The sequence below is a fragment of the Heterocephalus glaber genome, unplaced genomic scaffold (genome assembly GCF_053883595.1).
Source record: "Heterocephalus glaber isolate CG9 unplaced genomic scaffold, H.glaber_assembly_v1.0 deba00000818, whole genome shotgun sequence".
NCBI classification, from domain to species: domain Eukaryota; kingdom Metazoa; phylum Chordata; class Mammalia; order Rodentia; family Bathyergidae; genus Heterocephalus; species Heterocephalus glaber.
This window is the reverse complement of record NW_028258164.1, coordinates 1-144,179: the sequence shown is the minus strand read 5'-3', so window position 1 is coordinate 144,179 and position 144,179 is coordinate 1. Positions and strand designations below refer to the sequence as shown.

Below are 144,179 nucleotides of genomic sequence, written 5' to 3'. Positions count from 1 at the left end.
TGTTTCCCATGAAGCTAGGTAGGCAATACCTGTCTGGTTAGGCAAGAAGGTTTGCTGTACCACTTATAATGATACCCAAAGCCCCGGCATCTGAGGGCATCTGAGGACACTTAAGGACATGACTCCACTCTCAAAGACATGTACATAATGGGCCACAGTTGTCTAAGAATGATTTAACATAATCAACCATCCATGTGCAGCATGAACAAGGTCATGCAGCAGGTGTTTAGTCTCACTGTGCCTTAGTAAACTGATAAAACACTATAACTTCTGTGAACTAGAGAACACTGTAGCCTTTTAGTAGCTGTTTTGCTGAAGGAACAAAGACATGCAGCTCTTGAGGACTGGAGCTATAGCTCCAACTCTCATGCTCTAATGCTGCCCTGATGCAGATGATTTACTCTCCATGTGTTGTTCTTCTTGGAGAAATTAACTCACTCACAAAGGACTATATAAACTAAACCGATTCCTCTCTAGGTGACTCCTTGGAGGCTCAGCCATACAGAAGTTTAAAGAAAAATATTCTCCATACTTTAGATTCATATAAAACAATGCCTTAATTAGACCTATTTATTTTCACACATGTTTTGTTCCCTTACACAAGGAGGGCTACAAAGGAAAGAAGTTTGGTGTTATGGCTTCCAGATCAAAATCAGCAATTTGGGTTTGATTATCAGTCAAGCCAACGCTTGGGGGATTTAGATTCATGGTGAAGGTTCAATTGAGGAAGGTTCAATTGATTTCAAAATGAAGTCTTGAGTGCAGGTCAGAGAAGCGCGTGCATTATAAAGTCCAGGATGCCTCTGGCAGAATCAGGTGCTAGGTGCAAGGTGTGGGGAGAAACTACCTGAGTTCCAAGAGAGAAAATCACAGGTAAGCAGAAAGGGTATTTTTAAAAATTAGAATTACCAAATGTTTTATGCCTCACACCTATTCTTGCAAGAGATAAGTCAGCATGAGAAGAATAAGGAATTAGTCCAGTTTACTGCTAAGCAAACCAATTTATATATTAATTGCTCAAAAACTAGATTTAGATGCCTTAACTTATATTTATTTATTTATTTATTTATTTATTTATTTATTGGTACTGAGGATCGAACTTGGGACCTTGAGCTTGAGAGACAGGCACTGGAACCACTGAGCTAAATCCCCAGCCCTAGATGTCTTAACTTAAAGAACATAGACATCTGAATTCTATGGATCCGAAGATTTTCCTTCATTCCCTGATTTATAGAAGCAAGAAATTTGGAAGGAATGAATGATGCATAGTTGCCTGAGGCTATTGACAAATAACCACAATGTACTGAAATGAACTTATTAAACAAAACATGAAGGAATTATTAATGGGTAGGCTCTAAGGAGGACAAGGAGATCTTGGGACTTGCATGAAGAACAGGAAAGTTTACAGGATGTAGATGCCACTTCCTTCTTGAATTCTGCTCTCTGGCTTCTCATCTCCATTTATCTCCATGACTCACTTTTATTCTCTTCTCTTCCGCATTGTCTTATTATTCTCTATGTTCCCATCGCCAACATATCTTCCTAGACCCCTACTTTATTTCCTGATAAAATAGGCTCAGTGGGGAACAGCTAGTCTTTATCTCCCTAAGTGGCTCAGGTGGTCCAGGTTCCCTCATACAATGGAGAAATTTGCGGTTATGGATATTAAAGATCTCCAGGTTTTACCTCCTTGGTGAATAAGCTATTCTCAGAGTAGGTTGGGGCGGTACCTTGATAGATAAGGTGACTGTACCACGAGAAAGTATAAGCTAAATCCTGGATTGCCTTGTTTTTTCAAGTTAAATATAACTTAGAAAGAAATGTTACTGTACTTACTGCCATTCATAGCTAAAGGCACTGGACCCATGTATGTAAGAAGATGTATTTAAAGTTAATGGTCAGCATTATAACACATATCATTTCAATTTTTATTTAAGAAGAGCATATTTAGTTTCCATTGCTTCACATTTCAGTACTAGAACACATAATTAAAATTTCTGTGTCAGAAATTGCCCCAAGGTAGGACTTTATGGTCCCTCTTGCAATGCTACCCTTGAAGCCTCTTGTGAAGAATGGCAGAGCCTCTGTTAGCCCGGATCCATGAGTGCCTGTGTGGACCAGGGGCATTAGGAAAACATACTCATCAAGAAAGGAGCTGAAAGGAGTGTGTACCCAGGCTATGTGGGCACAGGCACAGCAGAGCACAGCACAGCTCAGGGTCACCATGGTGAAGCTGCAGCAGCTCTGGGTGGTGGACTCCATGGTGAAGAGTGTGGAGAGAGAACATCTGGAGGATGCAGGGCTTCATGTTCCAGTGCAGTGCCAAGTGCTATGAGGAGAGCCAGGTGTCCATGCAGCTGGTGAACCAGTACAAAAGTGTTACCATGAGCCTCTAGCTCAAGCCCAGGCCTTAAGGACCAGAGCTGGAAAAGTTCCAAGACTGCCTGGTCCCATTCACCATGCATTGCAATGACAAAGACAAAAATTCGACGGATGGGGGACAGGTAATGAGCTTCAGGTGAAAGGCAGCTACACAGTTGGGTGGCCAAGTGTGTGGGTGACCACATGAACCTCATTCCAAATATGACCAAGAAGACAAAGGAGTCTTTTTTATCTATTGGGAAATAAAAGTCTTTGCCAGTGGTCATCAGGGCTGAATCTGTTTTTAAAGAATGGACATTTTAATCTTTTAAGTAAAATCTATGAATGAAGAAACTAAAGATGGCAGTAAGTTTAAGACATATTTCACTTGCCTCCAGACCCTGGTTCCTCTATACTTGGATGCCAGAAAGTGAAATGGAAAAAAACTGGTGCTAAAGTTTGGGTCAAAGACAGCACAGGGAGTGTTTTAGAGCCTAAACTTCATGTGAAAAAACCTTGTCCTGGCAGTAGACAGCTCCCTTGTACCTCTCTAGAGCTCTCCAAGGTATCAGACTCTTCTTACTACACAGATACCAAGAGGCTGGCAGGTTGCTCCAAGCTGCCTATGAGCTTGTGGAGTTGCAAGAGAGATGTCTCTGTAGCCAACCTACTGTGTCCCAGAAATATTGCCACACCATCTCTGTAAGACACACACAAAAAAATAATCCAGAAGGTTGCTTATTTAGAAGGGGGAAAAAAGTTTCTAGATCTTCACTTTGCTTGTTTATTTGTTTTTAATATAAAAGGTCATAGAGTAGATTTAAAATGTGGCATTGAGAGGGAGAGTACTTTAGTTAAGAACTCTGAAAGATTCCTCATGAATATCTTCTTCTAGCCATCAAGTTATGGACGTGCATTTCCTGAAATTCTTACACTGCATCTTCCAGCCTAGAGGCAATTGCAAAAGCACTAGAGTCAGTTGTCACACACAGTATGGCAAGCAGAGCTTCTTTCAATGGCTGATGGCCCCTCAGGCTTTTTGCAGCAATAACAGGACGATCTCATGGTGACACTTTCCCTGAAGGGCACAGGGCTTTAACTGTGGTATAAATACCAGTATCCAGGAGTGAACAGTAAAGTAGCAACTGTTGGCTGGTTAAGAATGTAAAGTACCAAACTTGAAGAAATCTGATGTTTATAGAACAGAGTGGAGTAACAGCCTAAACCCAGCATTGTTTACTTGGCCCCCTGAATTAACAGCATCTTATTGAGACAATTCCCTGGCAACAGGAAGGTCAAAGAGTAAGATGCTTGGCCTGGGACTAGCCATGACTCCTTTAGAGTAAAGGGAATGGAACAGTTTCCCTATTACCAACACCAGCTTTGCTTGGGGTCTTTGGACCATGCAGTGTTCCTGCCCCAGCATGGCACTTTATCTTTTGGATAAGGACCACATTGTCTTTTTACCAACTTATGACTTGAAATGATACAATACAGTCTGTCTGTTTGCTGTGTTAAGGCTGTGATATATTCGCCTAGAGGCTTAGTCTTAAATAGTTTCATAGCTGCCCTCCAAAAAAGAAAAGATCTTAAACTCATTCCTGAAACTTATTATTTTCCAAAGCAAGGAAAAAGTCTTAACATGCAAGTATACTTGGGAGAGATGAGAATTTGACCTAAAATCATATTATAATATCAATCAGTGCTTTTCAAAGTGTGGTCTGAAAAATGCAGGCGAAATCTCTGTTGCTGGCCAAGGAGAGGTAAGGATCTTGCCCTGGTTATGCAAATCAACCCCCTCTCTGAGCATAGTGTAGTTCAGCCTGAACAAACACCTGCTGCAAAAGCAAGGGCTTGGTTTCTGGTCTGGCATGAGTTTGTCATGGACCTGGGTAACCCTGGTATCAACAATGCTTATTAGAACTGCTCCTCAAAGTGGGGTTATTTTACTCTTTAAACCAAAGTACATATTTCCTTTTACTTTCTCCTCCATCCTACAGTCTACTCAAGTCCTTCTCTCCAAAATAATCACTGTGTACAATTTGTTGTGTATCCAGAAAATACACAAGTACATCTGCATGTATAAGTACACATTTTTAAAATGTATGCAAGTAAAACTGGAATATGCTCATTATTTACTTTTCCTATCCATCTTTTCCTTCCTTTCTACACTTCTTTCTTCCATAGGATGGAAGATTAAACCCAGTGGTTTTCTGAGCTACATCCCCAGCTTTTTATTTACTTTTTAATTTTTAGACAGAATTCACTAAGTCACTAAATTTCCCAGGCTGAGTTTGAACCTGGGATCCTCCTGCATCAGCCTCCCAGAATGCCAACTACAGGTGTGCACCACTGCACTCAGCTTTACTTTTTCATTCAAATAATATTTCTTATAAATGTTTATGTATTACCAAATAGAAATCTATCTCATTCTAATCTAGGATCTTGTGGTATGTACATATAGACCTTACATTGTATAAGGTACATATGTACCTTATATTGTATATAAGGTATGAACAATAAATATGGTGAATGTTTAAATTTTTAAAAATGTATTACAGTAAAAGACATACTACTATTAATCCTGCCAAATACTCCACTTCAAACACACTCATCTCAACTTTTTTCCAGTTTTTAAAGCAATTTCAAAGTACTTTTTCCAGACTGTCTTTAATTGTACTATAGTGGCTGTTTCAAAGTCCTGAATTAATTCAAAATATTCACCTTTCACAGCCATTTTGACTTTGGAGAAGAGCCAGAAGTCACACGGTGCCAGCTCTAGTGAATAAGGTGGACGAGGACACACTGTAATGTTTCAGAAACCTGTCTTTCTGTTGGGTGACACTCAGCAGCAGCATTCACTGAATTTTTGATCATGTCTTCCACAGATACTCATGAAAGAGGACTTTCAGAACTGCTTCAGAAAGTGGAAAGAACAATGGAATAAATGTGTTCAGACTGAGGAGAACTATTCTGAGGGAGATTAGTGGCAATGTGTATTTTAAGCTAATTAATTTTTAAATTTAAATAGTCATTGTATATTTTGATCAATCCTTGTGCATGTATCAAAATGTAAATAACCATTTCTCCATGTGTGGAGTACCATGTTTCCAACTTTTTGCTATTAAAAATAATGTTAATAATAATTCAACAGTACAGAAATTTTACTTTTGAGCACATGTAACATGGATTCTCCTTGTCATAGGACACACATACAAAATTTCTGCAGCTGGTGCCAAACTGCCTTTCAAAAAGATGGTGACCATACCTATTCCTTGCCAAATGAATTTGAGAATACTTTTTCTCTGCATCCTCATGAAAGCTGACTGAAACTGAACAGCAAAATTTTAGTCAGTCTGACAAATGAATAATGTTTAGATTTGAGCTACTGAACTGGTGAGTGCAGATGTGGTTTTTCCCCCACAGAGTTCTATTATTGGGGAGCAGACCAGGTAAGAAAATTGTAAGAAGAACGTCAAGGAAAATAAGAACTGGAAAGTAATAGTGAACAAGAGATTTTCTCTTTCGTGGACATAAGGGTTCCCATTAGTGCATCTCTCTCTCTCTCTCTCTCTCTCTCTCCAGGTATAAGCTAATCTGGCGATATTCCAGAGCACTAGAATTCAAGAAAGACAGAGTAGCTGCTATTATGATTTCAGGTCCCCAGAATGGGGACATTAGGAATGGCCTAATGTGTCAAGGACACGCGGCACTATTATCAGTTTGGGCACCATTTGGGTTCAGGAGTAAAGGAAAGAGGGTAAAGTAGTACACTAGGAAGACACTGGAAAGATTTCTATTCCTAAGATACTGAAAGACATCTATTCCTAAGATTTCCTACCATGGTATTGACTCCATCTAGGATTGTTTTGCCTCTTAAATATTAGTTTTTCATATTCCAGTCTATCACAGGCTCTCTCCCTAGCCTTTTCGCTTCCTCATTACCACTGTGAGCATGCTCTTCATAGGTTAGTACAGCCATACATTATTTGACCTTTCTTCTCCCTCCCTGCCCGTCATTTTCTTCCATTATATCTCTTGTTCAAACCTACAAAAATTCCCACACCCTTGGTCTAAAAAAATTTCACATGACAACTGTGAATTAATTCAACCATCATCTTGCTCTGCTATACAACTTGATTCTGAGAACTGCTAGAAAAAAAAATCCTCAAAGCACATGGATTATTTAAAGCATAAAAGTTTTTAAAAAACGCAGCAATCTGTTCAGCACTGCTTGGCAATCCTGTGCCTGCTTCTTCCTCAGTGCCAGCCATTCAGCTTCTGCTCGTCCAGCACCAGAAAATCTCCATGTGGCTACACGGTGACCTCTCCTAAACGTAAACCCCCTTGTGCCCTCTCCCTTGCTTAAATACCTCTAAGGATCATTTTCCGTACTGATCCACGGAGTCAAACTTTCCTGCACTTTGTACTGGGCCCTTCACGCAGTGACTCTTGCTCACTCCCATCACATCCCACCTCTCCACATGCGTCCACATTCCAGCGGACCAGTAACAGAGACCTCAGGCTCTCCACCTCACCCTGCCTTTGTGCACACGCCTTCATTTTTCTGAATGCCATCTCTTCCTTTCCTCTGCTCAGTGAGCCTCTCCTTACACTCTCTTCTCTATTCAGTTCAGGGGTTCAGGGATAACTTCCTCTGAGACACTTTGCCTACTGTTCACCTTACACTCCTAGAGTGAGGTTCTTTCTTTTCTGTTTATTTTTATGCTCCCTCCTGTGTAACAGCCCACAACTCTGCACTCTAGAGAGATCTTAGGTCTCAAAAACTAAAAATCACAACTTCTCCCTAATTAACACTCAGGAAATGTTTCCAGAATGAATTGACAGATGGGCTCATAATATGAAGAACAGGACATTTGGTTTAGTAATGCGGGGTGGGGTGAAGAGAAAACCAGGGATCTCTATTACTCAGTAATTACCCTTTGGTAATTGCAGTAAAATCAATGACCTAGAGCCAGCAACAAAAATCTCTCACCCTAAGAGAGAAAAGTCTTCTCCTCAAGTTAATTATCTTCAGCAGTGTTTTATGGAAAACATCTTTTTAGTACTTGTAAGCGTCACATGGGATTGACAACATGGTGCCCCTACCTCCTGCCTTCCATTCCCAATAAAGAAATAAGGGAGATCTTTGATGCAGTGGAGATCAATAACCATCAACCTAGCATTACCTACAGAGACCCAGCGTTTCCAGGCTGAAAGTGCGAATGTGGTCAGAGAAAGACCTTGTTTGCTAGAGTGGGATTGCTCATAGCCCACAGAAGCAAAAAGGAAAAGGTAGATACCCAGAAACCCTGAGAGTTTTCACAGACACCTGGGATATTTTTAAATGCTGTGTGTGACTGGATGACCCCAGTCCTACTAAATCAGTGTCTGGTTTTATGGTGTTCCTTTCACCTGTTAACTGGGAGCACTAATTCACATGTGACTCTTCCCAAAGTTTCACAGAGAAGGAGAAAGGGGCTTGAATGTGGAGACGAGCATAGCAGGCCCTTGAGGTGATCTGATCACAGGTCTTACTGCTCCTGTTTTGAGCCCATGCTCAGCACTGTCCCACAAATTTAGTGTGCACCTGTCCAAACTATTGAGAAAATTGCAGGTTAAGCCAATTTTGCCTGTGGCCTTTTTCACCATGATTTTTCTCATTGGAAATTAACAAATTATTTTGGTTATTAGTATTCAATATCCTGGAAACTTTTTCTTGTGACTTGAAATGCTGAATTTGATCAATTATTTAATAATTCCTTGATATACATGGAGCTTCTGCACATGGTGGACTGTAGATCTCATTTTAACTCCATGCAGCTCTTTCTTAGGACATCTGTAGCCTCCTCTCTTAAATCCTCCTCCCACAACCCCAAATTCTTTATCTCTCTAAAAGATTTTCAATGAATTTATAGTAGTTTTATCTGAAGAAGTTAAATACTCATAAAACATCTAGCTGGGCTTCTTTTGGGGAACAGGGTTCAGAAAGAATGCTCCTTTATGAAACTGGAAGATGGAACTTACCTTCTCTTTCCTGTAGAGTAAGTCCAAACCCTGAAACAATAATTTGACCTCCAGGGGCCATTTGGCAATATCTGGTGACATTTTTAGTTGTCACAACTAAAGAGTCTAGGAGACTTTTTAGGTATCAAGTGGATACAAGGCAGGGATGCTATTATTCACTTTACGATGCAAGCGATGGCTCTCTGTAGACAAGAATTATCTCATGTAAAAGTACACGGGAACCCCCTGCACTTTCTGCTCAATTTTTAAACTTCTCAAAAAGAAATTCTTTCAAAAGTTACCTCGTCCAAAATGTCAATAATAACAATGTTGAGAAACCCTTCCCTGCTGGAAATCACAAGAGGATTTTTATCCTACTTCTAAATATATTTTCAACTTTTATAGCAAGGCAGGACAGCTACTGTAAAGGGTAGTCATTTGTGTACATTTGCTTCCAGCAAGAGTTCAAATGTGCATCTCTTTTATTTTTCAAATCAGGAGAGATGTTATAACTGAGTAGCATATGCTACATGACATCACCCTCAGGATGGAGCCATTTAGCTACACCACAAATATAAGGCATGCTGAGGTGAGAATTGGATTCACTTTTTTAAAAATGCACTTATGTCAATAAAGCTAAACTAAATTAGAAGTATGAGATGAGAAATTTGGTCTTAGAATTTGGTTATGAAGAGTGACCTACTTTGGGGGGGGTTTCATTTTTGATTTCCAAAATCTGTGTTTCCCTCAGTACGAGTCTTCCATACCCACACATCTTGTAGGCCATCTGGTGCTCTTTGGGAATGACTTTAATTTGATTTCTTCCTCCATTAGAAATATTTCTTTTATTTTCACTCTGTCAGAAAGTGCTGAGGTCCTTCAGGATGGGTCTTTGGTCCAAAAGCTCTTCTTGCGGGTAGTCATCTGTGATAATTCCACTAGGACTCTTATCAGAACAGTATATACTCAAAAACCAGAAACAAAAACCAGAATTGTAGCCCTGTTGGTAAAGTGTAAAAAGCATTTTATAAAACCTAATTGGGAAAATAAAAGAACCCATTCTTCATTTGGGGTCAGGATGCCAAGAGTTATCTTTTGGGAAAAGCTAACTGATTTCCTTTGAGCAGGATTGTATGGTAGGGGAAACGGTCAAGCAGTTAGGTAAGTTATGGGTTAGCAATGGCATAACATAAATGCCTCTTCTTGGGGATACCTACTGGCTGCATACTTCAAGGATGTGGAAGAAAGGCAATGAACAATGTCAACTGTAACTTCATGGATCGGATAGTATGAAAGATGAGAGACAGTGGTTAAGTATGTCTTACAAGGACAAAGCAAAATAAACAGAAAAAATTAACTATCTGTTGTATGAAGAGATGCCAACAGGGTAGCAGGGAAGAATCAAGATGGATTGAATACAATTAGCAAGTGCACTTCACTGTGCCAAAGCATAGGTGGGTCGTTTCCCAGAAAGCCTGAACTTCCCCTTCCCTGTGGCTTCACATTTTCCATCAGTAAGTCTTCTCCCTTGGATGGAGTTTTTCAGCTTCAGTGTATTGCATGTTTACCGATGAGGCTAGTGTAAATCAGTTTACTATATTCTTCCACCTTCATACTATGTATTATACTTGCCTAAGACCTTTCCACCTTCGCATCTATCCCAGAAAACCATACTTGGTGAGCTTCTGGTTGGGAAATTGCATTTCAGTAGAAGTACAGTAATAGTACTTATCTATAGGATAACACCTTCTCCAGGGCTTAGTGTGAAAGATTAGTGGAAAGAGCTTTCCCAGTTGTCAATTTGCTTTCATCTGTACAATGCCAGGCAGCCTGTGAGCCAATTTCAACATGCCATTACAGCCAAAGAGAAGTAAATCAGAAAGCCAGAGAAATCGAAAAGTAATTTAAATTTCTATTGCAATGGCTCACTACAGTGTTAAAAAGGGCATATGTTCATATTACACAGAAGATAACTCCCAAGCCTCTCCTCATCTCTCTGCAGTGATATAATTGGGCATACAAGTTGTTGGGAATTTCTCTGTGATAATTAACTGATTGTGTCAACTTGAGTAAGAAATGCCCAACTAAATTGGATCAGCAAAATTCTGGGTGTAGCTGAAGAGATTTACTGAAGACCAAAGACCCACCATGGGTATAAGTGGCACCAACCAATAGGCTTCTAGCCTGAATGGAATAAAAGGGAAACAAAGAAGGAAGTCTGCGTCTATATCTTCAGAGGAGCTCCAGTCTTCACCTTCACCTTGAATGTCATCTCCTGGCTTCCAGCACAGACTGTTCATCCTTTTAGCACAAATCCATTGGCCTCTGATACAGACTCACACGGGACACTACAGTGAGCTCTAGCGCTTCCACTGGATCCTTCCTATTTACTGTTCAAAGACAGCCCTTTTGCCCTCTTCCACATCTGACTCTGTGGGCGGCCACTGTAAGCCTATCTTGTAAATCCTTTTATATTTGTATATCTTGCTTTAAATCTGTTTCTCTAGTAAGCACTCCCTAATACAGTCTCTAACCTCCAACAGTATCCAAACTCGGTCCCTGTTAGGCTAAGTATCTGTAACCATCTTTATTGATCTCAAACTCTTCATCAAATGTTGTTTCTCCATTCTAATCTTAATCTAGACTTTCACAGCCTTTTTCAATCCTCTTTCAATGATTACATGGCTCAACAAAATCAAATGCCCAAGCATCTCCCAGTTGATGAAGAGATGCTTCAAAGTGGTATTAAAAATAAAAGCATAGGGCCAGGGATTTAGCTCAGTGGTTCCGCCGCCTGCCTTGCAAGCGCAAGGACCCAAGTTCGATCCCTGGTACCAAAATAAATAAATAAATAAAAATAAAAGCATAACAAAATAGCTTTCCATTACAAAATCACATGCTTTTGCACACCTTAACAAGGTACTTTGTTCTTCTTAAAGGAGAGACTATCAATTTTTATGTCTAATCATTAAAAGTATGTCTAGACAGGATTAGTAGTTTGATCACCCAGAGCAAGGGAGACTATTTCAGTAAATCCCCCAGAAAAAAAAATACAAGCTTCGAGGCTGTACTATTTTCATTTGTAAATAGTACTCAAAATGTTCGATTAATACTACAGAGTTGTCCTTCTCTTGGTGTCTTAATGGAACTAAACTCTAGGCAGAAATCAAGGTATATCCACAGGATCATTCATAAAGGATCCTCTTGCCAGTTCTGTAGTAAGTTAATCCTGCAGATGGCTTGCTCCATGGGAGCAAATGTTCAAGTGAGCCTTTAGCAGATCCAGACAGCAGGCCCTTTTCTACTCTGAGAATCCCAAACAGATTATGGCTTTGAAAACAATGGTCAGAACCCAAGGCTTGAAGTAGATGACGGGAGGCATTCTGTCTTTCTGGGCAGAAAGAGAGTGTGTGTGTGTGTGTATGTGAGTGTATGTGAATTTTGGAAAACACTCAGTCCATAGATAGATAATGAAGGCACCACATAATTTTATAAATATTAGTTGGTTAAAATATGTGATTTTATTTCCCATCAATGTATTACAAACATTTTACAGTTAGGATAATTCTTGACTGGTACTGAAGAATCAATCTACTGTATGTGAGAGACTGGATTTGTTAACCCTTTCCTGTTAAAACATAGTTGTTAAGTGTTAAATGATGCACTCAACACCATAGTAGTTTAGGTAATTGAGAGATGAATCAATCCTGGAGAGAGGAGGAATGTATTGGTCCTGGAACTATCGGCCAGGAAAGAAATAAAGATTTAACCATGAGCTCTTCTTTATATATTTCCAAATTTTAGAAAAATTTTCCTAGCCCATGCTGTCAGTACATAATGAGAACATTCATCATGGGAAATTTGTACAGGTTCATAACACATCTTAAATCTCTCCCCTCCCCTGCCCTTCATCTCCTGGTCCTTTGCCATTTCTACCTTTTATTTTGTTCTTTCAACTATTTATACTTTGGGCATTTTAAGCTCAAAGAAATATATCCCAATATTTTCTCTGTTTTGCATTGTCACAAGTTTTCTGTAAATATGTAATTTCTTTTGTATTGGGAGAAAGAAAATTAAATCATAATTTAAGACGGCAGCATCTAAGATCGAGAGCTGGACTGTGTAGTGCCTGGTTCTCAAACAGTGGTACCACTACACAGCCTGCTCTACCTCTAGCAAGTTGCCTACCCTCTTTTGACTGAGTTTCTCTCTCTGTCAATTGTTGAAACTAATAACATTTACCTCCTAGTGTTGTGAGCAAAAAATAACTTAGCACATATAATACACTTTTTAAAAAGCATCAGACACAAGATGCTTCCTAATATATTAACAAAGATGAAGACAAGAGGAGGTTTTCCTAAATAACAATCCTAGCCACAACAAACTATTGAGTGAAACTATTTTCTTTCTAATGCTGATCTTTGCAGATAATTGATAGGTTATAATGAAAGGAACCAAGACTCTCATTTTAGACCTGTACACTACATTACCAGATCATGCATATTTATTAGTGTTCATAGAGATTTTAATAGGGGTTCAAAAACTCTGTAGCTAGACGAGAACTTCCTGTTTCCTGTTTCCAGTGAAGAAATCTTATCATTCATAGATACTTCTTAGTTTGTTGAAGTGTGTGTGGTTTTTTTTCCCATAAATATATTATGAACACTTTAAAGTTAAGATAAACCTTTGTTGATATTGCAGAGTCAACCTATTGATCCAGGAACAATTTTCTATGTACATAATTTATCTTTTATTTCATTGTTACGAGTATATGTTGATTTCTTCCAGTTACCAAAGAAATACAGACCTAGTTTGGTGGTGTGTGCCTGTAATCCTAGTATTCTGGGAAGCTGAAGCATAAGCATAATTCTGACATCGTAAGTTCAAGTTCAAGCCAAGCTGAGCAACTTAGAGTCTTAGCAAGACTCTGTCTAAAAAATAAAATCCAGTTAGGAATGTTGTTCAGTGTGAAGGGACTGAATTCAATCTTCAATCCTCAATTATGAAAAAAAAAAAACAGAGATACTCCCTGACTTGTGGTAGTTTGACTTACAATTTTTGACTGTACAATGGTGTGAAAGTGATATGCATTCAGTAGAAAACAACTTCAAATTTTAAATTTTGATTTTATTTTCCTGAGCTAGTGACACTTGAGATGATACTTTCTTGTGATGCTGGGCTGTGGAGCAGTAGCTTCCAGGTGGCCATGGAGTCCTAGGCTTCACAGCTGACCGTCTGCAGTGTACTCTGTGGCTGGGCTGTAGTGTTCAGTAGATTAGGCGTATTAAATGGACTCCAGACTCACAATATTTTTATGGAACATCTGTACTCCACACTGAGGATTAGAGGATGTTCATCACAAAAATAAGTTCAAGAATAACCTCCAGACACTGTCAGTACATGTTCATTCAGAGAATTTGGAAGCTCCCGAATAGAGCACCTGCCATCCTACCACTCAGAGATTATTTATGTTAACAATCTGTTGTGCTATTTTCATTACATTTTTCTGGAAAAATGATTCCCAATATTTTGATATTTTATCAAGAAATTCTCTAATATTTTGAACATTTTATTATGAAGCAACCATCCATGAATATAACCACTCATTGTATTGGCTTCCCATTGCTGTGAGTAAAGACCTGACATAAACAACTTAAAAAACTAAAAATATATTCCGCTTCACTGTTTCAGAGGTTTCAGTCCACGGTCAGTTGGCTCCATTGCTTTCAGGCCCCTGGCAAAGTAGAAACATCACGGTAGAAAGACGTGGCAGAAGAAAGCTGCTGACCTTGTAGAAGTCAGGAAGGAAATGGAGACAGAGCAGGGGGGGAGAGAGAGAGTGGGAGAGGGTGAGGTACAGGATTTCTTCTTCAAAGGCACATCCCCAGTGACTTACTTCCTCCAACTAGGCTCCAACTCTTAAAAGCCCACTCAGTGTTGACCTCATCAATGGGTTGATCCATTGATGAGCTTCCCACCCTTGCAGTCCAATCGCCCCAGTAGGCCTTACCTCTGAACATGGTTGCATTCTTCAAGCCCTTGGTACCTGAGTCTGTAGGACCCTTCGTACCTAAATGATAACACTAGTTCATTCTTCTAGTCCTGGAACCACACACCAGCCAAATTCTTTTTTGTGCTATCAGCATTCAGTAATTGTGATCCTTAAGAATTTGGCATTTTATTTTTTTCTCCAGCTTCAAATGAGTCTTCCAGACACTTCAAAGGAACTAACCAAAATGGTGACTGGGTGGGAGGGAAAAGCTACCAGATCTTATGAGTAGTTTCTGGATGTTGGTCCTTCCTCCTCCTCTGCCATCTCTTCCTTTTTATAACCTCTTACTTCAAGTGTTCAGAGTTTTAAGAATATTTTTCTATTACTCTCATAAAATATTAGTATTAAATGACCATATACCTTTTTTGTCAACAATGGGATGATTCCCTGTTTTAACACCAATATGTCTGTTTCCTCACAAGTTAGTAGTCTTTCCACTGGCCCCTTATTTAAATTTAAGGACTTACTTTATTTAATTATTGCTTGATTTTCCACATGTTGAATGTACCTTTAAAAATGAGACAAAGTAGTAAAACCAAGTGTACTTGATAGGATTGTATTTATTAATAGGGAATTTTCAATTTAATAGAGTTCTTCTTGGCCCACTTGAACACAATTAAAAGCATCTGAAGCCCTTCATGTCATTCTCCATTGCCATTTGGGATCATGGCTTTCCTCTATTTCTCTAAGACCTATTTCTGGAATCATATCACGCAGCTCTCTCATGAGAGCTGGCAATAAACAATGTAGTCGTGCGCAATTCTTCAGGTCATTGATGCAACACTTTGAGGATTTGAATATCTACCTCAGTCATCATTTTCCCCTGAACTCCTGCCATAAACTTGAAGGAATTTAATTTCTAAAGGAATAAACCATTCCATAGATGAAGCCCAGATTCAAGATCATTTTAAATCCTATTATCTTTATCTTATTATTAATCGATAGTGTTTTATCTGAAATGCTAAATTTAAAACAATAACTTTGATATTCTTCTCCACAACCACACCTTTTCTTCCTCCACTACTTCCATTTGATCTGCTCTTTAATTAACAGAGCCCTCTAAGTCTTTGATTGCTGTCTTTAATTCCAGTTGATCAATTGTAGCCCAGCCTGGGTTCCAAACCCCGCACTGGGGCACCACCTATAGTGAACCCACCCAGCCAGCCTTTAGACCCACTACTTTGTTCTCCTTGACCAGGAGTGAATGAGGATGAATGACAAAGAGACACGGAGTCAGTTTAACATGCAGGCAGCTGAAGGGCTCTCACCTCTTAGTCCACAGAGGAGACCCCCACTTGTGGCTCATCTTGCCTTTATTCACCCAAACACGTGCACAAGCAATCAAAGTAACACAAGATTCATGTGCTTTCCAATATCCATTAGTACAGTCTGTGGTAAACAACTTCACCTCAGCTGTCTTAACTTTTCCCTAGAGCCTGCCACCTGCCATCACCCCTGAGTGGAGCCTTGCTCCTTTGTGCTCACGGGGGAAGCCAACTCTCAACTCTCCTCTAGCCTTAGACAATCAATGAGGAGAAGACTGGCCTCTGTCCTTTTATAGCTGAAACACCTTAGTCAATCCACTTCCCTAACCTTCCTCAGACTCAAAGTCTTGCTGACAGGTTCTTCTGCCTTGCTTTGAATGAGCAGCAAGTTCTGAATTAATTATCTGTCTACATTTTCTCCTCCTGCATGAAAACTTGGGAAACTGTTAAATTGTTTTGTTTTGTTTAAGTCTCACAACTTTTCAGCTTGGAGTTTGTACAAATGTATGACTTCTGGTGTCAGCTCAGCCTTTTGTGTTGCTTTGCATTCTTCATTCTTGGAAACATCACTTTCCCAATTCCTACCACTCTCTTCAACCCAGCACCTCTGTGCAACTCAGGGCCCCCTTGGCAAATGGTCTGTCTACTATTTCCTGGTGAAAAGAAGGTAGCAAACTCCCTCTGCTTCCTTCTTCCTACTTTCCATTTTACAGGGACAGGTGTTTTCTTTCTTTCTAAAATGAATCCCTCATTAACACTGTTTTCCCTGAAGATTTGCTATGAATTGTTTTATCTTATTATTGATAATGTCTCACCCCTCCAGTAAATATTCTCATGTTCATTTCTTCTGAGTTATTATTAAAGGTTATGCTCTATGCTTTTCATGATTTTCTATATTGCTTTTGTCACCCTGTGTGAAAACAAATTGATGTAATAAACCTTACTCTTTTTTTTCCTTGGACAAACTTCTTGAAATGATGATGTCATCTAGGTGCCCTATTTCTACTTTTTTACTTCTAATTTGTTATTCAGTCCCATGCCATCATCTCTTGGTCATCCCTTTGCTCATAGTCACCAATAAGTTGTTAAATAATAAATGCAGTGCTGACATTCCTTTATCTAATTTGTCCTATGCATGTTGTGAATTGCTCTTTATGACTCCGGAGTTCACCTTTCCTCTTCTATGATCTGATATCCCTGGGTGCTGGCACCTTTGTCCATGGCTTCCTGGGATGCAGTTGCACCAAGGACATTGGGGTTGGTATTTCTCCTGAGCTCCTAAGTCTCATCTCAGCTCTCCACTGAGGATTCCCTCCTGGGCATGTTGTACAGGCATCAAGCATCTCAGATTCAGAAGGTTCAGAAAGGAACATCTTCTCCCCCTCCAACTTCCTCTTCCTTCTCTGTTTTCTACACTGGTAACTAGTAATGCCATGATCTCATCTTCCAAACTAGGGGTGTTGTCCCAGTTCATTTGCTTCACGATTCCACTTACTCAGTAAATCACATTGCTTCTAACAAATGTATACATAGAATGTGCTCAATAGTTTCATCCTTAATCTCACTTATTCCATACTAGAGGAGAATGGTTATTTTCTAACTCCTTTGGAAAGCGGCTGCTTAACTCACAGCAACTCACTATCAGCTCCAATAGACAGGTTCTTCAAGGGCCATGTCATTGTTAGCTAACCCCTCTCTGGCACAGTGAACAATCAAATTCTTTCCCTTGGAAATCTCTATCACTCATTCTTGGAATAGAGGGGCAAAATCACCAGGACTTTGTAGAACTGACACACATTAATGGCATCACATTAGGGAGACTGCCTGGGACTCCTGCAACTACCATGGGTCTGTCCATAGCCTTGGTTGCTCAGAAATTTCTTCAATGAAGGGAGGTAATACTTTGAAACATATTCCATTTTTAGTTAATTTTGTTCCATTTTTTCCTGCTGTTTGAAACCAAAATATCCTTAGAGTATGCCATAGGGTTTCTAACACTCTCCTTGAGTTACTTTTCCGAAATACAATGTTGATCATAGTTTTCTTTTGCAGTTATTCCAGAGAGAATCTCTTGACTAGGGTTTAAAACCCACATTCCATAGCAAAGCATACCACAGTGATGGCGAACCTTTTAGAGCTTTCAATGATACAAACAGCCCACTGTGGTACTTGTGCCATAGGTTCACCACCACTGGCATAGCAGAACCTTTAAAGTCTGGGTTCTTCTTTCTTCCCAGTGTTCTCTCTACCAACACTTCCCTGCAAATAGGAGGAATTTCTACTTTATGACTGGCAGTCATGGGATTTTGTGTGCATGCGTGTGTATGTGTGTGTGTGTGTGTGTTTGTGTGCAGGCTGCCAAGCCTTACCATGCCTCCCTCTCTGCTTAGTCTTGTTGCTGTCATCCCCCTGATGCCCTCTCTGACAACCTTAGAATAGTCAGCTCCTCCTTCTCTGCTTCCATAGTGGATTTGCAAGAGTTGTTTACTCTGTAGGAGCTTACAGTGCTGATACGTGAGGGTTGGCTTATATGCCTATTGTTCTATTGAACCTCCTTCCTATGATAAGAGGAAGGATGGCAAAACATAGTGAGACAGGAGTTAGGGTTGTGTTATGCACTAAGGACAGTGGCTCCAAAATGGACTCAGGAAGCTCAAAATGAAGTCTGCTGAGTCATCACCCTCGAGGGATCTTATAAAAATATCTGCTAGCTGTCCTGCAGCTGTCAGGGACTTTCCCAGAGCATGATGAAGCAGGCCATTGCTTCAAGGGCACATGGGCCCTGTGTGGGCACTGTATGAACACTAGATAGATTGGACCCTGAAAAGTATGTAGCCTCCTGTAGGGTAAAGAGCATATCGCTTGTTCAACAGCCAGAGCTCCCTTCCAAACCCCTTAAAAATCCCTAGACAAAGAGCCTTTGTGAGTATCCTGCTCAGGATCCCTTCTAGCATGGGAACTCTACTTCTTTGCCTTTATATCTTTTACTTTCTTGCCTTTACATCTTTAAATAAATTTGCTTGTACCCTATCTCTTCTATCTGAGGTTTTATTCTTTGTCACTGTGGGGCTCAACTCTGGTGTTCAGTAACAATAAGGGAGCCTTAAAAAGACTGGGGAATTGCTATGGTTTCTATCATCCCAAAGCCTCATGTGCTCATAGGTGGGGCTTTTGAAAGGTGATTGGATAATGGGGGTGTGACACTAACAAGGGCATTCATCTACTGTTGAGTTTATAGCTAAATGTTATTTTGGGAGGGGAAGCCTGGTGGGAGCAGGTAGGTCCTTAGGGGCATGACCTGGAAGGGTATATTGCTTTCTTTCCTCTCTTGATCTCTGCTTCCTGCTGCCAGGCCATGAGAAAATCTCCTCTATCATGCCTGTCTGACATGCCACACTGCCTTAGAGCTAGCTGACCATGGACTGAAAACTCCACAAACTAAGAGTCAGGAGAAACCTTTCTCCTTTAAACTTAGGGGCATCAGGTATTGTGTGTCAGCAGCGAGAACAGAGAACATGACTAAGCCAAGAATCATGATGGCTCTTAAGATGGCAGGTGCCACGATGAGATATACCCTGACAGAAGAGTATGTGGTGACCCAATAAACTGAAGTTTAAAAATGGAAGATTCACAGTATTGTGTTGGTAGAGATGCAAAGTAATGTCTCCCTCATTTGGAAATACAGGGTTAGTAACACAGATGGAAGAAAAACCCTGTCCATGTCAGCATGGAGATAGCAAGAATTTAAGAGCCTGTGGCAATTGCATGGGGCATGGGAGGACTGGAGTGGCAGCTCAAAGATATAAGAGAGACACACTAGCAATGGCTACACAAGAATGAGCTGAGTCTTGGTTTCCCTTCTAAACATCCAAGGATCTTCACTGTTCCTGGGCCTTATTTGTAATGATTGCTGAAGTGGCTAAAGGTAAGGTCTGAATGTCCCACAACTGTCTTAAAAACAATAATAGACTTTTGGATTCCAGACCTCTATTTTTTTATGAGTCATGTGACATTGAATGGATGAATTGAGTCAGCCTCTGAACATCTGAATATGAGTATATGACTAAGAAGCCAAGGAACAAAATATGTTGAACAGAGGTTAATTAAAATATAAATTTGGCTACCACTAAAATTTTGGACAGCTTTAAAACTTTGGATGTTTTCACTTTAATCTGCCCTTACATTTCTACTTATTTCTTTAATTGCCATCTGTTAAGCGAACAGTGATAATGAAGTAAAATAAAGTGTTTCCAGAAATTTTGGTATTAAATCTACTTTAGAAACTTCCTTGTGAGAGTTTATTTTTATTTATGCTGTTTCAGTTTTTATTATTGTTCTGTCTGAGCCAGCTATCCTTAGTGTTTTTGCTAAAACCAATATTCGCAGCTTTATTATGTTCACTATAACCTCTGTGCTAATGTCCCTGGGGTGCTGCAAATGAAACCCTCAAGTCTCTCTTACCTAGTGAAAATTGTGTGCTGGGTCTGATGATGAAAAGGAACTGCACTTCAGAGCTCAGTATGAAGGTGCTCTTGATGGCCGTAACTTAATACTTCTCAGATGTGATTCTGATTGTGCCAGAGCACTCTGTCACCTTTCTGGATATTGCAGTGGGGGCTAGTGGTTACATGACTCAATGTGATTTTCTCCACTATTATGTTTATTAAAAGCAAATACATTTAAATGCAGCAGTCAGAAGGTTTAATGCAGCACTATTCTATAAAAAGGTGAACAATTGCTGACTATTCTCCCTTATCCTGGGTAGTAAACAGTGATATATGGGTGCATTTTGAGATAGCTAATTTTCTACGGCAGATTTCTAGCTAACTCTCTGTTGAAAACTTTACCTAGCAAAAATAAAACAATGATTTAAATGTAACACAATTGTATGATATTAAGTGGACAGAAATCACAAGCAAAATCAATACATAAGATATCAATATAAAGTAAAATAGATCAGCTAGCTACTGAGTAAATGTAGTATGAATCCCATACAGACACAGGGTTATTCTGCAGAGTGTGCCCACCCTAAGCACTAGATTTATGTCAAATAACTTGTCCCACCGGCCTTCCTAGTGAGAGGAACTTTTGCCTCTTTTCCAATTCCCAAGCCTTCTATTTTTTCAGTTTATCAAAATAATCTCTCCCCTCAAGGTCCAGTTAAAGCCTTCTTTATCCTAATATTCTTCAGTCTCTGTGCTTTCTTACCTATCTGAGTCACTTCACTAACTGGTGAATTGGGTATAACCAGCATGCGAGTATACACAATGCACTGTTGTTGACATGCTGAGCTGCGTAATTCTTTATTCTATGTGCACATACACTGTGGACTTTGGGAATTGGGCATTATGCTTCATAGTTGTATACTGGCTACCCTAAGAAGATACTGAGGACATGTTCAACACATATTATTCCTTGATTTACAGTTTGCGGAGGCCCAGTAAAGAGGAGGGAGGTGGGCTGGGGTATGGCTCAGTGGTAGAGAACTGGTGTAGCATGTGTAGCATGAGTGAGGCCCTGAGTTCCACCTCTAGTACCAGAAAAAATTAGAAAAGGGAAGCACAGGAGAGCACAACCTCAGTTTATTAATTAATTTTTTGTATATCCTTTTATTGGTACATTTTAGGTTTACAATATGACATTCATCATTGGAGATTTGCACCTTTACATACTCTCATGGTTCTTATTTTTCCCCCCTTCCCCTGCCCTCCCTTCAACCCCTCCCTATTTACAAAGACATTGTTTCCTTTTTTACATTTTCTCATATTAATTCCATTCCCTTCTTTCCTTTCCCCTACTCCTTCCACTTCCCCTTGCTCTTTGCCCCTTTTCTTCCTATTTCACATTATCTGTTAAATATTTTACGCTTTCAGTTTCTCACACTTATTTACACTTTCAGTTTCTCACACTAGAGAAACTATTTGGTATTTGCATGTGTGTCCTATTTATTTCACTTAAGAGTATGGCCTCAATGTGCATCCATTTAGGTATAAATGTCTCTAGTTTCTCATTTTTTATGTATAAATGTCTCTAGTTTCTCACTTTTTATGGCTGAGTAGTACTCCATTTTATTAAAAAACCACATTTTCTTGATCCAGTCTCCAGTTGATGGCCATTTGGGCTGTTTCCAAGTTTTAGCTATTACAAACTGTGCTGCTATGAACATGGGTATGCATATATCACTGTGGTATGATTCTTTTTATTCTTTGGGGAAGATACCCAACAGGGGAATAGCTGGGTCAAATGGGACTTTCAGTCCTAGTTCTTTGAGGTATCTCCATACTGATTTCCACAGTGGTTGCACCAGTCTACACTGCCACCAGCAGTGGAGAAGGGTTCCTCTTTCCCCCACAGCCCCGCCAGCATTTGTTATTGGTTGATTTCATGATAGCAGCCATTCTTTCTGGGGTGAGGTGGAATCTCAGCATTATTTTCATTTGCATCTCTCAAATGACCAGTGATGTGGAACATTTTTTCATATGTTTATTTGCCATTTCTACCTCTTTGTGTGAGAAATGTCTGTTCATTTCAGATGCCCATTTTTGGACTGGGTCTTTAAATTTGGAAGGTCTGATTTTTTCAAGTTCTTTATAGATTCGAGATAGTAGACCTTTGTCTGAGGGACCGCTGGTGAAAATTTCTTCCCACATTGTGGGTGGTCTCTTCACACTGGTGGTTTCTCTTGCTATGCAGAAGGTTTTTAGTAAGAAGAGATCCCACTTGTTGATTGTTTGTGCTAATTCATGGGTAACTGAGATTTTGTTCATATTAATTGAAATCTTCTTGCAGAATGTGTTTTTGCTCCAGCAATTCCTTTGTCAACAATTGAATTTGTACCAATTCTCAGGAAATAGAGAGGAAACAGGAAATGGAGGTAGTGGTGGGGGAATTAGTCAGAAAGAATTTCAAACAGACATCCATTAATTCTGGTTACTTTTCCTTATGAGAGTCCTCTTTGTCCTAAATATGATTTATAAGTTGCTATGTACTCACTCAAATATGAAATCACAACTTCTTCTGAGGGATTTCTGCAAGTGCCTTGAATTTTTCTGTTTCCTTCTTTTTGGCCAAAGTAAATAGTTATTTTGTCTCTATTTCCTGTAATTCTTATTAGTACTATTAATCTCTCCACTGAATTTTGCAGAGAGGTATAAATCTACCCCCCAAACCAGATAAAATGGACACTCCAAGAAATATATAGACATTTAAATTTAAAATGTTGTAGCTTTAAGCTAAGTTGTATTTGTTAGCTAATTTTTCATATTTAGTTTTAATCATCTAAGATAACTGAACATCATAAGGGTTACAGTGGTAGATTACTGAGATGAATTTAAACACTGAAATAGAAGAGTGAATATAACAATGGGCATGTTTAATGGTCAGGTGCTCAAGATAAATAAAGCAGGAGGCACAGAGGAGTGGCTGATGAATGCTCCTCGAAACCATGCTATAGCCACCCAGAATCTGTGAACCGTTGCAGGCAGGCACCTCAGCTCTCATCTGCCACCTTTGATGCAGCTTCTCCTCCTACAGCTTCAGTGGTCAGAATTCAAAAGCAGGTCCTAACTTACACCATTTTCAGAGACTTTTGAGTATATGGAACTTTTAAATAAAAGGAATAAATTAATACAAATGTTAGTTTGAAGCTACTGAAACTAGTCTTATCAAGCAGTTGAGTATTGACAACATGCTTTTATAACCATGCATATGTCATTTACTTAACAAATACCTAATAGGTATGCATTGAATGCCAGGCATGATCTTATTATAACTCCATAAGGTAAGAGTTCTTATTATCTACATTTTCTAATAAGGAAACTGAGATTTTCATGCTGAATGAAATTTTCCATGGTCAAATAATTAGGAAGTGGCAGAGGCAGAATTTTGACCTAGAGTACAAGCTTATAAATCAGATGCCCTACTGCCCCATAAAACATATCTAATCTGGAATTGTGAAACTATATCACAAAGAATAATTTTGTTCTCATATGTGGAAAGAACAAGAAAATAAACCAAGTGAGAGATAAGGAAAGATAGATCAGAATTGTCATTCAACTTTAAAATTATTCAGTTTTCCAAAGTTTAGGTAAAATCTTGAAAGATGCATTTACTTCCCCCTCTGCCTATTCTACCCTAACAAGTAATATGCTGATAATTTTCAGTGATGGGCTTTCTGGTTTATTTTTTTAAAAAAACTGATCTGTAGCACTTGCCAATTTCTATTATATAAATACACTATGGCTGATTTCAAGCTACCCATGTGAGTTAGGAGTAATATAAACATCCAGATTCAGGAAGTCCAGTGGATCCTAGGCAAGACCAACCCAAAGAAGATTACTCCAAGTCACATTATAGTCAAATAGTCAAGAGTTAAAGACAAAAGGAGAATCTTGAAAGCAGCATGAGACAAGACTATTCACACATAAAGGAAACTGCATAAACCAATTGGGACAGACTTCTCAACAGAAGCTTTGCAAGCCAAGAGTGGGCATAGTGTATTTAAAGTGCTGAAAGAAAGAAGAAACTACCAACCAAGAATGCTGCATCTGTCAGTGTTGTCCTTCAGAAATGAAGAATGTGAAAGACATTCCCAGAAAAATAAAAACCCAGAGAATTCATCACATCTTCTACCTCCTTTACAAGAAATGCCAGAGTTCCTCAAGTTAAAATGAAAAGATACTAATTAACCACATGAAAATACATGAAAGACAAAAATCAGTGGTAAAATTGGTAAAAAGAAAGTCAAATGCAGAATACTGTAATGGTGGTGTGTAAATCATTTGCATTTCACAATAGCCACAATGACTGGTTAAACAATATGCATATAAAAATATAAAATGGGACATTAAAAACAAGGGAGGTGAGAGCAAAAATGTGGAGGTTTTGTAATCAAAGTTAAGTTGTTATCAGCTTAAAATAACCTGTTTTAGTATGAAATACTCTATGCAACCCTCATGGGAAGAAGTGTACACCATGAGTTCTTGTAAGCTAACTCCAGCACATACCCGGTTTATACCCACTCACAATAGGCACACAGCAGTTGAGAAGTGATAAATTCTGGAGGAAAGTTGTCCCAAGGGCTGAAGGGTTAAGGCTTTATGGTAGTCTTGGTATACTGGTTCACTCTTGAAAAAAAATCTAGAAAAAAGGACAATTTTCTGTTAGATTTTATGGCATTCTACTCAAAAGCTAGGAAAACCTGAATAGTTTCTGATTTCAAAGTTCTGGAGTTGAAAACAATGAGTTTATCCAGGTGCATATTGCAAAACTAAGGCTAGATCTTTGACATTTTTGTTGCTAGATGACTCATTGAATTAATTCTCCTATGGGTCAGATTGAGCTCTAGTATTTATTTGTAGGGATTAACACTTGATAAAAATAGGGAATGAAGTATTCCTAGAAACTCATCTGTAAAGAGCTATAACTTCTGATGCACCTGCAGAGCTCCTGGGAGGGCTGACCCTGGGAAAAGTGCCATTGACCTGTGCATTCTGGCACAGCCCTGCTTGCTGGAAGGAGATTGCTACCTGCAGCACCTTTGTCCCTTTGCTCAGATACTGCCTGAGGTCGTGGTCACCTGGGAGGGAGGGCAGGCCCAGGAAGCATATTCACCCAGAGCTGAAGTGGTGTCCAGGGAGGGAGGTACTTCTATAAGCAGAATGAAACTCATCCAAGCCCCATCTCTTACCTACAATGAAATGCCAAACCACTGGTTTCTCACTTGGCTCGAGTAATTCCAGAATGACTTAGATGCTGCCACCTTCTCCCCAGAGTTCTGTTATAAAAGCAGTCAGTCTTTCCGCGCTTTCTGCATGCATGTAAGTCACCCTTGATCTGAATGCAAGAAAGCTACATTAAACAGGGGATTTAGTTTTCCCTTAACTCAGCAACCATAAAACCCTAAAAATAAGACTATGTACTATACAGACAGGCAGGTCTGCCCATGCCCTACTGAGGTCCTGAGTAGCGCAGAATATGCCGAATCAGCCCACTGCACACAGGAAGGTCTGTGCATGCCCTACCGAGGTCCTGAGGAAGACACCAAATCACCTTGCTGCAGACAAGCAGCCACCTGGTTCCACACTACAAAGATGCAGAGGACACCAGACCACCAGACCAAGGTACTGAGTCCCACTGTTCCCAGCCCAGAGGTAGGGGCTTCTGAGCTGTTGTCCCACTGCTCCTGGTCCAGAGGAAGGGGCTTCCTGGTCACCATCCCTCCCACTGCTCCCAGACCAGAGGAAAGGGCTTTTGGGCCACCTTCTGTCCTGCCGCTCCTGGCCCAGAGGAAGGGGCTTCCAGGCCACCATCCCTCCCCCTGCTCCCAGCCCACAGGAAAGAGCTTTTGGGTCACCATCCCTACTGCTGCTCCTGGCCCCTGTCCCACCTCACCCAGCTCAGAGGAGGTAATCCATGCAGGTGCTAACAGCCCCCCGCCCCAGTCGAAATGAGAAAACACGTAAATAAGTCTCAAAACCAGACTTCCAGATCACCTACAGCAATACCAAAGGGAAATGAGATGGAACACTCTGATACTCAACCACCTGGACCCACTGAACTGGAAACAAAAGGGGATCTGGAAAAAATGAAATCAGAAATAGTTTCTCAGATAACAGGAGAAATTGTGTCCCTAGTGCAAGACATGATTAATAAATCTAGAGAGGAGCTCAGGAACATGATGGAATCCCAACATAAGAAACAAATGGAATCCATAAAACAGATGCAAATAGATTTCCAGGACATGAAAAACTCCACTGAAAGTCTACACAGCAGAATGAGCCAATGTGAGGACAGAATTTCAGATAGAGAAGATAAGATTGCAATTAGTGGCCAGGAAAAAAAAATTGCTTCAAAATTATAAGGGAACATGAGAAATCAATCCAGCAGCTGCTAGATGATGCAAAGAAGAATAACATAAGACTTATTGGGCTCAATGAAGAAACAGGAGACAGTGGAGATGACATAAAAAAATCTCTTCACAGAAATAATGGCAGAAAACTTCCCAAGCAGGGGAAAACAGCTTGACATACAGATCAGTGAGGCATATAGGACTCCAAATAGCCTTGATCAAAAAAAATCTACACATAGGCATATAATTGTTAAGATTCCAGAAACTCAACAGAAGAACAAAGTTCTCCAAGCAGTCAGAGAAACGAAACAGATCACATACAAAGGAAAGCCCATCAGAATCACAGCAGACTTCTCAACACAAACCATCAAGGCAAGAAGAGCTTGCAATGACATATTCCAAGCCCTGAAAGAAAACTGCCTCCAACCCAGATTGATGTACCCTGCAAAATTATCTTTCAAAATGGATGGAGAAATAAGATATTTTCAAAACAAAGAGCACCTTAGGAACTTCATGAATACCAAACCAGCGCTCCAAAGAATTTTACATAATATCCTAGGAACAGACATTGAGGATCACAACCCCAGGAAACAAAGCAGAATGAACCCATCTGGCATAACAAGAAATTAAATGGAAAGGGGGAGAACCCAACAAAAAGAAAAAGTCATGGCAATGACAAGTCAATACGTTTCAGTTATAACCATCAACGTTAATGGTCTCAATTCACCAATCAAAAGAAATAGACTGGCAGAATGGGTCAAGAAGCAAAATCCAACAATATGCTGCATACAAGAAACACACCTAATTCAAAAGGAAACTCATAGACTGAAAGTTAAAGGGTGGAAAACAATACTCCATGAGACAGGAACCCCAAAAAGAGCAGGAGTAGCTATCCTCTTTGCAGATCAAGTAGATTTGAAACCAACAATGATGACGAGAGATGAAGAAGGACACTACATCCTTGTAAAGGGAAGAATCCAAGAGGAAGAGATGACAATCATAAATATCTAGGCACCAAACACTAGTGCACCCAGCTATATAAAACAAATACTAATGGACATGAAAAGTCATATATGCACTAATACAATTGTAGTGGGGGACCTCAACACCCTACTGTCACAAATAGATAGATCAACTAGACTAAAAATAAGTACTGACATACTAGAACTCAATCAAACTCTTGAACAAATGAACTTAACAGATGTTTACAGAGTCTTCCACCCCACAAAATCAGAATACACATTCTTCTCAGCTGCACATGGGTCATTCTCCAAAATAGACCACATACTCACACATAGAACATGTTTAAGTAAGTGCAAAGGAATTGAAGTTATCCCCTGTATATTATCAGGCCATAGTGCGATGAAATTGGAGATCTATAGCAAAAGAAACTCAAAAAATTTCATAAACACATGGAAATTGAACAACACACTTCTGAATAACCAATGGGTCACAGAGAAAATTAAAGAAGAAATCAGACAGTTCCTTCAATTAAATGACAATGACAATACAACATATCAGAATCTATGGGACACAATGAAAGCAGTCTTACATGGGAAATTCATAGCAGTGAATATGCATATTAGGAAAACAGAATGAGCCCAATTGAACAACGTGATGCTGAACCTCAAGCTGCTAGAAAAAGGAGCAGGACAACCCCAAAGCTCATACAAGGGAGGAAACTATAAATATCAGAGTAGAAATGAATGCAATGGAGACTAAGAGAACAATACAAAAAATCAATGAAGCCAAGAGTTGGTTCTTCAAAAGAATCAACAAAATGGACAAACCCTTAGCCAACCTTATCAGAAAAAGGAAAGAAAATGCCCAAATCCATGCAATTAGGAAGGAAAAGGGTGAAATTAAAACAGACCCAGCAGAAATCCAGAGGATCATCAATACCTACTTCCAGAACCTATACGCCAATAAGATGGACAACACAGAAGAAATGGATAGATTCCTAGACACATATGAATTACCAAAGTTGAACGAAGAAGACCTAAAAAATTCTAAACAACCCAATATCAACCAATGAAATTGAAAATGTAATTAAAAACTTATCAACTAAGAAAAGCCCAGGCCCTGATGGCTTCACTGCTGAATTCTACAAGACATTTAGAGAGGAACTGCTGCCACTACTGTTTAAACTCTTCAATGAAATTGAAAGGGAAGCAATACTCCCAAATTCATTCCTGGAAGCAAGCATCACCTTGATCCCCAAAGCAGAGAAAGACCCAAATGAAAAGGAGAACTATAGGCCAATCTCACTAATGAACATAGATTCAAAAATCCTTCATAAGATACTGGCAAACAGAATGCAGAAGATCATCAAGAAGATCATACACCCTGATCAAGTGGGATTCATCCCAGGGATGCAGGGATGATTCAATACATGAAAATCAATCAATGTAATACACTATATCAATAGAAGCCAAGGACAAAAACCATATGATTCTCTCCATAGATGCAGAAAAAGCATTTGACAAAATCCAACATGCATTTATGATAAAAACCCTACAAAAAATTGGAATAGATGGTCTCTACCTCAAACTGATAGAAGCCATCTATGAAAAACCAACAGCCAATATCATACTAAATGGTCACAAACTGAAATCCTTCACACTAAAATCAGGAACAAGACAAGGATGTCCACTATCACCACTCTTGTTCAATATAGTTCTGGAAACATTAGCCACGGCAATTAGACAAGAGAAAGAAATAAAAGGAATAAAGATAGGTAATGAAGAAGTCAAGTTGTCATTATTTGCAGATGACATGATACTCTATATAGAAGACCCCAAGAACTCCACCAAAAGTCTTCTAGACTTAATAACCAAATTCAGTCCAGTAGCTGGTTACAAGGTCAACACACAAAAACCAATAGCTTTCCTCTACACCAATGACAGACTCACTGAGAGAGAAATAGGGCAAATAATTCCTTTCACAATTGCATCCAAAAAACTGAAATACCTAGGAATCATCCTAACGAAAGAAATCAAAGACCTCTTCTCTGAAATCTATGGCACTCTGAAAAGAGAGATTGAAGATGATATCAGAAAATGGACAGACATCCCCTGCTCCTGGGTAGGAAGGATTAATAGAGTGAAAATGGCCATACTTCCAAAACTGCTATATAGTTTTAATGCAATTCTAATTGAGATCCCAGCAGCATACTTCATAGACCTCAAGAAAACAATCCAAAAATTCATTTGGAACAAGAAGAGACCCAGGATAGCAAAAGCAATTCTAGGTAACAGAGACATGGCTGGGGAGTATCACAATCCCCAACTTGCAACTATACTACAAAGCTACTGTGATAAAAACAGCACGGTACTGGCAAAGAAACAGACCTGAGGACCATTGCAGCAGATTAGAAGATGCAGAAACAACTCCAGACACACTCAGCCATCTCATCTTCGATAAAGGAGCCAAACACCCTCACTGGAGGAAAGATAGCCTCTTTAATAAATGGTGCTGGAAAAATTGGGCTTCAACTTGCCAAAGATTAAAACTAGACCTGTATCTCTCACCATACACTAAACTAAAATCAAAATGGATTAAAGATCTAAATATTAAAATAGAAACTCTGAACCAGTTGGAACAGAGGTTAGGTAGAACCCTTGAAGACATCAGTGCAGGAAAAAATTTTATGAATAAAATCTCAGTTGCCCATGAACTAGCACAAACAATCAACAAATGGGATCTCTTCTTATTAAAAGGCTTCTGTACAGCAAGGGAAACCACTAGGAGTGTGAAGAGACAACTCACAATGTGGGAAAAAAATCTTCACTTCCTCTTCCTCAGACAAAGGTCTACTATCTCGAATCTATAAAGAACTTAAAAAGATTCGACCTCCCAAATTTAAAGACCCAATCCAAAAATGGGCATCTGAAATGAACAGGCATTTCTCAGACAAAGAAGTAGAAATAGCAAATAAATACATGAAAAAATGTTCAACATCACTGATCATTCAAGAGATGCAAATGAAAACAATGCTGAGATTCCACTTCACTCCAGAAAGAGTGGCTGCTATCATGAAATCAACCAATACCAAATGCTGGCAGGGCTGTGGGGAAAGAGGAACCCTGCTCCACTGCTGGTGGGAGTGTAGACTGGAGCAACCACTGTGGAAATCAGTATGGAGATACCTCAGAGAACTAGGACTGGAAGTCCCATTTGACCCCGCTATTCCACTGCTGGGGATCTTCCCCAAAGAATTAAAAGAATCATTCCACAGTGATATATGTGCGCCCATGTTCATAGCAGCACAGTTTGTAATAGCTAAAACTTGGGAACAGCCCAAATGGCCATCAACTGGAGACTGGATCAAGAAAATGTGGTTTTTTAATAAAATGGAGTACTACTCAGCCATCAAAAACGAGAAATTAGAGACATTTTTAGCTAAGTGGATGCACATTGAGGCGATATTCTTAAGTGAAATAAATAGGACACAGATGTGTAAATACCGAATAGTTTCTCTGGTGTGAGAAACTGAAAGTGTAAATAAGGACTAAATGTATAATAGGTAATGTGAAATAGGAAGAAAAGGGGCAAAGCGGAAGGAAGTGGGAGGGCTAGGGGAAGGGATAGAAGGGAATGGGATTAATATGAGAAAATGGAAAAATAGGAACAAAATCTTTGTAAATAGGGAGGAATGGAGGGGTTGAAGGGAGGGCTGGGCAAGGGTGAAAAATAATAACCAAGAGAAACTATGTAAAGGTGCAAATTTCCAATGATGAATGTCATTATATTGTATACCTAAAATGTACCAATGATTAGAATGAATAATCAATAATGTAAAATAGGAAGAAAAGGTCCAAAGGGGTAGGGGTAGTGGGAGGGGCAGGGGAAAGGAAAGAAGGGAAAGGAAAAATGCTGAGAAATGGAAAAAATGGAAATAAAGTCTTTGTAAATAGGGAAGGGTGGAGGGTGTGAAGGGAGGGCTAGGAATGGGGAAAAAATAAGAACCAAGATGCATTATATAAAGGTACAATTCCCAATGAGAAATGTAATTGTGTTGTATACCTACAATGTACTAATAAAAGAATTTAATACAAAAAAAAGACTATGTACTATATCTCATACAAAGCAGAAGCCCAATGAAATCTGAACAGTCACAGGAGGGACCCCCAGGCTTTCATACCAGCTTCTTCGTGGAGGAAAGAGAGGAAGGAGGATCAGAGAGGCCTAAAGCTGCAGCATTCAAACATCAACATGGAGTTTACATTTAGGTGTCACTGTAGGCACATACACTTTTGCTTCAACTTGGTAGAAATGTGTGAGTAGGCTATAAACAGACAGTAGCCATTTGCACTAGGTGATAAGACGTGGCACTTTATCATATCATTCTATTTTGGTATGTTTGAAAATTTCCTAAGTTTTATTTTTTAAAGCTCAGCCAGTCTTGCAGCAAGATATTAACCTGTGGTCCAATTTATGCTTCTCACTCTGCCAAAATGAGCCTAGTTCAGGCTCAGAACCCTTCAGGGAGATGATGCAAGGATGCATTTGCTGCTGTCTCTGTTGCTCTGGCTGCTGCAGGGCTGCATTAAAAGCTTCGAGGGAAAGGAAAAGACTGGGAAGGCTGTAAGCTAGTCCTGCTCCTCCTCTGAGTGGGTGAGCTATCAAATGCTGAGGCCTGCTGCCTTTTCTTTCATGGATTCACAAATTTCCTAAATCCTTTCACTTAGTGCCTCTGGCAGCCTTAATTTGCAGTGAAGACATAGAGATCCTGGTTGGTCATTCTGACCACTTTGACTTCACCTGCCTCCCCTCCAGCTGGATATCTCCATTCTCACTGCAAGCAATGTCTCACCCTGGAGGGAAGCCATCCACACCAAGTGCTCCTCAGCACGACTCAAGGCCAGGTGTTGGTTGGGCATCGCTCCACTGGAGGGAGGCTCCCTGTAGGGGTGGAGCTCCTCACAGGGTCGTCCTACTCTCCTACTGGAGGGCATCTACTGCATGCCTTCCTTTCTCAGACTCCCAAGTGGGCGGTGCTAGACCTTTGGTCTCCATGTTTCAGCTAACGGTGACAGTATCTGTAAGAGCTCGGAGTCCATGGGGCTCTCAGATTTCTCTAACTTTCAAAGATCCTCAGGGAATGGACAGTCAGTCTCCCCACTTTCTTCAATGCCTGTTCACCTCATGAGTCGCTCTTTGGAAACTCTCTTTACCTAGTGTGTGAGCAAAAACTGGTCCTAAAAGGATGACATTTTGCTCTTAGCCAGGCCTCTCTGGGAAAGTCTTCCCTCCCAAACTTCTCACACTCAGTCTCTTCTTTTCGTAAATACACTAGATGAAGAATGTTGCATTAAACATGACCAAACCGGGCTTTGGATCACCCCTTAGTGAGTGCTGCCTGGTTGCTCTAGCATCTCCTATTAGAATTTACAGGAATTTAACACCCTTCCGTTGCCAGCTCTGAAGTCTCAGCCAACATTCTAAATCAACAGGGAATTCACACTCACCTCTTCTTATATTTTGCAATCATTTTAAGGGAATGTTACCTGTGACATTTCAGGAAAAAATGCAAATATATTATAAAGTGGTATTTTTAGTTGTTTTGTAAAATCTCTTAAAAATCACTAAGAATCACATTTTTGGTGGGAGAGATATCACCGGTGAAGAAGCATGGGAATTTAGAGAGAAAGGTTTCGATTTGTGTGTACACATTATTAGCCTGGGTGGCTTATTTATTTGGTTATTTGAGTGCAGGTGTTCTTTTTATTAGTACATGTTTATGCTGCATAATAATTACATTTATCTTGAGGAATTGGTCCATATATGTATTGCAGTTATACTTTTTACTTCCCTTTCCTTCCCCACCACCTCCCCCATTCCCAGATCTCCTTTCCATCTCCACAAAGCCTGCCTCCCTGTTTCTTATTCTCAAGTGATTTTAAAGACTGAGGAGAAGAAATCAATGGGAGTGGGAGGAGAAGTTTACCTGTCACCAACCACTCTGCCCAGCACTAACTAGAAAAACCTTTGCTGTGCTAAGTCCCAATACAGAATGCAAATTTTCAACACCAGCCACAGAAAGTGAGGCAAAAACTGAAAGGACTGGCGGAGAGAGGACCAGTAACTAGCACTTAGCAATGTTTTTGTCCAAATGGAAAAAGCAGTTAAGGTCCAGGTACTTCCGGTAGCAAATGATGAAACCAAGCATCATTCTTGTCTCTGAAAAGTTGTTGACACCGATTTGCCTATAGCTCCTAGCTTGTACTCATTGAGAGAAAGAGTCTTTTGTAAATCAAATGGTTGTTTTGAAATTTTATGGTATTTGTAGGTCTATTTAAACATCCTTCTGAAGTTCCACCTGTCAGCCAGGAAATTTAAAGCACTTTGTTGCAGGAGTAGCCTGGGGTTCTTGTCAGTGTTCACTTTGACTCAGGGGAAGAGAGGATGAGGCGAACCATCTGGATTCCCTGCATCCTCCTGGTGATGCCTTGGTAGATGGTCGGCCAGGACACAAACTGACATGGGAGGGAAAATAAGGTGAGGAGTGAGGGTGGCTGAGAACCCAGCCCTGTGCTTTCAGACTTGCTCGCCAAAGCATGTAGCGGCCACTCCAGGGAGCAGGGCAAGGGAGGGCCTGCAACAGAAACATTTTCACTGCCCCACTACTACCATCATCCATTTAAAAATCACTGACAAGTGAAGCTTTTGATATCTACTGAAGAAAGCCTTTTTGTTTCTGCAAATAATGAAGATGATAATAATGATGTTTAATGCCACTGACCAGCTGACCAGGCTCAGCTCCCCTGTGTCGTGTGTGTGTGGCGGGGGGGGGAGGCTCAGGCTGTGGCAGGACCTGGTAGGAATCCAGACCTCCCATGCACCAGCTTCTCCCCAGGAGTTCCATCTCCCCAGCTGCCCCCTCTCCCTTCCTTCTTGAGAAGCAAAGACCTGCAGGAACTATGCCCTCAGAGGTGAGCCCAACCAAGGGCTCAAATGCCATTTGACCTTCCTAGGCCTAGTTTCTTCTAGTATGTGGGCTGCTGAAGCGAGCACTTCCTAGGCCTAGTTAATGCCACTATAAAATGAATAGCTCTTTCCAGCTTTAACATTTGAGGATTCAATCACATTTAGGGAGTTAAACTGGATTTTTGGCACTGCTATTTTGGAAGGCTGATTTTGACCTAAGCATATGCAATGCTAAGTATAATGCTTTAACTGCATTTCTGTCTCAGTTTATGGCTTCTTTTACTAAGCCAAGATAAGGCTGCTTGTTTCAAAGCTAAACATCCTGGGTGTGCTGAGCACGTTCAGACTGGATTGTCTATGACTGCTGCCTTTCTGGAATTGTCCATGGAAAAGGAGAAGGAATCTCAAGCAGGGTGAAGTCCCGACTGGAAAGGTCAAGGTTTTATTAATTCGATGAAAGGAATATTTGAGCAGGAGTCTCTCTATTTACATGGATCTCATCAGCAGAAGAATGTGTAGGAGCAAATGGCACCAGCACTGTAGGGTGAAAATCAGCAATCTCCAGAACAGCGGTTGCCAAGGAACTACCAGAAGACCGCCACTGGACAGGGAATTGGATGGTGTCCAACGGATGCTACCACGAAGTCTAATCAAAACCATTATGGACAGTGGCTTCTACATGTTCTTAAGCCAGCCAGGGGCACAGTAGTGGCTAGAAGCCTGTGGATTGCCCAAGGCACTTGTTAGTCCGGAAGACCCAGAGCAGCTCCTCTAAAGAGGAAGCCAGCTGGTGGCAAATCCTGCACACTAGTCCTTCTGGGTGACTGCTCAGCAGCTGCTGATTGAACTCATTCAGGCCTCGAGCAGCTCATGGGTATAGAGTTGAGAGCAAAGAGTTCTGCTTGGACTTCATGAATTGCTCGGACCTAGCTGCTTATGAAGATGTGGGTTAGTGAGTGATAATGAATTTATAGAACTAGGGAAGCTACCAAGGAATATACACTGCAGACTGTGTGCTTAAAAAGCTGTTACTTAGCCGGGAGTTTCATGGAGAACATACTTTGCATCAGATAGCTCTAGCTACACATAGTGGCTCAGCAACTGACTACTCATGACATCTACCTAAGTCATTTATTTAACTTTTCTTGGTCCAGTTTCTTATCTGTGAGTGTAGGAAGCACGACCTCCCTTATAGAGTAGAAGAAACACAAAAATTAGATAAAATAACTACATAGGTTGCTAGCAACTTAAAAGCCAGCAATGTAATAATTATGTTGTCTGTGCCTCACTGGGGTTTTCTGAAAGTCTTGTTGTTTTGTTTTGCCTGTCTTCTCTCTGCTTTCACAGTGTAAGCAATCTCAGATACACAGGCTCTGAGTGGGGCCCTTGCAATCGATAAATAAATACAGTCTTCCGGTCTCAATGAAATTCTTTGACTGGCAAAAGGAGAGAAGACAATAGAATGTGATGATATAGGTTTTATTATTCCATTGGAGGACAGAGGAAAAACGAATTCCACTTGGGAGCAGTCAAGAAAAGTCCCCAGCTGTGCAGAGAGGGAGGCAATGACATGGCGCCTCTACGTTCTGCCTTGCTTCCTGGAGGGGAAGACAGGAAGCGAGCCTGTCTCTCAGGTCCTCATCAGCAGGGTGCCAATGGAAGGCCAAAATGTGCTCCGAGGCTGAATTAGTCATTGCGTTCCTTGGATTGCCTGCGAGAGGAACGGTCAGAACTCTGTGTCTGGCTCAGACAACAGCTCCCACAGCACTGTACATTCAGACTGAAGGTTGCCAAGTGCTCTTCAGTGCTCCTTGGATGGCTGCTTCCCTCCTTGCTAAGATTTTCTGCCCAGAGGAGCTCTGTTGGAGAAGATGGGCTGGATCCCTTCTAGTAACCATCACTTGCTTCCTGCCTTGGCCCCGGGAAATTTGACTTTCACATGAAATTATACTTTCAGCTCCACCAGCCAACCAAGCACTCAGACAGCCGCCTTCATTCCCCCAGCTGTTTTCTTGGCAACAGAGCCTGGGGAGAGAGCTCCCCAGCCCGCTGTGACCACATGGGCCCTGCAGCCTCCTCAGGCACTCTCAGAGGCCAGGCTAGAGACACTCAGTTTGTGCAAAGGCCAGCCTAGATGCCACCATTCTGTATTTGTAGAGCACCTCTCATCTGGCACCTGGAGCAGGAGGGTCTTACCTTACTGAGATGGGCACCATCATTCCCCACCCTCTTCCTGGAAGGAATCAGGGGAGGAAGATCAAAGGACCCTCCAGGAGCTCTTTGGTCCTCCTTGTCTGCTACCCTCTTAATTTAATGTCCCTGGCAGTCACTCTTTCCAGTTGACTGTGACAGTGCCATCCTGAAAGGCCCGAGTCAAGACCGCAGAATTTTTGATGGTTCCCCAATGTGGCACCTTTCATCTTCTGGAGCCAGCAAAGCTGAACCCCTCTGAGGTCCAGGTCAGGAGCTGTCACTGTGGTTCCTAACTGGCTTGTTGGGAGTCTCAGCAAGGAAAGAATCTGGGTGCCTTCTCTTTCCTCCTCTGCCTGCCCTTGCTTTTACCAATTTTCAATTTAGCAAATAAGTTAATCAAAACAAGGCCATTGAAAACAGGGTGTCCCAGCATCAGTGTCCATATAAACCACGTGGGGATGGTATAGGCAGAAGGTCCTGCATCTGTCGGTCTGGCTGGGGTCCTGGGTCTGTGTGCTACAGGCTTCCTGGCAGCTCTGAGGATGGCACTTTGAGGGCAAGGGTTCAGACTCTGGTCTACACATGCCCCAAAAGTGGGCAAGAAGCCTCTTTGTAGCGTTTTATATATTTTAAAGCACTTTTGTATACTTTTCTTGTAGGCAAGGAAGGGAGGTAGTATTATTACACCCATTTTTCTGTCCAGGGACACACAGCTAGTGAGTCTGCACATCCAATTGTTTGTATCTGTGGACTACAAAAGACTAATCCAATGTTTTTTTCATTATTATAAAACTGGCATACAAATTAAAACCTTGTCAATACTGGTATTAATACCACACACTGGAAATTATTTCACAGAAGGGGTTGCATGGACTTCTCTGGGGAAAGTTTTTATTTTATTTTACTAATAATACATCTCTAGAAATTTCCACATTCATAGTCAACTTTGAACTTTGCTGCTTTGGCCTGATATTCACTGGTTTCTGTACAGATAGAGTGACGTGCAATAATCTGTTGAGAATAGTGAAATGTCAGAAAATAACCTGTCTCCAACTTGTAGTGGTTGGAATGATGCCCCCCACCCCGAAATAAAAGTCTACCTGGAGAGTCAGAATGTGACCTGATTTGGAAGAAGAGACTTTGTAGCTGTAATTAAGGTAAGGATTGCAAGATGAGATCATCCCGATTCAGGGCAGGTTGTAAGTCCAATGACAAATGCCCTGATAAGAAAAGAAGGCACAGGGGCCCAGTGCAGAAAGGCGCATGAGGATGGTGGCAGAGACTCCTAGGACAGTCGGGAGGCGGTGGGAGCATTGGAGATTGAAAATAAACTTGCTGTAATCGTCAGGCAGGAAGAAAAGTAAAAATTCAGAATTTATTTTAAACAAAGGTCTTCTGAATAATTCTTCACAGAGCTAAAGATGAAAAAGATTGGGCATCTTAATAATTATGAAACATTTAAACGCAACAGATATATTTATAAGTTGAGACGGGCTGTTTGCCCACCAGTGTGTCCTTGGCTTTCGGGTTCTCTTCTTGTTCTTCCTTCTTCAAGACTCAACAGGTGAGCTGTCGCTGGCGTCTTCCCGGAGCTGCATGGCTTGTTGCTGCCATCTCGTGGCGAAGTGACGCCACCACACCCGTTTGTTTTGCAAAATTCTAGCTCTCACCAACAGAGGGAAGGCTTTAGAACTGAAATCTTTGGGCTAACTGAGCTTTCGGCATTTTGCTGGTGTAGGGGAGCAAGATTTCTTCTGCAATTGACTATTGAGAAGAACCGTGTAACACAATTGCTGTTTGCCTGTTAACAAAGCAGTGGAAATTCACAAATATAGCACAGCTTCCCAGGAAGTAAAAATATGTTGCTAGATGTACTATTTTGAGCTTCTAATTCGTGTTTTAGTCCCTGCTGGCCTGGTGCTGTAGTGGTAATTGACAGAAAGGCTTCTGGGAGGAGAATGAGGAGGGTCAGGGTGGTAGGAGGCGGGCTAACATCCGGTCTGCTTACTGGGCTTCCTGTTACCTTCAGAACCGGGAGGCCACATAACCTCAGTGTCTTGGAACTTTTGTTTTGATTGTTGAACTCTACCAGCTAGGGTTCTGACAGCCCAGTTTCCTAGGAAAGAGAGTTTATATAGCTTATGTGGTTGCTGTTAGATTAAAAGAGTTACAATCTCCATCTAAATTTTCACAAAATAAAATTCCCCAAAACCTCAGTAAAATGGCTGAGCATATTAAAATTCAGTACTGCAGGCTAAACAAAAATGAGGGTTCTGGGACCTGCTGGCTTAGACCTGCTCTCCATTTTACCTTTTCCAGAACTCCTGGAGACAGGCTCAAGGAAGACCCCTTAGTTCTTCAGAATGGAATTTGAAAACCATTGCCAACAGCGTTTCAAGGAAACTGAGTTCCTCCAACATTATACTTAGGAGACCAATGTACCAAACTTAATCAAATGAATCAGAGCTGTAACTGGCTTAGAAAATTTGACTAGTATCCTTGGATGCTGTTCTTAGCAGATCCAAACCCCCTAGAGGTGATAGTCCATCCTTAGGAGCTGCTTGCTTGGGCTGAGCACTTGCACCCTTCTGCTCAAAGTGAACTCTGCCAGACACTAGTACTGGTACAAGGAAGACATGTTGACTTCCATTTATTCATTCACTGATGGGGGCAGTCACTGGGACAGAGACTGTACTGCTTATGGGAAACCCATGTTCAAGTTTCTGGGCATTCACAGCCTCCCTGGCCCATAAGTGAGGGCTCCTGACTGAATTCTAGCTGACAGAATATAAGTGGAAGCAACATACACCACTTCAGATCTGGTCCATTAACATTTCTTGAATGTGCTCTTCCACGTTCACTTCCTATTCTAGATGGCAACAATGGAGAGGACATCCAAGGAGCCTAGAGGCCATGTACTGGAGATTCCAGGGGCTCCACCCACCTGGGTTGCCAACTACTATTCCTGTTCACCTGTTCAGCCTCCCAAGAATATTATCCAGGTTGAAGTAAATTGCTATTGTACTTGAGCAATTGTATTTCGGTTCCCTTCTTTACAGTGGTTATTCTCTCTCAACTAATACACTAGCCAAGAAATATTAAACACCAAGTAAGTGATGAGATAGGCACATGCTTACATTAAAGCAGTTTTGCAGTGAGAACTATAGTTAGTTGTAACCCATTGCAGATTTTCAGAAAGGTTAAAGAGAACACCACACACTGGGCCCATCTGGCTTGCTGGCCTCCTTGATCTTGGCATTTCCCTCACAGGGCTTCCTTTCGGTTCTTAGAGCGCCACATTATCTCCCGGCACTGACCTTCTCATGGGTTTCCTTTCCAAGGAATGTTGTACACTTCTCTTCATCATGCATTTTTCAATTGAAATTGTACTTTTTTAAAGAAAGCCTTCATGGCCTTGCCTCACGACTTTCTCAACTAAGGCTAGATCACAGGTTCCTTTAGGGCAGGGCTTCTTTTCATTTTCATCATCACTATATGGTTGATTGCTTAATGATTTATTGCAATCAAATAAACTCAACAAAAATTTGTTGAATGAATAGATATGAATGGAACCCACCTTGAGTCAAATCTTCATGGACTTTCCTTAGTTATTCTCTTACTATCTTTATCATCAAACTCATGAAGAAATCAAATGCAGTCATACATTGTTTAAATTTGGGGTATGTTCTGAGAGATGCATTGTTAGATGCTTTGTCTTCATGCAAACATCACAGGGTGCACTTGCAGAAAGCTAGGTGTTGTCTGCACTCCTGGGTGGTGTGGTATGCTCTGTCATCTATGTGCCCCACTGTGGGACGGAATATTGTTACATGGAATATGATTGTATCTCAGAACTTGGAGAAAGGTAATGCACAACCAGAAGATGATGATTTGGGGTGCCTATGATGGAGGGCTTTTTCCTACCTGTTCAGTTCATTGGGAGAGGCCTTATCAACTTAGACCTGTTAATTAGAGAATTTGCAGTGCTGTGGATTAAAAAGTAATCACAGTCTTGGGATAGTAAAATTGTGGAAGAAGCATAAAAAGAGAAAAAGGTCAGACTCTTGTGGTGTAAAGTTAAGGAATGTTCGAGAATCTGTGTCATTCAACTTTGTACCTTAGTGCTTGTCAATATTATACACAGTGGTTATGAAGAAAAGGAACACATAGACCTTGCTATAGTAATGATCTAAATCTCAGTGTTTCCTGATTTTTTTTTTTTTTTTGATCTGGAGGCCAGTTTGGGCGGCTCTGTTTTGAGAGTTGGGCACAAGCCTACTCCACCTGTTTCTCATTTGAGGACAAGGTTGAAAGAGCAGTGTCTGCCTGAAGAGAGCCTTTCCTTTTACTTACAATGGGCTCTGCTCTGTCCCATCCACTAACTTCCCTGGATACACAACATCTGGCTGAGCGCAAGTCAATGGGGCAGGTGTGGATTTGCTGCCCACTCTACTGAAGTACCACAAAACAACACAGGTAGCAGGTATGGAGTAAAGCATTCAGAATAAAATCCTGCCACTTCCAAGTCAGCAAAACAGGATAATGAGGATAGAGGAATTCCAAGAAGGAAACTTTTAGTAGCAAATACAGAGAAGTCAAAGACTTTATTGAGAAAAGGCTGTTGGAACTGGCCAGTGGTTGGAAAGTACGTACCAGAGCATTTCAACAAAGCAGCAGGACACAAACCAGATGGCAAAAGGATTAGAGCTGTCAGAGAGGGCAGATAAAAATAGCGGTTGCCTGGTTCAATTTTGATTTTAGATAAACAAGTAACTTAACATTATGTTTAACTTTATTAATTTTGTATTTGAAATTCAAATTTACTTTGACACCCTGTATTTGAAATGGCAGTTCTAAATCGGAATACCAGATAGGCGGTCGGTGAAGTATTGGTTACAGGGTTAAAAAAAAACAAAACACTTTTGAAAAGTTTAGCAATGGGGAAGGAAAGGAATGAACTGGAAGCTCTGCATAATTGGAAGACTTCTATTAGCAGTGAAGACCTAACTCACAGTGCCAAAGACCTTCAGCCATGGCGCACAGCCATGGTATTTGGCTGGGAGGTGACAGTTCCTGCACTGGGAGTTCAGGAAGTTAGAGAAAAAGTTGGCTATCATTAGACAGTGACAACAGAGCAGCTCTTTATGGTGATTACACAGCCCAAACAGAGAAAACTAAGACTTTGAGTCTTAGATATGAATTTATAGTAACCTCCCAAAGCTCAACTCATAAAAATGCCTCTGTGATGCCCACAATGTCTCGTATGCTTGGCTTCATGTTAGATGTGAGTGTGTGTGTGTGTGGTCCCCGTGGAGAGGCCCTGGTGGAGAGGCCCTGGTGGCAGGACTGTGTAGGATGTGGGGCTGTGTGAGGGATGACTTGTTTGCTCTTCTGAGAAGGGACTCGGCACACAGATGGAGAGGCATGGAATTGATTTTGGAAGCAAATAATGCAGTGATCGTATAAAGTGCCACAAAGCTCTCTGAGTCTGATCACAAGCCTGCCACGCAGATCCATTTGAGAAGCAGAACTGAAGGCTGCTCCTGCACTGGGGCTAGGGACAGTCAGGCAAGGGCATTCAACAGGCAGTTCAAACTCCACAGCAAAAGAAAGCAAGAGACCTTGCTACAGGAAACTTTATTCCCTTTACTCGTATTGTCCCCAAGAGCTGCACACTATTCATGAACTCTGGAAATACAAATGATGAATGCAATCAGAGGAGGAAGAGGAAACAGAAGGGATGAAGGACATGAAGAAGCCCCCTGCCACCTCCCCATGCCCATGGGAATAGCAGTCACTGGACCACAGCGAAGACCACGTTGGCTGGGAGTGGCCAGGAGGGGGCAGACCAGGTTGGGCTCCGGTCTTTCCTTTGTGTCATTCTCCTTCCCCAGGATCTGGCACATAGTCACTGCACGGCTGCTGGGAACAGTGTTGGGCAGAGCCGGTGCTGGAACTGGGCAGACCTCTGTCCCGGTCCCAGCTCTGTGACAGGTGAGCAGTGTGACTCTGGACTTCTGGCTTAGTGTCTCTGATAAGCCGCAGATCCACACGTGTAATGCAGGGATCATAGCATTAAATATCTTCTAGCACTTCTGTAAGAATTACACATAATCCCATAGCTTTCTACATATAAGTCAAACATATATTATCTTATTTCTTCATATAATGATATCTGACAGGGAATTTAAGACAGGGTCATTTTTAAAAACTTTTATACTTCACGTACCTAATGTAATATCTAATTCTTAAACCTTTAATAATGTTGGCTAAGTATATTCAAGTCATAGATCTCAGGCTGGGACTTCAAGAAATAAGTTGTAGAGTCAGCAAGAAATCATAAAGACAGCAATACGCTTTTCCCTCCATCACTGTAGACTGTGAAAGCCCAACACGGTGTGGTGTGCTCTGAAATGAGGAGAGATTATGGCTTTCTTGTCTCTGTTTAGACAGAGAATTCTACAGGTGCTTCCAGTTACCTTGCATTTCAAAGGCACAGTCACCCTCAGCCCCTGCCCAGTTATATGCTATCTTAATGCACACATATTAGATTTGCTCTGACAGTTTGTTTTAAACTAAGTTGATTGGTTGTTTTTGCCTCTTATGGACCCAAGGCTACCAGACAATCTCATGTCTTGTAGACCAAACAACAGGGTGACTTCACAGGCTAAGAGTCTGTCCATTGCTTTAAAAACTATAAACGACTGATGGTGTCACGTCTGAACTTGCTTTATTGTCTCAAACTTGACTTATTTTGTTTTATGAAGTTAAAGTGTGATCTATAAAAAATAAAAGCTCTTAGAAAGTCAATACTCCATTTCAACAGTTATTTTACTATAATGCAATAAAAATTAATGCTTCCCATGCGTTTCATAAGACTATGAAATGTTTGGACACACTTTTAGAAAAGAAAAAGTCATGAAATTAAATTGAGAAAGGGAATTTCTTTTTTAACATAAGGACCATTAGAGACCTAACTACCCACATTTGAAGATATGTTTGCTCCTTAAGATGACTGAGAGTAATGCACCAGTGGCTTTTGTGGAGTTGGTCCATCCTCAGGCCATCCTCACACCTCAGGTCCATCCTCACTTAACTCTATAAATGAGTTAAAGGTATAGAAGGGAAAGACAAAAGAGGAAGCAGACACTGTAATGAGAGGCGCAGAACCGATATTTTGATATGTCACATAACTTGAGATGGTTTGGCAATTGGACAACAGAGTTGTCTCCTTTATTAGCACATTCAAACAGCATCAGAAAAACACCCTTCCATTTGATTCTTATTGAGATTTATTATTTTTAATAATGCCACTTTTCAGAAGTATAGTCATGTGCTCACTTAGACAGGCTGACAAAGTGAAAACTTGTATGTGATGCAGAAGGACCTTTCAGGCCATAGATTAAGACATAGATAGTGCAGTGACAAGTCAAGTTCAATGCCCACAGCAGACAGCACATCCCAACCTCCCCTTCCCACCACCAGGCTCCACATTACAACCAAAGAACCCACAATGGAAATCTGGCAAAACATAGAACACAGATGGCTATCAACTGACATGAAAAGTAAATTTTATTAAACATGTTTACATACATGAGTTGTAAGTTCATTTAAAAGCACAGGGGAGTGTTAAGACAAGTGGTCCAAATAGAAAGATACTACCCAATTATAACCAGTTGGTTGTTGGCCACTAAGACAGAACGGAATCTAGTAGAAGTGCACCTATGCTTCAGCTCTTCCTGCCCAGCATGGTGAGCAGTGCCAATCTGTGCCCTGTGGAATGATGGGCAGATAATTCTGGCATGTGTAAATAATAATAAATAATTCACTCGGTGCAGGCAGTATGTCTATGGGTTAAAACCTAGTGTGTACACAGTGTCTACATGTGTTACAGACCCACAGTAGGAATCTACACCAAAATATTTAGTAGAAGGAATTTGGTCCATTACTACATCACGTTTTCCAGAGGGTAAAAAATAAAGTCCATCTATAGACATTTCACCCCAGACCCACCGATAGTCTGGCTAAAACCTGAAAAATGTCTATAACAAAAATGGATGGCTTAGATTTCTTGGTTATTTCAGTAGAGTAATTAACAAGCAAACTGTACAAGTACATGCAACATACAAGCTGGCCTATGTGGAGCTAACATACATTAGTAAATAATGTGTTTTCTTTTTCTTTTTCTTTTTTTTTTATAAAACATGCATGCAGCTTTGAACAGTTCCAAGTCATGCTGCTCTATTTGTGTAATCACAAAAGTTGAGTGACTCATAAAAGGAGGGAGAACATATGGATGCACCCGCTGAGTGTGCAGTTTGTAGCACATATACAGAAGGTCACAAGAAAAACTCAAGGCCAAGAAAAACTCAAATGAAGAAAATGCAAACTGAAATTTGACTTTGTTGTATTTTCTTCCCCAAAAGTAAGATACTTTGCGTTAAAAAAATCAAGCTTTGTGCTTGCATTGACCTCAAAAGAATGTAAACTAAAATTTAATAAAAACATCAGTTTAGTGCAGAATATTTATACTGGAATTTCCAGTGGAATACTGAACAGCCCACATCATGCTCTTTCCAGGGCAGATGGGAGCGTCTACACTGAGGTGTGGCTGAGACGCCGGGGGGTAGCTCAAAGTGTCTTAGGCTCAAATCCATTCCTAGTCACCATTTTGGGAGGTCAAAAGTATGGTTTGTACACATAAGCATATTCTGATATCAGGAAGAAAAAGGAATTTCAAGGAGTATTCCCCAAGTATGATTGTGTGTTTAGTATGTTTTTAGTCTCCAGCATTAGTTGCAGATTGACTTAACAGCTTTCCATGAAAAACAATGGAAAACATAAATTAATTTTCAGGAATGCAAACAAATAGGATCTTCACTTAAAAAGTGATTCTGTGGTTATCTATTTTGAATGATAACTTTTTGTCTTTTGGGTCTCCACATATAAGACTTTGAAGAGTCCTAGAGGGAAAACCAGTGAAACCCTGCACTGGTCTCACCTGGTCCAGCTGTTGGACACTGGGGAGATGTTCAGAGACTGCTTCAGCCCTTTTCTGTGCTTTTGGAAAAAGAAAGGAAGGGTCTCTGTTAGCATCTTAAAGCCTATTAGGGTATGGCCAAAATACAGGTGGAAGTAACAAACACAGTGAGAACAAAGCAAAACAAAAGCCCAAGGGAAAACCAAACAACGTACAAATAAACACACAAAAGAACAACAACAACAACAACAATGAAAACTTGCAGACACCAGGGAAATAACACTGCTTGTGGTCTGTGCAGAAATGTATAAAATACTTTTCACAGAGTGAGAGTTTCCAGTTGGTTCAATTGGGTGTGTGTGTGTGCGTGAACTTGAAGTCTCCTCTTTCTGTTTGTTCCAAGCATCAGTGACTCTCACTAGCACATTGATTTGCACTGTAATTTGATACATTGCCTTGTTCTGTCCTATGAAGCCATGTTTGAAACAACAATCAGGACATATTATTGAAAAACTACTACAGGCAAAACACAAGTTGATTGTCTGTCCCCAACAATGCTTTTGGTGAAATATCTGGTTCAGATTACTATCCTGAAAGGTAGAGTTTTGTTGGAATGACTCTGGCTTGAGTTCACTATGATCGAATGCAGGGAGGCCCAGTTGAACTTTCCAGAGATGATTGGGAAGCCCGGCGGGTTAGGGGAGTGACCGTGGGGTCCACCAGGGACGAAGGGGGGAACAATTTGTACCATCCAATCACCATGCTGGACAGATCGAGTTCTTCCAACAATATTTGAGCCACACCCATAAAGCATTTGTGGTCCATCCTGCCATAGTCTCCCCAGACAATCACCTGCAGAGACAGAAATGAACAGAACTTGGTCTCTCTCTCTCACATCTGAAGGGTTCTCTCTCTCTAACATCTGTTCTGTAGAAGTGAGCCAGTCAGTGAGGGAGAAAAAATGAGTACAACTAACACCGTGGAGGAAGCATAGGTAAGAAGACTTGATTACTCGTGGTGAGGTGCTCAGAGACACAAGTTTAAATTTGATGGGAGACAATAAAGTTTCCCTAGTAAATTTAGCACTTTTCTCTCGTAACTACTGTCTGATAAGCAATGTAAATAGCTGTCTGCCACAGATAATGAGGCATTTACTTCTTTTATACTATTTACTTCTTTTTGACCAGTTAGGGAGGGGAGTTAAAAAAATTGTGGCTGGTCCCTCTGGAGGGAGTGTCTGAGAAGGCTGATTGATCAGATGACTTGACAAGTCAGTGAGCTCACTGACAGTCACCACATCCTGGTCACCTCCTACTGGGGCTGGACAGTCCTTCCATCCCACGAACTCTCAGCTCTATTCTCTAATCCTGCAGTCATCACAAAGGTTCTCTACTGACTGTGATCACCTGCTTTACATAGGCAGGGTTTGTGAATCCTGCCTTTTCAATTTACTGAGGAACTTTGCCAAATAGCTCAATCTATGCAATCCTCAGACATAATCTTTAAAATGGGAATAGTGATATTTATTGCACTTGGTAGCTACAAACTCTGAAAGGGGTGATATATGCCTCTCTTTATGCCTGCATACTCTCTTTATTCCTCTCCCTGAATCCTGTTTATAGCTCATGTCTGGTATGGAGTACTGCTCAATCAAATATTATTAGCCTCATTTCGTCTTACAATCTTTCATTTATCTATCCACTGAAGAGAAGGCAAGGATGAGAAATAGGGTAAATGTAGAAGGAGATGGTGGAGAGAAGGAAGAAGAGAATGAGGGAAGAAAAGGAAAATGTTTTCCATTAGACCTAACAGATACTGTAAATACTATACATTATTGTAAATTAAAGACTGGTGGTTATTTTTTCTACTCAAGAATAAAATAATAAGTTCTTTACTGAATTTTGTTCTCTCCATGTTTTACCAGCCCTGCAGTGTTTATATGGATAGCATAGACATTACAATGTAAAAATTTAAACAATCTATTACTGACCTGGAGAACTTTACCCTGTGGGCTTTCGTCAAACACTAGGGACTGCTGGTACAAAGGGTCGAGGGTTTTCCGTGCAATTCTTGTCTTTTTCTTGGCTATGCAGGCTCCGTTTTCCAAAAGGTAGACTTTGACATATGGAGCTAAACAAAAGTATATTAACTTATGAGAGGCTGACCCCAAATTCACTTGACTTTCCTTAAAGAACACCTTATTAGAGAACTAGAGATATTACTGAGAGTTTCTGGCTATTTAAATCATTTTAAATTTCCATTGCTCTGTAAGTTCTCTTCCTTAAAGATGCCACTATTTCCACAACTGCCATTTTCCTGTCTTTAAGCTAATGCTTACAAAGTTATCTTAAGACTTTGACTTGCATTACAGTAGGTATTGCAATGCAGGTTTATATCTTAAAGCTCACTGTTTTCTTGTTATAATTAGAACTGAATTCTTTTGTTCATTTGCATTTGTAAATGTACAGAAATAAATGACACAAGCTAAGAAACCATTGCAGTGAAACTTTTAAAAATATGACAATAATCTTGCAAAGAATACCCAGATGCCTTTTTATAGAATCAAGATCACAGAAAAGCTGATATAAAACCAAGCATATAAAATTGCAGGGTGGCAAATGTTGTAGGGTCTCCTGACCAAACTCGGTGGCACTTTTCCTTACCAGGGGTTGATTTGGAGCCAGGTTTCTGCGTCAAGCTTCGTGCCCTGATAACTTCAACTTCTAACTGGCCCTTCTTATCCTCCATTCCAATCTGTATGTCACCTGCAGGTGGGGGCAAAGCAAATGGTCTCGGTTTCTTCCCAGTTATGAGCAGTTTCAAAAGAAAGGAGTCCCACAGCAAATTCCAAAGTACCTTCACCATCTTAGCACTCAGGAGCCCTTGACCCCACTTTAATTCCCCACTTTCCAAATCAAGTTCTGAAATGTTTCTCTTATTTTTTCTGGTCCATATGTATCTTAAGAAATTCACAAATTAGTTGAAAAAATTATTAACTACGAAACAAGTATTTTGTGATTCATACTCTACAAGATTCTTGCTCTTAGGTCACCTACTGTACTTACTTACTAAGGAAAAGCTGTAATTATTTGCATTCGCATTATCTATCCCCTCACAGGGAAACAGAAGGAAAATCCCTGCAGGGCAAGAGCCACTGGGAACACTGCATCATGACGTCACTAGGCCTCCATCCTCCCAAGGAACGGGGCCTTTGAGCAGATGTTTAGCTGTGGCAGCTGGAGGTTTGCTATCAGCTATCTACCAAACACGTTTTTGAGCCAAGGTCCCCATACTTTTCTTTCTCAATGCTTTTTTTGTTTGTTTGTTTTGGTACTGGGGATCAAACCCCGGTCCTTGACGGTCCTTGCGCTTGTAGGGCAGGCAGCAAAACCACTGAGCTAAATCCCCGGGCCCTCCCCATACTTTTCTTTTTAATGTTTTTTTTTTTTTTCTTGGTACCAGAGATCGAACTCAGGACCTTGCGCTTACGAGGCAGGCAGCGGCACCACTGAGCTAAATCCGTGGCCCTCAAATTTTTAATTATTTTTTTAAACTTCAGACTTGTGTGTGGTGAATATATATAACTGTTTCTTCTTTTTTCAATACCATTTGAGCCTTTTATGGTTGAAAATAACATATTTCATTCATTGTTATTAATTTTAGAAGTGAATTTATTTTTTGTTATTTTGTACTTTCATCTTAAATGCTTTCTTCTTGCTTCTTTTTCTCCTGTCTTCCACTGTACAGGTGGACTTTGATGTTTATTTTGACTTCTCCTTTGCCAGTATAGATTTTAAACATTTTATTTATAACTGAGAGGGTAGTTAGTATTTAACATGGGGATTCTCATTTTTATACTTTTTACCAAAATGTAAAGTTAGTGTATGCATTTACTCCTAAATAAAACAAGATCTTTATTTAACTAAGAACTTCTGAACTTCACAACTTTTCTATAGATTTCAACTAACATTTTTGCTTCAGCTTGTTTTATGTTGCTATTGTACTGATTTTTTAAAAAAATACACTCAAAATCCTGTTTTTTTTCTATTGGCTAACTCATAATAATTATTATTAGTTCCTTTTAGAAATGTACCAAGTTTCATTCATTTCTTTCATCATTGCTTTTTTAAATTCACTCTTTTAAGTTTACTCTTCTTGTAGAAGTGCATCCTTCCTTGTTGTGGTTTATACCTAGACGTCCTGAGAGCTTCAGGCACACACAGACAGGACTTTTGGAAGGAGGCTGAATTATGAGGCCTCACACTAGCGTGCTGTTTGCAGGGGGTTCTGGTCAGAAGAGGTGGGCCACTGGGGGTGTCCCAGAAGGGTTTAACTCCCTCCCAGTTCTTCCCTCTACTTTCTGGCCATCATGAGGTGAACAGCTTTTCCTCCGCTGTGTCCCTCTGCCACGCTGCCCTACCTTGGAGCCAGCTGGCTATGGACTGAAACCGCTACAAACTGTGAGCTGAAATAAATGTCTCCATTAAGTTGCTGATGTTGGATACTGTGCCTCAGAAATGAGAGACATGACTAAGACTTTTAATAACCTCGTCTTACTTTCTGTGAATGACACAGGAGGCTTAATCTTTGAAAATGCTAAATATAATTATTTATCAGTTGTTTTTAGTTATTTGAATCATCTTAATTTCTCAGATATGAATTCTCTTTGCCAGGTCAGTAGACTGACTTTTTGTGCTAGACTTTTTCATTAGTTTTATAATACTGTTTTAGATTTAAGCTCCTAGATGTCTGCTTTGACAGAATTTTGTGGTAACTCAAAGATTTACAACTAATTTGGTTTATTTTGCATAGTATCTCAAAGAAGAACTATGTATTAGAAATTAGGATAGTCATTTATAACCAGCAACACTAGCTAAAATATTGCTTCTATTGTGCTATTTCAAATGACCTTATCAACCAAGAAGCATCAGTTTTGCTGTAGAAAAATTATTTTTACCCATCGCAGGGGTGGCAAGGGTTTGGCGGCCAACAAGCTGAGCTGGTCCTAGTCCATCAAGAAAATCGCTGAATTGACTGTCAGCTCCCAGACGCACTCCAGGAAATATTAAGCTGTTAGCAAAAGGACAGAAAAAAAAATCATTAGGTCTGCTCAGCTGTTGTTGTTTTTCCTCTCTAGTCCTGAGGATGTAATCTAGCACCTGCTGCCTGCTAGGCAATGTAACTCTAATTCTTTCTGTTACTTTCCATTTGACTAATTCTGACCATCAAACATAAAACACTATTCAAACAATCTGTTTACTTATCGTTTGCTTGTCACGAGCCATATAAGGCTCCACACCAAGTAAGAAAATGTGTAAAATATCAATTTAAGACCTGACCTGATGCTCTTTTCAGAAGGGCTCAGTTATAGGATTTAATGCTAACTGTTCTAGATGCTTATAAAGCCAAATCCGTATCCCTCGGTAAATGTACTGCTAACATAAAATATAAGATTGAACTTTACACTGACAATTACACATGAATATTAGTTACATGAATGCTAAATTTTAAACGTGATTAATAATTTCTTGAATAAATATAGCATAAGTTATTTACAAATAAAACTTGTTTATTCATCCTTGAATGAATCTGAGGCTTTTATTTAGTCCAAAATAAAATTAATTGGTTAAAACATATCTATTTTTTACTACAATGGACAGAAAGCCCGAGTACATAAGCTGCACAAAAATGGTGAACACGCTCTTTCTGCTTATTGACGTAATTGTTTCTGAGTAACAAGGACCATGCTTGTTACAGTTGGCATTTGGTGAGTATTTTCAGGATGATCATATTCTTCAGAACTTTACTGTTTCTGTTGTGCTTTCATTATTTTCCCACAACCAAGGGAACTGGACAGCATACACATTATTATCCCATTAAGAGACTAAGAAAATAATTCTATGAGACAGTAAGTGGCTTATTCATGCTAGAGACAGTTTTTAGTTGATTTATGTTTTGTATCAGAAAATAACATTTCTATTCTTTCATTTGCACCTTGCATTATCACTTTATCACACTGAGCATTTTGTCAGAGAGTCCACTGCACTGTTTCCTGTGTGCTGATCTTTGTCCTTGTTATGCCTCTGTGGACACACATTCCAATCACTTGATCCAATACTGAGGGACCAACTAGTTTCAGGAATGGGGAAGAAGATCAGAAACATTAACGTGACATAATTTTATTTTAGTTTTGAAACAATGTAGAAAAATCCCAGCAAGTGAGAAAAAATATTAAATATTAGATTGGGCTACAAGTGACTCAAATGTCAATATATGAATAACTATATTCAGTTTGTCCATGGCCAATGTCTATGTAGCCCATTGTAGCATAATTATTTGCCTGTAAGACACATTGCCTCAATAAAATTCAGTTTTACCAGGAAAATTCTTAAGCACAGAAAAATGCAGGTTTTGTGTAGGATCATATAAATGGTTAAAAAGTATATTAACAAATCAAAAAGTCTAATTTTTTTCATAATTAATTCAGAGATAAAACCCTTTAGTAAAAAAAAAGTGAGAAAGACCATGGGGTTTTTCCCCTCTTAAGCAAAACATGAGTTAGAGATGTTTTAAAGACAGGAAAATGATCAAAATATGTTATATGTCACAATGAAACTTGATATTTTATAAAATTATATGTTCTCAATATTAAATACATATATAGATACATAACAAAAATTTAAAAATCAGGAAAATGTAGGGTTTTTCTGCATGTTTGAGAATGTTTACAGCAACTTAGAGTCTAAAATCGTTTGGAGAAAAGTAGAAAATTTGAAAACAGTTCCAGACTTCTAAATTTTAACCCAGATTTCGGTGAGAGTGCCAGACTCCAGTGAGAGTGCCAGGCTCCAAGTTACTCCTGCGAGATACCCATCAAATGAGGCACTTTTGCACGAAGCACACCATGAAGGACCATTCTGAACTTGCTAGACGATGGGCATTGGTGCATTGATAGTAACACTGCCTCAAGCAGGTTTGAGTGGCAGGTGCAGAGGCCAGAATGGTGCCCTCCAGTGGCTCAGTGGCCTGCTCTGTGAAGGCCCAGCCACCCTCCTGCAGTTGGCCTGCTGCCACTCACTTGCCCTCTGAGCTGTAGCTGTTGACGCTGCCGTCCGTGGACTCCCTGCTGGGCTGCCTCACCATCTTCCTCATCTCGGCCGCCATACCAGTCTCCGTGCTCCTCTGGATGGTGCTCTTCAGCTTCTTGTGGCCTGACTCTGACAGAGAGAGCAAATCACCCCCCAGTGTTAGCCAGCCAGCTTTCTCCTGGACAGCAGTTAGTTCTGCAAATACAATAGTCAATCGTCACTATCATTAAAGTTAACCGGAAGTGTTGTCTGGGACAATCAGCTGCTTTATGAATCTCACCAGAGTGCACTTTGGTGAAGGGGCAAGTGGTAGAAAGGGCCCTGCAGTTACAGGGACACCCCAGATCTCAGTGAACCCAAACAAACGTGTTTTATTGCTGCTGATAACCTTTTGGAGGTTTTGGTCCCAAGCTGAACTATTATGTGTAAAAATAATACTCTACAACCTAAAAGGTTCTCCCTAAACTGGAATTCCCAAAATGTGTGGGAATACACCTAAAGGAGTGACTCATGTCCTTTGGAGAGAAGAGTTACTTCCAACTACAAAAAATAATAATCTGGATGCCAGCATGTATGAACAATCCTCATGAAGAGAAAAGAGAGTATTTTATCTGGATGATTTTCGCAACATTTTAACATACACCATCTTATCTGAGATGACATATAGGTAACCTAAATAAGTCGAAAAGGTGTACCCCAATTCCAAGGGAACACAGATATCTGATGGCCTTTTGATGACCGACTCCTGACTGGCCATTTTGGGGTGTGAGTCTCCATTTGCACCATCAATTATACTGACTGGTCATTTTCATTTCCATTCTTAAGAAACTTTAAGATCAGAGTAATTTCCTTGAGCTCCAGTGAAATGCATCAACCGGCATTCTACTCAGAGCACGGAAATGAAACTCTAACACTTATTTGATCAAACATATGAGCAGTACCAACAGATTAGAGAAATAGACTTTTCCCCCTACACATTTTATAAGCATTTCTGCTTTGTTTTTCACTTAATGCCCATTGATAATACATGAAGAATGCTCTATATAATAACTACATATATACACACATACACTTTGCATTCCACTCGAATCCTCTGTAAACCAGGTTCTTAGACATACAGTTAGATATGCTATATGAAAGACGTAAGTTTTTTCCTCTCAGTTTTGGTCCCTGCAATACTTTTGTAAATTGTCTAATCAAAAATATAACAGACTCATTGCTGATGCTGCTCATACATTCTTTTAATAGGTTTTTAAACTTTTATTGTTCTTCATTTTTTTTTTTTTTTTGGTGCCGGGATCTACCTCAGGTCTTTGTGCTTGCGCAGCAGGCAGTGAAACCACTGAGCTAACTCCTCGGCTATATTCTTCATCTTTTTATTGGTCTTTTTACTTTAAAAGTCTCTCAATAAAACATATTCAAATATTACAGAAAGAACAAATATTTAATATCTATAGTATTACCCCCCACAGAAGATGGTGGTGAGCAGTGTAGGTGCCATGCTGTATCACTCCACACATCTGTTCACTTTGCCTCTGTGAGCCACACTTCACTTTCCCCCTTCTCACTAGCTGCTTCTATCCAGTCTCTGGTGCGGGGACCTCCTCCCTGCCAGAATTTCTAGATACACCCTACATTTTCTTCCTAGGAGATCACAGCTAGGGCTTTAAGGCCTCCCAAAAAGCTTTCTCCTAAATGCCAGTTGTTAATCCAACTGCCTATTAGCTTCCAGTCGGGAGACCTGGCAGACATTTCAAGATTAACACATCCCAAGCAGAACTCCAATCCCTATGCCTATCCCCATGTATTGACAAATTCCTTCTCCCTCAGGAAAGGGTACCTCCACTCACTCCATTGTTCAGGCCTAAATCCTTGTAGTCTTCCTTGATTCCTCTTTCCAACATGTGCCACATCCAGTTCCTCACCTGGTCCTTCTGGCCTTACATCCAAAATGTACCACGAATCTGGCCACATTTACCCCTCTCCACTGCTAGTCCCATCTCAAGCCACTGTCAGCACTCAAAAAGACAATGCCAGTACCTACCAAATGGTTATTTTCTGCCTCAGAATATTCTCTACAAAGAGCCACAGTGATTCTCAAAAGACAGTCTGAATATATTACTTCCTTGCTCAAGTTCTTACAAACAGTTCATTATCAAATTTAAGAAAATCCCAAATTGTCAGTACAGTCCATAAAATGCCCTGTAATACAGCCCCTGGTGACTTCCCAGATTCCCCTTCTACCCGCCCTTCCATGTGGTCATCTCTCTCCGTCCACACTGTCGCCTCTGCGTGCCCATGAACACTCCATGCGAGCCCTTCTCGGGTCCTTTTTACTTACGGTCTATCCCTGCTAATCACCCCTTGCCCCCTCATCTTATTCAGATCTCTGCTCCAACATCCTCTCCTCAGACAGGCTTTTTCTGATGCTCATCACTTTCTGCCCTTGCTGGGTTTTATTACTCTTTATAACACAGCTTCCTCTGCCATTTGACCTTTATCTGCTTGTGGTGAGTTTTTCAAGTATAATTTCATTTCTTCACAAGTCGGTATATGGCATGTAGAACTGATTGTTAGTCCCAGTATCTAGAAGATAATGGGGACCACACCATACACTTGAACGGGCAATTTTCCCTTTCATAACAGACTGCAAACATATCTACACTTACTCTTTTTAATGATGGCACTGGTCTATTATACAGCTATGTGGTTTCAAAATTAAACCACCTCTTTATTGATGGCTTAGTTGGTTTAGTTGAATGTTTCAGGTTGCAACAGGAGAGTCTTTAGAGAATAAATTCCTAGTAGTTGAAATGCTAGTGCAAGGGTAGGAATCTGCTTAACCTTAATAAAGATTAGCAAACCACCACTCAGAAACAACGAAGCCATTTACACTCCCAACCACATTCATACAGATGCCCCAGTTTTCCCCATAGGAGCCTGGAATTTTCCTTCTCTCTCTCTGTTTTGGTCTCTGCCTTGCCCTCCTGGATTGTCATGGTCGAACATGCACACTTACTGAAGAAGACACTTTATTTATGACCATTCTAAATGTTCTTTAGTTTAGTTTGGGTATTTCACTTGTATACTGTGGAGGTAATTTAAGGAGTCCCTGTGGTAGAGGAATATTCCACCCGTGCCCATATGTTGGCTAGATCCCACCTGAGGGATAGGGGCAAGCCCCAAGGGTATACAAGTTGAGCATTTCTAACCCAATAATTCAGAATCTGAACTGCTCCAAAACCCTCGACTTTTTGAGCGCTGACCTGACCCCATGTCATGGGGACAATCCAAATTCAGATACACTAAAAATACTACATAAAATTACTTTCAGGTTATGTGTACATAGTGTATAATGAAACATAAATGAACTTTGTGTTTAGATTTGGGCTCCATCTCTAAGATATCTCATTAGTACAGTGGACCCTTGCATTATGACTGGCCTGACATACGAACAATTTGGGTTTTGACTAGAATTATAGTGTTAAATTACAAAGTCTTGAGTTACTACTGAATACTGACCTTTGTGCTTCCAGATGGTCTCAGATATAGATATAAGCCTTAAAGCGTTCTGGGAGGAACATGACAACATCCTTTCCTGTGTGGGGTTAACTGAGAAATCCTGGGCCAGTGTCTCTCTAAGGACACTGATATCTGCCTGTGTACAGGAGAGACTTTGAAGGCTGTGTAGAGGACCCTGACCTTTCGTTGACCAGCTTGAGTTACAACCAGCCTTGCAAATGAATTGAGTTCATAAGTCAAAGGTCCACCGTATATGCAAATATTCCAAAATCTGAAAAACATACAAAATCTGAAAACCTTCTGATCCCAACTCTTTCAAATGAGGAATACTTCACCTGTATTACCAAAGTACTGAGCCAAGCAGAATTATGACATGTGTTTTCAAAGGCAGTGTGAGGCAATACAGCCAGTGCTATCAACTCTTATTGAAAATAATGAGATATTAGGGGAACCTTTAAATATAAATCATGAAGTGATGCTAGAAACTGGAGAGAAATTGGCAGGATGAAGTTCAGGTCAGTGTCCATTCATTCGTTCAACCATTCAGTTTTCATTCATTCATCTTTGCTCTGATGCATCCATCAATAGTCATTTACAAAGCACCCCCATGGGTCATGTGCTATTCTCGACGATGCTGATACATTAACAAATGACAAACTCCCGCTATTGTGGAGCTTACATTCTATTGTATGTATGAGAATGGCAGTGAATAAACAAGCAATGGTAATAAGTGCTATGGAAAAATATCAGGCAGAATAAGAGGGAAAGAGGGTGGCAAGGATCCAGCAACAGCAGTTTTACTTTAAAGGGGACAGGATGTCACTCATCAGGAGGACAGAGGAGGAAAGGACACTACCCTGAGGGAGAAAAGCAGCAGAGACGGCAGGGCTGTGCAGGATCCTGGTGGGAGGAGGCCCAGGGGATGGTGGTGAGGCAGATGGTGTCCTGCAGTGGCAAGACATGTCCCCAGGCTTCCTCTCTCGTCTCTCCAGTGCTGATGCTGACTCTGGCCAGGAGACTGCCACTGGAGGCCGCAGGGCCTGTGGACAGCAGGCTGTGCCGATGATCCTGGAGCGTTGACTGTCAATGCCTGACTTCCCTGGCAATTCCCAACTGGGTTTTAAAGAGTTGTCATTTACTACGTATTTGTTCAGTGAATGAGAAGAAAAACTATAGAAGTGAATCATCTTTATTAATTTGTATTTTTTAGTGGAGATATCAAGATTTCTTAAGGAAGGGTACACCTACAGGATATCCAAAATTTTTAGTGTGGCTTCAAACCTTAATGATTCTCAAAGTGTAAATGTTACACACTCTGGATTTAAAAACAAAACAACAACAACAATAAAAAATGCCATTTGAGAGCTTAGTTTTTAAACACTTTTATATTTACCTAATTTTGTGAATCTCAACAATACCTTTTTAATTTTCAAGTTTTTGTTTTAGTTCTGGTGAGTAATGACAGATGGACTAATGCTTAGTTTTGGCTTTCATATTAATAAATATTCAGCAAAAAGCTTCACTGGATTAAGCAATATAAATGCTCAAGAAGAGACTAAACAGTCCTAGCTTCAAATCTGTCTTATTAAAATTAACAAGAGCTCTAATATTAATTTGGAATATGAAAGTTGGATTACTATCTTTACTTACAATGTTATATTTATAAATATAAACATTTTATATATGTGGAAGCTGTAAATTTAATTATGCAACAAATTTGTTCTGCATTTTTCTGGGCTCTGTCTCTTCTAGATGCTGGTCATACAGCAAAGAATCCCTGTCCTTCACAAATGTATGCAGAGCACACACTCTAGAGGGGGTAGGACTTGTTCAACACCTATGAGTTACCATCCAAAGCAGGAGTTAAAATTTGATTTTCTGAATCTCAGTCTTGTGACCATTCCCTTATATCACAGTTTGGAAAAACCCAGCCCAGTCTTATTTATTTTGCAAATAAAAACATGTTTTAACTACACAGCTGTGTTCATGTACACATTCATATAAAGACTTAAAAGATCATTTGCAAACTTTGTTAAATTTAAGCACAAATGTATATAGTTATCTGCATCTGTCTCTTTAATATATTTTCATTGTAACATAAATATACATTACATATATATAACACCTGAAATGTCAATAGAGCACATTAAAATGTATTGAATGGAAGAAAATACTATTACATTAATACTGTTATTAATAATTACTTGTCTCCACTGAAGAATAATTTACCCTATAAGGACATGAAGTCTACTAGAAAACTATGATGCTAAATCTTTGATTTGAAAATATTGTGCCAGATATTTTACAAAGACAAAAAGTTACAATACTAGTGCATTTTCATATTTTATAGTCACAAATACCTGAAGAATCAGTGCAATCCATAATGACTGGTGGAAATCTTTTTTCCTGGTTGTAGAAAAGCAAACTTTTAAAGAATGTTCTAAAAGGTATCATATTAACTTTTTCTTTTAGTATTTTTGCAGCCATGTTATATGTAAAAAACACTTCGATGACTTTAATTAATTTTGTAAATACTCATTAAACATCGAGGATCTATAATATAAGAGGATAATTTTACTACTAGACAGGACAAGGCATACAAAACATGTATGTATCAAAATCATGAAGAAAAGTTCAGGGCTAGAGATAGATTAGATAGACAGAAAGAAAATATCAGTACGTGGATGCAATTAAATCATATGATGCCAAATGTAATCATCTAGGGAGGAAATATATTTAGAAATAAAGTGCAAACAGAATGGGATGCCCCCATATGTGAGATGCAGAAGAAAATCAAGATTATTAAAGAGGCTGAAAAGGACTATTTAAGGTAGTGGTGGGGAATGGGTGAGTGCAAGAAAGAAGCAAAAAAGAAAAAAAAGACCAGAATGTGTTGATTACTAGTGGGACGGTTCTGCACTCTGTACATCCTGGGGCAGACTCTGAAGGCGTGGAGCTTGCAGCTTGTAGGAGCTGTCAGGAGAAAGACAGAAGGAGCGGCAAGCTCGTGGCTCATGGTTATTTTGAACAAGTTTGCTCTTACTGAAGGCAGCATCTGGAGTTGCCTCGTAATCAGAAAGGTGTTCTATTTTTCAGGTTGTGTGATAGTAGAGCCTATTACTGGGTAGACAGGTAGGGGAAAATGCATGATTGGGTCTATTATTATTGGCTGGGAAAGGTGGTTAAACAGAAGTAATACCAGACATGACATACTCTAATTAGGGCAATGTCTGATGCCAAAATAATTAGCCATCCCATCAACAAACTGGAAAAAATTAGTAAAAGAATAGCATCTAATTAATTAAATAATTTGGGTCCAACAGAAAATACAATAATGTCCTTTAAACTGACACGACATACAGTGATGGTAGCCTGGTTACCTGAAATAATAATATGGGAAAAAAGAAGAGAAGAAAAAGGAAGGGGAAGGGGAAGGGGAAGGAAGAAGGAAGAGGAAGGGAAGGAGGAAGATGAAGAGGAGGAAGAGGAAGAGAAAGAGAAAGAGAGCTCAGATCAAACAGTGCACATCAGAGACTGCTGCCTGCCCAGTGGTGACCCAGAGCAGTAAGGTAAGAAATGCCAGTCTTTTCCTGCTTTCTTTTGCTTCTGTTCCTGAAAACGATTCTGGTGTACATGACGATTTCTAAACTAACTCAAAAGCAGGTTAATCCCTTTACCTGGTGTTCAAACAACTTTGCAGCCAGGCAGTCCAATTGAAAAGTCTGACAGGATCCGGTTTTCCGTGGGACAACAGATGGGTACTCGAGGGATTTTCAAAGGAAATTTTCACTGTGTCACAACAGTGAAGGGGAGAGGGGCTGAGTGGCTCTACTGCAGGCCGGGGAGCATGGCCCTGTGAGCTGACCACATTTCCTGAATGACCAGAGTCTAGCAGTGAGTGAAGACAGGAAGATGTGAGCCAGAAAAGGAAGTAAGAGCGAGACCTCATAAGGCCTTCTGTGGAATGGTCTCATGGTGTAGCTGCTGTCACGGTATTATTGATGCCATTCTTCATAAACTCACGGTCCTGGCCTCTTAATACCATCCACATCTGGCTACGTGCACTTTGTGTCATACACAGTACAGCACAGTGATGCTGTCACTCGTGTCTGACCACCATTAAGTGGCCCCCTGGGGCCTGCAGGCAGCTTCAGGCCTTGCTTTCCTCATCTATGAAAAGGGGAGGATAATAACACTTGGGCCGTGAGGTTATCTGGAGTATGAAATGAGATAATCCAAGTAAAGTGCTCAAGATAAAAAAAAAAAAAAATCCAGCATTTTTCTTTTTCAGGGTCAAATGTTTCCAATGTTGTGCTTCAGCAGGAAGCTTTTATTAGACAGTCTGTACTGTGTGCCACAATTTTTTTAGCATTTACACAAATACACACACACGTGTGTGTGCATGTGTGCGTGTGTGTGTGCATGTGCAAAGGGCCTCTGACTACATTTCATCTTAAATCAGATAAATACACTTGTAAAAATTTCACAGGTCTGAGGATTATTTTTAGAAAACTGCATGAGGGCTATTTGACTTTTATGGTCTTCCTCATTTTCACTCACTTCTCCAGATTTTTCCTACCAGCCATAAAGTCCATTATTTCCCTTTTGTCTACCAACTTTCCACAGAGATTAAGAAGGAAAGAGGTAGAGTGATCAGGAAACTAAAAGCAAGCAGTATTACTCAGAATATTTTTGTGAGAAGGACAAAATAAACTTCCTTAATGATATTTTCCTTTAAAAGAATACTTCAAATATTTTACAGTGATGTACTTATCCTCCTTTACCCACTCCAATAAACTGGAAAAGATAAAGCATTCCCTTTTTGCCATGTTCTTTATCATTTCTCTACAGTGGCACTGGAGAGAAAGGGCTCATCTGCACTGAGGGCTGTTTATTTCTGTCAGCTCTCCTGCCCTGCCGCTCCTAGCTATTCTCTCATAAGAGATCAGGATTGTTAATGGATGACTAGAGTGCTCACCACTTATATCTACTCAGACCACTTGATCACACTTACTTTTCAGCAAAATGTTTACTAATACGACACTGATTTCTTCCCTTTAGTCAAGTGGGTGAAAATGCAAGCAACAGCAAGTTCAAGATGGCCCTTTATATGTTTTAACAATCTGCATAATAAACTTGATTAAGCTGTCTCAAAATATTTAAGTAAACACATTTATAATCACACCCGTACCACATCTTGTTTTGGCCAAAGCCAAATAAGGAAGGGGAAAAATCCAAATGCTGAAATTTTCACCCTATAAACTGTTTAATTTTAAACTTTGTTTCCAAAGTATATCTAGTGTGATGGGCTAACTGTGGCTCTCCAGAAAACAAACACTGAAGCCTTCACCACCAATGACTATTTGGTTGGAACAAGGCCATCGGGGTGGCCCTAGTCCAATCTAACTGGAGCCCTTATAAAAGGAGATCAGCAGGCACAGAGAGGACCCCAGGAGGCAGGGAGAGGCCACTGTCTGGAGGGCGAGAGAGGCTCTTCAGAAACCAACTCTGCAGACATCGACCTCAGACTTCAGCCTCCAGACTGCGGGGGAACAGATTTAGCTGCTTAAGACCCTTAGTCTGTGGAATTTCATTCCGGCATCCCTAGCAGACAAATACACCTAGGGAATGGCTATCAGTGCCATAATATTCTAAAGTCCTCATTTACTAGGTGTGATGGTCTATATATACAATGCAAAATGTGGGAATAGTCACCCAAATGGTCCAAGTCCTTAAATGTTGGGCTAGATTGTTTACCTGGTTGCCTGGTTTAAAAGTGGCTTAAACATCTTTACACAGATATACCTAAATCATTTATTAACAACTCTGAATGTTCAGAAAATCAGACTTCAGATATATTTGCTTAATAACAAATATATCACATTTTTTGTTCAAATCTGCTTTCTTTCCTTTGGTCTAAAGGTGGATTTCATTTATTAAGTATATACATTTATCTCTCTACTATCTATTACCCTGACTGAAAAGAAAAACAAAGCAATACCTCAGGATGAAGTCCAGAAAGAAGTAAATGCTTTATTGCCTGTATCTGATTTTTTAATAAAAACATATTTATAATCATATGATTTAAGGAATCTTTTCTTCTGTTCAGTCTCAATAGACAGCCTTATAATCCGAGTGGCAACTGGACAGGAAGTGGTTTGTGACACTCTGGATGCAGAATGTTGGCTTCGAAGACCAGTGTTGTCATGTACTAGTTCTGTGCCTGCAGGTATGGTCCTTACCTAGCTATGCCTCCTGTCCTCCTCTGTGGAGGGAGAGGGAATGACAACACTCAGTGTATAGGGTTATTCCGAGTATTCAATGAGATGACCGTGGCGAGTATTCAGGACAGTGCCTCGCATCTCTTTACACCTATTACTACACAGTACCATCTCAAAGCATTTTGCATGGATTAGATCTTCAAGTAGAAAGATGCCAATTCTCCCTGCTCTACTCAAAGCACATCATTCTGCGCCTCACATTTAACTCAAAATGCTCTCTAGAATGCAGAACAATTCAGGGGTAACATGTGGCAGATACTATTAATAGCCCTAATATCCATCATCCTCCATTCCTCCTTGTGGCAAAACTACCATTTCCCCAGGAAGGGGGTGACCGAATTTCCCTCTCCTCTCCCCTCTCAGTAGCACGGGGATAACATGGTGGGGCTACAGCAGTTACTCAGGGTCTCATAGGGAAGCTGCTGGAGCCCCATGGCAAACTATCCACCTGAGCTCTTATGTGGAGGTCCTGACTGCACCACTCACCCTGAGAGTGCATTGCTACAGCAGCCTGTGCTGTATTGTAGGAGGTAGTGCTCTAAGTAACATGATGTATTCAGTCCCTAAATATAGAAATAGTACAAAATTTTCCTACCTTTTAATCAAGGTGGTGAAACCTTGATATTAAAATGTAATAAAAGTGCTGGGGATTTAGCTCAGTGGTTTCACCGCCTGCTGCACAGGCACAAGGACCCAAGTTCAATCCCTGGTACCAAAAAAACAAAACAAAAAAAAAGTGATAAAAGCATCTTAATTTTTTAAAAAAATCTGGAGACCGATCTAGGTGTCCTGGCACACACCGGTAACCCCAGCACTCTGGGAAGATGAGGAAGGAGGATCAAGAGTTTTAGCTCAGCCTGGGCAATTCTGCAATTTTGCAAGACACTGTCTCAAAAAACAAACGGGGCCAGGGATTTAGCTCAGTGGTTCCGCTGCCTGCCTCGCAAGCGCAAGGTCCCAAGTTCAATCCCTGGTACCAACAAACAAACAAACAAACAAATAAAAATAAAAAGGGCTGGGATGCAACTCCATGCAAAGGCCCTGGGTTTAACTGCAGTAGTGAAAAAACCAACCAAACAAACAAAAATAGAGATAAGAAGCACAGGTGATCAGAGATGTCTTTCCCCTGTTAACTTGTAAAATTAATCCAATTTCTATTTTACTAATGGAGTAATGGGAACTTCATTTGCAAACAGAATATTTTAATCCAACAGGAAAAACTATAAACATGTTTGCTGGCAAGATTTCAGGGAGCAAGAGAACCAAGACTGCAGAAATCCCATCCTGACCATATCTTCAGTTCAAACAATCCAGACGTGCTGCCCTGTTCTACCCACACCTTATGGCACATCCTCAGAGACTGCACATAACCCTGCGGTATTCTGTGTGAATATAGAAGAAGCAAAGCTAACTGTGAAAAGCAAGAAATATTCAAGGTGGCTACATTCCCCCAAGGTATTATCATCCAGAAACATTTCATTCTCATTTGTTACATCACAATAGGAGGTTGATAAAGTGGGCTTCCCGTTGCCAACTACACACGGTTGGTACAAGCTGGTTCATCAACTTAATTTCTAGTACCAAACTGATAGATCTATTCCAGAGGAATGGAAATTAAAATTTTAAAAGATAGTGCGTGTGCAATCAAAGAGGTGATTTATGGTTTAAGTGGAGGGAAAAGGTATGGAGATTATTTGGTTGGCACAGAAAGAGTTAAATTAATAAACTTAGGTGAAATATTTTAGAATCTAAGATGGAAGAAGAGATGAGAGAGAGAGACAGACAGACAGACAGACTGACCAAACTCAACTTTATGAGGCAAAAGGATCCCAAAAGTGAGGGTGTTCCTCAGCACAATGTGATTCTGACTAGTAGATTCCTTTAAAGCCAAATCCTTCACTTCAAGCTGGCGCTGAGGTAAAACTCCACTCAAGAACATGGACTATAAAAACAGGCACATGGTGTCAGCCCTGTTACTCTGAAGCCTGGCGCTGGGTGTGAGGCAGGATAAAGAAGGAATCCATGACTGGGAAGAAGTTAAGTTATGCACAGAGGGTCCACTGGGGCCTGTGTGCCGCAGAATGCTGGCTGTTCCTTCTTTACAGATTATGGTTATAGTAAGTGTTAAATAGCCATACACAGAGTTGCAGATCCAAAGACTAAACTCAGGTAGTAAGATGAAAACATTTGACAATGAAAACTGGTATACCACAGTATTAAAATATTAGGCATTCAGTTTTCATTCTGCTATCTTCATCCTTCGAAAATCATGTGAATAAGAACTTGCAATATATAATTCAATAAAAGCCTAAAAAGTTAAAGGAAATGATGGCGGATGAAGATTTACCAATTTCCCAGACTGCACTGCATGTGTCTTAGGGAACTGACTGGATTATCCCAAGTATAGTAGGTAATGATTATGTGGGAGAATAAGGAATGGCCCTAAGCAGATGTTAAGCATTCACAGAGTGAAAGTGTTAACAAAATGGAGAGTATGCATAATACATATGATTCTAATTTGACATCTTTAGCAAAATCAATCACATTCTGCCCCCTTCTTTCCAGATTTTTTTAGTTTCAGAGTACCATCCTAACTTGTCAACAGTGACACTCCTGACAGTGAGAGGAGTTAGAGATGTAATCTGTGGCTGCCCAGGCAGAAATGTCTGATCCTGCTTTAGCAATGCTTAACCAAGTGGGAAGAAGCAAACATGGACAAGAAGAGGAGCTGATAACCCTTTTCTAGAAGGAAAATGCTATGATATATGCTAAAAATAACACCCTTTCACTAGAAACATGAACATTTAAAAGAATATTATTTTCCATACTTAATATATTTCGAGGCTTATGCAAAATTAAAGCAGCACTAAAAAGAAGTATTGAGCTGAAAACTCTGACATGACAATGTTAAGTGGGTTAAACTGATCTGATTTATAGAGTACAATGAATCTGAAACTTAGCACTGGGACTTAAAAAAACGTGACCACATCCAAACTGTGTAAAGATCCCAATGTACAGTCAGACTAAATGTTTAGCTCCAGTCACGCAGCTACTTACTAACACACTGCAAATCAGAGGTGAAATCTTTCTACTCTAAATCTGTCCTTTACCGTACATGAAACATCAATTCTTATTCTGTTAAGAGTGTTGTTATGAAGCAGTGCAGTGTGCTCTTTATTCCCAGAATTGTTTCCGAATAAACACACACTGTCACAGTCCATTCGTTCACACTCTAACCGGCCAAGTGCAACCACCAGCGATTCTGGCATTGTTCTGCTTTACTACATTGTTATGTAACAGGTGGTTCAACCTGGCTATAGCCATATATAGTGTCCTGGCAAAGAGGAGAAACTCAGCCCCTGGAAATGCAGACAGTCCGGAGAAATTACACTTAGTTCTGTTGTTCTCCTTGGAGACAGAAAGATTGTGTTTACAATCCTCATTTTGAAGAACAATCCTGAAAGACTCTCAATAATGCTTCTTGAAATTGCCCCTAAAAAGTACAAAAGGAATAAGGGTACTACATTTGCCTGTACCTTAAATTTTCAGTAAATTAATTTCAGCTTTATTTCTGTATAGAAGAACAAGTTCACACCTTTCAAAAGAAAATAAGCAGTCAATTTCTAAATCAATCTTGGATAAAGTATTTTTTGTGGACTTGAAAGCATCATTCTGCCATTTACTATATTAAACACTCTAAAAACCCCTCTAAAATAAAAATATAGAACGCTTGGAGGTACAGATGAAAAGAATTATTCAGGAATATAGTCACATAATTCTAATGAGAAGTGATGCTTAATTCTGTAAAAGGTAAATACCATGGAAATATATACCAGCAATTTCAATTGCAAATGAGCTACGTCTCTTCAACCTTTGTGTTCTACTGTCAAGGACAATACACTATGGTGATATAAAAGGGCAGCATCACCCACAATGCATGTGCCCGAGAAACTGGGAGGACTGATGTAGCAATTTCAAGCAAGCTTCCAGAGCCCTGGGGCTTGTAATACGCGGCCTGGATATGTGAACTGCTGTTGAGACTGCTGCTCCTGTTCCACACGCCACATGCTGGCGACTGTGTGCTTAAGCCAGCTAGGCGGTCTTCTGTCTCACAGAATAGTAATTATATTCACCAAGAATACTACTGTGTTGAGGACAAAGTGAAGGAGGAGAGCTGTCCCATGATCTTGCCACAGACATAGGGAGTGTGACGAACGGAACTCAAATCCAGAGGTTTGAGCTCCAAGTTGCCAAATACGTTGCGCTTAACTAGGTCCTCCCCAGGTGACTGACTGTCACTTTACTATGTCCTTGCCATGTCCTGATTTCTAAGGGGCTGCCCATCTCCACACAGCCTGGTTTGGGCCTGCTGACTGCCTTTTATCGTCCTTTGAATGCTCCCTGATGTTTCAGGAGGTGCGTAATATCACTTCCTTTATCTCCTCCCAACTCTGGCCTTCACCTGATTTCTGACTCCTTCCAGCTTTCCAGTGTTCTTGGGAGAGAACTGAGTCAACTGTTGGGAGTATAATTATTGAACTTCAAATGTTTATGCAGATAAATTGAAGTTTCAAGTCTTACGATTTTCACAAGAGTAATTGCACAAGGGACTAAGCTGGCATTTCTGCTAGGCTGAGCTAGAGAACTTCCCACAGGGCAGATGCCTGAGCTGTCCCTTAAATGTGTAATAAAAACGTGCCAGATAGGTGAAGAGGAGAAAGGGCACTCAGGACTGTGAGGCAAGGGTTCCAGGAAACCTTCCCATTAAGTAGTCCTGAGAGTTTTTCCTCTTACTCGTTGTTATACATTCTGTCTCGAATCCTTGCAATTTGGAGTCTTTCTTGTCTCTTATTCCAACTGCCTTTAGAGAGTTTACAACACAGACCACTAGCCTTCTTGTTTTTCAATGCACATTCTGTTTGGATCTTCGGCCGTAAGTTTCTCAAATCCAGGAGGAAAACAAGGGACCCACTACAGCGGTCTCTGCCTTGCTGGGAATGTTGGAAATTCAGTGAGAAAGCTTAGCAGAGAGGGAAGGCTGAGGCTATGTGATATTCTGGTTCTGTTCTTAAATGTATAGTCTTTTCCCTTACTTTTAGTTCACTCTTCTTCCCATTGCCCCTTAAAAATGGTTTCTCTCCAAAATTCATCTTTGACACATAAGTTCTACAGCTTTACCTGAGGATCTCAACTCTCTCAATGATATCAATTATCATCTCTGTGTGGATAACTTTTTACCTCCAATTTTCATAATGCTTAAAAGTTTTGATTCTGAATTTCCAACAGATTTCTGACTATGTTCACCTAGGAAACTACCACCAGCATCTTCGAGCTCACAGCAATTTGGGGTTATGTGATGTGCCAACTTGACTAGGCTATGGTTCATGAGTATTTGATCAAATGCAAATCTAGGTGGTGTGGGGAAGGCAATTTCATGGACGTGATTAGAGTGAATAATCAGTTAACTTTAATTTAGGGAGATTATTTCAGACAACCTGGGTGGGTCTGATTCAAGGCTGTCTTGGTGAAGGGGTCATTCCTCCCCTGGACTGCAGCTTCAGTCACTGCCTGAGTGCCAGCCCGTGGGTCCCTGTGACCTGCTCTGTCCATTATAGACTTGTCTAGCCAGATCCCACAATCAGATAAAGTCAAGTCCTGCTAGTAAGCCTCTGAGCATGATTTCCTACAGATTCGGCTTCTCTGGTGGAACTCTGTTAAGATTCATATACTTAAACTGGCCTTTTTCTAATCTCCCACTTCTGTTAAGGGCATTGCTGCTATTAAAGTTTGTGTGTCATTCTCACTGCCTTGTCTCCTCTATTTTTTCTTTCTTACTCCAACTGATCTCTTCACACTGGCATTCTTGTCATTACCCTGGGCTTTGTACAACCATCCCAGACAAGTTCTCTAAGATGGCATGTTGTTCCCTTGTTTCAATTTCACCAGCTCTCACACAGTCCAGCCCATTTTATACCATTTACAGGCTTGCAGATCTGATTCTCACCAAGTCTGCCATATTTACCTCCCTGGAACCCTGACAGAAACCTTCTGCTCCAGGCAAGCTGGTTATATCCTTTTCCTTTTTCATCCCTCAACATTTTCTGCTTCTGAGCATCTCCTCATTTCATCCACCCACATGGGACATCCTTCTTGTCTTTTCTCTACCAATTCACTACAACTACCTTAAAGCATTCCTTCTTGCAACTGAGTCTGACCAGCCAAAGCTGCAGTAATACCACCATCTAAACTCCTGTAGTAATTATACCACTATAAATAAACTGGTAATGAAGAAATATTCTGTGAAAACACTTAGATTAATATGATAGACTTATAGTAAACTTTTACTTATGTATACTTTTTCATTTGAATACATATTCTTCCATATAGCTCCCCTTGTCATGCTTTCATCAGAATGCTTTGTGAAGAGTGTTCTCAGTAAAGGTTTGTTGGGTGAGCTAGAAACTGGACTTTTTGTACCTAAAATTTGAGTCCACTGTGTATGTATCTTCATGGAAGCCCAAAGTGGCTCGGACTAATTGCTATTGATTTTCGTACATTTAATGTTATACTAAATTTAAGTATGTGGGGAGAAAAAAGGAACTTACTTAATTAGAAAAATAATTTATTGCTGCCTACAATTGATAAGCATGATAAGAAGCAAGAGGATATTTCACTGGTTTGGTTACGCTCGAAGATGGTATAAAACTAAACAGATGTTAAGATTCCTTCTAAGACAAATGACTGAAACTAAATTGGGAACTATGAGAGGTTAAGAAATAAATCACAAATGTATTACAGTCACCCTAAGTATATTTATGACTTCATTCCATGCATAATCCCTGCTTCTGACGTTAAATGTTAGGTGTTAAACTAAAACTTAGGAATACATTTCATATCAGTATCACTCAGTATATAAAACAAAATATAAGCAAAACAACACTGTATGTAGAAGATTTTTCTTTGATAATTAATAAAACCCCTTTTATGCAAAGTGTCCTGCATCAGATTCTGGCTTAGAGAACTCTTAGGAAGAAGCAAGAAAGGAAGTAAATGGTAAATACTGATGTTACCACGAAGTCTGTATGTTTAACCTCTGGAGAAGAGCACTGTTTTTTGAATTTATAAATGAAAAGTTGCCTTTTACAGAGTGCTCACAGAACAGCCCTGGCACAAACTCTAGTGATGGCAAGAATATGCTTTCACGTTCATTCAGACTGTGATACCAGTACATGAGGGAATAAAAACCACCAAATATACTGCTCCTCATAAATGACCTAAAAGCACAAAACAAAGCCTATGTTTTAAAATTTTCATCTAATTTTGAACATGTATGTTTTCTTGTGATCTGAAAAGTTTCATTTTTTTCTGGAACTTGCTTGAACACAACAAAATGAAAGCCTAGCTAGGAAATTGTGATTTATAATTTCAAAATGTCATTATACCTCTGAATTTCCAAAAGAATGTCCACATAAAGTACTTACACTTATGTATGTAAAAGAGCTATACTATATATAATATAACTGAGAATCATAAATAGAAAGAAAACCATACTAGAGAAAAATATAATTTTTTGATAATGTTAAGATTTATGTTTTGGAACTAATGAGTTTAAGCACTGCTCAATTTCAGATGCAGCTTTAAAATTCCACAAATTTAGCTTTAAAGTTACTCATATTTGAGTATTATAATTTTACAAATTATACCCACAGTAGCAACATCCTTCTATAAATACTTCACCTATCTCATAATGATTTTTACATTTCTTCTTTTCATTTAATTTTTGTTAATACCAAGAATAACACCATCTTTGAAAACTTTGCATGTCACATACAGCTTCAAACAAATATGCAGATTTGGCTTTTGGTTTTAGTTTTATGAAAAGTTACAAATTAACTAACAAACTTGTTAGGACTTAGTAAATACACAGAACAAGGACAACTTACCTTGCTTATCTTGAAAAAATTAAGGATCGGCATTCAATTGTTCTCAGGGGAAAAGTGAACGCCAAGGAAGCTCTGACCTGGTTTAAATAAATTGCCCCGTCTCCAGCCAGAATACCTATCCCGGCTCTGGCTCTCTGTTAAGTCAGCCTCTCTCTCTCCTCTCCCCCTCCTCTCCCTCTCCCTCTTTTTTTTCCCTTTCCCTCCCTTCCTGCTCTCTTTCTGGCACAGACACAAAAAGTGATTAAATTGCTTCTGTGAAGATTGTGTAGAACCATGAAGTACAAAATCATTGAGCAAATTTGCCATACATCATCTTACAAATTAGAGACCTGCTGCAAAGCCACAAAGTCTTACACAAACCATATAAAAACACATGTAAACCACATGAAATAAAATTTTGTTGCTTCCCATATTAAACACCCTCTAGCATCTCTAACTAGGTAAGGAATGCCAGGATCACCAGGATAAACCTGTTTACAGAGACCCTCTGCCGGCAGGAAAGTAGCTCCACATCAACTTCTGAATCCAGCCCATTTGACACTTGCTGTATACGCATTTAATCCACTTAGGCTGTCAGAATTATCGCTTTTAACACGCACTCACTAGTGTTTACTCATAGGTTTCAGCTGCTTTCTTTGTGCCCTTTCTCTTGCCAGGAAATGAGCTGCAGGGTAGCAGGAGGATCCCAACTTTTGTTAGTACTTTTACACACCGTGCTCGTGCTCTAGCTTAGTGCTTTACACACCTTTCCACTGGTCCCCGTGGTAATTCTCATTATCAGTGTTATTACATTTTACAAGCAGGAGAAAGGAAATGAGACTCAGAATTAAGGAGTGATAAATTGCAAAGTCTAGCAACAACACAACATACCTCTCCAAAACAAAAGGAAACTCTAAACCCATTCATTTCCTTGAGAATTTACATAATCTCTGGGAACTCTCATGACCCCCCCACAAAGGAGGGAAAATGGTGGGAACATTTTACCATAAAAGCATTTTCCCCATGACTCCTCCCCTCTCCCATAATGGCACTGAGCAATTAACAAGGTCCAAGTCCAAAATATTCTGCGTTTTCTTCTTCCTTCTGGGGCTGTGTGAACAGCACAACGGATGGAAAGGCAGTAGAGGAATGGTACTTCTGCTTAACTCAGGAGAGTTCTAGTGCGGGCCTGGTTCTGGTATATTATTAATGCTGTCTCCTTTATTTTGTCAAAGCTATTCCAGTTTGGATGATAAATTGTATAGCTATTACATTATTACTATAGAGCAATATAAGTTAAAATAAACTTGCCTCAGAACAGTTACAAGTGGTACTCTGGAATTTCAATTAAGGCTGTTACTAAAATTGAAATGGCAAGCAATGGAAGTCTGTGAAACTCCAAAGTCTTGCCTAGCACTGCCTTGGTAAACAGGGTATGTGCCTGTTAGAACCTGGAGAAGCACCTGCTGTAACTATTGCAGCACTCAGACCAGGCCATGCAGCAGGCCACGGTGGAGCCCTGGGGCAGAGATGGGACTCCAACATGGTTGATGCCCTGACAGAGGACAGTGGTAAGAGGTAGAAGACGGAGAGAGGAGGTGAAAGAAGGGCCTCTATTAGCACGTACTGCAAATCTGGGGAAATCAGAAGTGGAAATAACCTCACTGAATTTATAGCTTGGCAGAGAGGAGCTTTGTAAACTTGTAAAGTTCCCCACTACTGGGCACATTTGTGCAGAATCCAAATTGTATAGTTCTAATGGAGGCCTTGGCTAGAAAGCTACAGGGTCAGGTACTGTTGGTGCCCTGACCATACCCTGGCACTTGCTTTGCTACAGGCAAGGGAGCTGTCTCACTTCCCTGCTGAGGGTTCTTGCAGGCCCAGGCAGCTGAACCTAGGAGGTAGGGCGAGGCAAAGCTGGCTGGGAAAATAACTGGGACCTGTTAGTTACAAGATCCCAAGAAAAGTACCAAGTAATTCCCAGGACCCTGTAAGTAGAACTTCTCAGGGGCTCCCACAGACGTGGACAGAATAAAAGAGATGAGAGGCCATAGGAGCCTGCTATTGACTCTTCAGGGTAGCCCACCTCGTGCCTCCCAGACACAGGAAAAACTCTTATTTTTGCTTTTATCCTTTCTTTTTTTTTTTTTTTTTTGCCCAAGTTTGCTCTGCAGAGCCAGTTTCTCCCTTTCTCCTTCACCCTTCACTTTTCAAATAAACTTTTGGCAGTTTTTGGCTTCTCGTTCAGTTCTTTGTTCAAGGCAAGAAGGACCTGGAACACGTTTAACTGGTGAGCCATTTCTAAAGGAACTACCTGGTAACAGCACCCCACAGAAAGCAGGCTTGATGTGCAAGGAAGTTAATGGCTCCACAGCGATGCCTCAGCCAGTGACAAAGGCTACAGATTCCTGCCCCTCAAGAGAAATATTTCTGCACAATGTATCACAGAACTCCAATGGGATCAACTCCCAAATGCCCACAGCAATAACCTGTTGAATAACATACATACTATTGATTATTCTCACTTCTCTATTGGTCTTGCCTGAGACTTTCTCTCAAATAAACCACTTCATGTCCTCATCTTCATGTCTTCATAGCAACCCGGCCAACACAGCTGCCAAAGAGATGCGGAATCTACTTTGTAAGGCTGAAGAGCATGTGGTTTAGTTAACAGGAGGAAAAGTAGAAAAGGTTTTCTTCATTAGCTAATTGATTAGGATCTTACAAAGATTAAATGACAAATTTTAATTGATATAAACTATAAAATACTAATATTTCTCAGTAGCACATGGGAAGAGTGCATGTATACAGAACTTCCCTCAGAAACTCCTCTCTACAGAGAGAAGATTCTTCTGTGGGTACCCATCCTATTTGTAGAGGAATAATTACACTTCCATCAATGGAGAAATGTACCCCAGTGACACATTTCCTTGTCAAAATGTAACAGACATAGAAACTATATCAGAATTCACACTAAGCTATTTAAAAAGCTGAAATAAAGTTAAAGATATATAACTATCATACAAAAAACTTAAACTTTGTTACTTGTGACCTTAGGACAGAAAAACAGGAGAGCCAGGAGAAAGTTATATGACTAGGAGAAAGAAGGGGACTCAACCTATGCCCAGGCTGTAAAAAGCAGAAGGCAAGGACTACATGGAGGAGGAGAAATGCTGCACATGACTCTAAAGACAAGGTACATCCGGTACCCTGTCGCTGCTGAGGAAGGAATCCTAAGCCTCGTGGCCAGCAAGACTTGGGATGAGGGTGGAGCCCACAGAGTGGAAGCTGTGTGGGCTGAGGATCTCACTCCTACACCAAGGAGCAATACTAAATCTGTTAATATCAGCTAAAGAAGACCTGTGGGGACTTGAGAGGAAGCTTTCTAACTCCCCAATTATATACTTACCCAGTTTGCTGATTCCTGAAATATATGGATTCCAATTGTTCACTGCACAATTGGAAATAAAATACAAACACCTGGCCAAAGAAACGAGTAAAAATACCTCAGTACAAAATTAACCAATCAGGTATGCTTCTTCCTTTTCCTTTGCCTTAAACAGAATAGCGCTTAAGGAATAATATTATTTAAAAAAGGAATCATTGACAATGAAAAGGCATTTTCATACATGCAGGAATCCTACTGAGGACAAAGTGGCAGTTAATAGCTGAAACCTTTATATTTCAACTCCGAACCCTTCTCTTCACCCTTACTCTTATTTCTTTGCCTTCTCTAGGCCCATTACCCAAACAAACAGGAAAAGCTTTCAATCTTCTAATCAGATTAAATCACATCTTTGCTCAGCACTCTGCAATGACAACCAACTGTATTTAAAATGAAATAAAAATCTTGAACATGGTCACAAGGGCCTACTGGTCCTCGACTTTCTCTCATGAATGTTTCTGTATCATTCTATCCTTTGCTACCTTCACTTCTGACTACATTTTACTCCTTCAAAATTGCTATCAGCTTTCCCACCACAGGTCTTGTCTGTAAAATTTCCTCAGGCTGTGCTGAGGTCCACCCCTTTCCCCTGCCTACCACCCTCTACCTGGCTCATTCATACTGTCTCCCAGACCCTGGAGTAAACCTCCCTGCCACCGTGAGGCTAGGTTAGGGACCCCTGTAGGTCTCTCGCAGGAGCTTTCATTTTTCACAACATTAAATGTGCATAAGATGACCATCCTATGTCTGTCCTTTTGTTATACTTACAACCACAAGGCAAAGAGCCATATTTATACTGCTCGTTACTATAATCCTCAAACTGGGCACAATACTTTAGACACATCAGTTTCAATAATTATATTTTGAATGAATGATGGGCAGAGAGTCGATGCAAAGACTTTAGACCCCAAGTTATATATTGTTATTCTTAGTATTATATCATCCAGGGCAATAAGAAGTGGACAGCTGAACTGGTAGAGAAGATGACAAATGATATACATAATGATATACATATAACTAGGAGATGAAGAAGTCAAATTGTCATTATTTGTAGAGGACATGATACTCTATACAAAAGACCCCAATAACTCCACCAAAAGTCTTCTAGGCTTAATAACCAAATTCATTGAAGTAACTGGATACAAGGTCAACACACAAAAATCAACAGCTTTCCTCTACACGAACAACAAACTCACTGAGAGAGGAACTGGAGAAACAACTCCCTTCACAATAGCGTTCAAAAAAATGAAATACCTAGGAATCAACCTAACAAAAGAAATCAAAAACATCTACTCTGAAAACTATAGCACTCTGAAAAAAGAGATCAAAGAGGATATCAGAAAATGGAAAGATATCCTTTGATCCTAGGTAGGAAGAAACAACATAGGGAAAATGGTCATACTTCCAAAACTGCTATACAGATTCAATGCAATCCCAATTGAAGTTCCAGCAGAATACTTCACAGACCTTGAGAAAAAAATCCAAACATTCATTTGGAAGAAGAGACCTAGAATAGCAAAAACGGTTCTAGGCAACAAAGACAAGGTAGAGGGTAACACAATCCCTAACATGAAACTATACTATAAAGCTACTGTGATAAAAATAGCAAGGTACTGGCAAAGAAACAGACTGAGGACCAGTGGAACAGAACTGAAGATGCTGAAACAACTTCAGACACACTAAGCCACCTCATCTTTGACAAAGGAGCCAAACACCCTCACTGGAGGAAAGATAGCCTCTTTAATAAATGGTGCTGGAAAAATTGGGTTTCAACTTGCCAAAGATTAAAACTAGACCTATATCTCTCACCATGCACTAAACTAAAATTGAAATGGATTAAAGACCTAAATATTAAAACAGAAACACTAAACCAGCTGGAAGAGAGGTTAGGTAGAACTCTTGAAGATATTGGTATAGGAAAAGATTTCACGAACAAAATCTCATTTGCATGTGACCTAGAACAAAGTATTAACAAGTGGGATCTCTTCTTATTAAAAAGCTTCTGCATAGCAAGAGAAACCACCAACAGTAAGAAGAGATAACCCACAGTGTGGGAAAAAAATTTTGCCAGCTGTTCCTCAGATAAAGGTCTACTATCTAGAATATATAAAGTTGAATAAAAGATGATTAGAATTCAAACTGAAAATATAGTTTTGGAAAGAGATCTATCTATTTTTAATTTACTTAAAACATGTGGATGTGGTGAATCAGACATTGTTGTCATCTGATGTATGGGTACATTAAAAGATGTGAGGTAAAATTATGTTGGATAAAATGAGATATATTAATGTAGTTTGCTTTCTTTAAAATTTATTTTGCTGCCATTGTTTTTCTCATCACACATATGTGTTAGTGTCTAATTTTATATTGATAATTTTGTTTGGTCATTTTCATAAAGAGGGCTTTCTATGAACTTCAGATCCTACGAAAACCAAATCTGTCCTTGGTCAGTAGAACAATGACCAACTTCCCCTAAAGATGGTTATGTCCCAATCTCTATGACCTGTGACTATACTGTGCCATGTCACCTGGCAAGGGCCACAATGATTGCAGATGGAATTAACTTTCAAATCAGCTGACTCTGAAATGGGCAGATTATCCTAGATTATCCAGGTCAGGATAAAATTATCACAAGGATCTTTAAGAGGAAGAGAGGCAGAAGAGCCAGAGTGAGGTGAGATGAGAAAGACGTCATCAGCCATTGCTGGATTTGAAGATGGAAGAAAGGTGTAGGTGAAGGAATTGGGGTGCCCCTAGGGAGGGGAGGCAATGAAAGCCTCTAGAGACTGCTGCCCTGCAGACACTTTAACCTGTCCTGAACGTCTCACTTCTGAAGCTCAAGACAACAGTTTTGTTAACACACTAAGTTCGTGCTGATTTATTACAGTAGCAATAAGAAATTAATACACTTCCCTTAAGAGTTTATTACTCAGAAAGTCATCACTTTAGATTTTCCAACACTCCCAGCCCAGAGGTAGGGGCTTCTAGGCCACTGTTTCACCACTCAAAGTCCAAACCGCTCCCAGCCCAGAGGAGGTGAGCCATGCGGGCACCAACAGCATCATCTCCCCCATCGAAATGAGAAGACACGTAAACAAGACTCAAAACCAGACTTCCAGAACACCTACAGCAACCACAAAGGGAAACGAGATGGAACATCCTGACATTCAACCACCTGGACTCCCTGAACTGGCAACAAAAGAGTATCTGGAAAAAATGAAATCAGAAATAATTTTTCACATAACAGCAGAGATTGTGGCCATAGCATAAGACATGATTAATAAATCTAGAGAGGACACAGATAAAAAACAGAGGAGCTGAGGAACATGACAGAATCCCAATATAGGAAACAAATAGAATCCATAAAACAGATACAAACAGATTTCCAGGAGATTAAAAACTCCACTGAAAGCTTACGCAGCAGAATGAGCCAATGTGAGGACAGAATTTCAGATATAGAAGATAAGATCGCAATTAGTGACCAGGAAAAGAAAAATTGCTTCAAAATTGTAAAGGATCATGAGAAATCAATCCAGTAGCTGCTAGACAATGCAAAGAAGAATATATAAGAGTGACTGGAGTTAATGAAGAAACAGAAGACAATGCAGATGACATAAAAAAACTGTTCACAGAAGTAATGGCAGAAAACTTCCCAAGCAGGGGAAAAGAGCTTGACATACACATAAGTGAGGTATATAGGACTCCAACTAGCCTTGATCAAAAAAATTTTACACATAGGCATATAATTGTTTAGATTCCAGAAAACTAACAAAAGAACAAAGTTCTACAAGCAGTTAGAGAAAAGAAACAAATCACATACAAAGGGAAGGCCATCAGAATCACAGCAGGCTTCTCTACACAAATCCTCAAGACAAGAAGAGCTTGGAGTGCCATATTCCAAGCCCTAAAAGAAAACAGCCTCCAACCCAGATTGACATACACTGCAAAACTATCTTTAAAAATTGATGGGGAAATAAGATACTTTCACAACAAAGAGCACCTTAGGAACTTCATGAATACCAAACCAGCACTCCAAAAAATTTTAGATAATATCCTAGGAACAGACAATGAGGATCATAACCCCAGGAAGCACAGCAAAATGAATCCATCGGGCGTGACAAGAAATTAAATGTAAAGAGGGAGAATCCAACAAAGAGAAAAAGTCATGACAATGATAAGTCAATATGTATCACTTATAACCATCAATGTTAATGGTCTCAATTCACCAATCAAAAGAAATAGACTGGCAGAATGGGTCAAGAAGCAAAATCCAACAATATGCTGCATACAAGAAACACACCTAATTCAAAAGGAAACTCATAGACTGAAAGTTAAAGGGTGGAAAACAATACTCCATGAGACAGGAACCCCAAAAAGAGCAGGAGTAGCTATCCTTTTTTCAGATCAAGTAGATTTCAAACCAACAATGATGAAGAGAGATGAAGAAGGACACTACATCCTTGTAAAGGGAAGAATCCAAGAGGAAGAGATAACAATCATAAATATCTAGGCACCAAACACTAGTGCACCCAACTATAGAAAACAAATACTAACGGACAGGAAAAGTCATATATGCACTAATACAATTGTAGTGGGGGACCTCAACACCCCACTGTCACAAATAGATAGATCAACTAGACTAAAAATAAGTAATGAAATACTAGAACTCAATCGAACTCTTGAACAAATGAACTTAACAGATGTTTACAGAGTCTTCCACCCCACAAAATCAGAATACACATTCTTCTCAGCTGCACATGGGTCATTCTCCAAAATAGACCACATACTCACACATAGAACATATTTAAGGAAGTGCAAAGGAATTGAAGTTATCCCCTGTATATAATCAGACCACAGTGTGATGAAATTGGAGATCAATAGAAAAAGAAACCACAAAAATTACATTAACACATGGAAATTGAACAACACACTTCTGAATAACCAATGAGTCACAGAGGAAATTAAAGAAGAAATTAGACCGTCCCTACAATTAAATAACAATGACAATACAACATATCAGAATCTATAGTACACAAAGAAAGCAGTCTTACGAGGGAAATTCATAGCAGTGAATACACATATTAGGAAAATAGAGCAAGCCCAATTAAACAACGTGATGCTGAACCTCAAGCTTCGAGAAAAAGAGCATGACAAACCCATTGCTCATACAAGGGAGGAAATTATAAAGATCAGAGCAGAAGTCAATTCATTGGAGACTAAGAGAACAATACAAAAAAAAATCAATGAAGCCAAGAGTTGGTTCTTTGAAGGAATAAACAAAATTGACAAACCCTTAGCCAACTTTATCAAAAAAAGGAAAGAAAAGGCCCAAATCCATGCAAATAGGAGTGAAAAGGGGGAAATTACAACAGACCCTGCAGAAATCCAGAGGATCATCAATACCTACTTTGAGAACCTATATGCCAATAAGATGGACAACACAGAAGAAATGGACAGATTCCTAGACACATATGAATTACCAAAGTTGAATGAAGAAGACCTAAAAATTCTAAACAACCCAGTATCAACCAATGAAATTGAAAACATAATTAAAAACTTACCAACTAAGAAAAGCCCAGGTCCTGATGGCTTCACTGCTGAGTTCTACAAGACATTTAGAGAGGAACTACTGCCACTACTCTTTAAACTCTCCAATGAATTTGAAAGAGAAGCAATACTCTCAAATTCATTCCTGGAAGCAAGCATCACCTTGATCCCCAAAGCAGAGAAAGACCCAACTGAAAAAGAGAACTATAAGCCAATCTCACTAATGAACATAGATGCAAAAATCCTTAATAAGATGCTGGCAAATAGAATGCAGAAGATCATCAAGAAGATCATACACCCTGATCAAGTGGGATTCATCCCAGGGATGCAGCGATGGTTCAACATATGCAAATCAGTTAATCTAATACACTATATTAACAGAGCCAAGGACAAAAACCATTTGATTTTCTCCATAGATGCAGAAAAAGTATTTGACAAAATCCAACATGCATTTATGATAAAAACCCTACAAAAAATTGGAATAGATGGTCTCTACCTTAATCTTATAAAAGCCATCTATGAAAAACAACAGCCAATATCATACTAAATGGTCAATAACTGAAATCCTTCACCTTTAAATCAGGAACAAGACAAGGATGTCCACTATCACCACTCTTGTTCAATACCGTTTTGGAAACATTAGCCACAGCAATTAGACAAGAGAAAGAAATAAAAGGAATAAAGATAGGAAATGAAGAAGTCAAATAGTCATTATTTGCAGATGACATGATTCTCTATATAGAAGACCCCAAGAACTCCACCAAAAATCTTCTAGACTTAATAACCAAATTCAGTAGAGTAGCTGGATACAAGGTCAACACACAAAAATCGATAGTTTTCCTCTACACGAAAAATAGACTCACTGAGACAGAAATATGGCAAACAACTCCTTTCTCAATAGCATCCAAGAAGAACCAAGATGCATTATGTAAAGGTACAATTCCCAATGAGAAATGTAATTGTGTTGTTTACCTACAATGTACCAATAAAAGAATTTAATTTAAAAAAATAGCATCCAAGAAACTGAAATATCTAGGAATCAACCTAATGAAAGAAATCAAAGACCTCTTCTCTGAAAACTGTAACACTCTGAAAAGAGAGATTGAAGATGATAACAGAAAATGGAAAGATATCCCCTGATCCTGGGTAGGAAGGATCAATATAGTGAAAATGGTCATACTTCCAAAACTGCTATATAGATTCAATGCAATCCCAATTGAAATTCCATGAGCACACTTCACAGACCTTGAGAAAACAATCCAAAAATTCATTTGGAACAAGAAGAGACCCAGAATAGCAAAAACAATTCTAGGTAACAGAGACATGGCAGGGGGTATCACAATCCCCAACTTGAAACTATACTACAAAGCTACTGTGATAAAAACAGCACGGTACTGGCAAAGAAACAGACCTGAGGACCAGTGGAATAGACTTGAAGATGCCAAAACAACTCCAGACACACTCAGTCATCTCATATTTGATAAAGGAGCCAAACACCCTCACTGGAGGAAAGATAGCCTCTTTAATAAATGGTGCTGGGAAAATTGGGCTTCAACTTGCCAAAGGTTAAAACTAGATCTATATCTCTCTCCATGCACTAAACTAACATCGAAATGGATTAAGGATCTAAATATTAAAATAGAAATGCTGAATTGCTTGGAACAGAGGTTAGGTAGAACTCTTGAAGACATTGGTGTAGGGAAATATTTTATGAACAAAACCTCAGTTGCCCGTGAACTAGCACAATCAACAAGTGGGGTCTCTTCTTACTAAAAAGCTTCTACACAGCAAGAGAAACCACCCGCAGTGTGAAGAGACAACCCACAATGTGGGAAAAAATTTTCACTAGCTGTCCCTCAGACAAAGGTCTGCTATCTCGAATCTATAAAGAACTTAAAAAAATCAGACCTCCCAAATTGAAAGACCCAATCGAAAAATGGGCATCTGAAATGAATAGGCATTTCTCAGACAAAGAAGTAGAAATAGCAAATAAACATATGAAAAAATGTTCAACATCACTGGTCATTCAAGAGATCCAAATAAAAACAATACTGAGATTCCACCTCACTCCAGAAAGAATGGCTGCTATCATGAAATCAACCAATAACAAATGCTGGCGGGGCTGTGGGGAAAGAGGAACCCTGCTCCACTGCTGGTGGGAGTGTAGACTGGTGCAACCACTGTGGAAATCAGTATGGAGATACCTCAAAGAACTAGAACTGGAAGTCCCATTTGACACAGCTATTCCGTTGGATATCTTCCCCAAAGAATGAAAAGAATCATACCACAGTGATGTATGTGTACCCATGTTCATAGCAGTACAATTTGTAATAGCTAAAACTTGGAAGCAGCCCAAATGCCCATCAACTGGAGACTGGATAAAGAAAATGTGAGTTTTTAAAAAATAAAATGGAGTACTACTCAGGCATAAAAAATGAGAAATTAGAGACATTTATAGTAAATGGACACACATTGAGGCAATACTTGTAAGTGAAATAAATAGGACACCCGTGTGTAAATACCAAATAGTTTCTCTAGTGTGAGAAACTGAAAGTGTAAATAAGGACTAAATGGCATAATAAATAATGTGAAATAGGAAGGGGCAAAAGGGAAGGGGAAGTGGGAGGGGAAGGGGAAAGGAAAGAAGGGAATGGAATTAATATGAGAAAAGGAAAAAATGGAAACAAAGTCTTTGTAAATAGAGAGGGATGGAGGGGTTGAAGGGAGAGCAGGGGAAAGGGGAAAAATAAGAACCAAGAGAGATTATGTAAAGGTGCAAATTTCCAATGATGATGTCATTATATTATATACCTAAATTGTACCAATAAAATAAAATTTTTAAAAAAGTCATCACTTTACAAAAGGGAACTTCCTAAAAGTGTCTCTTACTTATAAGATGATTTTATGATCCCAATTATAAGCATAGCATAGAAAGTTTCCAAGTAATTTTGACAAACCCTACCCTGTAAGTGTAGGATTTCTAAGGCCAGGAAGCATATCTACTAAACATCACTTGGTTCATACCTATAAAAATAGTCAGTTGCTACTAGAATGCATTTAGTCAAATCTTTCTAAGTACCTAAAAAGTACACGAAAAAGAAACAATCTTTATCCCTAGCTTAGTTAGACAGTTGCTATGTACACAGGTGTGTGTGTATGCATATGGAATGCCTGGTATATATAGCAAAAATACATATTTATATGTAATATAGTATACTTATATGAATATAACATATGTTTATTTACATATATATTTTCCTCCCTTATTAAGACTCTACAAAAACCTACATTTAAGTCCAAACATGACCAATGGTGAAATTTAGGGTAAGTGCAAAAGTTGTTTCCTCTCAGGTAAGGCAGAAATTTTTCAGTTCGTTGTGATAAGTGGAAATGACATATAAAAATATTCAGACAGGATCTGACATGTAAAAGGCCAGGAGCTATTATATTTATAACTCGGGAATTACAGATGTATACATTGAATCACATTGCATTGTAGATCCTTTGCATCTTCTAACATATAAGAAATCTGAATAATATATATTTGCTTTGAGAATAGTAACTAGTGTGAAGATCATTTTAGATAAACACTTCTGATCACAGAGTAAGTGATAAAGCATAAAATACTTTTATGTAAATGTGAACTTGAAGTTAGTATTAAATACTATTATTAAGAGGATGTTTATAATCCATGATATGAAATGAAAGCTAGGGAAATACTAGGAAATCAGATGTGATTTGTTTCTTCTTGAGGCATGGGGAAGAGAGGTATAAAATGTAGGAGCTGGTCACTAAGTAAGTAGGACTAACACTTCTTTCTTGGAAATCTGGGATGACTATAAAATTTAAATTTGGAGCCTGAAAAAAATTCTGACTTTTAAATTATTCTGTAAATAGCCTGAATTAAGGCAAACAAATGTGCCTGATAAGTTTTATACAACTTGTGTTAAAAATCCAAGAAAAATATTACACATTAAGCCTTATGTAGTTAAAGGAACACAAGATGCTTCGAAATAGAAGAAGCAAAACAAATATTTAATATTTTTAAATATGTTGGGTCATTTCTGTGATTTTTTTAAATAATGACTTTTCAGATAGGTGCTCAGAGTAAAACTTAATTCAAAACATAACCCATGTTTGAACTCCAACCTCAGGGTGCACTTTTACATTTACATTGTGACTTATGTATCATAATGATTTCTCTCATGTGACCACTGAAGACTATTTCTGTCAACTGCACAGCAAACGTCTGTCATTTTATACATTAATGAAAAGAAACACATGTCAAAATATAAGTCACTTCCCTTGTCCGAGGGCAGGGCTGGTGACTCTACATGCTGCCGTTGCTGCTGCATCCTGAAATGCTCACTGGCAGGGACTTCCCTGAGCATGAGCCTCTCCACCTCTGTGAACTATGGTGCGGTCAGTTTCTGGAGAAAAGCCAAACTGCTTTCCGGTGGTACTGCTTCCGGGAACTGAAGCACAGAGGACCAGGTGAGCAAGCTGGAAGAACAACCCTTAGAGGGCTCCTCTCACGTCTTGGTATCTTGCCTGGTGTCACTCACGGCAGGGACTCTTTCAGGAAACCCAAGGGCAATTGGCTGGATCCTGCTGTGCCAAAGGATCATGCTGCCGCCAAACCTGCCACATCCATCTTTCTTGCTTTCTCTTCGGTCCCAGTGCAAAAGGTGTTGCTCCTGGCTTCCCAAAGGACAGGTTCGACTGATCCTCAACTTTAACTCTTAAAACTTCCCTTCTATTAGAACTTAAGTATTTCAAAACCCACACTCTTCCCAGACAAACTTAATAGCCAGCCCCTACTGTGTTCCTATCCCTGAGAATAACATTTAAATAAGTTTCCTTTTTATCTGTCCCCACATACTCTCTAGTAAACTGAATATTTTTCATAGAGGAGTTTTCAACAGGGTGGCTCTTCCTAATCAGAAATTCTGGAATCGCAGCAGCCATTTCAAAATATTTCTTCCAGTTCTCATACAAACTTGTAGGTTGACTTTGCATTAGAAATGCACTGAAATGGTACTGAGCTAATGATTCTCACAGCAGAATTGTAAAGATCTCTCCATCACTTTCATTTATTCATCTTGCCTCTTAGAGATAGTCTGTCTAAATGTATATGTATTTCTATGAATCCTGTATTTATCTCAATATTAGTGCTATGTTTTAATCATGCGTTTCACTCATTTCTATGAAGGGCAAAAGAATACATTTATATAACCATACAAAGCCAGCAACCGCTTCGATCCTTTACTGTGCTGTACAGGCAAGGTGGAGATGTTGATGAAAACACACTGGTTTTCAACAGTAGCATTTGCGTTTCAGGCAAATCATTACATAATGTGTGAAAGTTAGGGTTGCCTAAGAGAGAAAGCAAGCTAAGCATTGCCCTTAACTAAAGCCATTAATGGTTTAACACTATCTATGACAAACCAGACCTAATATATTTTTGTATTTAGAAAAGCATAAAAAGCTAAGTTTTAACATAATGACGGTCGATTACAAATTTTGTAATAGCAAGATTATGACCAAGATTTGATGATTAGCAATTTTAGCTCCACATTTATAGAAATGCTATCTTTAAAAATCAAGATTTAAATTAAAGGCCTTGTTCTGCAAACAAATTCCAGAACCATAGGCTGCCAAGCTCAGAAGGATTAGAGAGCGTCTAGAACCCAGTCCTGTTAAATTAAGAGTACTGTGGAAGCCTCACAGGGGCCTGGACCACAAGGTCTGGGGCCCAGCACTGTTGACCATCAGTCCAGAACATACTGAAAGACAAGCAAATGCATACTTGCAGAAGAATTCCACAAGCCTTCAGTTATCCCCTGAAGCATACACCCACGATCACGTCTCAACTTTGCATGTGCGCTACTCGGCAATAGGACTGGTCTTTCACCTGAGCAGAGCAGTGCCTGATTTGCAGGCTGCCTCAGGCTGATTTGAGAACACTTCAGCTCAAGTTCTGGTCCCATATGTGCTCCAGCGGGGAGCACAACATCGAAGCTTCAGGGACACAGAAGCCTAGGAGACTTTTTTCTAGAGATTCCCTCCATGGAATAACTGTATTCTGCAGCCTGCAGGCTGAGCTGAGCTCTGTGAACTACTGAATTGGTGTAGTCAGTTTGCTGTCTCTGGGGTCTGGGAGCTATGTGTGTTGGTCTCCCCACAAAGCACTGAAGTAACTCTGTGTTTCACACACAGGTATGTATGTGTGGCCTTAACATTCTGGGTTCTGTCCATGGTGGCAATTAAGCAGTGGCGCAAAGGATATGTTAAGATGAAAAATCAATACGGATTCTGGAGAACACCCCGCTAATGGGTACTGAAAGAGTTTAAAGAATCTGATAATACAACATGAGCATATGGCAAGTAGAAAGCTAAAGTCTCACGATTGTAAAGATATAATCCAAGGCTTAAAAGAGTCTTCTTCCTTTGGCCACTGTTCCTTGGCAGTACATTTCAAACTTCCTAGAAACAATCCTAGAATTTCAAGTGTTCTTGGAGCTTAGTTATTTAAGTTAAAGTGGTTCCTAGTTCCTGAATCCTAGAGCTAGGAAAGGACTATTCTTCAATGACGGCACTAAGGTCTCCAATGACAGCGGTCAGGGGGAGGGGGACCACTGAGAGACACTATGTCTGCTGACTGGGTACAGAACGCTAACCCATCTTTGAGGGTATCAGAGCATGGCTTCATACAGTGGACTGGAACTACCTTTCAGATTATGTAGAAACGTTGTGTCAATGATGAAATCCAATCTTCTTTAAATTGCTTCAAGTTGTCTGAGCCACAGCAGTATTTAGTACATACCAGCATAATCTTTTGAGTATCTGTGCCAGGCATCATTACGTACGTGACTGAAATGCCAGAAGTGTGTTTTATCAGAAAATCTGACATTAAACTTGTTTTGACTCAATTTTTTTTTCATGGAGGTGGGAGGAAATGTGGATATAACAAAGAGTTTAAAGCTGGATATATAAGAAAACTATGAACAGAGAGCTCAAAGAATTACTTAATCATAACAGTGAGCCACTGGGAAACCAGAAATGGGAAACATATATATTTATCAATACCTCATACAATTTGGGGGTAGAAATATCCGGTGTCTCTCAGCTTAGAAGTCTCTCATCTGAGAACATAACTGCTGCACGATTTATTGGTGAGAAAAATTGCACATTGTAAGAGTATTTCAGCCATCTTCATACACACAGCAGAATAACACAACCAGGTTCTCACACATAAGGAAAAAGGAAATAAATGATCATAATATAAAAAGTGTAAAAAGCCTTTTCAAGCCCAAATACTGCCACAGTTTTCTCTATTTTCTGGGTTATTTTTGCTTTACTGACTTACAAGTGTGAATGCACATTTTTCTGTTTTGTTTTGAGAGGTTAAAATTTAGTCATAATATTTGCATTAAATAAATCTTCTATAATAGACTGATTTTTAATTTTACTTTTTTCTTTGAGACAGGGTCTCACTGTGTAATTCAGTCAGCCCCCCAACTCAGGGGGATCCTCCTGCCTCAGCCTGCAGAGATCTGAGATTACAAATATGCTCCAGCCACACTGGTGGACTGATTTTTAAGAAAAGGTGTACAAAATTCTCACACTGAAAAGGATCTGTGTATGTAAACTGTAAATTTTATAGACAACATAAAAGCGATTATAGATTGACTAGAAAATAACTGCCTGTTCTTTTATCCCAATATTTGTATTTTCTCAAACATAAATGGACAAAACTATTCTTTGAAAAAACAAAATTCAGCTAACTATGCAAAGCGAACAAATTCCTTCCTTTTGCTATGGTATGACTGACCTCATCTGCTGGTGGCACTTTGGTGGCAGAACACAGAATAACACCTGTCACCCAATTTGGCTATATTGATCTATGAAATTTCCTTGCTCATCTAATATTGGAACATACTATTGAGCAGGAAAACAGTGAACTTGACAGAGAAGACAGGGAAGGAGAAAAAGAGAAAGGGGTAGAGAGAAACAATAAACAAAGCCTTGGCAGCTGGGCAGCCTGCAGGTGGTGTCTGGATTTACTTCTTGGTGCAGTTTGTGCATCAAGTCCAAAAATGGCCTAAAGAATTCAAGAGGTTTCCAGGGACAATGGGAAGTGGCTACGTGTTTTATGGATGTATGGGCGTAAGGTGAATAAACAATATATCCATGTATAAACAAAATATATCCTTATTTTGTAGAGAGCAAAAGAATTCTATAGAAATTACAAGTAAATCAAATCCACTGTAGTTAAAACAACAGTAACTCTCTGATCCTCAAAAATTAAAAATGAGCATGGGATGTAGAACTTCTAAGACAAAAAAATGCAATATCCAATGTTAGATATCATGAAACATCATGCTTTTCTGCTAATGAAGTGCTATGTAATTACCTTGATTATAATATAAAAATTTGAGTTTGATTAAAAATTAACATAGTGCCCATAAAATATAAAGAGCCCAGCAGCCAAAAGACCACACAGAGGAAGTTTTAACTGTCTATCATGAACACTACCTCCTATGGTTAAGTGAATAATAAGCAGCCTGTATATGTTTTACATTCAGTTTTTCTAGCAGCTAGAATTCTAACTAGCTGAGGACAACAGCACATTATGATGGCTGAGAATAAAAAATTCTAGCTCTCAAATACTGAAACTATCATTTTTAGCTATGTGACCTTGGGAAAACTGTTTAATCTTCTTGAATTTGTATTTCCATATTTAAAAAATGGTAACCATAAACATCATATAAATGGGGAAAAACTGAAAGTATTCTCTCCAACATCAGGAACAAGACAAGAATGTCCATGATCACCACTTCTATCCTACACAGCATTCCAAACATTAGCCAGAGCAATCAGGCAAGAAAAAGAAATACACATGATACATACAGGAAAAGAAGAACTCAAATTATCATTATTTGCAGATAACATGATACTCTACATCGAAAATCCAAAGAATTCTAGCAAAAAACTCTTAAAACTTGGGCCAGGGATTTAGCTCAGTGGTTCCACAGCCTGCCTTGCAAGCGCAAGGACCTGAGTTCGATCCCTGGTACCAAAAAAAAAAAAACCTCTTAAAACTTATAACCAACTTCAGCAATGTAGCAGAGTATAAAATCAACACACATACAAAGATCAATAGCTTTGTATACACCAATAATGAACTAAATGTGAAGGAAATTATGTAAACTATTATTATTCATGGTAGCATCAGGCTTATCCTTGTAGGTAAGTACATCAATTCAGTAATCAAATCAAGTGAATGCAAGATAGGGATGCCCTGCTCAGGCACTTCCCTCCTCCTGTTCCACACAGCCCACTGCTTTTGGCTTAGTGCTGCTAGGGGAGCCCTGACACGGTTCTTACACCCGCACCACCTTCTCCTGCAGGAACATCTGTTCCCTCTCTGGTGTCTTCAGATCATATGGACCACAGGGAATCTCTCAAATGTCTGTATGAACAGGTTTTCATTTCTTTTTCCTTCGCTTCCCTTTTCCAACCACTTCCTGTTAACCCTGGGGAAATTTTGCTTCTTTTGATTAACATCCTCAGTCTTCAAGAAACAGCCACTTGGTACAGATAGAACCTAGCACCTTCGAAAAATCACTACTGTGAGAAAAGACGGTACAACTTGAAGTGTGACCTCTTCTTATATACTCACTCTCTCACAGAGAACCCTGCTGGAATTTCAGAAACTCATTGATGCCCAACAAAGTCCCTTTTATTAGTGCAGAAGAGCTGTGTTTGAATGTGCGCACGTTTTAAATTGGCACCAGCTGCTCTCCTCCATCTAGCCATTGGACTGCCCTTCAGTACAACGGTGGGAGAGTCGAGCACGGGCCAGCACTTGGGACAGCCCAGGCCACCTTAAAGACATGCCAGAGTCTGCACCCCAACTCTGGGTTCAAACCCCAGCTCTGCTCTTGCTGTGTAATCTCAGGCACACTACTTTCCTTCATTTCAGTTTCCTGATGAATGAAATGTGAGTAAGAAGTGAAGCATGTCATGAAGAAGAAACAGTACTGGGGTATTTTAATCTTAGCTCTAGAGCATAAAATTATATGAATGTACATTTTATAATTTTATGTCTGTAAAGGAAAATGAAATCCAAATGAAATATTTTGATGTTACATGATCTGTAGAAATGGCAAAATGCTAATCAATGACCCTGAATATTCTAGATATTTACACATACACTCAACTAACATGTAATGGCACTAAGCATCCCCAGGTCACAGTACACTGGCAAAGACCCAGCTAGGTACAAGGAGAAATTAGCCTCTCTCTGGTATTTACTAGCTGTGTGAGCCTTGGTCAAGGACAACATCTCTCCCCAGCTGTTGAAAATCCATGGATAATCACTGTTCTCAGAGTGTGTCCTCTGCGCAGAACCAACTACATAACACTACAAGCTGAACGAGTCATTCTTATTCGCTAATGTCAGCTGTCCTTACTAGTTATTGCTACTGTTTTGACAAAGATCTGTGAAGTGAGTGACAGAAATGTTTGACATCATATAAAAACTACTGCCTGTGATAAGCATAAAAACAGTTGCCACTTCTGTTTGGAATAATTGCTGGTTTCAGGCATCACTGCCCAAAAAACTTAATAGCTGGGGAAAGAGGAGAAAGTTTAAAACAGAAATAATGACTGTTTTTATCTTAAGGAAGTGGGAAAAACATAAATAAGAACAAATAAGAAATTCACCATATGCTACATGATATACCACTGAATCCAGATTCTACATAAAAGTAGAAATTCAAATGTCATGTAGGTACAATTTGAAATATTTGTGGCCCTTTAAAATTGTATTTAATTTTTACAATTATTTTCTGGGAGGGAGTAAAAATATGGAAGGGGAAGGAAGGAAGGGAAAGAGGATTTTTAAAAAGAATTAAAGAAAAAATGGAAATAGCTTTTTCACATGGGAAGGGGATTAAAAGGTAGAGAGAGAAGGGAGGGATGGAAGGGAAAGGGAGACCTGACAGAGTTAAGATGTTTTATGCACATGAACAAACTCCCCACAGCAAAGGTAATCATTATGGACTCCAAACATGTGCTAATAAAAATACATTAATAAAAAGTGAACACAAAACTCCAAAATAACAACAACAACGAAAAGAATGTATTAAGGGCTGAGATGTTGGTACAATGGTAGAGTGTTTGTCTAGCACATGCAAGATCCTATGTTTGAACTCTGGCACCATAAAAACATATTACAACTTATGGAAAATTTGAGAAATAAAGAAAATATACAGTATATATGTGTATTATATTTAACTTTCAAAGTCTTTCAGGAACCCTTTCTCAATAACGCATCGCCAATCTTTCCAGATGTAATCAGGGTCTTACGTTTAAAACAGTAATTTGTAATAGACAGGTGTGAGCACGAAAGGACTTTGTAAACTGCGAAGCTCTCTCTGTAGAGATGTTAAACAACTGCAGGGTGAGGAACTGCTTTCCACTTCTGGTGAACACGAAGAGAAGCCAGTGCCGGTGTGAAGGGCCCAAGCTCTTCTGGAATGCTCAGCTGAAGGGCACGCACACCGCGAGTGACTACCTGACAACATAAAGGCGGAACAACAGCACAGACAAATGCACTGCCTCTAACAACATCACCACGCCACTCACCAAGTGAAAAGCTGTGTCCTGGGTTGTGCTGTCTGGGCCAGTGAATCTAGGGTGTCCTGAGAGTGCCGGGAGGGGCCAGGCAGAGTCCTTAGAGCACAGAGAAGGGGCCTGAGGGGCCCAGCTCCCACACACTCGCGGGGACTCAGGCTCTCACCAGGGGATGGGCCAGCAAACCACACACACCTTGGAAACTCAAATACACTAGTGCGGTGAATCCTGTCCTTCACGGGAGCACAGAGGGAACTGGAGTGAAATAAGGCAGGTACAGACAGAGGGGTGTGTTTACTGCCTTTCTTATCCAGATGTGGAAGTTAACATTGACCTCAGAAGCACAGAGCAGTATAGTGGTCTCTAGAAGTTAGTAAGGAGAGAGGTGCAAGCGGCAGAGAGAAGCTGGATGAAAGGTACCAAAATATAGTTACATAGACTATATAAATATGGTTCATGTTCTACTGCATGGCAGAGTGACGGTAATCCACAATTTATTACAGATTTACAAAGAGCTGGAAGAGGGGAGTTTGGGCTGGGCTGCAGCTCTATGGTAGAGAGCATGCTGAGCTTAGTTTTATGTATACATAGCTAAGTAAAAAGAAGAGAGGAATTTGAAGTTTCACAATGTGAAGAAATGATAAATGTTTAAGGTCATAGAAATGCTAATTACCCTGATTGTATCATTACACCTTGGAAGCATGTATCAAATTGTCACATTGTATCACATATATATGTAAAATTTTATGTCAAATAAAAATTAGAAAAAGTAAATAAATAAGTCAATACTAGCAATTAAACAGGCCAAATTCAAACATCTCTGGAAGTAATTTCTTTTACCATCCTAGTCAATGCATTTAATACAACATCAACATATTTGAATTCAATCTTTCCATTTTTGCCTATTTACAAAGTTAGATTAGAATTTTTAAAATTAATTACATGACCTATGAACATGGATAATTTTCCCCAAATGGTATAACATTTTTTTGTCCTTATTTTTTAAAAAGCAATAAAACGTGATCTATAAGAAGATAGCATTATGAGCATTATAGAAAGCCAAGGAGCTGAACTGAGAATAAATTTTATTTTGAAGGTAAAATCTTCCTACTCTGACATTTCTATTTACATCAGTCTTCTCAATAAGTCTCCAATATATATGCTAGTTAGTATTTTTTCATTAATTTGCTGAAGATCACAGAATCCTATAATACTCTGCAAATAATATGCACGAAATTTTACATAATTGTTCCTTAGAAGGACATATTCTATTTTTTTTATTTTTAAAAAGCAATTAAGTAATTGGTTGGAGCAATTTTCTGAGGAAGAAGCTGGATACAGGAGCTGGAGTTTGTAGCAGCAGGTTGGACCACGTGTAGTTGATTAACTGACTCTGGGCTTTATTTTTCCTGTGGATTTCTAATCAATACCTTTCCTTTCGAAAATCCTCTTTCATTCTCATTATAGGTTTCACATCCATTTTCAGTTTCTCTGCTGCTGGTAGAAAAATCAAAGATTTCTTCCTGATAGTTTCAAATTCAGCATGATAAAAAGTATTAAATTAAGATGTACATTTTAAAATACTCTATTAGTATATTTCTACATGTTAAAATCATTGTAAAGTATTTAAATGCAACTATATGTTTATGGAACTAAATTTACTTTGTACATAATTTTTAATTATTTTAATTTGAAACTCTCCATAGGCTGCTTATTATTTAGTTACTTCTTAGAAGCTTTGTAGTTTCAAAATCAGAACAAAAGAAATGTGGTATTTCCATTTATGAAAACATTCTAGGGTTTTCATTTGGAATCTGCAATACTGAATACTTTTACTGCCTTGTGGTTCTAGAACATTGTCTGTTAGGCTTCACTAAAACTATGATGAGTCCTGTGTGTACCACATTCTTTGGTTAGAAAAAAAAGAATCCTAACAATGTAAATGATTTTGTATCAAGTAGCACAATGTGTTTGCCTGGTATCAGAAGTTTATTTCCCAAAGAATTCACCAAGTTACTTGAAAAGCAGTTATAGGAGATCACTTATCCACAAAGACGTTGTCTTTACCCTCCAACAAGTGATACATTTACAAAAAAACTGAATGATTTTTCATGTCTTAAGTATTTTCTAATGGTTATAGACATACCTCCATTGAGTAATGAATGTAAAAGGAGGTTGAACTTTTAATACTGGTATCAATCATTTATTATTCCTCATAAAGGCCAATTTTTATCTTTTAAGTACTATTCCAATAAAATATTACTCTATTTGACTTTTCTGTGATGATAGTTATCATAACAATTCATTTTACTGCCTCAAAATCTTAAAATGACAAGTATTTACTCTTGTTTATAGAAGTGTTAATACTTAGCACAAAAAGGTGGAGTTCACTAGTAAAACGCATTCAGATCAATGTTCAGATGCTTTTGAAGTGACATAAAAGCAAAGAAGTGGAAGAAAGGAAAAAGGAGGTAGAAAAAATAGACAAATCACTTCTACTTGTTAAAATTAATTTTAAAAACTTACTGAGAACAGCATGTCACAATGTTAAATAAATCCCATGATATGATCAAGTAAGTACTTATCTGAATGTAATTATCTGCCTGAGCAAACACCATGCTCCTCCAACAGGTATTTACTGAAATTCTTCTGCATTTAAGGCACTGTTGTGCAAAACCAAAAAATACCAGATGCATGGTTACTAGACTTGAGGAACTTGGATTTCTTCTTGTGACAATTCCTGTACAAATATTTATGGGCAAAGGAGTATTTAAACAGCACTACATACAAATCCTAAAAGTTTTACAGGAGTTTAAAAAATTGCTTTTGGCCCCTTTGGGAAGCTGGAATACACACATAAGTTCATCACATACGAACATTTCTGTGACCCTCGCAAGAACAATTTGGGGAAACTGGATGAGCAAAATTCAGGGTGCAGGGAGAGGAGGACTGAGTAGCTTATGAAAAAAGAGACAGAGCACAGAGTCCCCTTGCACATGTTTCTTCCATTTAAGCACTCTTTTGTGTACATAGTACAGGCACTGTGAGAAATGCTAGCGATGTAATTACCAGTAAATTGATAGACACGGTCCCTGATCTCCCCACTGGGAAAATTAGGGTGATGGAAATGCTTCAACTAGTTTATGTACGTAGCTAAGTCAAGGATCAATTTTTAGGGAAAAAAACTGAAGACCTGAAAAATGCTATTTTGGGAGGTTTAAGTCTTCATTTTGGAGAATCACTGTGTCTCATTGACAGATCTCACTAAGTGCATGGTAAAGATGTAAACCTAACAGGGAGATGGAGAAAAGATAAAGCCACAGTAGTCAGGTAAACTAATGCCTGACTCTAGAAGCAGAGAACAATGGCGGTAAGTGATCACTGTTCACAAATGTCTCCTCCTACATCTCAGGCACTAAGGCCTTGGCTGGAGTACAGGTTACAGAACTTTCTCTTAAAGGACCGGATGGTGAAGGTTTTTGATTTAAGGACTGTGAGTTGCCCACAGGCAGCATTTAAGTAGCCACTAACAACATGCAAATGAAACATGGGGGATTACAATAAAACTACATTTGCAGAGGACAGAATTGAATTTCACATGATTTTCATGGGTCACAAAAAATTATTCTTATGTGGATTATTTTGAACCATTAAAAACATTACAGAAATAACTTAGTAGTTTGTTGGCCATAAAGATACAAGCTTTGTGCTGACCCAGACCTAATGCAGCAAAGGCTGGGAGGTGGTGAAGAGATATCCTGGACTGCTCTCCAGAAGACTTGCCTCATTTGTGATGCACGTACTTCAAGAAATCCAATAAACACTGTATGCACCTCTGTATAAGCAAGCACAGCTGACCAGGGCTTAACTTTCATCAGGTCCTCACTTGTTAAGAGGAACTTTGAGAACCACTGATTGAAAAAAAAACACCCTCAAATCAGATCTGAAGAGTTCATATTCCACACACACTTCACCTCAAATGATCACATAAAAATACTGGCTGGACTAATTTGCCCCTGGCTTCCACTCACGAATGAAGTCACTGGTATCTGTTCTTTACATCCCGCCCTTTCATTTTGTTCCCCTTAATGATCAGAGTTGCTCATTATTATTTTTCTGAAGCACTGTGCTAAGTGCTGGGCAATCTGTTAAAATGGTCAAACCAATCATCATTCCATCCTCACAATGGTCTTCTGAAGTTCGTGTCCCTTATTATTCAATTAAAAAAAATTTTATTCATTATTCCATTTTATAAATTGAGAAACTGAAGCTGAGACAGGCCTTTAGTATTTTCTTCGGGCATCCCCTTAGATCATTTCCTCCCAATAGTCCACACTTATAAGCAGTTCACTGACTTCAATTGCCATTAATACTGATGATCCTCAAATTACCTAAAAAAACTCTCCAGTGAATGTTCCAATCTTCACAGAGAGAATTCACAAATTCTGTATTCATTCTCCTGGTAAATGGCAACAATGGGCGCCCTATCTCTGACGTTTTCCACCTCTCTACTGCCCACCAAATCTCAGAAACAAAGGGTCTCTCCTAAGACCTAAATCTATCAGGAAACCACTCAACACACTCCAAATTCACATGGCATAAACTTCCTGCAATGGTATCCTAAGTGGTCTTTTAAATAAACTTTTTTTTGAATGTATGAAATGGCAGTGTAATAAAACAAAATTAATATACACTTGTGCTTGTTTAAAAAGCTCTATAAAATAGGAACTCTCTGTGTGTTATATACACTTGCATATTACTACTTCAATTTCTAAGAGTCTTTAGGTCTCAGAATGGTCCTGGGACCTATAAAATGGGAATAATTATAGCACCTTATGGCCATGTTTGGTGGATTGGAGAAAATTAATTCATGCAAAGTGATTAAGAACCTGGCTAGCATATGGTAATTGCTCTATAAATTGTAGCTATTCCTGCTAATGGTTTTATCCATATGATTAACACAAGCTCATGAAAAGATTCACCAATAATATACTAATATATTCACAATGAATTTACAATTAGTAATAATACTGCATGGGTTTTATATATCACTTCGCTTTTCTGTGCTTAAAAATGTGAAAAATCTTAATAAATCAACAAAAATTCTTTTAAAAACCACTCTGCTAAATGAAGATGCATTAAAAATGGTCATTAGTTTTAATATAATCAATTTCTCATTCCATCTTTATCTACCCAAAGCACCTTATGACAATCATTCTGAAATTGTTTTCATGCTAAAAAAATTAATACAGCTAAGATAATTATCACCATAGATGAAGTCTTAGTCCTTTGCCTGGAATTCATTCAATAAATTTACTTTGCTTCAAATGGTGAGATACAAAGTGATTATAAAAATTAATTCTATTCAAATCGTATTCTTTTTCTGTTGAGACCATCTAAAAGTGTATCGACATCTTAGACAAGCTCAAATTTTACAGTTCAGAGCAAGGAAAAGAACAAAAATAGAGCAGGTACAGTATGTTTGAAAATACTACCCCTTATTAGGCCATCTGCTCTGAAGATGAGTTGCTAGAGCTGAATTGAATCTCTATTAACAGTAGTGAATTCCTACGGCAGACAGCAACAGTAAATAAAAGAGCCCATGCTTACATTTGCAGACAGTTTTGCAGACTGCAGAATCATTTCTGGCACCATGATTTTGTGCTCAGGAAACAAAGAATATGAAACATTACGTTCCTCAGAAATGTTTTTCTTGTGCCGTCAAACGAATCAAAAAGTAAGAAACAGACGAAGAATTTACTTTTAACCAAGACTTCAATCCAAAGTAGTTTCAATTTCTGAAATTTTGGGAGAGCTGTGTATCCTTTGTTAAGAACATTTGGCTCCTATTGTCAATAATCAGCAGATCCAAGAAAAATTTCCTATAATCTTCAAAGAAACTACCTTAGCCTCCCTATATAGCAGTTGTAATCTTATTTTTGTAAAAGTAACGGCAGAAAGTCTTCATAAAAAGGTACTTTCAATGAAACACATATAGAAAATATCTTGGTAGACTAACTGGTTGCAAGGAGGAAAAAATCAACCCTGGGTGAATTTAAGAAATTCATTGACTTGAGGTAAAGTGTGATTTCCTGGCAGATGTTTACTCTGATTATTTTATGATTTGCTTTACATGTGTAAAATTTAGGACTAAAATTAGAAAAAAAAGATTAGCAGAAAAATATTTAATAGTTTAGACATTTTCTTGGCATAATTATTTTTTAAGAAAAATGAGAATTTTAAAATAATATCCTGAATTCATGGGAAAATTAGCTTAGTTAAGCACAATCCTTTGGGGTCTGGTGTGTATTACTAATACTGCACAGTGGATCAAAGCCAATTTTTTTAGTTTCTACCTAGAATTTCATTTTGAAAAGTTAGTGATATGCCTTGGAAGTTCAGAAATTCTTATTAACCTATTTCAAAATCAAACACTGATATGTCTATCCAAATCTTCTGATAATACTTGTATTATTGTAGTCTTGTAGAATAATAAACTCTATAGAGTTTTAACTCCATTTCTGAATCTCCAATATTTAGATCTCTCGGTTGTAATGAAAAAATTATTTAATTTCATAGAAATCATTGCCAAAGGAAAAATAAAAACCTTTTTAGTACCATATTCAGAATAAGAAAAGGATTTAATCCTTGCCTTGGGAAAGGGTATTATTAGTAGATAAGAGAAAGCTGTGGCAAAAGATAAATTTTCTCCATGAAGGAGAGTATTCATGCTGCAAAGCATCAAACTAAATAGTAAGTAGCAGCCCAAAATAGATGAACTTACATGAGTTCAAGAATCTAGACCTCAGCTGGGGTGTTACTCCACAGTAGAGCACCTGCTTAGCATTCATGAGGCCCTAGGTTTAGTTCTCAGACCCATATAAAAAAAGAAAAAAGAATCTCGATTAAGAATCGGGAGTCTTTAAGAATGGGGAATATGATCTCAAAGAATCTGAGGGTTATCTAAAAAGATCCAGGCCAGAACACAGGGATGCACAGTGGCAGGGAGGCTAACGCTACCCAGGACCTGCCTTGAATGTTTTTTAGAAATTATTTTTTAGATTATTTCATTATCCAAACTCAGCTAGAACTCTAGTTCCCTCTAAATGCTTTTACTTGTTCCAATTAATTTACAGCATTCCTCAACCTATATCCTTGCTCTCTATTTGTTCTTACCTCATTCACACTGAGATCACACTTTCTCAGCTGTAATGTACTCACATTGTAATGTGCTCCTCTGTATTTTAACTGCTTTTTTTCTGTCAAACTCAGGGAAAGAATCATCCTTCCTTCTCTTCAAGAATAAATTTGAACCCTTGAATTGTCCCCTTTGTTCTCTGAAACTCTGCACCATTAATTAATTTTTTTCAATTTCTTCCTCTAGAAGTATTTTTATTCTACATTTCATCCTGAACAAATGCTCAGATCTATTTTATCCTCAGACAGACAAGACACACACACACACACACACACACACACACACACACACACATACACACCTCCAGTATTTTTTCAATTATAGTCCAGTACATTAAAAATGCTTAAAAGTTACTAGAATGCAAGAAAGCTTATCATACTTAATCTCTACTTCCTCATGCTAAACTTCTGAAAAAAGTTCATAATAATTGCTCTGCTTATTCACTTTTCTGCCCTACCTGTCTAGACGGCCTCAGAGGCAGTGAAGGCCGCTTCACCCTTTCCCTTGTAGACCTTCTGGGCCCATTCCTTTGGGATCCCATTCATGACACCTCCTGCCCCAGCTTCTTCCCATTGATAACAAAAGTCCCTCCTCCTTCCAAAGTGGAGGTGGAAGGCATGATGGCTAGAGAGGGAGCCGAGGCAAGTGACAGATTGAGAATAGGGTGGCTGCAGCCTGTGCCGAATCCTGCCCTCACTGGTCTATTCAAACTCAAGATCAGGAGGAAAACACTCAGACCCTAAACCTAAAGGTCTACTCTTAGCCCCTAGCCTTTTCAATCTTCTGCAGGATTAACTGCTTCTCTCTAAAATTCACATCTCCCTGGGAATTGTTCCTCCTCCTCCTCTCTGGTCATTTGAAATCCCGCTCCCTATACTTTCCTCCATATTCTTATTTCCTGTGTTGTCCCCAAATGTGGGATTTCGCTTTGTCTTCTGCTGAGTCCACCTTCAGCTCATTCATTTTCCTCAGTGAGGTTGTTTCTTTCCATTTCCATAGGGATTTTTGCAGCCCACCGTACCATAATCTGGCATTTCAGCCTGGCATTTCACCTGTTAGTCTCCATCTTATCTCTTTATTCCCATTTTTTTCTGTACCTGCTTCTAGTTTAAGCTTCCAGAAGTACAAGGGTGCTTTTTCCACTCTCTTGACTAAAAGTGAGCAAAGTACCTTCAAGGGCTGTTAAGGCCTGAATCCAAATGTTGCTAAAAATCTATCTCCCAATATAGCTGTTTTATGCATCTTTGTTGTAGCCAAACTGTGTTCACATGGTTGAGGATTCATTTATTAAAATACATGTTTCTCTTCCAGTATTTTTTCTCCTTTACATACAATTTTAGCCTTTTTATCATTTGTATATAATTATTTTATGATTCCTAGCCTCGAATTTTTGCAGGAAAAGAGTGGCTGCCAGGAGGCAGTGACTTCAATCTTGCGTAAATTACTGAAGCCTAAAGGGGAAAATGCAAAATGTGCCAGATCGGCAAGGGGAAAGGAGAAGGCTTTTCAGGGCATCTCGACCAGGAGCTGGATGGTGTGTGTATGGACCCTGCTCCATGCATCTGTTACAACACAAAAAGAGAGGGATAATATATCAGGAGATTGATGTGATTGAACTGTATCCTTCAGGTTCAGATTGTTGTACTCAGAGAGAATGTGGGACTTTTTCAAGGCATTCCATTTTTTTCTCTTATTTGTGTCTATGTGAGATATTCTTCTTCACAAATGCATACCTACTATGTTGTTCATGGAAACAGCCCCTAATTTTGTGTTTGCAACAAACGGATAGTGAAGTCAGAGGGCTGAATCTAGGAGTTTAGAGGGGAAAATACTGGTGAGTGTTGAAATGACAGGGGACAACTTGGAAAAGTTCCAAGTAGGACCTTTAGGGGAAGGATTAGGACAGGGGAAAAGATATTTTGATGGGGAAAATATTAGAAAGGTGTACAATAAGTGATTTTAGTATATTCTGAGCATATCATATCTGACTCCAGATATGATACAAGTTTCATAACATTTTCCACGATGAAAGTATAATCACCAAATCTTTCCAGCATGTAGGAAAATATTATTTTAACAAAAATTCACAGCTGTGAATGATACAACAGGGGAGAGTTTTACTAAATGGTGAGAACTCATCTATCAGTTCCGCAGGAGTCCTCTCTGGAGGACTCAGACCCTTGATGATTTGTCCTTGATGACTTCCTTTGGTAACACAGAAATGACACTGGTTTTATTATGTTTGACACTTAAACTTTAAATTTCTCTCATTTACTTGGTTTGTGTGTATTTCAAGTGTGTATGATTTCTTTTTACTGGGGACGGTAATTCCATTTTTAAAAATACCCACTGTGCCTGATAAAGTACTGCAGAATCGAGTAATTCCCAGTCTATACAGCTGTTTTATACCTAGAGCCACATTCTTAATAAAAGCTAAAAGTCCTGTTCATAAAGTGCAGCTCCAGATTCACAGTGCTCTTGCCATCTCAGATCTGAACAGAGAAAACCTGTCTTTGTGTTGAGGAAGGGCATACAGTGGAATTTCTTAAAAGGTACTCCAACTTTCATTATAGACAATGCGGCATATGCAATTTTTAAAAAATTAATGTTATAATTCTTAATTTTTTTTGTGTGGTACTGGAGGTCAAACTCATGACCTTGCACTTGCGAGGCAGGTGCAGCACCACTGAGCTAAATTCCCAGCCCCAAAATTAATATTATTTAAATTCAAATTATTCTGTAAGAATAAATATATAGAGAACAGGTTATTATATATATTTGATATATAAAATAATATATAATGAAAGCATAATACATTATATATTTATATACACATTATTTATTATATATAAATTACATATATACTTCTGTATGCTCTTCAGTTTGTTGAAATAAATTTTACTTAATTTTGGACAAAGAACAAATATACTCTATGAGTATATATGTGGCTATAAAAACAAAAACAACATGATGTGCTTAAAATCTATCGTTCTTGATAGAGCTAACCTTTATTTCTAAGTGCTTCTTAATCTGCTAACTATCTTTCATCTATGAAGAGATAGTAGAGAACCTGTAACCTGTAGCCTCTTAGGGTAGGTCTCAGAGGCCCCTATAAGAGAAGACCTTAAAGAAAGCCTTCATTTTTTTTACATTAAATATAATTAAACATTTATACTAAAATAGTATGTTCACTCCATAGACTACTAGGCTTGTTTCATTCTATAAATAATGTTACTTGTCTCCTTCAAATATTTGATAAATTGATAGCAATATTTCAAAATCTGTTGTAACTATTCATTTGCAGGGGCCGCTGAAATGTTTCATCAGTTCAAGATTAATGGTTTTGCTTCATTTCAAATCAAACATGTTCAAGTCAATTATAATAGTGTTTATTAAAAATGGACATACACCAGATAGATAAATAGATAGATAGATAGATAGACAGACAGAAAGATAGATAACTGAGGCAAGTGGGCTGAACAAGAGTTCAGGGAAAATTTTTGAAAAAGAAACTCTTCTACTGGTCTGTAACTATAAAAACTACTATTACTGAAAAGGTAGGGCTAGAAATTTAGAGACGTGGAAATTCCAGCTGGTACAAAGTGTGACATCCATGAGGAGCTTTTCATGAGACACTTTAAAATGAAGGGATATTTATTGTGTGAGGAAGAATCCAGAAACAGTGATTTGGTGGTGATACGCAGAAACTGAATTAATAAAAATTGAGATTTCTGTAAACAAGAAATTTTGAACTTTGTTGAATTTCCTCAGAAGAGAAGAATTATAATTACTGATGGAGAAAAAAATAAAAGTCTTAACCATAAGAATACAACAGAGAGAAAAGTCAAGGTACACCCTGAAGCAGGGGGTGGTGATTTAGTATTATCAACATTTGGCACTTGCCTTAGAAAAATCAAGAAGAATGAGACCTAAGGATAGTTTATAAAATAAAAAAAGTTATGGTGTAGAGAGACAATCATAAAATTTTATACCTAGAAAGTTCACCGGCAGACACCCAGGGCAACCCACCATTTAATAACCAAACTGCGTCCTAAAAGAAATTGAAGTTTGCTTGTTAAAAGTCAGTGCAGGACACAACCATTTTGCAATTGTGACTTCATAATCCAATGCCCCTTTGGACTCAAGCACTGAACCTACCCCCCAAAAGCAGGGAATTCCATGGAAGTAATTAACAATGCAATTTCTGGGATGGTAGTTGTTGAAAGTCAACACATGACCATAATTGGGATAAAATTTAAACTAATAAATAAAGGGGCTGACAGTGTCCACAGCAATCAATCAAACCTACTACCTATGAAGATGTAACACAAGTATAGCTCCTATTCAGAACAAACCAAACCAAACCAAAACAAAACAAAACAAAACCTCTTTATTCTATTCAACTACAGAGAAAGAGACTGGAAAGAAGATGAACCATTTCCTAAACCTGCTGCATCTCACACAGGAAACACCTTGTGATATCAAAGAATATTTCCATTCCACTTCATCTATGTAATGAAGTATTTTGAAGACCAAGTATCGAAGCTTTCTACACATCCCACATTGTAGAGTGTAATAACATCAAAACCAGTAATGAGGAAGCACCACCATCAGAGAAAACAGAACAAATGAAAAATGCCTCCTATCCTTACTCTAAAGAAGCCTGATGCTAAGGACAAATGCTTCTTTTTTAACAATGAAAAGAACAGCTTGTCTTATTGAGATGGCAAAAACACAGGTCTATTATAGAAATGCTTGTTAATCTAGGTTCATTCTAATCCTATGATTTTTGAGACAAAATTCTGTTAGAAGCAATCGGTGTGCATACTAGTTCAGTTTCTAAATGATTCTAAATTTCCCACTTCTACTTTATGTGGCAACAAATCTAGTAAAATGTGTAATTTAAAATAGGTACTTTCCAAATGCTACATGAGCAAGGAAAAGGATTTTATTAAGACTTTCTCATATAAGTAAATTTTGTGACAGAAAAGGCTCTTGCATTAAGCAACAGAAAAAGAAACGGATGGATATAAGGGAAAAATGATGCTGACAATTTAGATTGCTTCACTATTTCACTTACCTTCGGTTTAACATATATTGTGCAGAGTGATGAATTATGTAATATGTGTGATCAAATATTATATAATTCTGAGCAGTGTTTTATTATATTTTATGACACAAAAACTCTCTGGATTTGCTTTTTTGTATATACCTTCAAGATAAAAAGCTTTTAAGATATATAAGCAGTAGGAAATATGTGAAACGCAGATTTCTTTTAAAACATTATTCTTCACATGAATTCATCGGCCCATTTTTCTAAAGTACAATTGCTCCTGGGTTTTTGCTTGCATTGAAACATAACAAATACAGTTTAATTACATTCATACAGTACTTTGCAGACCATATTTCAAGTTGCACAACTGACCTTCTTTTCTATAAAAATACAGATATGGCCTAAATTATAGGAAATTCAATTATGGAACATTTTGAAAAGGAGAATCCTGTTGCTTTTCTTGCACATGGATCAATTTGGACCTCTAATACTTCTTTGCATTTCCTTAATTTATATTTATAAACATGGCTTTAATTTTTCTTAACTTGAAGGAAAATATACAATCATTTTACAGATTAATAAATACTTTCTTCAGAGAGCTACACAGGAAATAAAACCATACATTTAACAGATTTTTTTCAGAGATACAGAAAAATAAACTTTCTTTGCAAGGAAGAAATATAAACTACGATCCCACCACATGCTGTAGCAGGAAGGTCAACTCTTGTCTGTCCAGCAAGAACTTGAGATGTTTAAGTAAAATTCACTCGACTCACCTGTTTGGCTAAGCTGAGATGTGCTTCTACTTCTTCGAGACACGATGGCCACCACTTTGGCACTCAGGCTGGATCTCCGTTTCTTTCCACCTGCTCCAACGGTACCCACAGCAGTGTCAGACTGGCTGCCGTCATTGTGCTCCAGCGTGTATATCTCTCCACTCATGCTGCTGCTCTTCATGATGGCTCTTCCTGAACTTCCCATCCGTCTGCCTTGCATTTTAGGGGTAAATGAACTATATTTACAAAGTAAAAACATATATGCAACCATAAATCACAGGTCAGCACAACTGAAACACTAAATCTAATTTATTTTTGAAATAATCCAGGCACATTTTTGAAGAGGAAAAGCCAGACAAAAAGTAGTCATACAGCTACAAGTACTTAAAGATCACATCACCACTCCCATAGTTATTTACAAGGAATGTCTTTTAAAACTGACATTTCAACAGAGTATTCTCTAGATTTAAAAAATATAGTAAAAAGCACAACCAATGCTATTCATATGTGGTAAATGTTACCCAAAGGCCTTCTTAATGTTTTGTTTGCTCAAAATATTTGCAAAAACTAACTTACATGACCTTTACACATACAAATATAGAACCTTTTAACAGTGATGATGACAATATGTAAGTCAGAATATATCTTAGTATTACAGAAAGTACTGGGGTTTGTGGGCACATGTATGATGAATGCTCCAGTCATCAGGGAAAGTAGTAACAGGTAAGTTCAAAAAGACAGGAGGGCAAGATTGGGAGCTTTTAATAGCCACGGAAAAGAGATAAGACTAATTTTTATAATTTTTCATGGATTACGAATTGAAAAGTGGCACTTTCATTTGATAGGAATGATTTAGAAGTTTTAGTTCTTAGTTGAATTTCTTCAAGTGGTCTACCTCAAAATCCCAATAAGATTTTTGTTTTATTCTAATAAGCTTCTTATCAACCCAACATTTTGAGTCATTTACTTATCTGATTATTTTGTTATACACTTTATATAGGCCCCTTTTCAAAACATTAATGAGAATATCACATATGATCAGCCCAAAACTGATTTTTGTGGGGTTTATATTCCCAACTTTAATAAACTTTCCTTTTTGAAAAATGTTGTAATTTCTTCTGTGTCCTCAGTAATTTATTTCAATGCATTATCTAAATCTCCTGATCATTATCATTCTCTACATCTCCTTATCCATCCTCCTTAGGTCTAATCATACTGCCTGCTTTTTATAGTAATTTGCCTGCAGAAATCTGATGCAGGATATCCAGAGATGTCAAGATTTGGTCAGTTTTACAGTTCCAATGCATCCAAAATCAAACACTTGCAACTTAGAAATCAGTGCTCTTTTATCTTTCATCAATCTTTTTCAGCACAGATCCCACAATGATTATCAAAAACCTCTTTCTGATTGCTCTTCCCTTTATAGTAATGTGTGCACTAATTAACATGTACCTTCATTCTCCTTGTTACTTCCATTAAACTGGAATTCTATTATAGATCTGAATTTGCATTTAAAAGTTATTTCACAAAAAACACATTATTGGGAAATATGAATCAATGTTCCTTAGGTTATGAAGTTTAAAAGTATCAGAAATGTGTTTTATCATCTTTATATAATGAAAATATATTTACAATGAGCTGAAAAGATTTAAATGTTTTCCATGGTTATTTACATGCAGCAATGCAAGGTGAATAAATTTTGAGACATGATTCCCCCCAGATGAAATATTTGTTTATATGCTTAAAGTCATTTTCACTTATGAAGTGTCTAGTTTCCTAGATAATTATTTAGAATACTATTATGGTTTTTGTTTTGTTTTGTTTTGTTGTTGTCTTTTGGTACCAGAGATCGAACTCGGGTCTTTGTGCTTGCGAGGCAGGGGCCGGAACCACTGAGCTAAATCCCTGGCCCATTACTATTATGTTTAATGAGAAGCTCTTAAGGTATTTTCAAATCTCCTGTCTATCTAGGAGTCTCATCAGCCAGATTAACCTAGTTAATCCAAGGTCATGATTTTAGCACAAATATACATTCTACTTGTCCTTTTCTTACTTAGCCTTTTGACTCCCAGTCCTTTATTTTCTATTTTGTAAGTAATATTAACATTATGATATTACATATCAGCACGAACCTGATGCATTACTAAATTTGTTACAGCATCTTTATCACTGCTGAATGACTTGACTTGTAAGTAGAAAATGAATAAAGTGATCTGTTTGAAAACAGCCTATGATAAAACCCACCTTTAAAATTCAAAGAACCCTATCTTTCTTCTTTGATCCTCCCTCTTCCCCAAACTATTAACTTTTTGCTTAAAAATTTCCTTCATATCTCTAAAGCTATATTCATATCTAATCTATATATCTATATATATCCCTTAAGGAAATATATATATATATCCTGTCTTCATATATATATATATATATATATATATATATATATATATATACACACACATAGATATAGATATACCCTGTCTTCTTCCCTTCTGAATTAATGAGTCAGGTTTTTCTGCACAACTTACTAAAGCTGCTTTTTATTCAAAGCAACCAATTCAGTAGAGAGGAAAACCCAACAGGTAGTGGCTTTATTGACCTAGAACATATTACCCAGGTTGGAATTTATCTTCAAAACTTCAGGATTCTTTTTTTCCCCCCAATAACCATGTGTGCATATGTGTGAATAATTATATGAGTGCCTTATCTATCTATCTATCTATCTATCCTTTTTCAATCATCCTTAGAATTAGGTTGTCATTTTGCTGGCTTTCTCTTTAATGAGTCAATTAAAACTGCAGTGTTTGCCATATATTTGTTCCTGATAATCACAAACATTATATTTGACAGTATTTAATAGTCCTGCTAAAGATGCCCAAATGAACTTGAGCTAACTAAGCTGTGTTGTGCAAGAAGGGCACTTTGGGACTCTCCAGCCCAGAGATGCTTTTTCTTGGCTTCTAGATTTAATACTTATGTTTCTTTTTTTCTAACTCTGGTGTTCAATGTGTTTTGTTTCTGTTTGCTTCTAGTTCTGGTTCTTGGAAAGTCTGGCTCCGATTTTGCTCCACTTGTGACTAATAACATATTCTTAACTAGTGGCAGCAACAACAGGGAATCTATCTACAGATGAATGTCTGTTGGATGGCAGACATCAAGGATATGTTAAAAATTGGCTAGCAGATGACAGGAAATCTGGTTTGTTAGGCTTGTTGTATGTCTGTTTGCATACTACTCAAAGCTCACATCACTCAAGAAAATACTTTGGGCACAATGGAAAATGAAAAGAACAATCCCACAAAGTTTAGGGTTAGGTTTATTAATTTTGATCCTATGGCTGAGTGATAAAACTGAAGCTTTAGTTCTCCTCACTAGTGATAATTTTCAACTGGTGATTAAAAAATTTGTTGCTTTGTGTGTACTCTAGAGATGCTATCAGATTTCAAATTACCTTACATTTAACAGAACTCCTGTTCTGATTGATCTGCACTGACAAACAAGTACCTTGATGATTCTAACCTAAGGGACTAAAGAATTTCCAGTGAATAAACTGATTTTTTTCTAAATTTTTAAATGTATAAGCTTTTATGAAAAATCTATTCTTAAGAAGTTTCTAATATGGATGAATTTTTGTATAAAGATCTAAATCTACAGAGTGGAGATATCAAAGTAATCTGATAATTTTGGCTGAACAGCTTCATGAAAACTGCAGTACGATTTTCCTTCACATGCACTATAACATCTATAATAATAATAAAAAAGAAACGAAGTAGTAACAAATGCTGATGAAGATTTGGAGAGATTAGAACCCTCAACATTTCTGGTGGAAATATGAAATGATACCCAGTGCTTTGGAAAATAGTTTGGCAGTTTAATTAAATGGAAATACAGTAAAACATAAAATTATCATAAAATTATGATCCAAGAATTTCATTCAAAAGTTAAAGACAAAGTTGGCATGGGACTCAACAATTTCATAGCTAAATATATATTCAAGAAATTTGAAAACATATATACACACAAATACACATATGAATGTTCATATCAGCATTATTCTTAACAGTCAAAAAGTAGGAACAACCCAAATGACCAATCAATTGATGAATGTAAAAGTAAAATACGGTATACCCACAAAACGGAATATTACTAACTATAAAAATGAAAGAAGTATTGATTGATGCCACAATATGTATGAAACTGAAAGGATACTACATGAAAGAACCCAGAAATGAAAGCCCACCTATGGTCCAATTCCATCTCAATGAAATAACTAAAAGTGAAATTCCTAAAGACTGAATATAAGCCAGTGCCTGGAGCTAGAAGGGAGGGAATTGGGACGTCTGCCAATAGGCACAGGTCTTGGGGTATGATTAGGAAAGTTATAGAATTAGATGGCTTCTCAACACTGTGACTGCACTAAAAAAACACTGAACTGTAAACTTTAACAGTGCATTTTATTGCATGTGAATTACATCTCAATTTTCAAAAGTTTTATGTCTTTTCCTACATTTTATTAAGGTGGCATATTATACAGTATAAGCACATCATTTTGTCTTATTTGTTAAGAGTAAGGATAGTTTTCTCATGGGCAGACTATTTAATCTGAAATCCCTTCCTAATGTCTATATTGGTTTTATTAAATAGATAAGCTAAAACTTGTCCCAATAAATTACGGAAAATAATATAACTACTTTGAACTATAATTTTGAAAAAACTCTCTGATATCAACAGTACTTAAATTGGTTAGTGTGTACTTTATATGTAGAATAAACACACAGCCTGCATATGGTCTAGTATTTCTTCTATGGCTTACATGATATTAGAACGATAGATAGAGAAGAGGGTCTACCCTGAACTTAGCAGAATTTTAGAGACCTCATACTGATCATACTGATGAGTACAGGAAATGAAGCTGGTGGTAATAATGTTTAGCCCACAATGTAAATTATATATGTGATTTGGTATGATATTATTAGCCATAGAACAGCAAAGTTAATTGAAAATCTATACACAATCAAATTGAAGATGCCATCATTATTAAGATGCATGATTATTCTACATAATTGTTAAAAAGAAAAAATACTGCTAATTAAACTTTGACTTGCCATCAATGGTAAAATATATACTGATTTCAGAGATGTTAAAATATAAACAAGTATTGGGCATTTTATAATCAATTCTGTTATGGAAATAAATTGAGAAGTAGATGTAAAAGAAAAATTTTTAAAGATGGATAAAAAGAAAATTGAAACATCCTAAGCTCATTTTCCCTAACATAAACTAAAAAGACTTTTTATATTACCTAGAGATATGTAAGTGATGGATAATATAAGACAATCAAATCTGTATTGTAGTTGCCACATTTTGTGCCATTAACCAGTATGAGGTGGCTGGCACAAAATCTGGGAACAGAATTAAAAGGTACAGGCCTTTAAAAAGGTACAGGGTGCTTTCAGCAAAGACATGAGGGAAGTCTTCAGTGCTTTGGTCTTATACACATTTTGTTAGTTTGTTTCTAGGTCTCAAATTTACAGGTTGTTCATATTTCTGATTATATAATATGATTGCATTTCATAAACTTTATTTCCTAAGGTTTATTGCTGGTACATAAAACTATGTTCCTTTTAATAATAACCTTGCAGTCAATGACTTTGCTAAACTCATTTATTAGTCATGATAGCTGTTCTTTAGATTGTTTGGGGTTTTTATATATTAATAATCACATAAATTGTTAAAATGACATTTTTAACTCATTTCTAATCCTTACAGCTTGTGTTTATTCATTTCTTCTTGCTTTACTGGAATAGTGCAGGCTCAGTATTGGCTAGGACCTTCTGAATACTGCTGAAGAGAAATTCTGTGAGTGGTCTCTATGCTCCAGCAGTAGCCATTTTCTTTTACATGAAGAACTTTCTTGGCATTTTTTGTAGTGTAGGTCTGCTGTGGGTGTATCCTTTCAGAGAGATCCATCCATCCATCCATTCGTTGTCTGAAATATGTTTTTGTTGGGTAATCATGATGCAAACAAATTTTGATTGGAACTTTTTTCTTTTTTGCTTCCAGCATTCTATTAATCATTGAACTAATTTTTCAGTTTCATAATATCTCATAAAGTTTCGGCTGAGTCTTATCCTTACTGTGCTGAGGATAATATATATCTCTTTTTCATCCCTGAGTATCTATTAAGAAAATTTTTTCTTTTGCTTTTGGTACTTTCATTATGATGTCACTAGATTATTTTCACCTTCACATATTATAGGGTTTTTTAGTTTTTGATATTGTAATCTTATGGCTTTTATCAGTTTTTACAAACTCCCAGCCAGTATCTCAGTACTCAGGCATTGCTTCTGTGACATTTCCTCTGCTTGGACCCTTTCACCATGTTCCACATCTTTTTCTGTGTCCTCCAACTTCTCTCTCTTTTTCCTCTATCCATTGGTTCACGTACTTTCTACAGATCAGCTACATAATCCTCTGGTTTGTTGCTTCAAATTTGCCATTAAACTTACTATTAAATTGTGGCTATATTCTTTCGTTTTAGAATTATCATTTACTTCTTCAATGGAATCCAGGCCTGCTGAACACATCCACCCTGTTGGTTTCTTGAACATATTAATCGTGGAGTCGATACTTGATAACTCTTTTGTTACTTTTTAGTCAGTAGCTTTCCTTCTTTTTCAAGTACAATACAAAATCCTTGTTTGTCAAACCTTGTATGTAACACCTGCATACGGTCTGGATGATATTTTCCTCAAAAAGGATAATTCTGGGGAGTTGACAGATGGATTTCTTCTTCCCTCTGTGCAGAGTTCAGTTTAAAACTCTAGAAAAATGTCAGTGTTAATTCCCACAGTTTGACCCTTTTGAGATTTGTACAGGAAACCAAAGGCTTTTATCAGTTCCCTCCAACAATGCAGAACTTGGAGTCTAATCTACGTCTTCCTAGCACCCAGCAGGTGCCAGTATCTGTGCATCCCTCTTAGCCTCCTAGCTGTGGCATGTTTGATTTCTTGGAATTTTTCCTGTGGATGAATAATTCATTTGTTTAGTGGAATCTGTAGCAAATTTTGAAACTTCACTCACAATTCCTCTCTGTGAGATGCTAGATGTGAGACGTGCATATTTTCAGCTTAGTAGGACCACTGCCTTCTGCTGCAGCTGTTTCCCTTGATACCAAAATGGAAAGTATCTTCAGAGGAAACTGGGATAAATTTGGCACTTACTTTGTATTTTTCATTCTTTTTAACACTGAAGCTCTTCAAATTTCTGCCTGTTTTGTTACTCTCAAATGCCTTCAAACAGCTTTTCTTTATTTGTTTGTTTACTGTTCTTGTTTGGCTTTTGCAGTTTTATATTTGGAAATGTCAATCTGATGCAAACTATACTGTCATGTCCAGAACTATGAAATATTTTCCTTTGAAAAGGTGTAAAATTATCAGACCAGCTATGTTGCCAACTACCTGAGTATGGAGAGCAATGAAGACAGAAGACACACGCTGTAACTGTGCCTTAGCAATTCGTCTCCTTGTAAACTATGCTGAACAGCTCTTGCTGCACTGATAACACTACATACAGTCCGCTGAGTGTCTTGCTTTGGCCACACAAGCACAGGCTTGCTTGTGTGTTTCTTCTGGAGTCCGTGTCAGCTGATACTCTGAGATGTGACATACCAATTTACAGAGAGTTCCAGGGCTAAAACTTTCCTGCATCTCACAGATTCCTGCTAGGCATTTCTGATTGGCTCTGCAAGGCTGTGGCATTTTAGAGAACTCTACAGTCCACCCAGTATTTGTTTAAAGTCAGCACCTATTTACTCATAGAATTTTCATTCATTTTGGTCTAGGCTTTATTAAACTTGAAAGTTATTTTTCTATATTTTATAATTTAGGGATGTGGTTATCTCCAGCTTCATATTAGATGAAGTTTTTAGTATTTTCTTATAAAAATAGAAAAATGTCGGTTATTTATAATCTTTTTTTTTGGTTATTTATAATCTTAATTCTGTGGTCATGAAGTCTTTTTATGAGGTAAAATCAGTAGGACTTGATGACTCACTGGAACTTATATTCCCAGTGGGAGTGATATTACTCTCAAAAGATGACTGGTGTATCTTGATGGGGGAAGAAGAGGGAAAAAACTTAGAAAATGTAAGATTAGTGGTCTTCCAAAGGTTATAGAAGTAGATACAGTGAATTGATGGCATTAAAATTTCATGTGGGAACTGTAATTAGGAAAAGAACATCTACAGTTTCCTTAGGGGGCTGATAATTTTTTTCAAAGATTGCAAAACACTGAATTAAAAGAGGACAGAGAATAATTAAAGATTAAGGTGGATTCCAGTTTTTTGATATAGAAACTCGGTACAGAAAAATATAATCATTTTGTTCAAATACTAAACAAGCTAATATTGTTTTATATTTGTTTTAAGAAATTCTATTTTAGAGATATCTGTTTGTAGTCTTAAAAAGTATAAGGAGCTATTCAAAAATAAATATTCCCAAGTATTTCCAATCTATTATAAATGAAGGGACAGAGAGAGAGAGAGAGAGAGAGAGAGAGGGAGAGAGGGAGAGAGGGAAAGCTGTTGTATAGTACCTGGTAAAAACCAATCTATGAGAACATAATCTCATATCATAAATGGGCCATAAAATTGTATCAATGAATTATAAATAAACAACATTAAAGATGATATACAAATGCTTTTGTGTGTGTGTGTGTGTGTGTGTGTGTGCATGTGTGTTTTACTTTATAAAGGAACAAACAAGACAGCTAATTACTTCAGGGAATTCAGTTAACTAAGAAAATTTTTCCACTAACTATAGGAAATTCACACATATGTCCTCTTGAAGACTATTTTTTATCAACCATCCTTTGTGTATAATATTTACTTACTTAACAAATATTAATTTATTCATACTTGTTTACCATGCTTGTGCTTAAAGATAGCAAGAGGAGCAAAGCATTCATGTTCAAATGTGTAAAGAAACATAGGTCTCAATGATAATTTTATCAATGAACAAAAAACAATAAAAGTGATAATTCTTTAAATATTTTATCATAGTCTGCAAATTTAACAGATGCCAAGAGTAAAATAAAGGTTAAGTGTAAGAGCTAAAGTAATGAACTTAGAAATAAAATATATTCCTCTAAATAACCTATATCCTTCTATGTACAGTTAAAATTCTAAAATGCAGTAACAAGTATTTCATCTACCTCAAACAGTAAATATGTAACAGAATATGCAGCATAAAAACAGAACAACTAAGATCAGTATGCTAGTTTTTTCACTGAAATTGTAGTGACTCTCTTAGTGTAGTATACTGAAGACCAACTATATATTTTGCAATCCTTCAGCCAAAGTATGCTACTATCTGAAATCAAAATAGTTAATAATTTCAGAATTAGAACTAGATCTCATATTTTACTTTTTCCCTCCTGGAAATTAAAGCAATAGAATTTGTTGTGCCACAGTTTGGTTTGAAAGATGTGTTTGTTAAGCAGTAGTATCCCACTGTCTAAAACTAAGCCATTTCACGGAACTTTGACACATAAAGCAAATAGTATGTTTGCTTTAGTTGAAGTTGTTGGAATCCTGCCATCTGGATATCTAAGTGCTATTCTTGTTTTGTAGATTTTTTCATTAAGTTTGTTGGTACGTTTTAGGTATACAATACAGTTACATTCATCATCGGGATCTTGTACTTTTACACGATGTATCTTGGTTCTTATTTTTTCCCCATTGTAGGTTTTTAATAATGCCATAGATATTATTTTTTCATCTGGCTCTAAGGCAAGCCTTGGAGATGATAAAGTTCATTTTAACATCTACACTCCATGAGAAAAACTCTAAAATCCTCCACGACAATAAAACTGAATCCCTTTAAGAGTGAGAACCAACATTTAAACGCATCCAGCTCACCATAAGTCAGATTTAAGTGGAAAAGTTAAATATTAGTAATCAAAATCCAAATTCTGAAAGGTGTGCCATAGTTCAGGGTAGTCATCTGGTTAATAAAGCATCTAAGGATGAGTTCTAAGGCTTAAAATAACTCATACTTTCTATTATATTTGCAATAACTAACTTATATAGCATAATGCTATACTTCCAAAATTCTGAAGTATATTTTTTTTCACTTTTTTCTCACACATACCTGTGAGGTATGAGTGGCAGGTATTAATTCTCAGTTTTCAAGTGAGTATATGCCCAGTAGTACTACCATGTATGCATTCAGATCTGATTACAACAGTAGAGCTAGGGGTCATGCCTGTGGTGTCTTGCACCAGATACTCAGTATCAGCTATGGACTTAGTTATGCACATAGCAGGCATGCAATAAATGACTTAGGAATGAATGGGCATATGTATGACTAAACAGAAAAAGTAAGTCGAGGTCTACAGAAATTGTACACTTGCTAATGTTCTCAATATTGGTTAGCAACTGGACTGGGGGTTTAGCTCAGTGGCACCGTGCCTGCCTTGCAAGCACAATGTCCTGAGTTTAATCCCTGGTACCCAAAACAACAACAACAACAACAACCAATCTATCTATCTATCTATCTATCTATCTATCTATCTATCTATCTATCTATATTGTTAGCAACAGAACCACCCTACAGTGGGCTGAACCAAAGATGAGCATCTAAGTCAAAAGCCCTGTGCAGGGGAAGGGTGGTGGCCTGCATGGAGTCCTGTCCTGGGAATTCTGGTTGCAAGATGCTTTTTATTCAGTTGTCACCAACAACTCCCTTCATCCCTGGCCTCCGCATCCTGCCCTCTTCAATGCCAACATCCTTAAGAGTCCCAGAATCTCCTCCTTAGTTTGAGCTCTATTTTTACCCTACACATGAGCTCTCCGTCCCAGCTTCCATTGCTCCTAATGACTCAAACTGTCTGGATTTTATTGGAGTTTCCCCGTCCTCAGCTCTCTTCACACCCTCTTGCTTTCTTCCTGATTGCCATTTTCTCAAGCACTATAGATCTCACTTCTAGTGCAAGATGTAAACTCTCCACCCTGCCCTGCCATTTGCTCTCTTACTTTAAGATAAAGCCTTGAGCGCCATGATTCTTCTTATTTTTTCACTTTTTTTCTTATTTATTCATTTCCTTTTAAAAAATCCTTTTTAAGGGCTGGGGATTTAGTTCAGTGGTTCTGCTGCCTGCCTTACAAGTGCAAGGTCCTGAGTTCAAACCCCGGTACCAAAAAAAAAAAAATCCTTTTTAAGCAATTGTTAAAAATCAGGAAAATAATAAAACCTTGAATGAACATACACTTTTGACAATGTGAAAGATGATATATTGTGAAAAATTCTTTCATTCTCAAATGCCTAAAAACTGATGGGAAAATTGCAATGAATGCCTGTTGAGCTCACACACAAAAAAAGAAAGGCTTGTCCCCTGAGCCACAAGGCCAAAAGGGAACTGAAAACAGTCAGACCAGTAAGCAGATCATAAATGTCTGGAGAGGTTTTGCAGATGAGAAATTCAGAGGCTTAGGTCCAGGCCTGGGGAGGATTTAGAGTAAAATACTCTCTATGAGCCAGCATCCTTAAAGTAAGGCAGGACATGCATGTGTCTCAGTCCAAAGACTCAGTTAAGGAGAATTTCCAATGAACATTTCTCAGGAAGAAGGATGATCCCAGAATGAAGGTCTAAGATATATGGAAAATGGCTGACAGAGAAATTAGAAAATATGTGGCTCAATATAAAGCATTCAAAAGAAAATAACATGCAACAATAAAGAAATCAAATTATGATTAAAACATGACAAAACTATGTAAATGGTGTAGGGATGTCCGTAGAACTGAGATGTATCACATTCATTTTTTACTCCCTATGCAGAAGTAAAGGTAATTATTAATGTTGATAAATAATAAGATAAGCCCCTAAAGTAGCCAGTAAAAATCATTAAATTGTACAATATCGAGACTAATGAAGGAAATAAATTAAACAAAAATAATTCCATTAGAAACTAATCAGGAAAGAAGAAATAATAAAAAATAAAAATTGAGGAAACAAATAAAAAAGCAAAACAATACTAAATCCACCAGAAATCAAACAAAATGGAAATCTGTAAGTCAAATCATTAAATGATGAAAACTATAAACTAGGAAGAAAAGTTTAAATCCAGCTATATGCTATTTACAAGAGACAAAACTAAAATATTTGGTCACAGGTTGATGTAAAAAGATGTATACAATTAAACTGAACAGTTTTAAATGCTTCTATGCTCACAAAAGACAAAATACACTTTAAAACAAAAATATTATTAGGAATAAAGAGATTAACTACCTTATGATAAGAGAGTTAAATCATCAGGAAGATAAAAGAATTATGAATTTGAATATTTTTAAAAATCTTGTATAAAGAAAAGTGATAAAATGAAAAAGAAGCTGAAAAATCTTTATCATAGTTGAAAAGGTTTTAACTGAGCATTCTAAGTAAATATCAAATCACATTAGACAAATGATTACTAAATCAACCGGCGTTTGAAACAGTATATTAAGCATTGTGTACTGAAAGTATACATAGCTATATGCTTAACATTTAAAGATATAAATTCTTCTCAAGCACACCATAATTACAAAAATGACCAAAACCCAAAAATTAAACTTCACAAACTTCAAATAATTAGTACCAATCAAAATACACTCCGATCACAAAATCATTTAGGCAGTTAAGTTAGAATTAAATATCAAAAAGATATAAAAACACTCCATACTTTTGGAAATTTAGACTTATTTCTACATAGTGACTAAAAAATAAAATGTGATGAAATTTATATATAATTAAAATTACCCAAAAATAACACATTGCAAAACAAAATTGATGTGAAAAAGATAAAGCAGCATTTCAAGAAAAATTAGACCAATAATATTGGAAAATACAGGAAAAATTAATTTCATTTCTATAAAAGTATAATATGATTAAAAATGTATATTCATGGCAGTATCAAAAATTTATGTTGTCTATAACAACAACTATGCATATAAAAACTTTTTAGAGAACATTTTAAACTCCAATGAGAGATATTACAGAAGATAAAAAGGAATGAAAAAATACATACAATAGAAGACTCAACTTTCTAAAGATTCCAATCTACCTCAAATCTATTTTTATGTTCATTATAGTTCACACCAAGAATTTATTTCACAAAACTTAATGTATTTATTCTTTGTTTTGGGGGATTTTTTTGGTACCAGGGATCGAACTCGGGTCCTTGCGCTTGCGCAGCAGGCGGCGAGACCACTGAGCTAAATCCCCAGCCTCAATGTATTTATTCTATAATTAACATGTAAGCACAAAAGACTGAAACAGTCATGAGGCCACTGAAAAAGGAGTCTATCTAGTTCCATTTAAAAAAATATGTTCTATTATATTACATAGTAACTCAAAATCAATTATCACTCTGAAAATTTGCTGTACCCTAAGTTCTGGCTAGATAAGGAACTCCAGGTTTTACTATGGACTGTTTCTATAAAACTGCCATTACTTCCACTTTTTTTAAAGGAATAGAATATACTTTCACACATTTCCATAATGTATCTTAAGAAAAATAAGGAGGCACCGCCATAATTATGAGATTGCTGAGGCAGTGTTCGGAATTCTCCATGTGAGCCAATCAATGTAGGGAGATGTACACACACTGTTAGTGTTGTAAACAGTTAGTGCAGCCTGAAGCCTGAGTCTATCCAGAATGGATGTAATCAATTTTGACATCATGTTATGGATAAATAAGCACTGAAAAATAAATTAAAAACCACAGAATATTCTACCTTTAACTTCTGTAAAACATGTTTTGTGGATAACTTATCTGATAAGGCTGATATATTTCAGTATTTTGAAAACATCAGCAATAATTTTGAGTTGGCAGAGGTAACCAAACAACTACCATTATGTTTGGTACTAAGAGATACACCTTTCAATAAAATTATTGAAATGCAAAAAAAAAAAAAAGAAAGAAAAAGAAATGAGGTGACTTACCCTACTATGGCATTTACTATAAGTTATATCACTAAGCAATGCTAATTGTGATAATGTGGTGTTGGTACAGAAATACACCCTAGACACATGAAAGGCAGGAAAGAAACAGACTTTGGATTTGTAAAAAATTAACACAGAACACAGCTGACACCAGATGAATAGGGAAATTGTGCCTAGCATATGGAGACGGGGACTGGACAGGGAAGTCACAGGGATTCAGCTATAATGGTAATATTTGACTTTCAGGGTTGGTGGTAGGTGCACGAGTATTGATTATTATTTACTTTATGTGCATTTTAAATAATATATTATAAATTACAAAAAATGTTAAGGTTAAATAGAGGAAAGTGCTTTCGAGCTAAGCAAGCAGGCTCTTCATTCTGGCCGTCCTATTTACTGGCCATGTAATCTCAACAGATTACTTCACTTTTAGCTTCATTTGTAAAATAAGGTTATTAACAATTATATAATACTGTTTAGCAATAATGATTATTTGGATGTAAATCACCTATTAGACTATCTGGTTTATATAAAATACTTATATAATTAATGAACCACAATATTTTAACTGTAAGTGAAATATAATAATATAGGTATTACACAGGTTACAGTAAAAACTATGGAAAGTAACACATGAAACAGGTCAAGTTTGGGAAGCATTGATTCATGACGAAAGGGTATTCTAACCATTCTAAAGGGTGAACAGTTGCAGAAATGTGAGTATCTACCCAGTGGATGAATATTTAATGTTGATAACCCAAGTTCAGGCCTGGGGATCACTAAATAATGAGTTACTAATGGTTATAACACTGCTAGTTTAGAGTCAGCAGTCAGTTCTTCAATGTGGAAATACATAAATACACTTTTCCAACACCTGAAAACTTCCTCAGGGGCCACCTATTTTACTCTTTCATCTCTGATGTGTTAAAATCATCATATGGATCAGCTATATTAAAGACATTCAATGATGTATTAGCTACCAAGTTTCAAAGAACCTCAAATTTTTACACAGTAATCAAACTCAATTGAAACAAATGAAATAAAACCATAGGAATGGATTTTTCTACAAACAATGGAATGGTGCAATATATTTTTTAAATTCCATGAACAATTTTTACTTATTTTCTCCCCCAAAGTATAAGTCACTAAAATCTAATTATTTCCACAAATTAATCCACCTTGATAAGATACTCTTGGTTTGTTTTAAATTTTGAAAACCTTATTTATTGTAACTGACTATTGCCATTGTCTATTATACAGTAAGTCATGAAACTTCTCAGAATCTAACTAAACATATATTAGTTAAATCTACAATAACCTGGCCTCGTAGAAAGGTAAAAATGAAGATGAGGGACCTGTTTCAAAGTGTTCCAGCTCGGCTTCACTGTGTAGTAGTCTACAATGGTTTGGAAGAAAGAACCTGACTAGGAAAAGCTCCTCTCCTGTTCCCAAGGTTCTGCATCTGGCTATAATCAAGACGGTTGTGTCACTTGTATTTGTAGCTCAAGATGTATTTTTGTTGTATTGGATGGTATAATAATTTTAGATATGTAGTGTAATAGTTGATTCAGACATATGGTAGGGTAATATATTATATATTTAGCATAAAGCTAGAATATTTGTAAAGAGCATATGGGCTATCCTTTCCATTTCTTTATAGCTTTAATCTAATCATAGGTAACAATAGTGGGAATAGCTCATTAATCCTGAACTAGTAAAACTAAGATGATGTTATGAATGGAAACACTAGAACATAACTAAAACATATTTTTCTCTGTATCTTTGTGTTCAGACTCATCCTCTCCTTGTAATCTAATTTCCATATTTTCCCCTTTTCCTTTTTAGTACTTTAATAGATCTTAGCAAACTTTGTACAATAGTACAAATAGTACTATCCATAGTACTATTAGTACTAGTTCCATAGTACATAGTACTGGTTCCATAGTTCCATAGTACAATAGGCAAGCATGAAAAATTAAGTCTGTATAGATAAAATTAAATTAAATCGATAAATAAAATCTTTCTTGCTCACTTTGAACACATTTGATGCCAGTAATTAAAATAACGAAGCATATACAAGTTTTATTTATTCAGTACATTAAAATAGCAAGTGACTCTGCAGCTAAGTTCAAATGCAATTACAAAAGTCCAAAGATAATATTTAAGTGTTATTTTGTATTTCCTTACTGAACTACTGTGAAATAAGGGACATATGAAATTATTTTTGTAATATTTTTCAAACATAACTAATATTTTGCAAAAGATACTAACTTTCGTATTTACTCTCTACTAAAATTTGAAATATTAAAAATTTTAAGCTATACTGTTTTAAAATACTCCAAATGTATAAAAGAACATTTCCTTCTGTATATGCCTACTGACTATGACCATTTCCTTATGTATATGCCTACTGACTATTATGCCTACTGACTATTATGTCTACTGACAGCAAATGTCAGAGTAACTATTTACCTATGGAAGATAACTCCTCTATCCAATACTTTTACATCTCTAAAATTAAGAATGTAGAAAATAATGATAACTGGGCCTGAGGTCCAGGTCAGGGGCACTGTGCTTGCCTTGCCTCATACATGAGGCCCTGGGTTTGATCCTCAGCACCACATACACACACAAAAGATAATTGATAATAATCATTAAGAAAGCAATAATAAAAGAGACTAAAACTTGTTTGCATTAAATTCGCTCTTTGAGTTTGTCTGCTAAAATATCCATCAATGTATAGAAAATCAACTTTGGTAAAGCCAAGAAAATATAACTCATAAATTTAATGCTATTGGAAAATTACTGGTTTTAAAAGGTTCTAAAATTATATGATGTCTGAGTAATTTTGATTATGCTCACATTTGCCTTTAAAGATTTATTTTGTATAAAATTTGTCTGAGTTGAACGAAAGAGATATATGACTGAAAAAAATTCAGAGCTATTTCAAGAAAATTTAGCTCCTTTTGGGATGAATATGTTCTATAGAATATACAAAAATTTAAAAAGATAATTTAGAAACATAATATAATTATTTGTTTTTTCTTCCATGTGTATTTTTATTGTCAGCAATGTCATAGATATTAATACATACTGTGGCTATTTTGTATCTAGATCCAAAAACATTCTTTAAAGAATATTTAAGCCAATACTACATTTAAATGGAAGGGTACCTGTAGAACAAATTGGAAAAATCAAGAAACTCCAATCTTCATTGATCCTTATTGTCTTGAAATAATGCTTATTTTGTCTGTGAATCATTTTTAATCCACTTTAAAATTTGTAAGAATAACTTCTAATTCATTTTACCTGAAGAAATTATTTTATTCTAATACAAATGATATTGTTATTTTCTTTTCCAACTACAGATTTCCTGTAAATTTAAACTGAAAACGTGAAATATGTCGTACACCATCTTAAACAAACTAGTCCATCAAGTTAGCAGGAAAAACAGTTAGGTCTCTTCAAACTGGGCAGACTTCCACGGATGGGTGCATGGAGGACAGAAGGCTCTTTTTCAACTCACACAACTGCCCTAGCATTGCTAGCATAGCCCTGAGTCAATGAGATACTTGTGGTATAATCATTTTTCCAAACATTAACCCTTTAAAACAATAATGTGCAGGGTGACTCACTGTAGTCACTGTACTAAGCAGTGTTTGGAAAGCACTGGTATTTGATGTGACCACACACAATGGTGTAAATAATAAGGATAAGATCGTGTCAGATAGTTTCCTCCTGAGAACACTGGGTACTGAGCTGACTTCCGGGACATTGGTCACTGGCTTTAGGGAATGCTAAATCTTTTTATTGATTCCCAAAATAAAAATCATCCGAAGAAATGCACAATAAAGCATGTTATGTCATGCAACAGTTTGACAGAAGACATTTAAGGAACTGGAATACAACTATAGCTTTTAAACCATTAAGTGCATCATAATTTAGATTATATGATATGGCAGATATATTATACTTTGAGGTAGCTTTGGGAAATAGTAAAGCCCTTATGCAGGAAAGGAACTCAAAAGTTTGCTACTATTTCATGATATAGAAAAATATTCTATTATCAAAACTGATTAACTGCTGATTTTTTAATGGCAAACTTATAAAATCTATGATGATGTTAGTTACCAAAATAAAGAAATGAACAGTATTATATTAAGAATAACCATCTATAGCAGTGTTAGCTTTGATAGCAAGGGAGATTACAGGTATCTTGATTTTTTTACAACATTTTGTTCTGGTGTTCTCCCCATTCCACCATCTACTCCCAGGCTTTTACCCCAGGGTTGATGATGGAAGTAAACCAGCTCTATGGTTCCTGTTTGTGTGCACACACAGGCATGCTTGTGTGCTATGGGGATATGTAGGGAGAATGTGTGTGTGAAAAGTAACTAGCCTCTGAGTGTCAGAAGACTTTCCCCTGACTGTATCTTCTATTTTCTCTACCCTCCCTCATTTTTCTAAGATCAAATGTGTACCACATAAGCACAACCATGGACATAAAGTATGAGATTACAAGAAAAGTAGCTCTCATATTAGCTTAAGGCAAACTCATTTAACTATTAGCTTTAGTGCCCAAATTTACATAATCCACTTAAACAAAATAAACTCATTGTGTCTTTTGGGTCTAGCACTCTCCTCAGCACCTTTACCAAATAAGAAACAGTTTGTAAATCAAGAAGCAAGATCTTTATTTTTTGCTTTTTATCAAGACATAGCTACACTTGGTGTTGGTGTTGATTTGTTAATTGGCATTTCCCTCACAAAATGGCTACACTAACATGTAGTTTCCTTCCATACACTTTGTAAAAAATCATAGTCCCTTTTTGTTCAGCTGCCTCAAGTTTCCCTGTTCTTTCTTCTCTTTTTCAAACACAAGCAGTTGAAATTGCTCATGTGGATTAACAGACTATGAAACTGTTAACTAACAGTAACATGATTGTTTTCAATTTTCTTCAAAAGAAAAGACGTCAGGTGTAGAGAAACCTCAGAAGAAGGAATATTCAGAATGCATTGCATTGTATATCAAAATGTGAAATAACAAGATTTTCTCAGTATCGGAAAGATATTTCTTTCTATTTTTAACACAATTATTGGTACTTATCAACCCCAACATTCCCTCCATGAAACCGACTTCTGTCAACTAGTTAAGAACATATACAAAATGCGCTTTGTCAACAATGAGTGCTTTACTGTAGACGGCATATTTAAGGTCTTTTCCCTTTCATCAGAGTATCTGCCTTGTAAGAACACAAGGGCACTACTGGCAACTTAGTAAAGGCCATACAAATGTCTTACAACTCACAAAATATAACCTAGGGAATATATATTTTGTTACCATATGCATTATACTCTGTCCTGAAAATAGACTGACCATTATGACGAGATAGAAGAAAAGGTAGACAAACTACAGCCTCTGGGGAAAATGTAGCCCAATATTGTTTCAGAACAGATAGACAGACAGACAGACAGAGACAGACCAACCTGCTCATTTATTTGCATGGCTTTAACACTACAATGATATTGTTGAGTAAATGTCATGAATACTCTGCTACAAAGAATGAAACATTTACTATGTAGCCTTTTACAGAAAAGGTTTTCTGACACTGGACTAAAGGGTGCTCTGTGGATTTCAACGTATTAGATGAAACTTGCAAATGTGACACAGCAGTCAGGATTGTAGTACTAAGCTGTGCCTGGAAGCAGACAGTACCAAAATATTTAGTTAGTGATACCACACAGTACTTGGTAAATGCTTGACCCACCCACTTATTTTAATGAGATGTTTCTGGTACTTGACCTAAACTGTATTCTAGAAAGAACACTGCAGAAGCTGGTTGCATGGCATACCGAGGATAAAGACCCAGTAAATACAAACAGCATTGCCAACTCACCTGATTCTACCCCTGGGGAGCTCAGACTGCTCAGACAGAAAGCTTGTGCTGCTGAGGCGAGAGGCACTGCTGGTTCGGGAAATGGCAGACACATCACTGACATCGCTATCTGATGATTTGGCAGAGACGTTATCACAGCTTCTGTACTGATCTTTATGTATGTTATACTAAAGATCAAAAACAAGAAAGGGTGAGCTCCACCATCACATCATGGAAAAGAAAGAGAAAGCTGGTGAGGTTAAGGACTACTAAACCCCTCATTAGACAAAATGTACCTTCATAAAAGTGGGTGTGAATTCTAGAATCATACAGACATTACCATGATTTGCAATATAAAAAACTTTATGTACTTTCAATGATAAGTGATGGTTTATGAAGGCTGAATGAAAATTTAAATGATCAAGTGAAAACTTTCACAAATTGTTTGACATGATTTAAATCTGAAATGGTATTAATTTTTTTCTAGTATATCAGTTTATTTCTTCCCTTTCACTACTGCCTGTTTTAGTCACTCTGTATTTATGGTACAGACTGCTTTCATCTTTCTAGCTGTACTTGCTCATTATTTCTAAAACTATTCAATTTACCTATACATTTTCTGTGTTGTAGGACATCATATTCTCTTAATTTTCTTCAAAAGGTAACTCCACACAGAAATATTAAATCCAAGGGGAGCCACTGAGACAGACAACTTCATCTTGCTTTCTATTATGGTCTTATTAGACATTTTCAGATTTAAACTATTAATTCAGTATCAAAAGTGAAATATAAAATTCCTATTAATATTTCAATATATGCATATCTTATATTTAAATGTGTTTAAATTTGCCTGTAACACTCACTTTCTAAGATTCTAGGAATCATAAGGTACAAAATTCAACCCTAGGGAAACCGTTTCATTTTTCAGTGCTAGAGAATGAACCCAGTGAATCTATTCTTCTTTCTACTTCAAGTCATACTTCAAAGGACCACATAATAAACAGCCTATACACTACTGTAGTATATATGTGTTACATTCATAATAAGCAGTAAGGTTATGTAAATAATAGTTATATAATTTTAAAATATCTACTACATTAGTAGTTTTATCTCAGGTACTGAGAGTTAAGGTACTGTAACTTCTTACACAAAATGAAATATTTTGGCATTTAAGTTTCCTACCAAGCAATTTTTAAATTTATGAGCAATAAAGTTTGAAAATATCAAATGTTCATTAAACTTTTAGAAAAAGTGATTTATCCTCTGTAGTTCAATATCAGAGGAGTTTTAATGAATCTGATGTTGCTAACATATACTACATAAACTCATGTTAAACCCTGGCTCTATGTTTAAAAATTGTAATATTTTTAAAATATCCCTAGAGACTGGTTTACTTCATAATTCTTCATGTAAGATGTTTAGTCCTAAAACATTCAAATGTTAGTTTAAAACTGTCACCCCTCATGTGTACATATTGGTCAAAGAATTTTATATCAGGAATGAAAACAATTCACAATTTATCAAATATCTATAGTTATTTACCAAAGAATTTTTCTTAGTTGTATTTATCATTGAAAGTCAGATGCTAAGTTAAAATGCAAAGGAAACTCACATATGCTATTATGTTTAGTTACATAATTTCACGTTTGCTCTAACATTAATGATTTAAGATAACTTATTGAATGTGATGTGATAATTTGGTTTACCAGAAAATGCTATCACATCTAATACCATGATCCTGACAGATATCATTCTTTTCAATCAGAACTGTTTCTAATTTACAGAGTAGATGTGTAGCAGAGCTTGAATTTAACATTTGCTGGGTTCAAACACAACTGGGTACAAACACAATTCCTAGATTATAGGCTTTTAAATTACTGTGACAAACAAGATGGACTATATAATAATCATAATGTTTCCAAATGGGTTCCAATGATATCTTTTTCATGAGAAAACAGGAAATAACAGAGGATTAATGCTCTAAGAATTTATCTAGACATAGGAGATTTTTCCAGCATTTAGTTTTCTAATGTTTCCTTTATTCCGCAACTAAATATTAAGTAATAAAGCATAAACATGTATGTAAATGGAAATATTTCTTCAACTAAATAAATCTTCCTCTTCCATAAGACATCTCTTCTTCAACTTTCTTATATATAGATCTTTCCTATTAGAGCAAAGAGGCAAAATGAGGATGTCATAGTAAACTTTTTTATATTGAGATAATTTATCATTCTCACACAAGATCACAGTTCCTTTGGTTATTTGAACGAAATGAAATACTTTTATGTTTGCTTATCACCATTACATTTACTGTTTTTCAGAAACAAGTTAAATTTTAAATAATTTTTATCAAATTATAATGCGTTAAATTTCCTATTGAACAATGTAATATTTTAATGAAAAGAATTATATTTTGAGGAACATGATATCCTCAGGAGGAATTCGCACTGATCATAGAATAATGTTATTGATGGGTGGAAAGGCTCTTTTTATAGAACTGCTGTTTTTAAAAGCAAGAAATAATAAGCACTTGGGAGCTACCTAAAAAAGCCATCACACAAGTCTTACATGCTCTTTCTGGGTTACAGAAACATAAGCCCATTTTAAAATGTGTCTAAATATGAACTCACCCTCCAATTATCAATTTCAACCCATCACTGAAGCACATAACATGGAATAACAATATCGAAAAAAATAGCAAGGTGACACATTTCTGAAATACCAAAGCTGTTTCATGTCTTTTCAAAAGCAAAATTAATACTAATTCCTTACTCAGGGTGGATATTGGGGTTATTTAATCTTTTAAAATAGATACTGGGTTTTTAAAAAATCTCAAAAATGATAATCATCTGAAAAAGTTTTGCCTTGAAAAAAAATCTAGTTCTACTGGTGGTTAGTTAAAAGTATTTTTGGAATGGTTAGTTAATTTCAGACTTGGTAGAATTTTCAACTACTGTGTACTGCTGCAAAAGGAGTCAGTAAAGAAATAAAGTTCATATTAATCTACATTATATTCATGACAATGCCACCACCCAATTATAGCAACAAAAAGGGATATTTGCAAAATAAATTTACAATGCTTGGTGAAAAGGATAGAAAGCAAAAAAGACAAATTTTCAAGTATGTGAGAACATTTTAAACTGAAATGGCTACTAGAATTGTTTTCTAACATCTCATTAATATGTAAATTTTTATGATTTTATGTATCAATGTAAAATTAAATTTAAAAAAATTCTTTTGGAAGAATATGAAAAGTAGAGTTATGGACAGTGTGTATCTTTTACTTGAGATAAAATAAAAAACAGCTATTCACTTATTTTATCTTACATACTTTCTTGTCCTACATTCTTACATGTTTTTAAGATGCTATATCTTTGATGACACAATTGATACTATCAACTATAATTTTAAGAGCTACAGTCATAATCAATATGCTCAGTAAAAATAACAGTGATATATTTGAAAGTAATGGCTCTGTAAAAATACCAAATGCAGTGATAGAGGAAAAAAGAAACAGGTATCTATGCAGAGGAAGGAAAGGCAGAATACTGAGGTGTAAATTAAAAGCAACATGAGAACTTTAAACTAAGCCGAGTAATGTGCATTTCAGTGACAGAAGTAGTAGAAGAAATTGCTTCACAGAGCGGCTTTACTAACTGTGGAAAAGCACCTCTTTCACTTTGTGCTGCAGCATTCATAATTTTGGAAAATAGATAAGCTGCCTGAAACACAATAATATATTGAGGCCTTTTCAAATTCTAAACTTCTCGAGCCAGAAAACTGGCACCTCATAAACAAGAAAGACTACTTCTGATTTACCAGGTCTATAAGAACTAGTGGTGGATTTCAACCTATACAGCATTTCCTTGCATAGAGTTTTTGATTGACTGATCAATGTTTAGAAGTACAATTCAGAATAATCCCGAAAGGCTTTCACTATTTCATCCTAATTCTTTACTTACCTCTTTCTCGCTTCCTATCCTGGCCTACCTCCCTTTGCTGTTTGTTCTATCTGTTCTCATCCTCTGGCATAATGCTGAAGAAATCAATAAAGCTTTAATGAAGCATTTCACATTCAAAGAATCTTTCAAATAAGTGTATCTAACTGTAGAAGAAAAAAGAAAACTCTAATCATGATGCCTTCTATTTTGTATTGCATTTGTACTCAAAGAAAACAAAAGTCGTGATGATATTCTTAAAGAAGACAGACAAGTAAGCTAATTCTGTGGTGATACCATAAAGAATGAACTCCAGAGAGGACGTATGGAGCTGGATCAGCAACTGATATTCTGCTTACTTTTTTTCTTCCTGACTTTACTTTTTAAAAAGTCGTTACAGACTCATTCAGAGTTGGGATTCCGGAATCACAGTGACCTCTGAGTGCCTCAGTTGGAAATGCTTTTGCATCTAATTTAAGTATAAAGTGACAGATCATAGCCAATACAGATGATCTACGGCAATACAAGTGGTAAATTACATTATGTAACTACCTCTACTTTTTGTATTAGTTATTGAATATCTGGTTGTATAATGAGCAACTTCCAATATTAAAAAATAACATGTAAATACCGAATAGTTTCTCTAGTGTGAGAAACTGAAAGTGTAAATAAGGATTAAAATGATTAAAATGAATAATTGATAATTTGAAGTAGGAAAAGGTCCAAAGGTATAAGGGTGGTGGGAGGGGAAGGGGAAAGGGAAGAAGGGAAAGGAAAAATTATGAGAAAGAAAAAAAAAATGGAAACAAAGTCTATGTAAATAGGGAAGGGTGGAGGGGGTAAAGGGCGCACAGGTAATGGGGTAAAAAATAACCAAAAATGTATCAATAAAAGAATTTAAAAAAAGGTTTATCTAGGCCATATTTCAAGTTTAAAATGCAAATAGATTTTCTGTGATCTATTTTAAGCTTTCAAAATAGGTTTTTCTACTCCATAGTTCTAGCTAACTATATTGATTTAGTGCAATTTTAATTTGATTTCTAATAGGTCATTATTTCCAAAAGGGCTTCTGTATTTCAAACTAAAACAAAGGGTGACTAACAGATGCCACTACTTTGTACCTTTTTTAAGACTTTTAAATAAACCACATAATGTGTGCAAAATTACTTCATGAAAAATATTCTCTTAATTAAGCATATAGATATTAGTTGGCAATTTATAAACTCCTTAGTGTTTCCTTAGAAAATAATATTGAAATATAAATTAAATACTGACAGGCACTTGAAATTGTGTGACTTTCAGCTTCTAACAGTTTAGATCAATTGCTTTTCTTAGTAAAGATAGATCAATAAGAAATCTCACATCATATAATTTTTGTCATTCAGGAACAAATCTCAATAGTCAACATCAATACCACCAGTATTTAAGATTATAAATATATACCTTAATATTTTAAATGCAATATTTAAATGATATTTAAGAAACAAAATGGTATCTTATGTCTGTGAATTTGACTGACAATCATTGTGACTTAATACCAAGTGTTTCTATATTTTTAGAAAAATTATTATATCCAAGTAAAAAAATAACATTTCAGTAAAGTTGTATCTTCCAGAAATATCAAGAGGAGGGAGAGTTTTTTTCAGACTTTGGAAAAAAATTATTGTGTAAGACTATCATTTAATGATTACTTATCTTACATAACTCAGTGCTTGCTACTCCTGCCTGAACACCCACTGTATGTTTCTAGAAGGGTATTTGTTGGATACTACTAATTTTACCTTGGAATATTGCTCGCGATCAAGTTCTTGACTAGAACCAGACCCTGTTGTCTGCTTAAATCGATGCACTTTCATTTTCATTTGTCTTGTTCGCTCCTCCACTACTAAGCTTGCTGCAAAAACACACAATGGAAGCCTATTAAAACACGTGAAGCACCTTTAGGAACTACATGGTTTATGATTTCAATGCTTTTGAAATGACTTCAATTAAATAAAATTTGGAACTAACATATGATTAATAAATTTTAAAAATGTCAAATGTACATACTAGAAACTGTTAATCTAAAGATGAACATGGATCAAATCACACAGATGGAGACAACAAATGTTAGTAACAAAAGATTAAGCACCCTCTTTTTTCAACTGGTGTGAAATATTTTCAATTCCCTTCACAACTAATTATGTGAAAGCAAATTTAATTGTGAAATATGTTTTAATTATTAGTTTACATATATAGCATGTACATATATAGAGAAAACGAATATATGCACACTTAACACATCACACATGTATGCACAGGCTCACACGCGTGCACACTCACTTAGCACCCTCAGCTAACACTGGTGACCTAAACACTGCTGAACTGATCATCAGCTACTTTTTTGAAACATTCTTATTATATCATGAATTTCTACCAATAGCTTATTGTGAACATTTGCCAACCTAAAAATAGACTTACTTAGATTACAAGACAAAGCAAGCTTTCTGTTTCTGATGACTCTGAACCCTATATATAAAGTTCCTGTTTTGAAAACAAGATGCATTATTTTTAGCGCTTTAACTTATGGTAATCACTGTGTTCCATTTAACTCCTTATTAACCACCAAAGTAGCATGAGCCATTGTTTGGAGTGCAACCTTTGCAGCCTTCAATAAAATGTGAATTATTTCAAGACAGAATTCATCATGAGCAATATAGCTTAAAAAGTCTGCCTTTAACCTTCAAAACAAATGCAAAGGTTACTAAAAAATATGTTTACACATTTATTCATTTTGTAATATGAGAACTAAACCATAGGGCACTCTACCATTCAGCTACTTCTCCAGTTGTTTTTTATTTTTTATTTTGAGACAAGGTCTCACTAAGTTGCCCAGGCCAGGCTTGAACTTGTGATGCATCCGGCACACCATGCCAGCTGAGATTTGTGTGTGTGTGTGTGTGTGTGTGTGTGTGTTTGTGCCGGTGTATACACACAACTGTGTACATGTCTACATATGTATGTGGGGGAAAACTTCCTGGTGACTGAGATGGTAGGGCTTCTGTCAAGGGCCACTAGTGGTTTTTAAAGTTAGTAGAAATGCTGATATACCTGATTGACCTGACTGCTTATTTCACCTCTTACAAGGAGTTTATAAGGCATTTGTTGATAAATTTTTCTCTTTTGACATTTAAATGTGCTTTACCATCTTGATAAGTAACACTTATACCTACTTTATAAACTTAAGCAGATTAGTAACATTTATTGAGTGCTCAAGTACAGATTGATACAGTCCAAATTAAATACACAAAGTCTGAAATTTGTCCCTAAGCGGTTTTCTTCTTTTTGTTTTTGTACCAGGGATTGAACTCAGGACCTTGTACTTGCAAGGTAGGCGAGGTGCCACTGAGCTAAATCTCTGGCCCCACTATGTGCCTAAATGTCTTAATCATATTTTTAGCACCAGATTATTAAATGTTTCATTGTGGTGAATTCAATAAATCAAACAAGCCATCTCCATCATAGTTATGTGAATTAAGCAATGACACAGGCTTGCTTTGCAAATGCTGACTTCAGAGACAAGAAATGGTGATCGAAGGAAGATGGTTCAATGGAAAGCGTAGGAAAGCAGAAATTTATTAATTACTTGACAAAATATAAAGAGTCAAAACAAAATGTTACGTGAGGGTAATTAAGAAGTGACACAAAATTACTGATTATGCTATAGCTACAGAAAGCCATATGCAGTATAAGATATGTGAAAATATCAGCTGTCTTCTGCCTATGGTGCAAGTACCTCTGGATCCCTAATCAGCCACTGCTACCAGCTTTGAGAGAAGCAAACGGACTGTGATCAGTTATTCTTTACAATTAAAGTCTAATGCAATTCAAAGAAATCTGATTTTCTAAAAAAATCAACTTTAAATGTTAGCTCAACTCTAACAATTTTTGACATTTATTCTTTGATAGCTTTGTAACATTTAGCATTCTGTAGTTCTGAGGGCTGGTGATTACCCAGGCGCTGACAACTATTTCCAAGAGCTGCTGACTTGATAAATTTTGAACCAGTTCCAGTGAATGTACATTGTGGGCAAGACAACACCTCATTTCTCTAAACAAGATTATTTTAGCATAGGATGTGGCTGCATCTCTAACTTTATTTTGCAAAACTCAAAACTGAATCAGGAGAATAGAGTGGTAACCTACCAGAACAAAAATAAGTCATACTGTTTGAAATGACTTCACTTTTACTTTTCAGAAATGATTACTATACTATATTTACTCCCAAAGAAGGTAAAGTTACTTTGAAATATATCAAAGATTTAAAAATCTCCAAATTTATATTATGACTCAACATCATCAGTGGACCCCCTTGATTCTCAAGCAAAACTGTAGTTGCTAGGTCATCCTCATTGCTCTTGGATTACAAGAACAGAAGCCAATTCAAATAGATTATTATTTACCTATTAATATTGAAAAGCCAGATAATTATGTATTAGTACATACACTTTCACAGTATTTTTCATTATTCCTAATGATGTATGTTCAGTGCTCTTTGTAAAAATAATTGCTTGAACAAGAAAATGCATCTCAGCAAAAGTTCTTTCATAGTCCCTGGAGAAACTTCAGTGTGAATGTAGAAACTCTAAATTTGCCAAAGGTTTTGCTGTTTTCCATTTTATTTCTCAGCTGTATATTGTGGAATAAAATAAAATTATTTCTGGATTATAGATACACAAACTAAATAGTAAAACAAATTTATCAAGTAAAATAGAATATTTATCACAAATTTGAAACAGAAAATATGAGTCCATTGACATACACAATTTTAGAAAAAGTGTTATGACTGCATCCTCGGAATGTAATTATCCTCAATTATAAGTAAAATAACTACAGCTTACAGAACTCAAATATTTTACTTTTAAATGAATGATTACTGACTAATGTTTAAAATTTTACATTTTATGAATTTAAATTCCAATAGCAAAATTGAAATATAAAATAAGATATTTTCCAATTTGCTCCCAGAACATAGCATTAAATTTACACTTAAGGAATATTCTGAGTATTAGTAGTACCGAAAACTAACAAAATTTCTAAAGTACCAGTTATTCCTTTATAGAAAGACTTTAAAAAATAGGGAATTTAAAAAAAATTATAATTGTCCCATATTAGAAAGTTGAATATTCCCTCTCATTTTTATAACAATGCAATTTCATTTAGCATTTAATGAAAATTTAGCTTACTTATAATACAATCATAAGAATGTTTAATAGACAATGTATGTTAACTACAATTATAGACAGCATGATACTATATGAAGCAATTTATCTCATCTAACACTAAAGGTTGATTAAAATTGCAATTTTATAAATATTTTTCTCAAGGCCAAAGGGTCAAAATATTTGCTATAAGCTATAAGCTGAATGATATGTTTCATGCTGAATAAACTGCCCTTTAAAAAGCATGTATCAATTTACTAACACATATTTTAAAAGATCCCTATTATTTTTGTCAACTTTACATTCAGTACTCTTTCCAAATGCTGGCACTTCTTTCAGATGAATCTATATATGTAAAAAATCAACTCAACGTAACAAATTATAAAACTGGTACTTAGTTTGAGGAGTTGATTTAAAACACTACTCTTGCAAAATCATTTCTTGTCTTGTAAAACACAAGCATATAAACAACAAAAACACCTGATTGGAGCATGCAGGTTAAGAAAAACTAGTTATAATTTATAAAAGACTCTAATGTGTTATAATTTTCTAATGGAATGAATTATATAGTATTAAAGACTCAAATTAAAATAATTATTTTTCTTTTCTTGCCACATACTTTGCTAAGAATTTTTAATTTACACAACATTCACAAAGGATTTCAGTTCATTCAGTTATCAAGGACCCATGAGCAAAGCTGGATGATCTTGGATGAATTTATGAACAAGCTACAATCGTATACAAATTTTGTTTGTGCCAATGTGTACTTTTTTATGTCTGTTTCTTTCATAATGTTAAGAAGGTCTATGACTAAAACAGTATTTTTGTAAAAGCTTAAGAGTTTGTGATAAACATTCTTTAAACTATTATTGAAAAGTCTCCATAATGTTAACTCCCAAGAGAATGTGATTATCTGTGAAACTTCTTCTATGTACCAGACATTTATAACATACTTTAAAACATTATAAATATTGCAGTTATTGATAATTTAGTCTCATTATAAACATTAAACGTGCATAAATATATTCAAAATATTTTTCATGAATTTACATTTATATAAAAATGAATCCTTTCTGATCTCAATGTTCCTTAAGTCTTTCATAGTTCTCTCTATATAGAAATGACTATGAATTTGAAATGTTTGAGTGTTTGTGTTTGGATAGAAAATATATATTCACATATCATTATTTTTTCTTAAAATTTTCAAGTATTCTTGGTAAAATACACTGTAAAGAGAACAGAAGGAATAAAAACTTCTATATTAAATACGTTAAAGTAAAAATATTACAATATTTTCTTTTTAACAAGTTTAGCTAGCTCGTGTTTCTAAGGTGACACCTGGTGATATCTGGACAGGTCAGGGAAGCCTATCTGTCTATGATGTAATATCATGTTTTATGAATAACAAATTAATCCTCTGCTCCCTAACTGTGTGGGGCATTGTGTAGTACAGCCACACCCTTGCTCCAATGCATTGCTCATTCATAAATGCCTGGAAGTCTGAACGTTGTCATGTAGAATGAAATTGCCTCAATTACTGACAGGTGAGAAAATAATTCATTCTCTGGAGTACTATTTTAAAAAAATAACTGCAATGATAGTAAAAAATCAATACAAGAAACTATAAGATAGATATTAAAAAGTGACAAAAGAGAAACAAGATTTTGATAAATGAGCAATATTCAGTATAAACTCTACAAAGACCAAATAGAAAGACAATTATAAAGTATAAACATTGTATCAAGTAAGTGTTTTGCTATTTCAAAAGTTAAAAACACAATAGTGGTCTCTGCTTGCAGCATTTTAGACATTAGATAAAGAAGAATTGTTAATATGGGTAAATATTACCCATACACATAGAATCAATGTGGTAAAATAGGAAGAACTTAGGAATGGGAGTTGACTAGGTTTAAATGAAAAACATAGACCCATTACTCATCACTTTCTCAATACTCCTTCAGTCTGTTCCTGACAGAGTATACTCCTTCACACAGTTTTATCTGTGAAGAGGACAGTGGCTCAGAGTAACTTCTGTTGTAGTTTATCTTATTTTAATAAGCTGCTGTTAAACTATTTAAAATGTCTTTTCATTTGCAAAATGGAAAACTACAGGGACTTTGTCTTTGGCTCTATTACCTAACTTACAGTAATTTTAATTTGCCAACTTACCAAAATGATATGTGTTAAGGAAAAAAAATAACTAGTTGTATTTTACATCACTATTTCTATTGCTTTTTAAGTTAAGAAATGACAGGTTCCTTAATTTCCATCATTAATGTTGGAGTCACTGTGTAGTGCGACACTGTGGTATAACACATCCCATTTCACATCACTCATCCCCAAACACACACATACACTATACAGACAAGTCAAAAGTTTAAAATATTTTGACTGTATACAAATGGTCAAGCTCCGAGTAATTTTCCAGAACAAAATGCAGTTCAATAGGCATGGGCATAACTATTATTCCAAGATGTTTTCCTTGTGCTCTTTTATAATTTTCTAGGATATTAAGGCTTATGCAGTAATAATATAAGCAATCAAATAAAATAGAATACCTATCACAGAAAGAAAACAATACATGTTAAATAAAAATAGCACACTTAGGAAATTTTAAAGAAACAACCTATGTTTGCTATAGCTAACTGAAATGGTGTATCGCCACAGTTGAATTACTACTCAAATCTCACTGCAGCTAAAACCACAAGACCACATCTCATTTTAGCATGTGTATTTCCATGGAATTACCTAAAACAGAGCTCAGGACTCCCAAATCCAGATGTCACTTGTCATTTTCAAACCTGCCAAGCTCCAGAGTAAAACAGAACTCTAGTTCCTGACTGATAAACTTAGGCTCTTCAGAGAATCTGTCACTGACCTTAATCTTAGGTGTTTTTCAGGGTTAAATAGCTTTTTAAGACATTTAGATTATGAGGAGGATGAATACACACCTCATTCGATCTTGAAGAAGAGCCATCCATGTAATAAGACCTCTCTGGGGATAACAAACTTGGTATTGAGGAGTTATTCTGTTTATACCAATGACTTGTTTATGCCTTATTTTAGAGCACTACACCTGCAACACCAATGGCAACAAACTATCTTCAAAGGCTTTCTGTTGCCTAACTTCACTAAATTCAACTGCAAGTTTTTGTGTGTATCTTCCCATGTTTTACCTTATTTGGGAGACATGTACAAAAACATTAAAAAGCACATCAAGGAGCCTGTCCCCAGTTAGGCAGTGGTTGCCTTCTGCTGCCTTCTTTCCTCAGCACTTTCCATACAAAACTTGGGATGAAAGGGAAAATAATGAACTCCCTTAACTGGGTGTATCTTGTAAGTTCAGGCTTGATTATTTGGATTAAATCTTTGGAACCTTGAAAGCCTATGATACTATAAAAAATAAACACATATGGATCAGCTGAATGGGACAATCAAGTCAAAACCATAACTTCCAAATTCTTATGTTTTGGCCAATTACTCCCATAAGGCCCCAAAGTTTATAAAGAGAAGGCTAGAATGGCAACTACATTGGATTTTAGGGGGGAGTGGGGGGGAGACAAGGGGGAGGGATAAATCAGACATATGCTTTAATGGAGCTATAAATAATTATTCATAAATATTCATAGTTAGTGTTCAGGAAAAGCAAGCCTTGGAAGATCAAGAAATATGTGCCTTGATTTTTTTTTCTTTTTTTCTTTTTTTGCGAGCTGGGGCTGAAACCCAGAGCCTCGCTCTGCCATAAGCTATATCCCTCACCCCTAAACTTTGAAAATCTTAACCTACTATGGCAGGAAATGACTCACGTGGCCCAATATTCTATCTACCAAATAATATTAAAATGTAAAGCAAATTGAAATCTTTGTCACAGAGACTTAATGTTGATTCTGAAAAATACACAGATTACTTATTTTAACATAGATCAAGTACATCATCTGTTCCTATGTGCTTCCTCACCATAATATACTATTAAAATAAGTGTTAAAATAGCATTTCTAACTCACACCAAATAAAATTAGTAAAATTTATATTTTCAATATTTATATGAATTGTACCTAATTAAGATTAATGGTCAATAGTTCCATAAAAATTATTTTGAATAACTTAGCATCCAAACTGTTTTGCCAATATTATATTGAAAACCACAGGTAATTTAGTTGAGCTTTTATTACAATAATCTACTACTTAAAAATATAGTTGTCTAGAGACAATCCTTCAATAGCTTCTATATGATCTGACTGCAATAATTATTGCATATTTCATTAATGAACAAAAAATAAAAGCAACAAAATGCTACTTATTCTTTGTTCCTGTTGAAAAAACCCCTTGCACTCTAATTGTCTTTCATTACCCATGTGTACAAGTTACACATATTTCATAATAAAGGGGATTTATACTGGTAGAATAGCCGGTGTGATGTGTTTGCTATGATTCAAATTAGCTTCCAAAAATCAAAGAGCTAATGCAATTAAGAAATATTCTCTAAAAGGCATATAAATTAGAAATTTATTATGATAATAACATTTTTCTCACCTTGAAGCCATTTAATTTCTGGTTCAGTTTTGGTCTTCTTATATCATTATTTCGATGCCCCCAAACTACATTCATGGGCTCTTTAAAACTGTCCAAGAAATGTAGCAGAGAGGGAAAAATTGGCTTACTTTTAGAATGAATAATTTAAAATAGGCCTACAAGCAGTCTGTGAAGACTAAAATGATATGGTCTCTTAGCTTTCAACATAAAAGGAGTTAAAAGGGTAAATGAAGTTGTGTGAACATTTATAGTTCTTCAGTTAACTATTCAAGTCCAAAAATGTGTTATCTATTCGAATATACTGCATTTACTTTCTAAGTTGCACAGTAAAAATGCAAAGAGCAATCCAGGTATAGATTTCACAGAGTGGTATAAAACTGGGTGACAAGAAAATAAGAACACTCAGTGAGCTTCTCCAACAACCCTGGTGTTAGAGGGGACATACACCTGTCAGCAGCTCTGTTACCTTAGGCATTCCACTTAATCTATTCAATTTTATTTCTATAAAACACAGGTCACTGTAATAATGCTGCAGTGTATGCACAGCAGTTACTCCATACACGCTATCTGAATGCTGGACAGCCTATAGACCAAAGGAGTTAAGAACAAAGACTTTGTAGGGAGGCTCGTGTCTAGTTGTCGATCCAACCACTCACCAAATGAATGACTGGTAAGGGGCTATGTTTTAATCTTTGAAAGCTTTAGATTTTTCAGGTGGAAAAGAAGGATATTTAGTTATGTCTCAGATTGTTGTGAAAATACAACGAGAGAAATCTTTAACACACTTAGCTGAGTTATCAACATATAGAAAGTACTCAATAAATTCTATCTGCCATTAATGAAGTTAACAGCATTTTATACTTCTCTTATGTTGGAATATTAATAGATTGGTCCTCCATAGTTAGGGTGACAAACTGTGCTACTTTCCCCAGAACCGTCCTGGGTTTAACACTGAAGCCATGTATCTCAGGAACTCTCTTGGTACCTGAAAAAGTGGGAGCATTGTTTTTCTGAAAATTCATCTATAATCCAACCCAAAAAAAACCAAAACCCCTAACTGATGAGCCCCTTGGCCTGATTGGTCAGCTAAAAATGTTGTGTCCTGGTCCTCATTTTTCCAGGGAGAGAGCATTCAGGCTACTGAATTCTTCAGTATTATAGATTCTAGAAACAAAGGACTATGGCTCAGAGCAGTGGTATTTCTATGCTGTGAACCTTGTCTTCCTTTTGGATATAGGAGCCTAAAATTTAACTTTAAAGAAATTTTTTGACTTGCTGCAGTCTTTACTGCCACACGAGGCAGCTAAACTGTGCTTCTTTAAGTCCTAGAGGAGAAGAGTAACACTGTCTGCTGCCATATCTTGCTAGAAACATTCTCAGTCTTGCCTCTTCAACTGTTTCTGGGCATAAGGTCAACTGCGCAAGGCATCTCTGCACTCCGTCTCCAAGGAAGGCTTGCAGATGATAGCACCTCTCAGCCAGCAGCCTGAGCTTACAAAGATGCAGTGTTTCGCTGTGTGCTGTAGCAGGGTCATGAAAGTACACATTTCATGCATATTTTACAGTGTATCACATGGATTTTTTGTTTTAATTATTTAATTATAGCTTTTGGCCAATAATAATATCTATGGATGAAGAATTTTTACATTTGTCTTTCTTTTGGATAAGTGAATTATGTCATGACACACTTCCAATATAAAATTTTTAAGACTTACATTACACTAAAATTTATCTTTCAAATCTAACTAAATTCTTCTGAATCTAAGAATAAATACACTTGCTGTTTTTCTACTTCTAAATGTAAAGCAGTTTCTGATACCTGAATTAACAAAGCAAGACAGCCATAGATCTATGTAAAATTCAGAGATCAGAACATCTTGATCTCATTGAATATTTTAATTTTATAAAATCTTTTACCTAGTATATCAGAAAAGATTCCAGAATATGTTTATCATGTGCCTGAATATAAATATAATTATATTTTTATAAATCTAGACTAAAATATGTTCTTAAATATTTGATTAAATATTATCTCCCATTTTCTCTTTGTAACACTGATACACATAACATATATGTAGACATACTAAGAGTTAAGGATGATATATTTGGAATTTGTGCTTATTAAAATAGACTACATTAGTGTGTAACGAAAGGAGGTCAAAAGTAAGAGGTCTCCATTGTCATCTACTATGCACCAGTGGTGTGAGTGGGAAAAGCTCTTTATCTGGATAAACTCTGTTTTCCTCAGTATAAGATAGGTAAGCTGCTGCTCTCAAGACTAAGTTGGAGGATTACAATGGGTCAGAGATTAACTTGATCAACCTCCTTTCAAATATCGTGAAAATGTACTTTTATTAAAGCCTTATATACTTTTAAATATTATTCAGAACAGTACTATATTAAGCTGAAAACTCACTCAAATATTTACTTATTAGGCCACTTAGTACAAGAAGCACAAAGTGTGTGGTTGTCTTGCAACCTACTTGAAACTCAAGTGCAAAGACCAAAAATAAAATGTGATCCCAACAACCACAAGTAGGAGGTCAGCAATGTATCAATAGAGCAGGCTGAATTATTTCCCTCTCTTATATTTTTCAGAAGGGTAGAATTAATGAGTATTACAACAAGATTGAGACCAAGAGAAGTAATACTTGGGTAGCTGCTGTCAAGATGTACGGTGGAAAAGGGGTCAGAATATTCATTAAGCTCTCTGCAAAGTAAAAACCAGGCATTTTCTGCTACTTTGAAGCAGATAATACCCTCAGTAAAAGGAAGAATTACATCCCTATGACAGCAGGTGAATGCAAACAAACAGAAACAAAGAATATGCTATACATTCTTACTACGTAACATTAATACATAATAATAAAATTTTCAAAGAGAATTGTTTTCTAGCTGTTGGTATGTATAAATAAATTTTGAGGCAAAAACTTGTCTTAGTTTTAAAGTAATGTTTTTTCTCTTTGATGTGAAGTGTGCATAATGTGAAAGAATTACTACCAAGTGCCTACAAAATAATTTCAGGAAATAACTATGTGTCAAATAATTATGCTCATTATTTTCAATAAATATTTATATTGTGCTTGTATATTTATAAAAGAAGAGATAATATTAAATGTTAGAAAATTGCATTAATATTTACCTTTTGTGGAAGAGTTATATTTTTCTTGTTCTTCAATGAATTAAATGCACATAATGATGGAAACAAAAGAAAGAAATCAGCAAATTTATAGTTAGACATGGAAATATGAATCAACACAATGGTATGAATAATAAAATGCATAACACATAATATGACATGATAAATTGCAATGACAAACCAAGTCTCAAATATGGTACTAAAATCAATCAAAGAAAGAATGAATACAGTAATTTAAAGATTTAAAACAAAAACATTGGATATTAATATTTTTTGGCATTTGTAAAGTATATTCCACATTAGTTTTTCTTGCCTTTCAAGAATTATACATTTTAGCACCAATTTTACCAAAAAAATTTTAACTTAAATTCACTGTTTTTTTAATTGTAAGTATATTTAAAATAATCCTTACTATTCACAACAAAAATTTTATCATAAGAATATTATTTCATATGTTTAAAATTTCATCTGATAAATAAAAAGACCCATTTTTACTAAGTAGTGCACATTTTAACATTTTACACATGGAAAAACATAATTTCAAGAAATAGCTACCTGTCAAGTAATTTAAACAATCCTTTTTGTCTTTCTCCAGTTAATTATATTAAAATACTCCAAAGTCAAATTACTTGGTTGTTAAAGTCTTCATAGACACTTCATAAAGATTTATATCTATCTCCTTCCTGGCATACTATTTACTGAGGAATCTGGTCAATCTAGGTACATCTGAAGAGGAATAGGTACCAGATATAATAACGGATATATACAGCAACTAGAACACTAATTTTTAATTTATGAGTGATCTTCAAATGATTCTATGAAGACATCCATTTGAGTACACATACATGGACACAAATCAGGTGGTTGGCTTCAGGAAATCATACAATTTTTATTTTTGTTTTTTAGATGGGGTTTTACTGTATTGCTCAGGGTGGCCTTGAACTCTTGGGTTCAAGTGATCATCCTGTCTCAGCCTCCTGAGTAGGTGGGAGTATAGGAACTCACCACTGTGCTTGGCTAAAAAATTATACATTTTATAAAAACAATTACGTTGGATTTAGCTTCGCTCTATGTAAGACCTAGACTGGAATACAATGTTGAAATGCAATCAAAGAGACTTTCTGAAGTCTCTGCTCTCACTTTCCACATATTGTTAAAGTTACGTAAATTGTAGTCTACTTTTCCAACTACTTTATCTCAAAATCTGATTACAGTCATCTCTTTGTTTTTCCTATAAATCTACTCTATAAATCCAGACTTCAGGTATAAAATAGGTGAACATCCTCAATTTTTAAAAGAAAGTTCAAAATGCTTTTTTTTAAAAAATTAAGCAAACATATCCTTTAAAATGCTGTCAGTCTTTAAAATAAGTGATACATTGCTTTTATGGTGTATAGAAAATCTCATTTATTAGAAAAACCATGTATTCAAACAATCAAAATGTCCCAGTATAAATCCTAAAAACAATAATGTAAGTAACTATATATGGAAAATACTTGAATAAAATTATTTTATACATGTATCAAGAAGTTCTACCATCATGTGAAATATCTGCTCTTACCAATCAGTTATGAACTCAATTATCTTTTAGTAAACAGAAAACTACCCTTTGTTAAAAATCAGACAAGACAATCAGAAGGAAGACAAGTCCAGTACAGGCTTAAACAACTGTGAATAAACTGCAGTCAGTATTAATCTTCATAGAACATACAAGTGAATTTTAGCAAATTATATCAAAAGAAAATTACTAACATTTTTCTCCATCCTTAAGAACAACCGTGAAATCATTCTTACAATTCACTGAATAATGTCTCCTGAATCAAAATTAGAAATCAACTTTTGAAAACGTATTAGCTATCATAGCTGTCGTGTGAGCTGTTCAGTTTGAAAGAGACCTGCAGTACGATGATGGCAGACACCGTTATCATTTACCCAAAGTCCCCAAGTGCATTTAACATCATAAATTATACTGCATTGTTTTATTTCTAAAAGAACCCACAGCATAGTCATACATGCTTGTGATCACATTTGTAAAAGCTTTATCTCTTTAACTTTTAAAATCATATATTTATTTCAGGAACCTCAAATAACCAAAAGAGTTCACTAATGTATTTGTGATACTAAATATGAAAATAATGTCACTCTCGGTCATTCCCTTCTTCCCACCTCAATTCAATCCTCACACATTGATGATTTCTCTGAAAGACAACTGTGAACAGGAATATCATAAATAGTTACATTGGTATCAACAGAAGAACATGAGATTTTTTAAAAATAAAAACTAAAATCCAAGTGCAATTCAAGTGATTTGGCACAAGCAATTCTTACTCCTCCAGAAGTAACATAATTTTAATCTCACTCTGTGAGAATTATATGCAATACCATTATATGCTTTTGAACCTGTACAGGGTTTTACTTGCAACTGTAGGAAATGCAAAGAATTTTAGGAACATAGGACTTTTGAGTATCAGAGTGACCCAGTAATATTCAGTATAAATACCAAATTTGTGGTTCTTTCAGTTGTGCAACAGGAGTTCATGCATGAATAATTCAAACACACACCCACATTTTTGTAAAAAAAAATCATCTGAGTTATTGCTAGTTTTAATAACATTATGAATAATCTTCTCAAAATGTTCCCAGAATAGTTTGTGAAACATATGAATTGATATTCCAATAAATTACCTGCTGTTTTAGAAAAGAGAGTCAGAGTTTAACAAAGGATCATATTCTCCTGAATAACTAAATGGATGAACTAAATGGATACTTGAATAGCAAACCTGAAAAACTAAAGCATGATGTATGACCAAGAGATATGATTAAAAAAACGAATCTAGAGTTTATTGTACCAATACTACCCTATTAATGACTTCAAATCTCTTTAAATCTACACTAATTTTTCTATAATAAAATATTCTACAGGACAAACTATTCCACATGGCTCTTTGAAACAATGCATTTATCTTCTCGGATCTTCAACATTTCTAGGTTATATTCAGTAAAGCATTTCAATTATGTGAGAAAATGTGCCCAGCACCCTCGATATAGAATGAAAGTTTTACACCAGCAACAATGAACACTGTTGAAAAAAAATATTTAATACTTTAACCTTCAAGTAGCTTAAGGATGAAGATTTTCAATACACGTTTTAAATATAAGAAGTCCACTGCATTTATTATACAATCTGAAATTAGATACTATTTTAGGATTTTTAAAAAGTCCCCAATAAGAGATATGTGATAACAAATACTGATACATGTAATTTCATATCCTGTGAAGTGGGTCATAGGAAAAATGCTGTATTTAAATCATGTAGCTCAGGTAGTTTAAAAATACAGTTTTTAGTTTCTACACTCACATCACACACACACACACACAATGTCTCTCTAGAAAAACAAAATG

General features: G+C 37.3%; 1 protein-coding gene and 1 pseudogene across 4 annotated transcripts; one reads left to right on the top strand and one right to left on the bottom strand.

The window, feature by feature from the left end:
- The first annotated feature begins 2,224 nt into the window (after positions 1–2,224).
- LOC101705868 (TIM double twin CX3C motif protein pseudogene) lies at positions 2,225–2,628 on the top strand (annotated as a pseudogene).
- Positions 2,629–43,855: 41,227 nt separating this feature from the next.
- LOC147828914 (regulating synaptic membrane exocytosis protein 1-like) lies at positions 43,856–140,986 on the bottom strand. 4 transcript variants are annotated; one of them, XM_087207737.1, is made up of 10 exons: positions 140,781–140,976; positions 137,639–137,726; positions 129,686–129,798; positions 123,985–124,151; positions 104,111–104,319; positions 52,714–52,852; positions 50,593–50,705; positions 48,299–48,400; positions 47,626–47,765; positions 43,856–46,487 (listed from the first exon to the last, which is right to left on the bottom strand). In XM_087207737.1, exons 3-10 carry the CDS (start codon positions 129,764–129,766, stop codon positions 46,269–46,271), a joined length of 1,170 nt encoding a protein of 389 aa, XP_087063863.1. In that variant the 5' UTR covers positions 129,767–129,798; positions 137,639–137,726; positions 140,781–140,976; the 3' UTR covers positions 43,856–46,268. The 4 variants fall into 4 exon arrangements, with proteins under 4 accessions (XP_087063863.1, XP_087063864.1, XP_087063861.1 ...); XM_087207738.1 differs by having other exon boundaries at positions 104,111–104,323; positions 140,781–140,975; XM_087207735.1 differs by having other exon boundaries at positions 104,111–104,346; positions 140,781–140,974.
- Positions 140,987–144,179: the final 3,193 nt, after the last annotated feature.

Coding starts and splice junctions, on each gene's coding strand:
- LOC147828914 (XM_087207736.1), bottom strand. CDS start 129,766: ATGAAAATGAAAGTGCATCGATTTAAGCAGACAACAGGGTCTGGTTCT. Junction 50,706..52,713: donor AGCTACAGCTCAGAGGGCAA/GTGAGTGGCAGC, acceptor TTTTGCTAACAG/CTTAATATTTCCTGGAGTGC. Junction 48,401..50,592: donor CCTTGCCACCCCTGCGATGG/GTAAAAATAATT, acceptor CCCCACCTGCAG/GTGACATACAGATTGGAATG.